Source organism: Bradysia coprophila, unplaced genomic scaffold (genome assembly GCF_014529535.1).
Source record: "Bradysia coprophila strain Holo2 unplaced genomic scaffold, BU_Bcop_v1 contig_70, whole genome shotgun sequence".
NCBI classification, from domain to species: domain Eukaryota; kingdom Metazoa; phylum Arthropoda; class Insecta; order Diptera; family Sciaridae; genus Bradysia; species Bradysia coprophila.
In genome coordinates, this window is record NW_023503941.1 from 4818300 (window position 1) to 4936588 (window position 118289).

The 118289-nt window shown below is 38.2% G+C and overlaps 9 protein-coding genes and 2 long non-coding RNA genes across 16 annotated transcripts; 7 read left to right on the top strand and 4 right to left on the bottom strand.

Moving 5' to 3' along the window:
• The first annotated feature begins 18622 nt into the window (after positions 1-18622).
• LOC119083841 lies at positions 18623-20833 on the top strand. The gene is made up of 6 exons (XM_037193646.1): positions 18623-18758; positions 18811-19008; positions 19813-19941; positions 20009-20158; positions 20473-20616; positions 20683-20833. Exons 1-6 carry the CDS (start codon positions 18711-18713, stop codon positions 20758-20760), a joined length of 747 nt encoding a protein of 248 aa, XP_037049541.1. The 5' UTR covers positions 18623-18710; the 3' UTR covers positions 20761-20833.
• A 3188-nt stretch (positions 20834-24021) lies between these two features.
• Positions 24022-37475, bottom strand: LOC119083824 (vascular endothelial growth factor receptor 1-like). Of its 3 annotated transcripts, XM_037193621.1 has the most exons (23): positions 37363-37475; positions 30492-30622; positions 30176-30425; positions 29954-30117; positions 29673-29814; positions 29419-29555; positions 29164-29350; positions 28741-29049; positions 28520-28683; positions 26987-27133; positions 26788-26926; positions 26453-26596; positions 26101-26388; positions 25934-26031; positions 25731-25875; positions 25553-25674; positions 25394-25496; positions 25118-25324; positions 24834-25060; positions 24681-24772; positions 24497-24614; positions 24334-24441; positions 24022-24263 (listed from the first exon to the last, which is right to left on the bottom strand). In XM_037193621.1, exons 1-23 carry the CDS (start codon positions 37448-37450, stop codon positions 24117-24119), a joined length of 3657 nt encoding a protein of 1218 aa, XP_037049516.1. In that variant the 5' UTR covers positions 37451-37475; the 3' UTR covers positions 24022-24116. The 3 variants fall into 3 exon arrangements, with proteins under 3 accessions (XP_037049516.1, XP_037049515.1, XP_037049514.1); XM_037193620.1 differs by having other exon boundaries at positions 24834-25057; positions 30176-30622; XM_037193619.1 differs by having other exon boundaries at positions 30176-30622.
• Positions 37476-48008: 10533 nt separating this feature from the next.
• On the top strand, positions 48009-48827 carry LOC119083852. The gene is made up of 3 exons (XR_005088956.1): positions 48009-48167; positions 48352-48504; positions 48574-48827. It is a non-coding gene; the product is annotated as an uncharacterized LOC119083852 (long non-coding RNA).
• A 5590-nt stretch (positions 48828-54417) lies between these two features.
• On the top strand, positions 54418-55254 carry LOC119083853. The gene is made up of 3 exons (XR_005088957.1): positions 54418-54575; positions 54759-54914; positions 54984-55254. It is a non-coding gene; the product is annotated as an uncharacterized LOC119083853 (long non-coding RNA).
• Positions 55255-56849: 1595 nt separating this feature from the next.
• LOC119083849 (shematrin-like protein 2) lies at positions 56850-57438 on the top strand. 2 transcript variants are annotated; one of them, XM_037193656.1, is made up of 3 exons: positions 56850-56996; positions 57064-57267; positions 57307-57438. In XM_037193656.1, exons 1-3 carry the CDS (start codon positions 56937-56939, stop codon positions 57343-57345), a joined length of 303 nt encoding a protein of 100 aa, XP_037049551.1. In that variant the 5' UTR covers positions 56850-56936; the 3' UTR covers positions 57346-57438. The 2 variants fall into 2 exon arrangements, with proteins under 2 accessions (XP_037049551.1, XP_037049550.1); XM_037193655.1 differs by having other exon boundaries at positions 57064-57438.
• A 3788-nt stretch (positions 57439-61226) lies between these two features.
• On the bottom strand, positions 61227-61973 carry LOC119083844. Its single transcript, XM_037193650.1, has 2 exons — positions 61362-61973; positions 61227-61302 (listed from the first exon to the last, which is right to left on the bottom strand). Exons 1-2 carry the CDS (start codon positions 61914-61916, stop codon positions 61276-61278), a joined length of 582 nt encoding a protein of 193 aa, XP_037049545.1. The 5' UTR covers positions 61917-61973; the 3' UTR covers positions 61227-61275.
• Positions 61974-66321: 4348 nt separating this feature from the next.
• On the top strand, positions 66322-67577 carry LOC119083838 (probable chitinase 10). 2 transcript variants are annotated; one of them, XM_037193641.1, is made up of 2 exons: positions 66336-66785; positions 66954-67577. In XM_037193641.1, the coding sequence occupies exons 1-2, from the start codon at positions 66405-66407 to the stop codon at positions 67464-67466; spliced, it is 894 nt and encodes a 297-aa protein (XP_037049536.1). In that variant the 5' UTR covers positions 66336-66404; the 3' UTR covers positions 67467-67577. The 2 variants fall into 2 exon arrangements, with proteins under 2 accessions (XP_037049535.1, XP_037049536.1); XM_037193640.1 differs by having other exon boundaries at positions 66322-67577.
• Positions 67578-94813: 27236 nt separating this feature from the next.
• Positions 94814-96629, bottom strand: LOC119083834 (ergothioneine biosynthesis protein 1-like). Its single transcript, XM_037193637.1, has 2 exons — positions 96230-96629; positions 94814-96085 (listed from the first exon to the last, which is right to left on the bottom strand). The coding sequence occupies exons 1-2, from the start codon at positions 96571-96573 to the stop codon at positions 95224-95226; spliced, it is 1206 nt and encodes a 401-aa protein (XP_037049532.1). The 5' UTR covers positions 96574-96629; the 3' UTR covers positions 94814-95223.
• A 5802-nt stretch (positions 96630-102431) lies between these two features.
• LOC119083836 (lipase-like) lies at positions 102432-104030 on the top strand. Its single transcript, XM_037193639.1, has 4 exons — positions 102432-102840; positions 102907-103103; positions 103321-103556; positions 103614-104030. The coding sequence occupies exons 1-4, from the start codon at positions 102522-102524 to the stop codon at positions 103927-103929; spliced, it is 1068 nt and encodes a 355-aa protein (XP_037049534.1). The 5' UTR covers positions 102432-102521; the 3' UTR covers positions 103930-104030.
• A 2357-nt stretch (positions 104031-106387) lies between these two features.
• LOC119083839 lies at positions 106388-108817 on the bottom strand. Of its 2 annotated transcripts, XM_037193644.1 has the most exons (8): positions 108753-108817; positions 108625-108678; positions 108386-108556; positions 107820-108068; positions 107115-107178; positions 106899-107062; positions 106599-106814; positions 106388-106526 (listed from the first exon to the last, which is right to left on the bottom strand). In XM_037193644.1, the coding sequence occupies exons 2-8, from the start codon at positions 108667-108669 to the stop codon at positions 106470-106472; spliced, it is 966 nt and encodes a 321-aa protein (XP_037049539.1). In that variant the 5' UTR covers positions 108670-108678; positions 108753-108817; the 3' UTR covers positions 106388-106469. The 2 variants fall into 2 exon arrangements, with proteins under 2 accessions (XP_037049539.1, XP_037049537.1); XM_037193642.1 differs by lacking the exon at positions 108753-108817 and having other exon boundaries at positions 108625-108746.
• A 6716-nt stretch (positions 108818-115533) lies between these two features.
• On the top strand, positions 115534-116589 carry LOC119083930 (serine/threonine-protein kinase Doa-like). The gene has a single exon (XM_037193745.1). It carries the CDS (start codon positions 115534-115536, stop codon positions 116587-116589), a length of 1056 nt encoding a protein of 351 aa, XP_037049640.1.
• The last annotated feature ends 1700 nt before the right edge of the window (positions 116590-118289 follow it).

Below are 118289 nucleotides of genomic sequence, written 5' to 3' on the forward strand. Positions count from 1 at the left end.
GAAACAGTTTTTGCTTGTAGGTCGGACAAATTTGAACATATTTCGTCTGTTTTCACTTTATTAGATAGGTATTGACCGTACCAATCAGGAATAAAAAGTTCATGTTCTCCGGAGCGTGAGCTAGGTCTCTTGAAGTGAGCTCTTATCTGGCTACTCGGAAGTACAGTGAACGTGGTGTATTTTGAGAATATCTCGAGTAAATTTTGACCGAATTTCATGAATTTTTTTTTGTTTGAAAGGTATTAACGAATGTAAAGCGTCGGTACTATTTCCAGTCTCCTAACAAAATGGCTGCCGGCGGCCATATTGGATTTTAGTAAAAACGATATAAAGTGGGAAAATTTGTACTTAGATAGTTTCTGTTAACATGGAAATAATTAGTTATGTGTGTGGGGTTTCAGGGATTCCATATATGGACATCTATATATATACCTATATACAGCTATATTGAGCTATATACAGGCATATAGAGCTATATAATAGCATATATTTATCTGTGAAATGTTTATTTATAGTGAAATATAGTTAAATATAGCGGTATATAGCTGTTTAAATAGGAATTTATGAAATTTGTCTTCGTACGGGGCTGTCTATATTGCCTCCGGCAATTTAGTTGTATATGATAACAAGGCAAAGAGTGGATAATGTAAGTGATTTAAAAGGAAGAATAGTTTTTCAGCAGAGAAGAAAATGAAGTAAGAGAAATGAAGAGTTTCACATTAAAGGCTCTTGATACGAATAGGTGTTTCGTACGGGTCGGCGTTAGCTATGTTTCTTATAAATTTGCAGCAAGATTTTCAATCAACCACAAATCGTAAATGAAATGCGACTCGTGTGAATTACGGCAAACTTCCCACTCGTATGAGTTATCTATTATTCTGTTTGATTGCCATTTTGTCATATTTAATCAGAGTAGATGCGAAGTTTTACAAATGTGGAACGATGAGAGGACTCTTTCACTTTGGTAAAAAATAAAAAAAAAACCGATGGATGTTCTTCTCTTACAGTTTTGTACAAAAAGGAAGTCCTCCGGTATTTTACAAAACCGTCACTCGTGAATAAAATGTGGATGGTAATAAACGACCGATAAATTAATTTTTTTTTTTTCGTTTCTTCACTTTTGTCGATTCAGAAAACGACAAAAGTAAAGGAATTGACAAAATGTCTTTAAGTTACATTTCGTAGAAGGATGAATTGCCCTAGGAACGAACAAAACGTCTTTAAGTTACATTTTGTAAAAGGATGAATTCGCTACGAACGACCGCCTTTGCTTCATATTTCCAAAATCGACAAAGTGTGAAGGAAAGACATTTTTTTTACTTTTTACTGATTTACTGAAGAGGTGCCAGCGACATGTACCACATTTCTATCGGTATTTTATTATTTTTTATCGGTAAAATTGAATTTTTCTATTGGTCGAATATAATATCCCATAAAATTATTACGACTCGTGAGAATTAAGGCCCTCGCTTCGCTCTGGCCGCAAACTTCACACTCGTATGGGAGTTCTAACATATTTTGTTTGATTGTTGGAATAATGAATTTAAAAAAAATATTCAGAAATTTGTTGAGAATGACTTATATTGCCTACAAAGAATGATGGTTACATTTAACGTTTTTCATAAAATTTCCTACACTTTTCAATCAGTGTGCTCATGACATTTTTCTGCCGTAAGACCTTGAGTAAAAAAAAACATATTTCTTGGGTAGTAGACGCATTAAATTTGTTAGTCAACTATCAAATTTGATAGTCAACTATCAGATTTGTTAGTCAACTATCAAATTGTTAGCAGTTCACTAACAAGAGATATTTACCGGTTAGAGGCTGGGCATGTAGTGCCGAAATTTTTCTTTCTACTTGTTTCATGCACATTATCGAAAACATACTTATACGATTTACACACACTACGCAACAAAATCAAATTTCATCAAAGTAATCTTTTTCGATTGAGGCTATAATCAACAGTGTAAAATCCTGTTTTTCTGGGATAGCTTCCAGATCCTTCGTCCCACATAGCCCATCTTCGAACTTAGCCTCGGTATTTTACTTCCACAAATTTAAAAAGAAGATTCATCCAAATTGGTTGAAAATTACTCAAGTTATCGTGCCCTCAACGATTTTTTGTTACCCACATTTAACGTTTTTCATACCATTTCATACATTTCAATCACAGTGAACTTTTTTGTTACCCACATATTTCGGTATTTTCTGGTGTAAGACCCTGACTTTCAGTCAAGGGAATTACTCATTCGTTGTAATATGTGATTTTGTTTTTCTGTTTTTTGGACTGTTTTCAAAGTATGTTCAGCTGGATGAACGAACTTAAATTTGAGGATTAATTTTGAAAATCATTTTCATTGCTTACAGAACTCTCAGGCGTTATTACGCAATTCATTCACGGCACCGGATTCATTTGTTTATAAATCACATGCTTAAAGTGAGAAACGATATTTTTCAGTATTTGCGATCTGATTTATCATGTTAGAATTTATCGAATTGTTTTAGGACCGTGAATGCATTTTGAATTTTGAAATTTCATGTTGAGGCGTGGAAATGAATGTGAAATTTACTAGAAGTAAGATGACAAAGGTTTTTGTGAATTTTGACTTTATTTCTTATGTTTTCTTTTGTTATGTTTGGTTTCTAGATTTTGAAGCTCTTTTTAATGAATAAACGCCAATTATCACGATTCGTTTGAATTTCACATTGCTCTCAAAACTAGTGAGTTTCCTCACCAACACAAGTTATCGGGTCTACAGACATCTAATGTTTATCATACACTTTCAGTCATCGTCGTCGGAAAGTACGATTGTAGCACAACAAAATGAGAACTTCGAATAGAATTTACGTACAGAACTTCCAGGCATGCTGGTGTAGAAAAAACAGTACAACAAAAGGAAATGAAATGAAAATCTACTTTAGTGATGTTATACTATACCGATATACGAGATGACCTTACAGATTTAACAGATCTTAAATTTCATCCTTTTCATTCCTCTGAACACACATATGACTGTGGCTATGAGTTGTCTTCAAAAAAGTAGGGAGGAAACTGAGTTTATATCCTTTTTACCGATAGCTCTAATTGATAAAGCAAGGGATAAAAGTTTCATAACACTCTAATTGAATTGAATTGAATAGGAAACAGATCAATGTAGTCAGGTAAAAAAGAGACAAATATTGTTTGCCATCTTTGCCATTGACATTTCAAAACCTTCGAGCCGCTCTATTGTAAAACAAATTTCATAAAATATATCCTGAAGACCCATTCGTAGTGCAACAAGGTAGCTTAAACGAAAATTTTACGAAAAAATCAAGAAAAATCTCAAAAAATATTCGTGCATTTGATTCAGTAACAAAATAGAGCGAAATAATAACAATAACGTCTACGCGCCGGTTAGTTAACACCTACCATATATTGAACAGACTCGTACAATATTATAAACGGAACGTTATTTCTCGATAGTGGCAATACCGTCAAGAAAATTAATAATTTTTGGTGGTAGGCCATGCCTTATTTAATTATTTGTCAAAAGCCACTTGTGACGCTATCGAACTCAATATTAGTAAATTTACGTTTTATTGGCCCGGCATAACGATATATTCGGAAACAGATCTATAAGGTAAGAAATCAGTTTTACGAAATAGCGTTTTAAGAAGTTTAGCTGCAAACTTAATTACTTTCTATGATCGAGTTCATGGGAGAAATGTTTAGTGATCAATTTTTGAATAATTTTAAATTCTCATTCCAGTGCATCATCATTATGGGACGCTGTAAGAAGCAACCAAAGAAAAGCTATTCGCAGCAACAATTATTTTCGGCGATACAGACAGTAAGAAACGGCGCAAGTCAGTTTGCATCCGCAAAGAAATTTGGAATACCAAGATCAACTTTGTTCAACAAAATCACTGGAAAGACGTTGCTGGGAAAGAAACCCGGACCAGCAACTGTGTTGTTGCCTGAGGAAGAGCAAACAATTGAGAATTGGGTTTTCGGACTTGCAGTTAGAGGATTTCCAGTGACCAAAAGACAATTGCTACGATCGATTCAGTTTTACCTCAACATCAACAAGCGAAAAACCATTTTTAAAAACAACATCCCAGGCCGGAAATGGTACGATTCGTTTCGTGCAAGGCATCCACTAATATCGGAAAAACTGTCTCAAAATCTCACTGTTCGAAGAGCAGCAGTGTCGGCAAATGCAATACGAGCGTGGCATGCAGAAATCGTAAAGTATTGCGAAGAGCACAGTTTGATGGATGCGTTGAAAGATCCCGAACGCGTTTTCAACATGGACGAAAAGGGTTTTATTTTGACTCCCAACAATGAGGTTGTGTTGGTAAAGAGAGGGGATAAGGCTGTCTACAATCGATCCAAAAACGATGAAAAAGAGTGCGTCACGGCATTACTGGGTGGTAGCGCTTCAGGAAAAATGACACCTCCAATGATCATCCATTCTTACAAACGGATGCCTTCCGCAGTTTTGGCAAATAATCCGGCAAAGTGGAGCGTTGGTATATCAGACAATGGTTGGCAGACTCAACAAACTTTCCACGATTACATCACAAACATTTTTTATAAATGGCTGCTGGAGGAAAAGGTACCACTCCCAGTTCTATTGTTCATCGATGGACACAAGTCGCATGTATCGTTGACTCTTAGTGACTTTTGTGCGTCCCATCACATAGAGCTGATAGCTCTACATCCGAACTCGACCCATCTTACTCAGCCTATGGACGTTGGGGTGTTTAAACCATTGAACACTTCGTGGACCAATCAAGCGAAAGATTGGAGAATTGCCAACCAGTACGCAAAAATCGAAAAGAAGGACGTGGCTCCTATTCTTGAGAAAGCCATCGAGGCTATCAATTACGGAGAACACTTGAAAAATGCCTTCAAGAAAAGTGGCATTTTTCCATTCAATGTTGACAACATTGATCTGTCCTAGCATTGAGGCTTCAGCAAGTGGGCAGGAGCAATTGTGGAACCCACAACAAGCAACTGATACGATACATGAAACAAGTGAAGAAGTAAACATTCAAAGCATGGCGCAACATCGTTTGGAACATTTTGAGAATATCTTGGGCAGCACAGTTTTGAATTCGTTTCGGTCGACTGATGTTTGGACAGGGGCGAAAGAGTATTCAATTCTCTTCACCATATGGAAACAGATGTACATCGAAGCGTTGGAGTCTATCGACACGGATACATCAGATGTGATTATTGTTGTGGATGGTGACGAAATATCCGAGAACGTCACTAAAGTCGATGGTGCAAAGTATTCATTGGTGGATGGAGCGAACAGAAGTTTGCTAATGGAAGGTAATTTAAGTCAACAAAGTTTCTGCAGCAATTTAACACTCGTTTATTCAAAAGTCGATTCACCAGTGTTCATATCAACCTTGTGCTCTGGCGACGAATCCAACGAAAATATTGACCGACAAATTCAATCCAGCCGCATTCAAGGAGGCGTTTTTCTGGCCCATTGAGGAACCAAAGAAAGTCAAAAAGGCAGTTCCGAAGATTCCGTCAGTAATGTCGAGCGAGGACTGGAGAGATCACGAACGGAAGAAAAGCGACGAGAAGCAACAGAAACAAGTTGAGCTAGACGCTCGTAAAGCTGCTCGTGCAGCTAAAAAATTGGAGGCGTCCAAAATAGCGGCCGAAAAACTTGTTTTGAAGCAAAAAAAACAGGCACAAAAGCTGGTGGACGAAAAACGATCACCGTTTGTGGGCAGCAAGCCAAACACCCGACAGCGTCGCACAAAGCCAATAAAAACTGGCAAATAAACACACGTACCGACTTTGTACACCTTTGACTGTAAAATGAACTTGAGAATAAAAGACTTATAATACAGCTGTGACCTTTGTTGCACTTGTTTATGCCTACTATTGTTATCACAAAATATATGCGGCTGGACCAACCAGTCTGAATTGATACTTCAATGCTGAAAGCATTATAGACCTTACAACAAGGTCTAAGAGATGTTTAATTCGGATTCTCTCTCTATCTCTCTCTAAGTAAATTGTAAGGGCATGTTACGTTTGGAACATCCAACAAAAATATCTTTTATAAAACGAAAGAGCAAAATATCGAAAATTGTTTAAAAACAGGTTTTATCGCTTTAGTATCAACCCGTGCGAAATTTAGGACACACGTTCTGAGTTTTTGGAACAAAGACGATCATTTTGTCTAATAATGTATCGGACGAATTATTTTTCTAATTACTGTCATAGGCTATATTTTCTCTGTAAAATTCCATTTACTTCGATTTCTAATAATATTGACGATTTCAAAATTATTACTCAAGGTAAAAAAATATGTCAGAAATGACAGTAAAACAAAACTAAATATGACAATGCATTACTCGTTCCATATTAGGCGCAGAGACGTTAATAAACAACAGCAACTAAAATGACTGAACCGCCAGCTCAATCAGTCGTAAGCACATATCAAAAACTCGACGAAGCAGCAAATTGATCGGTAAGTTCCACTTTTGTTTTATTCGAAATTTTAGACGAAAAAGAATTCGTTCCTCTAGCGACTCAATGGTTATGTCAAAAGAGAGTAGTTTTGAACAATATTACTATGTCTCAAATTCGAAAAGAAGGTGATGATGCCTGTTCGTTACACTAATCATAACACTCGTCAATATTATTTTTATCAAAGAAAACTATGAATTGTTCATTATTCAATATTATGCAAGTATCCTTTGAATTCGTAAATCCCTATAAATACGTCAGTTCTGAACCGAATTAAATCATTACAATAAAGCTTTTATTAGTAAGCGAACTCTTAGTACGACATAACTAAAGTTCATTTGGGTTATGAGTTGTCACAATTGAAATTGGTTAAGGCTCGGAACGGGTTCGGGTTGACCTGTTTAAGTTCAGGTTTGACCTGAACCTGTTCTTCACCTGAACCTAAAATATCGATTTCGGGTTCGACCCGAACCTGACCTGAACCTGAATTGGCTCGACCTGAATCTGACCTGAACCTGAATTTCTCATTTCGGGTTCGACCCGAACCTGACCTGAACCTGATTTGTTATTTCGGGTTGGATCCGAACCTGACCTGAACCTGTGAAATTTTTATTTCGGGTCAACCTGAACTAACCTGTTTCGACCTGAACTTAAAGCAACTTAATGAATCTGACCGAAAATACAATGATGTACTGGATCATTAAGGATGAAAGAATGAGAATGCTCGATATAGGTCATTTATTGAAGAACAAATTTGGGTTTTCGTACAGTCAGAAAAGAAAATTTAATTCAAAAGGGTTTTGAAGAGGTTGGAAAGAAAATAAAATTCAAAAAATAACTGAAATCAATTACGATTCCATGGAAAACCATGACTTCAAACACATGGATGCTCGAATCGTTGGTACCAACAATGCACATCTGGTTGGTGTGATCACTTTGCCTCCATTGGAGAAATCTCGCTCTACGCATGTTGATGCCGATTGTGCAGACAGAATGTCTCTCGCCATCAAGCTCAAACGGGGGAATTGTAGCGTCTGAGCTTTCCAATATTCCACCGGATCCACTTTGCGGTTAGCCAATGGCAGGCTTAGGTATTTCGTCAGTTCGGATGATGTTCTTTCGATGCGTGATCGCTTGAACATATGAGCATGAAGCTCATCTCCAGATGACGACAGATCTTCGTCGTTGCCCTCGGTAGTTTCGTAGTTTGAAATGAAATATTCCGACACAGCCTGTTTTATCTCTCGAATATCGAAGGCGGAATAACCGCCCGGGTAAAAAAAAAAGGTGTCGGTGAGACCTTTTTGAGGCTGAAATTTTTATATGGAGATGAGACTCGATGAGGCTACGTATTTCGAACCTTTGAGACCTAAAATTCATCCAAAAATTCATCGGAATTCATCCGAGAGTGATGAGTAGTCTCATTTCCAAAATTTATGGAGGATGTTCGAGACTGGATGAGTGGTCTCATTTTGGATTTGTTAGACGTTGTGAGACTGGATGAGTGGTCTCATTTTGGATTTGTAAGACGTTGTGAGACTGGATGAGTGGTCTCATTTTGGATTTGCTAGACGTTGTGAGACTGGATGAGTGGTCTCATTTTGGATTTGTTAGACGTTGTGAGACTGGATGAGTGGTCTCATTTTGGATTTGTTAGACGTTGTGAGACTGGATGAGTGGTCTCATTTTGGATTTGTTAGACGTTGTGAGACTGGATGAGTGGTCTCATTTTGGATTTGTAAGACGTTGTGAGACTGGATGAGTGGTCTCATTTTGGATTTGCTAGACGTTGTGAGACTGGATGAGTGGTCTCATTTTGGATTTGTTAGACGTTGTGAGACTGGATGAGTGGTCTCATTTTGGATTTGTTAGACGTTGTGAGACTGGATGAGTGGTCTCATTTTGGATTTGTTAGACGTTGTGAGACTGGATGAGTGGTCTCATTTTGGATTTGTAAGACGTTGTGAGACTGGATGAGTGGTCTCATTTTGGGTTTGTGAGACGTTGTGAGACTGGATGAGTGGTCTCATTTTAGATTTGTTAGACGTTGTGAGACTGGATGAGTGGTCTCATTTTGGGTTTGTGAGACGTTGTGAGACGTTGTGAGACTGGATGAGTGGTCTCATTTTGGATTTGTTAGACGTTGTGAGACTGGTTGAGTGGTCTCATTATGATGAGAAGAAACATACGCTCTTATTTAAACCATTTTTGAGGATAAAAAAGACCGTTTGAGACTTCTCTTTTTTGAGTTTTTTCTAGACTTTTGAGACTTCTCTTTTTTGAGTTTTTTCTGGACTGTTTGAGACTTCTCATTTTTGAGTTTTTTCTAGACCGTTTGAGACTACTTTTTTTGAGTTTTTTCTAGACTTTTTGAGACTTCTCTTTTTTGAGTTTTTTCTGGACTGTTTGAGACTTCTCATTTTTGAGTTTTTTCTAGACCGTTTGAGACTTCTCTTTTTTGAGTTTTTTCTAGACTGTTTGAGACTTCTCTTTTTTGAGTTTTTCCTAGACCATTTGAGACTTCTCATATTGCTTTTTGACCATTGAGACATTTCTTCGTTCGATATTATTTATTGGAAGATTTTTTTTTGTGAATATTTGTAATTCTCTGTTGAGTTCATAGATGGCCACTGCCCTTTACTTTTCTTATAATTCGCTAGACCAAATTGACTGAAATTATGTAGAATCATTAGTAATATTTTTTTTTACCTTTTTGTAATGTTTTTTCCGGTCACCCATCCAAGTACTAACCGCGACGAATGATGCTTAACTTTCAACTCGGACGGCCATCGATGTTACACGTGCTGCTAAATCAGATATATCTATTTGGAGTTCTAATTTTGAACCGTTGTTACAATTTCCGAGGCTAGATGAGTAGCCTCATTGCTGTCCTGTTCGTAGACCCGACCGCTTGAGCATGAACAAGTAGTCTCTTTGCTAAAACTTTTGAGGTTGGTTGAGTGGTCTCATTTAAAGAAAATATTTTCTTCGACTTTTGAGACCGGTTGAGTGGTCTCGTTTGAAGAAAATATTTTCTTTGACTTTTGAGACCGGTTGAGTGGTCTCGTTTGAAGAAAATATTTTGCTTCGACTTTTGAGACCGGTTGAGTGGTCTCGTTTGAAGAAAATAATTTCTTTGACTTTTGAGACCGGTTGAGTGGTCTCGTTTGAAGAAAATATTTTGCTTCGACTTTTGAGACCGGTTGAGTGGTCTCGTTTGAAGAAAATATTTTGCTTCGACTTTTGAGACCGGTTGAGTGGTCTCGTTTGAAGAAAATAATTTCTTTGACTTTTGAGACCGGTTGAGTGGTCTCGTTTGAAGAAAATATTTTGCTTCGACTTTTGAGACCGGTTGAGTGGTCTCGTTTGAAGAAAATATTTTGCTTCGACTTTTGAGACCGGTTGAGTGGTCTCGTTTGAAGAAAATATTTTGCTTCGACTTTTGAGACCGGTTGAGTGGTCTCGTTTGAAGAAAATAATTTCTTTGACTTTTGAGACCGGTTGAGTGGTCTCGTTTGAAGAAAATATTTTGCTTCGACTTTTGAGACCGGTTGAGTGGTCTCGTTTGAAGAAAATAATTTCTTTGACTTTTGAGACCGGTTGAGTGGTCTCGTTTGAAGAAAATATTTTGCTTCGACTTTTGAGACCGGTTGAGTGGTCTCGTTTGAAGAAAATATTTTGCTTCGACTTTTGAGACCGGTTGAGTGGTCTCATTCAAAGGAAATATTGTGTGTCCAAGACGAAGAAATGTACACCGATGACGTTGACGTCAACCACTTTTTACTTATGAAAATGCAATCGGCCGACGACAACACCGAAGACAACACCGAAGACAATGCCGAATCCGGATAGGTATTTACGTGAACGACTTTTCCTTCGTTAATTTAAATATGTGAAGAGTTTCAGCTCAAGTAGAGCGTTTATTTATAATTAATAATATTTCTTTGTAGCGCGTTTAGCGTTTTTAGTTTATATGAGAACTTCAGCTTAAATAGCGCCTTCCTTTAAAATATTTAATTTTAATTACTTAGTTTCTTTGTAGCTCACATGGGGCATTTACTTTATGTATTTAATTGTATGGGATAATAATACAAATCGTTCGTCTCAAAAGTCGATTTTTTTTTTGAATGAGACCACTCAACCGGTCTCAAAAGTCGAAGAAAATATTTTCTTCAAATGAGACCACTCAACCGGTCTCAAAAGTCGAAGAAAATATTTTCTTCAAACGAGACCACTCAACCGGTCTCAAAAGTCGAAGAAAATATTTTCTTCAAACGAGACCACTCAACCGGTCGCAAAAGTCAAAGAAAATATTTTCTTCAATTGAGACCACTCAACCAACCTCAAAAGTCAAAGAAAATATTTTCTTCAATTGAGACCACTCAACCAACCTCAAAAGTCGAAGAAAATATTTTCTTCAATTGAGACCACTCAACCGGTCTCAAAAGTTGAAGAAAATATTTTCTTCAAATGAGACCACTCAACCAACCTCAAAAGTCGAAGAAAATATTTTCTTCAAATGAGACCACTCAACCGGTCTCAAAAGTCGAAGAAAATATTTTCTTTAAACGAGACCACTCAACCGGTCTCAAAAGTTGAAGAAAATATTTTCTTCAAATGAGACCACTCAACCGGTCTCAAAAGTCGAAGAAAATATTTTCTTCAAACGAGACCACTCAACCGGTCTCAAAAGTCGAAGAAAATATTTTCTTCAAACGAGACCACTCAACCGGTCGCAAAAGTCAAAGAAAATATTTTCTTCAATTGAGACCACTCAACCAACCTCAAAAGTCAAAGAAAATATTTTCTTCAATTGAGACCACTCAACCAACCTCAAAAGTCGAAGAAAATATTTTCTTCAATTGAGACCACTCAACCGGTCTCAAAAGTTGAAGAAAATATTTTCTTCAAATGAGACCACTCAACCAACCTCAAAAGTCGAAGAAAATATTTTCTTCAAATGAGACCACTCAACCGGTCTCAAAAGTCGAAGAAAATATTTTCTTTAAACGAGACCACTCAACCGGTCTCAAAAGTTGAAGAAAATATTTTCTTCAAATGAGACCACTCAACCGGTCTCAAAAGTCGAAGAAAATATTTTCTTCAAACGAGACCACTCAACCGGTCTCAAAAGTCGAAGAAAATATTTTCTTCAAACGAGACCACTCAACCGGTCTCAAAAGTCAAAGAAAATATTTTCTTCAATTGAGACCACTCAACCAACCTCAAAAGTCAAAGAAAATATTTTCTTCAATTGAGACCACTCAACCAACCTCAAAAGTCGAAGAAAATATTTTCTTCAATTGAGACCACTCAACCGGTCTCAAAAGTCAAAGAAAATATTTTCTTCAATTGAGACCACTCAACCAACCTCAAAAGTCGAAGAAAATATTTTCTTCAAATGAGACCACTCAACCGGTCTCAAAAGTCGAAGAAAATATTTTCTTTAAACGAGACCACTCAACCGGTCTCAAAAGTCGAAGAAAATATTTTCTTTAAACGAGACCACTCAACCGGTCTCAAAAGTCGAAGAAAATATTTTCTTCAAAAGAGACCACTCAACCGGTCTCATAAGTCGAAGAAAATATTTTCTTCAAACGAGACCACTCAACCGGTCTCAAAAGTCAAAGAAAATATTTTCTTCAATTGAGACCACTCAACCAACCTCAAAAGTCAAAGAAAATATTTTCTTCAATTGAGACCACTCAACCAACCTCAAAAGTCGAAGAAAATATTTTCTTCAATTGAGACCACTCAACCGGTCTCAAAAGTCAAAGAAAATATTTTCTTCAATTGAGACCACTCAACCAACCTCAAAAGTCGAAGAAAATATTTTCTTTAAACGAGACCACTCAACCGGTCTCAAAAGTCGAAGAAAATATTTTCTTTAAACGAGACCACTCAACCGGTCTCAAAAGTCGAAGAAAATATTTTCTTTAAACGAGACCACTCAACCGGTCTCAAAAGTCGAAGAAAATATTTTCTTCAAAAGAGACCACTCAACCGGTCTCATAAGTCGAAGAAAATATTTTCTTCAAATGAGACCACTCAAACTGGTCTCAAAAGTCAAAGAAAAAAATTTCTTCAAAAGAGACCACTCAACCGGTCTCAAAAGTCAAAGAAAAAAATTTCTTCAAAAAAGACCACTCAACCAACCTCAAACGACAAAGAAAATATTTTCGTCAAATGAGACCACTCAACCAACCTCAAAAGTCGAAGAAAATATTTTCTGCAAATGAGACCACTCAACCGGTCTCAAAAGTCGAAGAAAGTATTTTCTTCAAATGAGACCACTCAACCGGTCTCATAAGTCGAAGAAAATTTTTTCTCTAAATGAGACCACTCAACCAACCTCAAACGTCGAAGAAAATCTTTTCTTCAAATGAGACCACTCAACCAACCTCGAACGTCGAAGACAATATTTTCGTCAAATGAGACCACTCAACCAACCTCAAAAGGCAAAGTAAATATTTTCTTCAAATGAGACCACTCAACCGGTCTCAAAAGTCGAAGAAAATATTTTCTTTAAATGAGACCACTCAACCAACCTCAAAAATCGAAGAAAAAAATTTCTTTAAAAGAGACCACTCACTCCATCTCATATGGTCTGAAAACTTATCCACAATGAGACTGCTCACTTAGTCTCGACAATTCTACCAAAGAATACTCGAAAAGAGACTACTCGTTCGGACTCACGCGGTCTAAAAACTTATCCACAGTGAGACTGCTCACTTAGTCTCGACAATTCCTCCAAAGAATACTCGAAAAGAGACTACTCGTTCAGACTCAGTAGATCTCAAAAATGACAATTTGTTCATCCAAAAGTTTCATCACAAAAAATAAATAAATTTGAGACTGGATTGAGACTACCAACCATTTTTAGACCGAAATGAGACCGTTGAGAACACTTTTTTCGTGGTCTCATGAGACCGAAATTTTTACCCGGGCGTGTTCTTTGAAGTATGCAAGCTTGAGAGCTGCGTGAAGTATCGTCGCGATGAAAGGAATAATGCATTCAGTAACCTTGAGTTTATATTTGTCCAGTTTTATCAGCGCCCCTTCAGCAGCAGTGTGCCAGAATTCTTTAGTTTGAATTCTTCTACTGAGTCTCTAAGCCAGTTGAAAACGCAGATATATGAGTGAATGGTTGCATGGCGCTCCATGTTCATTAGTTTCGTAGCTCGGTCAAATTTTCCCAACAATTTTTCCACAACACTCAAGTACGACCACTCTTCGTCAGTCATTTGTAATGATGCCAGTGATGAGGTATGCGAGCACATGGCATGTAATGCTGTTCTAAGTTCTTTCGCCCGGATTATCATGTGATAGGTGGAGTTCCATCTATTCTTGACGTCAATAATGGGAACCCGGTATTCGATTTTGAACAGGCCTCAACATTTCTTTAATTTTTGGCGGAGTTGTACCGATCTACGAATTTTCTTGATGAGCGTTCGTAGTGTAATTATCGTTGATGTGTGATCAACTGTCATTTCCTCCTCAACTTCAATATCTTCCCCTAGATCTATATCATCTAGAACCTTGAAAAAGATGAAAATTCGTGGAATATTTACTTGTTCTTTTAGTTTTTAGTGTTTCCTCTTTTACCTCATTTTCAAACTCGAGGTCCTGTATATCAAGGTTGTCATCTTCTGGAACGGGGACTTTTAACAGAGCCACCTTCTATTAGATACCCGCGCAAACTTTCAAGTTCACCTAATACTTTTAAGGACCAATTTACACATTGACCTATGGTTTGCAATTATTTTACCAGAAATTTATTGTGGGAATAACTTCCTCCATTGTAATTATAAGTTTATTTTTTGAACATTTAAAAATTTTGTAATTCATTTGTACTCTTTACTTAACACACCAGATGATATAAACTCATTTAGAGTATAGAACCGTTACAGTGAACGACATCTCAAATGTCTCACTGTCAAATTTTTCTGAGAATTTTATTGTGTCATTGCAAATTCACAATGACATTCTCTGAAAAAAATGACAGTGAGACATTTGAGATGTCGTTCACTGTACTGATGTCACATATTTTTATTGTCCGCACTAGATGTTTAGATTGTCACTGGAGGTCGCAGGCATACATCGTATGCCTTATAAAGCGTTAATCACCGAGTTGGAACGAAATTTCAATTTTTCGTCACTGAGTTGAGACAAGTAACTTATATAACAATTAATAATAAGAAAAACACTTTTCTTTAATCTTAGACATTTTGATGGATATTCTTTTCAATCGAAGCTCACTTCTAAAAAAATGTATTTAACTTAACAAAAAATTAGAAATCAGTTCAGGTCAAAACAGGTCAGGTTCAGGTCCAACCCGAAATAACAAATCAGGTTCAGGTCAGGTTCGGGTCGAACCCGAAATGAGAAATTCAGGTTCAGGTCAGATTCAGGTCGAACCAATTCAGGTTCAGGTCAGGTTCGGGTCGAACCCGAAATCGATATTTTAGGTTCAGGTCAGATTCGGGTCGAACCTGAAATAATAGTTCGGGTTCAGGTCAAAATCAGGTTCGGGTTCCGGTCAGACCGAACCCGACCTGTTCCGAGCCTTAATTGGAGTGAAGAACGGACGAAATCGTCATGACTCCAGTATCCTTGGGAAACGATTGGAACATATTCTGCAGTAGCTGTTTTGAGATCTGTTCAACGAAAATATATAAATAGGCAGCATGCCGAACATAGATCTGCTAAGACACATGAATTTGGTTGAACGTGACGTCATCTGGCAATGAGACTATGTTAACAACGATGCTTTTACCGACCTAACATTCATCGAGTCCACCAGGAACCAAATGCAATCGAAGCTGATAAAATTCTTTCGCAATATTTGGAATCAACATCGGTGACAATTGAGCCTCGCTGGTTCTCCAATCTAACAACAAATCTGCTGAAAAAAAAAATAATTCAAGAACGGAATCGGATTTTCTATTGTTTTTCTACAGTATTTATGATGGTACTCCTAGAAGTATTCCAGTCCTCTGCATTCTGGTGAGCATAATAATTCTGGTCAAAATTACATCTGTTATCCATAACGACGACAAAAATAATGACAAGGTCTGGATAATATTGACCGTTATATGGTAAAATGCATGTTAAAGAAATTGAAGTACAAGATTTGAAATCAACCGATTAAATTTATTTTGATCGATGGAAGTAATAGACCCGATAATTATACTGGTCATATGCTTGCCGACTGTAACAGGTTAATAAAGTCAAATATTAACATCAACTCAAACTGCTTGTTTCTATCGTCATTCTCCGATTGGAACAGGAACGATTCTTTTGTTATTTCCAGCGTTTGAAGATAGAGCAATAAAGTAACCAATAGAGATGCTCTTAGTAATCCTACTTGTCTTTAAAAAAAACTCTAAATTACTTAATCAATAATAAACGGTCTTTTCTCAAGTCAATATCAACTGGGTTCCAAACTACAACAGGGTATAGGCTAGTAGAGTCCAGTAGAGTTTATTAAATGTTGTTATGTGGTATAGCGAAACATAGTGGCATAGCAAGACATAGTAGCAAAGCAGCGCAGTCTGGCACAATTGGCAATCGTTTTGACAGTTGCAAAGATTGGACGTGTTGTTTGTTGCTCTCTACATTTTGTGCCGGTGTCTGTGGCGAAAATTTTCATATAAAATGCGCTGCTGTTAGTAAACAGATGCTGAATTCAACAGCTCCCCAAACATCCACTGGCTCTGTCATGATTGCAACGAAGGGAAAAGAAACATTTCTGCCATGACAAATTCCGTCAATGAGTCGATCGCTCGTCTGGCTGGTTCGTTGTCAAGTGACTTGTTGAAATTCCTTGATGGTTTGAAACTTTTAATGGACAACATAATTGGAAAATTGGTTGGTACAATGTGCAACATTTGAAGCGACGGTCACTTGGTCGTTTCGCCTAAGGACGATTCTCGATCGGGCGAAGCCGAAAATGCTGCCATTCCCATACGACGTGATAAACGTGTCGATTCAACCCAGCCTAGTCTTGTTAACACCGTACATGGTCAATATCCGACAAAAAGTATTGGATCATTGGATCACCTCACGAACTATTTACATTGTCAATCGGGGATCAAGAAAGAACATATAAATTTGGTGTTGCTGCTACCCGCAGGAGGAACTATGAACGATGTCCACTTTCTCCAGTACAAGGTGACGATACCAGACGACAACTACGAATCGATTATGTCTTCAGATTTTTGGCCTAGGAATGTTCATTTGCGAGACTTTGTACATAAGCACTCCATAGACACTGCAGTACCAAAGGAAAGTTTCTCGTTTGACGGTTAGCGAAAGTGTTCATTATTCGAGATTTTTGTTTTCTATCGACGGTTTTCATTGATCTACAGTGTTAAGTTGGAACGATTCCAATTTTTATTTGACTTGATTGTGTATACATTGTCTTTTTTGTCATCATCTTTGGCTGTGCTTTGGTTAATCCTGTTCAAACGTTAATTGACATGATATGTAAACATAGCTAACGCCGACCCGTACGAAACACCTATTCGTATCAAAAGCCTTTAATGTGAAACTCTTCATTTCTCTTACTTCATTTTCTCCTCTGCTGAAAAACTATTCTCCCTTTAAAATCACTTACATTATCCACTCTTTGTCTTGTTATCATATACAACTAAATTGCCAGAGGCAATATAGACAGCCCCGTACGAAGACAAATTTCATAAATTCCTATTTAAACAGCTATATACCGCTATATTTACCTATATTTCACTATAAATAAACATTTCACAGAGGAATATGCTATTATATAGCTCTATATGAGTGTATATAGCTCAATATAGCTGTATATAGGTATATATAGATGTCCGTATATGGAATCTCTGAAACCCCACACACATAACAAATTATTTCCATGTTAACAGAAACTCTCTAAGTACCATTTTTCCCAAGATATTTCTATTTTACTAAAATCCAATATGGCCGCCGGCAGCCATTTTGTTAGAAGACCGGAAATAGTTCTGACGATTTACATTCGTTAATACCTTTCAAACAAAAAAAAATTCATGAAATTCGGTCAAAATTTACTCGAGATATTGTCAAAATACACCACGTTCACTGTACGTACGGCCGAGTAGCCAGATAAGAGCTCACTCCAAGAGACCTAGCTCACGCTCCGGAGAACATAATTTCAAAAACTTTTTTTTCCCTGATTGGTACGGTCAATACCTATCTAATAAAGCTAAAACAGACGAAATACGTTCAAATGTGGCCGACCTACAAGCAAAAACTGCTTGCCGCCCTGTGCCTGTTTCACACCAAGGGGTCTAACTCACGAGTCGGTCATCCGATTTCCATAAACTTTTTTTTTGTCGATCGGTATTGTAAATACCTTTTATTTGACGTATCACTTACAAGTTTAACGTTTAAATGTCCGGAGATATCTTCGAAAAACCGTAAAGCACTTATTGGGCCACAGCTCGGGAGGGGTCGATCCAAAATCACTCATCTTCGAACTTAGCCTGTCTTTTGACATTACCAAACGGGAAAAAAAAGAATTTTCAAAATCGGATGCGTTTTACTCAAGTTATCGTGCAGACAGACAGACGGACAGACGGACAGACGGACATTTTTTTTTCGCGGATTTGGCATCTCTAGACAACCACAATAGGTTTCCCCTTACTCAGGGAGTCCAATTCGACGTGTTACAAACGTATGCGTAAACCCATAAGACCCCAGTACTTCGTACGGGTCTAAAAATATGTTCTGTTTTTGTAATGGGCCAGTAACGATAACAAGGAAGAGAGTGGATAATGTAAGTGATTTTAAAGGGCTTATAGCTTTTCAGCAGAGAACAGAATGAAATGAGATAGATGAAGAGTTCCACATTAAAGGGGTTTGAAACACGGATAGGTGTTTCGTACGGGTCGGCGTTAGCTTATGTTTTTGTTTGACACTTTCGCGACATCACTCTCAAAGTCATGTTTGATTACCATTAGTCAAGTGAAATTTCTTATTTATTTGATTAAGTGCTGCTGAATTCAAGTCAATTGTAAAATTACAAAGTAACATATCATACGATGCAACTAATCAATTGACTTAACTCACAGCTTTATATGAATAATAAAATGTGAATTATATCGCAAATGCAAACACTGTGATCCACTGTCGGGAATTATTGTGTTCATTCTCTGTCTTGAATTCTACTAACAAAGTTTGCAATTCTGAGATCACATTTCCATTGAAAAAATGTTACCGTTGAAGTTAGTGATCGCGTTGGTGATTGGTGTGTTTCAGGTATTGGTTGGCATTAAAACTAATTCAAATGTCATTTCAATCAATGTTTCAGGTCTGCATAGCCAATGGAACTACAAGAGAACAGGACGTAACGAAATTGTTTTCAGCAGACGAATTGCAGCGTGCAAAGGCAGCCCAAATTTCCGATGTTTCGTTAATTGATGGGAAAGGTTATGGGCTCACAATCGAGGAAATTATCCGATTGCATCCACTAAAGAGTGTAAAAAGTGAACGCACCTTTAAGTTTTTGGTATGTTAGAGGATTAGCTCTTTCTCAATTGTAAAGGAGACTTCACAGTCAATCTAGATTCAGAGTCAGATTTTAGGTCTTTGTTTCTGCGATCTTGAAGAAGAAACGGGCATTAGATTTTATTAAATAGCCTCGCTAAATTTGAAGTTTTTGGACAAAATGATGTATGGACGACTCGTTCATTATCAAAAATAAGGGGCTTGTTTGTATTGAGGCTATTTAGATTTTATATGTTCAACTAATTCGCATAAATGGCCGTGATTTCCGTGATGACTGGGAAGGGAACAACGGATTAACAGATTTGAGTTTCGTGATATTTACTGATCGTCTCAGCTCGTTAAATTGTAAATTTCCGTTGAATTGACAGACGCATTTAAACAATAGAGTGCGTTCCATACGAAGTGTTGCCTATAATGTACGCTATAGACCTTTTAAGTTGATAAAAAGACTAGATGGTCCGGAGGAATGAATTGACAGCTGACAGCTGCAATCGGTTCGCTTTTAATTGATTGTGTTCACTTTCGTTGAATAAAAGTGAACGATAGTGACCAAAAGCGAACCGATCACAGCTGTCAACTGTCAATTCATCCCTCCAGATCATCTAGTAAACGAAGACATAAAATTGGAGCATGAATCAATCATCACTCTATTTTGTCTCCGTTCACTTGACAGATGAGGTTAAACGATAGAAAAGATGAATTGTCTTCGTAATTGGAGGTGAAGTAAAATGAAAACGGAGACAGAACGGTCGACTGTGAATCCTACTCAACACTTTGCTCAGTTTCTGAACGATTTTGTTTTCAGGACAAAGTATGCAAAATTCTACTTCCTGGCCACCAAACAGTCACAAATTATTCACTTGAACATGAAATTCACTTGCACGTTTTGGCTGATTCGCAGAACTTGCCGCAACGCGAACTGTATACCTATGTTGTAATTAACTTACCGTTTTTGTACTCAAAACCATGAAGTATGACCAAACTAAGCATGTCATTTTCAGCGAAACACGATTTGCGCTTATCTAAGTGAACCAGATTTGTACGAAACAGAAGCGAACACATTCGGCTCAAAATTGATTCCTTACATGAAAATTCGTTACTTGAAATTGAAAGCTCGAAACGGTACAGTGCCGGAACGAATCGAATTGGCGGTGAGTATTTATTGATAATGCAAATGTTCATCTGTCGAGTGTCACTAAATAAATAGTATATTTCAACATACCCCAATACACAGAAGATGTGTGTGCCCGAGCGGGTGAAGCCCAAGCGAAAACACACATCGAGCGGGTATTGGGGTATTTTGAACGTTATTTTTCTGTAATAGTGAGAGTGTGTTGGTGCATTCCTTCCCAACCGTTTCTTTCCTTCTCACCCGTTTACTTTCCCTACCAACCGATTCATATCATAGCTCACCAATACACTCTCACGTATACAGAAAAATCATTTTTAATTTTTTGAAAATTAGAAACGAATGTGCTGCGTCTTGAACGGTGGAGATTTGGCCATTTTTTCGGTTGAATCAACTGTCAGTTGCTTATCTGAGCCAGAATCGAATAGATTCGTTCAGTATTGGGCACAATTTAAATCAGCCGACACTTTCAAGTCATTGGTATTGTCATTGTCTCAAGCAAAAATTATTTTCCTAAAATTTTAATTGAAAAAAATCTTTTTCCAGCAAAACCTTTGTGACTTCGTCCAAGCTCCTCCAGCCTACCAATGTCAAACAGATGATCGAAAACCTAATGGTATATAATCGGACGAGCTGTCAATTTCACACGTGTGCAGGCTAGACCCGTAGGTCTTTGTATAAATAAATTTTAGTAATCTGGCAATATAGTTTTCTGAGTTCGAGTTCATGTACTTCGGAAATAACGGTCTTCCCTTTTCAACAAAACAAGGCATCAGAACAGTCGGAGCGTTTGCTGCGACGTAGCCCCGTACGACCCGTAATCCTATTTCGTCCGCAACCATAATACGTCCGTAGCCCTAATAAGCCCGGAACCCTAATACGTCTACAACCCTCTAATGCGTCTGTTAACAAAATGCAAGTCAAGTTGGGCATTGTCAAATTTACTGAAAGTGTTCATTTTTAAAATTGCGCATAGCGCAATTACGAAAGCCCGTACGAAGTACCTCTCAAATAAAACCAACAATTTACGACATTATTTTAGAAGCCCAAAATTGTTTGCCAACTTTCCATTGGGTATTCAATTACCTCTCAAATGAAACAAAAACTAGCAAAATCGGTTGAGATTTACTGGATTTATGTGCAAAAAGCACTTAGGGCCGAGTAGTGGCCTTAGTCCAAGGGCCCAAATTTGAAACTTTTTTCGCCATCATTCTATTCGGCATTCAATTATCTCTCAAACGAAACAAAAACTAACAAAATCGGATGAGATTTACTCGATTTATGTGCAAAAAACACTTAGGGCCGAGTAGTGGCCTTAGTCCAAGGGCCCTAATTTGAAAATTTTTTCGCCACGTTCTATTCGGCATTCAATTATCTCTCAAACGAAACAAAAACTAACAAAATCGGATGAGATTTACTCGATTTATGTGCAAAAAACACTTAGGGCCGAGTAGCGGCCTTAGTCCAAGGACCCAAATTTAAAACTTTTTTCGCCATCATTCTAATCGGCATTCAATTATCTCTCAATTGAAACAAAAACTAGCAAAATCGGTTGAGATTTACTGGATTTATGTGCAAAAAGCACTTAGGGCCGAGTAGTGGCCTTAGTCCAAGGGCCCAAATTTGAAACTTTTTTCGCCATCATTCTATTCGGCATTCAATTATCTCTCAAACGAAACAAAAACTAACAAAATCGGATGAGATTTACTCGATTTATGTGCAAAAAACACTTAGGGCCGAGTAGTGGCCTTAGTCCAAGGGCCCTAATTTGAAAATTTTTTCGCCACGTTCTATTCGGCATTCAATTATCTCTCAAACGAAACAAAAACTAACAAAATCGGATGAGATTTACTCGATTTATGTGCAAAAAACACTTAGGGCCGAGTAGCGGCCTTAGTCCAAGGACCCAAATTTAAAACTTTTTTCGCCATCATTCTAATCGGCATTCAATTATCTCTCAATTGAAACAAAAACTAGCAAAATCGGATGAGATTTACTCGATTTATGTGCAAAAAACACTTAGGGCCGAGTAGCGGCCTTAGTCCAAGGGCCCAAATTTGAAAATTTTTTCGCCACGTTCTATTCGGCATTCAATTATCTCTCAAACGAAACAAAAACTAACAAAATCGGATGAGATTTACTCGATTTATGTGCAAAAAACACTTAGGGCCGAGTAGTGGCCTTAGTCCAAGGGCCCTAATTTGAAAATTTTTTCGCCACGTTCTATTCGGCATTCAATTATCTCTCAAACGAAACAAAAACTAACAAAATCGGATGAGATTTACTCGATTTATGTGCAAAAAACACTTAGGGCCGAGTAGCGGCCTTAGTCCAAGGACCCAAATTTAAAACTTTTTTCGCCATCATTCTAATCGGCATTCAATTATCTCTCAATTGAAACAAAAACTAGCAAAATCGGATGAGATTTACTCGATTTATGTGCAAAAAACACTTAGGGCCGAGTAGCGGCCTTAGTCCAAGGACCCAAATTTAAAACTTTTTTCGCCATCATTCTAATCGGCATTCAATTATCTCTCAATTGAAACAAAAACTAGCAAAATCGGATGAGATTTACTCGATTTATGTGCAAAAAACACTTAGGGCCGAGTAGCGGCCTTAGTCCAAGGGCCCAAATTTGAAAATTTTTTCGCCACGTTCTATTCGGCATTCAATTATCTCTCAAACGAAACAAAAACTAACAAAATCGGATGAGATTTACTCGATTTATGTGCAAAAAACACGTAGGGCCGAGTAGTGGCCTTAGTCCAAGGGCCCTAATTTGAAAATTTTTTCGCCACGTTCTATTCGGCATTCAATTATCTCTCAAACGAAACAAAAACTAACAAAATCGGATGAGATTTACTCGATTTATGTGCAAAAAACACTTAGGGCCGAGTAGCGGCCTTAGTCCAAGGACCCAAATTTAAAACTTTTTTCGCCATCATTCTAATCGGCATTCAATTATCTCTCAATTGAAACAAAAACTAGCAAAATCGGATGAGATTTACTCGATTTATGTGCAAAAAACACTTAGGGCCGAGTAGCGGCCTTAGTCCAAGGGCCCAAATTTGAAACTTTTTTCGCCACGTTCTTTTCGGTATTCAATTATCTCTCAAATGAAACAAAAACTAGCAAAATCGGATGAGATTTACTCGATTTATGTGCAAAAAACACTTAGGGCCGAGTAGCGGCCTTAGTCCAAGGACCCAAATTTAAAACTTTTTTCGCCATCATTCTATTCGGCATTCAATTATCTCTCAAATGAAACAAAAACTAGCAAAATCGGATGAGATTTACTCGATTTATGTGCAAAAAACACTTAGGGCCGAGTAACGACCTTTGAGCCCTCCCAACAAGCCCGCGTTGCATCTTACCCAAAAACAATGTTCAGCAACTTTGTTCTACTCTACCTTTCATTTGATCTATCACAAGCAGCTATTGCGTGCGTATTTCGGTAGATATCGTCGAAAGACTGAAAAACACCTATAGGGCCCTAGCTCTGGAAGGGCAGACCCTACCATGCCCATTTTCGAACTTGACCTTACTTTTGTCGATACCAATCGTGAAAAAAAAGAATTTGGAAAAAAGGTTGTGATTTACTCAAGCTAGAGGGGTCACGGACGGACGGAAGGACGGACGGACGGACATTTTTTTTATTGCGGATTCGTCATCTATGAACGTAACCAAATGCTTTGCCCTTACTGTCTGCTTCCAATTCGACGTGTTACAAACGGCATATTAATCTTATAAGCCCCCAGTACTTCGTACGGGGCTAAAAATGGTTTTGGTTCAAATAAATCGTCGAAAAACGAAAACCTTTGCGCCTACATGTTGACTAAAAATTTGCCGAGGGTGCGTCCTTCTTGAAAGATCCATTTACTCAATGTCTCTGTTCTACTTTATTGTTCATTCCGAAAGAAACAAATTTTTGTTTTATTTTGCTCGGACGACTTGCGGTTGCATTTAGTCGCTCGTTCGATTTACTGTTTGTCAAAAATTGGTTTCATCGCTGTGTAAAGAGGGGCCATTGTTTCCGGTGATTCCAGTAACGCTTTGTAATCGGTTTCGCTTTGCTGGAAATAATTGGGTTTCATTGCAACGTACTGTTGATTTAAGTCAATGTAGTGCTGCGAGACAAATCAACACCAAAACGTTACACCACAAAAAGAATCAATTTCCTGTCTGGTGAATATTCACCTCAGCCTGTCCATCTTTGAGTATTTTACCGAATTTCTCTTCCAAATCATTGAACGTTGGCCTCGTTTCCGCATTCACATTCCAACAGTTCAACATGATGTGGTAGACCTAAGACAATTGGAAAATGATTTCGAAGAACCGGTAAAACGTGAGGGACGTTTACCTCTTCCGTTGCATACTCTGGTTTATCCATACGATAACCGTCTGTTAGTTTAACAAATAAATCGTGATCTGCGCTCATGCCGGGATATGGTGTTTGACCTAAAGTAAACAGCTCCCACCTGGAAATGAAGCGTCCGCAAGAAAACGAAATGCGGCAGCACACAATCAATCAGTTCAACACTTACATGAGAACACCGAATGACCAGACATCGGTAGATGTGCTGAATATCTGGTCACGAATGGATTCAATAGCAAGCCACTTAAACGGGAGAGGTGTCTGTAAAAAGCGAACGCAGTTCAAAATCGAAAAATTTAAATCGTTTTTGTTGACCACTCACCTGTCCCTGCTTCACGTAATTACAATATTTGTACATTGACCTTGCCAAACCAAAATCGCATATCTTAACTACGTTACCATCACACAACAGAACATTACGAGCGGCCAAGTCACCGTGAAGCACTTTTCTCGATGACAAATATTCCATTCCCCTTGCAATTTGGAACAGCCAACAGACTAGATCTGTCGTCGTGATTGAATTCACCGATGCAGCGACATCTGTATCTACTGAGTTATCAACATAAATGGATGAGCACACACAATTTATGGAACTGCCAGATTTACCATTTGTTTCTTGTGTAATTTTGACATTTTCTTGATACGTTCCATCACTTTGGTTGTGACTGAAACACGGTCTTATGTATTTTAAGTTGCTCTGTTCGATGGAATCTTTCTGGATGTTCACTTGATCCACGAACAAATTTCGATTTTCGGACAAAAAATTTTGCAAATTTCCGAACAGACAAAATTCCACAATGAGCATCAGTTCGCCTGGTTGATGGCATTTTTAAGTGAAAGAATATTTTTAATGGGAAAGCTTATTCTGGTCAGTTTTCTTACGCTTCGCAATATTCTTGGTGACGGCGCCCAGTAAATTGACAACATTCAAATGTCGTCCCATGTGAACCATTATCTTCAGTTCAGTCACCAACGCAACGATTTCCTAAAATTGAACCTACTTCGCCAAAAGTTACAAATTGTTAGTAAATGTAGGCTCACCTCCTTTCCGGCTGTTTGTTTTAGCTTTTTCACAGCGACCACAGTTTCATCTTCCGTCGGTAATATGCCAATGGCCAGTCCTTGAAACACAACACCGTATGCGCCACATCCTAACATCTTTCCTGATGGTACAATAATGGCATTATTGGAATTCGAAGCATGAGCTAGAAGATCTTACCCAACTTTAGGTTTTGCTTTGGAAACTCGTACTGTTTGTCATACGGCAGAAAATCAACTTGATCGTGTAATGGCAAGTCTAGGTTTATGGCATCTGGGTTTCCATCAAGATTGGAATATTTACATGCGTCCAATTCTTGCCGTAACTGGAAAGTATTGGAAAAGTTAACGTATTGATTCAAGCAAAGGACCACCACGTCACACTTTTCGGTTTCGCAGAACCGCATAAACTAACACAATCATAAACGCAAGCGTCGTCAGTACAGTTGCTCCAATTATCCCAGCGACGTTTGATAACCCGTCTAAAAGACAAAAAAAAACAATTTTGGTCAATTACGTCAGGTGAGCAAGAAAGACACTCGGATTTATACTTTTGACTGTCAAGTTGACTATTTGCTGAACCGATCCGAAACGATTCGTCCCAATGCACTTGTAGTTGCCGCCATCACTGAGGTCTGTTTTGTAAATGTTCAACGTTTTCATATCGTCAGAGAGTCTGTACTTGGTGCCGATGCTCATCAATTCTTCATTTTTGTACCACCGAATGTTGGGACGCGGATGGCCGATAATGTTACAAGCCAATCGAGTCGGTTGGTTCAATTCCACTTCCATCACATCTTTTGCTGGTACTGTATTGTCCACTTCCGGTTTTTGTGGTTCTATGAGAATAATTTAATGTCGAATGAGAGAGGAAGGTACATGGATAATGTGCATTTGTGTCACCATAGACTTTTATGATCAACTTTTTAATTATCGAAGATTCTTGATTGATCATATGACATTCGTATGTACCCGAATGGCTGGTTTTGATGGCCTGCCAAGTAATACTTTTCTTCATCGACAAAGCAAAGCTCTGAACTTTCATATCTATGAGGAATTTGCATAAATGTGATTTAATCCGTCGAATTTAGGGAATGTATTTACCGTCGATTTTGAAAAACCGGGAAATGGTAAATAAGAAAATAAAAATTACCGGTAAACTCTATCAACCGGTTCATCGATTTTCCGCAGTTTTTATTTTAACGGTTACATTCCCTAGTCGAATTAATTCCACTAACCGTCACTCGATTGAACGGTTCGATCGTTAAGAAACCAAACTATTTCGGATAAGACGTAAACTTCACAAAAAATTGTCACATTATCACCGGCAACGATTTCCGTTTCGCTGTTCAATCTCCAAACGTCGAAAAAGCTGTTCTGCAAAAAAAATATGGAAAATTTACTTTAAGAGGCGTCGGTGAAGGCGAGACTTTTTACTTCAATATCTGTGACATGCAAATCCGTGTCAGCACTCGCTATTCCTTCAGAGTTAATTGCGATGCATTTAAGTTTTCCATAGTGTGTAGCGTTTAGCACTACGACAGATGTTTGAGTTGACTCTGACGTTGTATTAACATATTGTGCCTGCAAAGTGGAAAATGTTTTTCTTATGCTTTGACGAGCTTAAGAGTGATATCGCCAAAACTTCAGGTGATTTTTATAACATTGGGAACAAGCGAGCGGTCTCCGATTTTATTGAGGGATAGCTCGTTGGATTCGTCTTTCAATTCTAGCGAACACGCATCTTTCACTTTTTTGCAAGGGCCCTCTCAATAGAACAAACTGACAAATTAAAATGAAAAATCATATATTTAAATGTGTGTGTGACAGCTTTGTGTACAGACAGTAAGAGGGACTCAAAATGTCAAAAGAATACTAAGGTTGACGTTTTCGTTTTATTGGTGTGTGTGATATAATTTTTCAATGAATTTCGAGTCATAATTCCTCTAGATAGTCTACCTCTATGCTTTTTTGAAAAAAAAAAATATTTTTTCTGTGAAAAGCGTTCAACAGTAAAGACGTGTCAAAACAGTTTTTCGGCAATAACTCAAGAAACTTTAAATTGTTGTAAGAATGTCGGCCTTGGAAAGACCTACAGGTAGAGTATACGCAGTGCGAGTACGTCCACGAAAGTTATGACTAGAAATATAGTAAATGTTCGGAGAGTCCGCCTTCCCTGCAGCTTCGATGTTCCACGGAACTGAGTATGGGGAGTTGTAGCTGGCCTCACCCACTATCGTTCCACATATAAATGAACCCAGTACTTTTGTGCTGTAAGCCTAGAGAAGTCTTGGAAAAAAATGTTGCCAAAATGCAAAATTCCTTCTTTCTGCTGGAACAGCATCTGGAACGGTACTACGACAGTCATTTTTTATTGCCTACTATTCTTTTGCCCTATCAATAGAAAAACGCTTCGCTATGTCGCGAATATTATGTCGTTACAACAGATCCAATGTCAGTAATATCAAGAGAAAAATTATTAATCAGGAGTCCGGAACCGTGATTAGTTCTTCAATTGGACCAATATTTGCTACGCGACAGGAGTTTGGAAAAACGATATGATCCAGTGGGAGCAAACGGTTTCATCGAAATATCAAAACTGCAGGGAAGGCGGACTCTCCGAACATCTGCTATATTTTTGATCATAACTCTCGTGGATGTACTCGCACCAGGCAGTGCGTATACTCTAACTGTAGGTCTTTCCAAGGCCGACATTCGTTCAATATTACAACAATTTAGAATTAATTTTTATTGAGTTATTGCCGAAAAACTGTTTTCGGTAGCCTCAGACATGTCTTTACTTCTGAACGCTTTTCACAGAAAATATTTTTTTTTTGAAAAAGTGAACGATACGTGTTTCCTAGAATTGAAAGACGAATCCAACGAGCTATCACTCATTAAAATCGGAGACAGCCTGAAGTCTTTGCGAAATGTCCATTCCTCTTGCCGAAGCACAGCTGATCAAAATACCTCAATGTAACGATAGTTTGCGTCGCAATCAAACAATTCACTGACCCAGCATCGTGCAAACATCCACGTTATGGTCGACGGAGGATATCCTGTACAAACACAAGCAATTTTTCTTGATTCGTTGATCCGTAACGCAACACTTCGAACCTCAACAGTTGGAACGCCTGGAAAAATGTAAAAAAAATGACCAAAGTTGATATGAAACCCTACGTCGAACTGACCTTTTACGCGCAGTTCGAATTTTTTCTCCATTGAACTAACTCCATTAGAAGCTTTCAGTGTGTAGGAGCCAGAATCGTCTAGCTTAGCCATCCATATTTTCAAAACAGTAAAGTCTTCTGTGACCTTCACCTCATAATTTTCATCTTTATCATCTGGAAGTATTATATTCCCCATTGGATTATACCAATCAATCGTTGGCTTTGGACGCCCTTTATATTTCACTTTCCATATTGCCACTTGCCCACTTTTGATTTCGATTCCGTAAATTCCATCCATCGCTTGAATGTCGAGAGCGTCGTCATCTTTTTCTAAATGGAATTTAATTTTTTTTTTGGATAAATGTGCCACCGAAAGCATGTCGACCATGCTCCATCTCGTTGGCACTATCTAAAAAATAGCCCGTTTTTAGACGCGTATCTCACCCAAAATTTCAATAAAGATTCGGTCGACACTTTTGCTTCGAAGTTCGTCAATAGCTTCGCATTCATAAACTCCTTCGTCCATGACTTTGTCAACATTTCCGATTAAAATTGCACTCGTTGCTATTTGCAGAGACCGTCTTGTTGGATGATTTTGTATTGTTAGTTCCGATTGAACAACTCGCGTCTCCTAATTTTTGTATGTCAACGGAAAAGTAAGTCATAAACTCACGTACTGTACCATCATACAATCTTCACCTTTAACGAAGCATTCGGTAATTTCCACTCGATGACCACTTTTTCACCGGTTCGAACTACAATCGAACAATTCAATTTCAGCTGTTCCCCTCTGGTTCCAAACAGTCCAGTGGCTGATTCTATCTTGGGTGGGTGGTCTAAATTGTGAATTGATGATCTTTTCGTTATTTGTTCCGCAATAGTTCGGTAAGAAATGTGTCATTGATCTTGGTAATAACTGAATGAACAGGAGCCAGGTATAACGTCTAACTTACATCGGATGGGGAAAAGTATTTGCAAATCGTTGCGTGAGTCTGGCACACAAGCAAACGTTCTGCCGTAAATTTCTTCAGCCGAAGTAAACTCAATCCAGAATCCTATTTCCTTTCGGTAGTAAATTGGGCGCTCAATAGGCAACTGCAACATTTTAGAAATTGCAATCACATTCTTTGGCGAAAATTCCTTGTACCTCAGGTTACAAAGAACATGTGAATATCCATTACACCCAAGTGGAGACTAAAGTTACGAAGATTTTAAAACTTAAACAAAACTTCACCTTTTTGCCGTCTTCAAGTAGATTTACTTTGACGTTTTCTGACGTTGGTTTACATGGTATATGATGCAAGAAATCGTCATCAATGGAAATGGCTATCGATTGGTAACGTTGACGGAGAGCTTTTCCGTTGTGCAATCCAGAAGGTGCCAACAAATGTTGAGTGTCTAAGTTACAAAGAAAATGAAAATCGATCCTTTGATGACGCAGCTATACAAACGGAACCATTAACAAATATGTAGATTTGTGTTAGGCCACTAGCTCCTTCGTAACGGTCACGTTCAATGTCAAAACTCCACGAATAGTTGTAATTTCCTTGTGTACTGTTTGCCACGCAATAGAAATAACCCACAAAATGATGTGATACGTTAGTCAAATGGATCGTACTAATGTATCGACGATCGTAAGAAAAGGGACCTTTGTAATAGTAATCCTTTTCTTCAATGTGATCAACATCGTATCTTCCGTCAAAGCCCTGAAAATAGCAAACAAACATAATTACCGCAGACGAGATATTCGGGATCGGAATGCACTTTCTAACCTGAAATGGTTGCCAGGTTATTGGGTACTCCGCAACACAACGAATGGAGAAGTTCGAATGTGGTGCTAATGTTTCTTTATTCGATAGTGGGTCAATGGTAGGAGGAGCCAGAAAGACGTCGTTCTCTGCAACTAAACGCACAGAATTATTGACTCATGTCGCTGCCAAAATAATCAAATTGATATCGGTGATGGTGACGAGAAGTTCGTTATTATTGGTGATGGACATGAATCTTTCACTTGTTTACCAAGTGATATACGTGGTCCAGTGCACAAAGAAAATTATTGCTTTTGTTGAGAGCAACGTGTTGAGACAGAATGACGAATCAATGGAATCGACAACAAACCAGGGTCGTTGATGTCATGGAAAGAATAGCATCTCTGAAATGGAGCTGGGCGGGACATATTGAAGTATTTATAAAAGACGAGCTATAGGTAGACCACCAGAGAGATGGACAAACGGAATTAAGAATATTGCAGGTACAAACTGGCAGCAAATGGCAATGGATCGTACGAAATGGAAAGAAGTTGGAGAGGCCTACATCCAGCAGTGGATAGAAACAGGCTGAAAAAGAAGAAGAAGAAGAAGAAGAACGTGTTCCAGCTGAAATAGTACGAAATCGGCACAGCGTATTTTAGGCAGAAATAACAGCGAGTTATCAGTTGCTAGAATTTTGGTTCGAGTTGATCCGAAGGACGTTCAAGTCATATAGAAATTCCCATCCGATTTTGGCGCTAAAAGACAATGAGTTAACTGATGGTACGAAAAAGAAATTGATCGAGAGTAAAGAGTCGGAGTGGTAGATTCAGCATACGGTTGGCGTACACCCATAGCGAATCAACGTTTCTTTTACGAACAAATTTCCTAGATGGAAGTAGGAAGTTAAAGAGAACACCAAAATGATCATGGGTTACAGACGAATATCGAGGACATCAGAGGTCGATTTGGTTCATCAGTTGATAGCCGACACGGCGTCAAACAAAAGTCGAAAAATGAATTTTGGAAAACATGCGACCGAAGTACTAATAATTACCGACACACCGACACCGTTGCACGAGTTTTCCACGATTATTGTGAACGAATCGAAGATAAGGAAAGAATGAATCGAGAGCCAGTACCTGTAATTCCAATAACCGTAAGCATAAGCATGCATAATCACATTGTTGGCAATCATCAGCAGAGGCGTTTAGTTCACCTACGGAAATATGCAATCGTACTAGGCATAAAGGTGAAAGTGATTAGAATTTTTGCGCTGTTTGTTAGAGAGAATCGAGGATAGAACCCAACAATGTAAAGTAAATGACGTGGTACAGCAGTAGAATTAATTTTTATCGTTTAAGATTCTAATTGAGTGCTCGGCGGATACAATTGTTTTGTATAAGTTTTGCTAGCCTAAAACGAATTTGTTTTTTAGAATGTTTTTTATTAGTCGCTTTGCTGAAAGGGGAGTAACGTAGTGGCCCGCAAACGAGGCACACACATACAAGTAAAGTCACGTCTCATGTCAAACATATCAACGTAATTGTAATCAGCAGTTTTCGATTGGTCTACCAACAGCACTCGATCAGTTAACAGGCACAAATAAACAGATCAAACAATTACACCGACTCGTCTTTTATCATAATGCCAACGGCATTATAGGTTCATCATTTCAAAATTAAACATAGCTAACGCCGACCCGTACGAAACACCTATTCGTATCAAAAGCCTTTAATGTGAAACTCTTCATTTCTCTTACTTCATTTTCTTCTCTGCTGAAAAACTATTCTCCCTTTAAAATCACTTACATTATCCACTCTTTGCCTTGTTATCATATACAACTAAATTGCCGGAGGCAATATAGACAGCCCCGTACGAAGTCAAATTTCATAAATTCCTATTTAAACAGCTATATACCGCTATATTTAACTATATTTCACTATAAATAAACTTTTCACAGATAAATATATGCTATTATATAGCTCTATATGCCTGTATACAGCTCAATATAGCTGTATATAGGTATATATAGATGTCCGTATATGGAATCCCTGAAACCCCTCACACTTAACACATTATTTCCATGTTAACAGAAACTCTCTTAGTATCATTTTTCCCAAGATATTTCTATTTTACTAAAATCCAATATGGCCACCGGCAGCCATTTTGTTAGGAGACCGGAAATAGTATCGACGCTTTACATTCGTTAATACCTTTCAAACAAAAAAAAATTCATGAAATTCGGTCAAAATTTACTCGAGATATTGACAAAATACTCCACGTTCACTGTACGGCCGAGTAGCCAGATAAGAGCTCACTCCAAGAGACCTAGCTCACGCTCCGGAGAACATAATTTCATAAACTTGATAAACCTGATTGGTACGGTCAATACCTATCTAATAAAGCTAAAACGAACGAAATATGTTCAAATTTGACCGACCTACAAGCAAAAACTGCTTGCCGCCCTGTGCCTGTTTCACACCAAGGGGTCTATCTCACAAGTCGGTCATTTGATTTCCATAAACTTTTTTTTTGTCGATCGGTATTGTAAATACCTTTTATTTGACGTATCACTTACAAGTTTAACGTTTAAATGTCCGGAGATATCTTCGAAAAACCGTAAAGCACTTATTGGGCCCCAGCTCAGGAGGGGTCGATCCAAAATCACTCATCTTCGAACTTAGCCTGTCTTTTTACATTACCAAACGGGGAAAAAAAGAATTTTCAAAATCGGATGCGTTTTACTCAAGTTATCGTGCAGACAGACAGACGGACGGACGGACGGACGGACAGACGGACATTTTTTTCTTGCTGATTTGGCATCTCTGGACAACCACAATAGGTTTCCCCTTACTCAGGGAGTCCAATTCGACGTGTTACAAACGTATGCGTAAACCTATAAGACCCCAGTACTTCGTACGGGTCTAAAAATAAAAACAAGAATTTCACATTTGTACCAGCAACTCAACAGTTAATTATGCTGTGAAGTGCTGTGGTGATTTAACAAATCAACCATAAATGATGAATTGCCCAGAAAAATCGATAGAGAAACGCCAAAGTGAAAAAATACGTTTATGCCACTCGACATCATAATATGCAAAATTTGCAAACTTTAGATGCCTCTGTGGCATAAAACGTTGTATGTCTCGACCTAGAGCCTAATAAAGTACTTTGCACTGGATGTCATAAATAACTATTATGCAATTCAGTGAGCGAATTCGATACTTACGCAGCCTGTGTTCAGTGTCATACGAACCAGTTTTATTTCATCAAAAAATCAGTGCGAAAAAAATTTTATCGCACCCAAAATACATCGACACGATCATAATCATATATTCATCAAATGTAATAACAACACGTTTTTCAGTAGATGTCAATTTCAGCTTCAGTTTTTTTAGTGAAAATTTTGTTTTTGTAGTCTTGGGGAATTTGCATAAAACGTTGTATGAAACAAGAATCGAATGAAGGTCAGGCCCTTAGCTACTAATGGGCTTAGGCGGGCTGAGCCCGCCCTGGAATCTTGCGAGCCCGCCCTGGAACTTTTAGAGTTCATCTGGAAATTCTGTTAACTTAAAGACATATCGATTGAAGTTGATGTCTCTCATATGCCTTATGTATTTATCAACCTGATTCTGTTTGTTCATTTGATGTGTATATCTTCTAAGTTCATAAAAAAAGTCTCGCTGCGCGGCTATTTACTTAGTAGAGACTTACAACAATTTTGAGTTTTAATGTAGGAGGTTGTATGAAAAACATTCAAGATGCTCAAAGCGTTTTTTTTCAACCTTTGGCTATCCTAATCCCGAATTACCTTTGATGGACGTGTTGAGACAAAAACTTGTTTAGTTGCTTAAACACGAAATTTTCGAAATTTTTTCTTTTTGAGTCATCAAGTACTTTTGTTTATCTAAATCCTGATCACGGTTTGAGGGCTCGGAATCGGGTAAGTTCAGGTCAAAAATGAATGCTTCAGGTCTGATCTACGTTGAAAGCTGAAGGTCATAAAAATGTTCACTTGGCTCAACAGCTACATTTTTCGCATTTTGAATTTTAAATGGTCGTCAACAAGTAACTTCCAGTGTAGCTACATGACTTTGTTAATGACATTGAACAGCTTTTCTGTACGATTTGCTTTCTCATAAAAAAGCATTCGTTCTTGAACTCCCAAAACCTGATAGTAAGCTTCTGAAGATATCGGATCATGGCAGCGGTTTTCATAGACGAGTTGAGACGGCTACTGCACCGCTAGAAAATTTTTGGAAGGTTTTTCTCCAAAATTTCATGTTTTTGATTTAAAATATTTCCTCAGTTTCAACACCACTGACAAAAAGTAAAAATTTTAGATCAGCCTGTAGTTTCTTGTTTGGAACAAATCGGAGCTATTCAGAGAATTTTGTGTCTCCTCAGTTTCTTCAATCCTTGACAAAGTTCAAAGAAGAGTACAATTTTTGGCTGGAAGTAATTTTTTTTATGAAGCAGTGACTTCAAAAGTTATACTAAAAGACATCACTCTTCTTATTTATAATTTTGAATTACATTTAACATACAAGCATGGATTTTAAAAGGGCAGTACGTTTTCGAAATCTATTTAGACCCGTACGAAGTACTGGGGTCTTATAGGTTTACGCATACGTTTGTAACACGTCGAATTGGACTCCCTGAGTAAGGGGAAACCTATTGTGGTTGTCTAGAGATGCCAAATCAGTGAAAAAAAATGTCCGTCTGTCCGTCTGTCTGCACGATAACTTGAGTAAAACGCATCCGATTTTGAAAATTCTTTTTTTTCCCGTTTGGTAATGTCAAAAGACAGGCTAAGTTCGAAGATGAGTAATTTTGAATCGACCCCTCCCGAGCTGTGGCCCAATAAGTGCTTTACGGTTTTTCGAAGATATCTACGGACATTTAAACGTTAAACTTGTAAGTGATACGTCAAATAAAAGGTATTTACAATACCGATCGACAAAAAAAAAGTTTATGGAAATCGGATGACGGACTCGTGAGTTAGACCCCTTGGTGTGAAACAGGCACAGGGCGGCAAGCAGTTTTTGCTTGTAAGGTCGGCCACATTTGAACATATTTCGTCTGTTTTAGCTTTATTAGATAGGTATAGATCAGTGTCAAATAGCGGTTTCTTCTCTCAAAAAGTGTCAAATGAGTTGTCAATTTCACAAAGCTAACCTCAAAAGATGTTTCGTTCATAGAGCCGCCCCTTGAAATGTATGAAAATTTGTGTTGCGTCTCACCATCCAATACTTTTTTGTTCGATTTGAGGTTAGCTTTGTGAAATTGACAACTTATTTGACAGCTCAAACGACATTGACAATGATCTATTGACCGTACCAATCAGGGAAAAAAAATTATGTTGAAATTATGTTCTCCGAAGCGTGAGCTAGGTCTCTTGGAGTGAGCTCTTATCTGGCTACTCGGCCGTACAGTGAACGTGGAGTATTTTGTCAATATCTCGAGTAAATTTTGACCGAATTAAATGAATTTTTTTTTTGTTTGAAAGGTATTAACGAATGTAAAGCGTCTGTAAAATTTCCGGTCTCCAAACAAAATGGCTGCCGGTGGCCATATTGGATTTTAATAAAAGTGATTTATATTGGGAAAAATGATACTTAGAGAGTTTCTGTTAACATGGAAGTAATTGGTTATGTGAGTGGGGTGTTTCAGGTATTCCATATATGGACATCTATATATATCTATATTCACCTATATTGAGCTATATACAGGCATATAGAGCTATATAATAGCATATTCATTTGTGAAATGTTTATTTATAGGAAAATATAGGTAAATATAGCGGTATATAGCTGTTTAAATAGGAATTTATGAAAGTTGACTTCGTGCGGGGCTGTCTATATTGCCTCCGGCAATTTATTTGTATATGATAACAAGGCAAAGAGTGTAAGTGATTTTAAAGGGAGAATAGTTTTCCAGCAGAGAAGAAAATGAAGTAAGAGTAATGAAGAATTTCACATTAAGGGCTTTTGATACGAATAGGTGTTTCGTACGTTAGCTATGTTTTTTTTAGTCAATTCTTTGAGTCTTTCTTGAGGGGATGGCCATTTCTTTAAGTTTTCAAAAATTTAAGGGCGTTGTTGCAATAGTGAAGTCGGCATCAAATGACCATCCTGACTACCGATGTTATGTTCAAAAGAAATCAAATAAAAATTTAAATTGTCTCTATCATTATTACTGAAGACACGATGTCTTGTCAACCTCGGCTTCGCCTCGGGTTGACAATCGACATCTAGCGCGATAAAATACCTTCACTCGATTCTTGTCTCATAAATAACCATTTTTGATTGCTTGAAAAGGACTGAGGTACGCATTCTCTTTCAACACACTAAAACATTGGATAAAACATCCTCTATTTTGTCTGTGGATCCAATACATACGGCTTTGAGTTTCTTTTCGTAAAAGTATCGCTTCCTTCGGTTCGAACCAAACACCTTTTCGTCACATTTTGTAAAAGGATAGATTAACTAGCATCGAACATAACTCCGTTGAGTAGTTGAGTTACCTTTCCTAAAAGGATAAATTCCTTCGGATCGAACAAAATGAACATGATTTTTTATATAACCACAAACAAACGCCAGAGTATGAAGAAACGCCTAGAAAAATCGCCAAAGTGTGAAGAAATGTTACAAAGCCAAATTTACCATTAAATAATTACCACTCTCAGCGTTTCTTCACACTCTGTCGATTTTTGTCGACGTTTCTTCACGCTCTGAGGATTTTTTTAAATTTTTTTTGGCGATTCTTCACTGGAATACCTATTAGAAACTTGTACACATTTCACTTAAAACTTTTTTCTATGATCCTAATGCACATAACGACATGTTTCAAATTCACTCACTCCATAATAATTCTTAGTTCTATTACTCACCAACAATTTTGCCCAAGAATATCCAAATTACCCAACATAATACGATCGACGAGATCATTCTTTCGACATTTTTTTGTTCTCTGATCATGTGCAATCACGCAGTCTTAACGTCTAACGGGTTTTTGGAATACAATCGTCTTCGATTTTTAGTATGTTCCTTCGGTATAAAGAGTCACCGAAATTTATCGAAGCGGATACGTGAAGTGCGATGAACATTAACACTGAATCATTCGTAAGTTATGCTGATTCACAGAGCAATCGAAAACTATGCAGTGCACTGAGAATCCACGATTTTTGACAGGGGTTGTGTGTCAAACATGACTTATATTATAAGATAATGTAAGAACATAAAACCATATTAATCACTCAGCTACATTATGCATCAGCATCAGGAAGGCGTATCATAGCTGCGTATTTGATAGTGTAGCTGTATACTCGATATCATAGCTGTGTAACGCTGAATGATCGTGTTTTAATGCTTACCAATCGAGAGGCGTGGCTCATTGACTACTTGATTTTATTTAGCGCGTCTCTATACATCACATTGCAATGTGTATATAGTGCAGGTTGCTTGATCGTTCAAATGAATTCATGTTTGCATGTGAATGTTTGGTAGAAATTTTGGTAATATTTTGCATTGGAAAGGTGATTATGGCCCGAAATTGCGAAAAACGTTGTATCTACCACGGTAGGTATGCCGGTATTTTTTCGCACACGACATCTTGTCGACCTCGGCTTCGCCTCGGATCGACAATCGACATCTAGTGCGAAAACATAGCTAACGCCGACCCGTACGAAACACCTATTCGTATCAAAAGCCTTTAATGTGAAACTCTTCATTTCTCTTACTTCATTTTCTTCTCTGCTGAAAAACTATTCTTCCTTTTAAATCACTTACATTATCCACTCTTTGCCTTGTTATCATATACAACTAAATTGCCGGAGGCAATATAGACAGCCCCGTACGAAGTCAAATTTCATAAATTCCTATTTAAACAGCTATATACCGCTATATTTACCTATATTTCACTGTAAATAAACATTTCACAGAGGAATATGCTATTATATAGCTCTATATGCCTGTATATAGCTCAATATAGCTGTATATAGGTATATATAGATGTCCATATATGGAATCCCTGAAACCCTACACACATAACAAATTATTTCCATGTTAACAGAAACTCTCTAAGTATCATTTTTCCCAAGATATTTCTATTTTACTAAAATCCAATATGGCCGTCGGCAGCCATTTTGTTAGGAGACCGGAAATAGTACCAACGCTTTACATTCGTTAATACCTTTCAAACAAAAAAAAATTCATGAAATTCGGTCAAAATTTACTCGAGATATTGTCAAAATACACCACGTTCACTGTACTTCCGAGTAGCCAGATAAGAGCTCACTCCAAGAGACCTAGCTCACGCTCCGGAGAACATAATTTCATAAAAAATTTGTTCAAATGTGGCCGACCTACAAGCAAAAACTGCTTGCCGCCCTGTGCCTGTTTCACACCAAGGGGTCTAACTCACAAGTCGGTCATCCGATTTCCATAAACTTTTTTTTTGTCGATCGGTATTGTAAATATCTTTCATTCGATGTATCATTTACGAGTATAGCGTTTAAATGTCCGGAGATATCTTCGAAAAACCGTAAAGCACTTATTGGGCCACAGCTCGGGAGGGGTCGATCCAAAATCACTCATCTTCGAACTTAGCCTGTCTTTTGACATTACTAAACGGGAAAAAAAAGAATTTTCAAAATCGGATGCGTTTTACTCAAGTTATCGTGCAGACAGACAGACGGACAGACGGACAGACGGACATTTTTTTTTCGCGGATTTGGCATCTCTAGACAACCACAATAGGTTTCCCCTTACTCAGGGAGTCCAATTCGACGTGTTACAAACGTATGCGTAAACCTATAAGACCCCAGTACTTCGTACGGGTCTAAAAATACCTTCATACCTACCTTGGTAGATAAATAACTATTACTGAATCGTTTTCCGTAATAAATTCGAACTTTCCACGCATTATCGAAAAACCAAAATAAGTAAAACTTTCATAGAACATAGCCGCTATAATCTAACAGTCACAACAGTAGATCGTGTGAGTTGTATGATGCAGAAAGAAAATCTATTGATTACATTTGAAATAAATAAAAGTAGCGTGAATATCATCAGTACAGTGATAGTGAACTCATAAGTCCAGTCACGGTGGTTATATTACGCACAGAGTTTGCAACGAGCCGTATATTCAAACATAATCATACAAACGCAGACTTTAAAATCTCTATTCCAACGATACCAAAACTAAATGTCACTAATTCGTTTGTTGATTGGTCCAATCTTCAAAAATCATAAAATGGAATTCTGCTGGTACGTTAATTGTCTGCATTCTTCATCGAAAGAATGTACATTTCGATTTTCGAAAGATGCCAGCAAATGAACGCGCAAATTTTTTTTGGATAAAATATGCTCGGTGAGCGAGTAATTAATCAAGGACTTAAATCATTTGTTTTTGTAGGTGTTGAGGAATTCTACGCCGCTTCATTTACAATAACCCACAAAGTGACATTCTCCTTATACAAAATGTGTCATTTTGTCAATTATTGTGAATGTCGCGGCGCGAAATTCCTAGCAGCCATCGTACGGTCTTGGATGTTAGCCATGCATGAGATACTCTTTGTGCAGTTAATGAAGGATATTACTTCACGCTAGCAGAATAAGATTTGTTTACCAGTTTCATTTAAATAGTTTTTGAATTGTCGAATCATGCTGGACTGCACATAGTAGATGTTTACTGACAAACCACACAAAATGTTTCAACAGAAAAGTGTGTATAGTCCTTCTAAACATTTGAATATTTCGTCTTTGTTGGCTTCACTTGTTTCGGACTCAGAGTCTGAGTCTGAAAAGGATATTAACGAATTCATTATTCCCAATATCATTTGATCAATACAATCCAAATTGAATTAAATTAAATGTAAACAATGGATCACGTCAACAAATGAATTTGGAATTTATTTTTTTACATTGAAAGTCATGAAATTTTCCTGAACGTTAAATCGCCCCCGATCCGTTGCAAAATTTCAAATATTGAGCGGACTGACGGTGTGAATTGAATCCTAATGCTTAGTTTCCTCTTACCAAAAAAGTACTCCGTGTGAGACAAAATTGAATTTTTTCAATTTTTCCTTTGTTTATTTGACGGCTCGCTTTCTCACGGCTCTCTCACGGAGTACTTTTTGTTGAGTGGAATGGACACTTAAGAGTAATTATACCTAGAGAGGAAATTTCGAACAAAATTACGTAAAATATGTGGTCCCAACATGAAATACGAAATGTTTATTGGTATGTGTGTTTGCCCTCCTAATTAAGAGGGCAAATTGAACCATCAAAAGCGAAAAAGCGTCAACGCATACTTGTATCGGTGTAAAAGTATACGAAATGTGTATCTCATACAAACTGATGTTGGGACCACATTTCGTCGTACAAATTTCCTCTCTAGGTATTAATACTCTAAGATTGAATCCAAGCAAATGCTGCACATAAATGTCGTAAAATAAATCCTGCAAAACGGCAAAACTTGCTTTAAGAAGTGTAAGAAATGTTTTAACATAAAAATTTGCTTGGAAATAGGATTATTTAGTGGATTCGGCGTTTGTGAAATAATAATATCGACGAGTTTAATGAAGCATCGGTCTACTTGGTTTTGGCGTCTACTTGGATGTATAAATTTCGAAACATAACATTTGGTACATGAAGATCTGGAAAGCATTGATGTTCAATAAACAACTACAGCATGAAATTCATCGGCGAAAGAGAAAGGGCCATCTGGCGGGAGTTCGGAACGTTTCTGAAAATCAATGCTGGAAAACTCGAGCACAAAATTTGTGTGTGCAGAGCGCTAGGTCACACTATGAGGAAAATTATAATTGGATTTCGATCCTGTGATTTTAGACCCAACCCAACCCAAACTTGTTAGAAATGGGTGGATCGAAAACAGTAAAGAATAAAATTGCAGAAAGAGTTCAGACTGGATTGACGAGTACTGACTTTAAAGTTAACGTTGACTTATCACTTGCCGTCTACATCAGAGTCTATGGTTCTGTAGATAGAACGCAGGACCACAACTTATCGAATCGATAATGTCGATAGACGCAGCTTTTCTTGGTTTTAGGATCGCCGTAAATGAGTTGTATGAGGAAGATGAAGCGGATGCATACTTGCAATGTTTAAAAACTATCGTAAACAATAGCGTGCCGTGGAAACATTTTCTCGAGTTTATCACATTCTGGGCCGATATATTGCAGCTACTTAAAACTTTCCACAAATATTTCGAATCCGATACGAATACCACGAAAAAGCTAGAACTGTTTCTACGTCAACCACAGTTTGGAAAACGGATGGGAAGAACTATTTTTAAGTAAAATTGATGATGCTTGTGACGACGTGATGTTTTATGGGTGTAGAGTAACTACTGAAGGAAGAACGAGAAATTTTAACATCAATGCTTTTATCAACGAGAAACGCGAAGCTATGACACATTTAGACGAAAGACTTGAATTCGACGTGTTTTTACAGGAAAGCCTTAAACTCTCCGAGTGTGCCACAAATTTATTGCACTAGATTTTGACGAAAACATAAAGAAAATGAAGTTCAAGGACATGAATTTACACACTCTCAAGGCATTGCTACCACGTGTGTAACCCTTATGCATCTATGATCATAATGCTTCCGTAACCACATTGCGTACTTGACATTATTGCCCACCTTTGCCCACCCGAACATTATTTAATTCAACACATGCAATTTACTATTTCTCGAATATTATTTATTTACACACTCTCATCACACACGCTGTTATACCGACAACGCAATATTTTGTGTCATTTCTCTCAGAGACCATAAATGCACACATAATGCCGAAAGCCGACGAAAATCACAACTGTCATGTGATTTGTCAATTTTCTTTTAAGCTTTGTAGTGAGAGGTTACACAATTTAATGCTCGATGTTTTTCTGGAAAAAAAGTGTTTTTATTCCTTCTGAAACGAGAAACTTGATCTGAGTGTGTATACCAAGTGTGTTGTTGAGTAGTTTAGTGGTATACACACATTGACGACAGCCGCTGTAAATAGTTTGAAGGATATTAACACTCTCTCACCCAAGGCCTTTTGATTGCGGATAGCTCAGGCAAATTTTTGAAAATTTATTGGTTTTTTCAGACAGATATGGATTGCCCGTCGCCGACACCAACACCGCCACCGGACATCACTGATTATTCATCAATTAGCATGCGAACTCAACGCCGCATCCATACCATGCGTCGACTAGTTTATTTAATACATATCGCAGCGCGTCGACTCGAACGCCACCTGCGTCTCCGAATCGCCCTGGCAAAACGGGAGCTCATCACTTTGTGGCGGCGTATAACTGGATTGTTGCAGCGTTTTTTTAAATCTTTTTCTTTCTTTAAATTAGTTTAGGTTAGGCGATCTGCAAAGTTTTATTAATTTTTTTTTTCTTTGCAGGTCAACGGTAAATATTTAATATTTTTGTTCTTTTTTTAAACTTTGTCACAGTTTCTTTTCGTAAATTAATGTTTTCTATAAAATAGAAAGAAACATTGGAAACAAAAGATATTGTTGAAGAAAATGACGAAGGCGTTCAAGATGAAGAAAAAGAATTTTAATAATATGATGAAGACGACGCAGCACGTCAGAGATTTTGGAATGCTCATATGGAGAATTAGTATGATCGACACGGTGGCGTGGCGTGCGTTAGAATTGAATATAAAAAATGTATTCCTCACTGTAAATAATCATTGATTTATTGATTTTTCAATCCGAAAAAGTTATCTTTTACATTTTTCTGAATGTCTAACCGATGCGACTTAAGGTGGAACGAATAGTAGAGGTCTTTCTTCTTAGAATTGTTCCAACACCCTTCACACGAAGATTTTCAAAAACTACTAACGACTATTATTTCTTAGAAACTAGTTTCCTGTTGTCGGATATATAAATCAAAAACGATTTTGACCTCCACTTGATCGCTCATAGTTGGCATTTCAATTCAAAAATTTGGTAGTTGGTAGTTGACTACCACAGTGATAATTGACAACCGAATTAATTACCATCGAGAGCTTCGCACCGACTGATGTAATTATTCTGCCTGCTTGTCTATTTATAACTCGAGAATTTGGCTACCACGATGATAAATTACAATGCTACTATGAGCAAATCAACACCAGGCAAAAAATTATTTGTTATCTGACAACCAACCGCTCATAGTTGGCATTGCAATACGAAAATTTGGTAGTTGGTAGAGCTAGATTAGATTAGATTAGATTAGATGGGAGGGTGTAAGCCCAGCACCTAAGCCTCAGATGGGCCTGTTGTGCTATTGTACAAGTCTCTTGATCATATGGACTGTGATTTTACATCATATCTCTCCCGACTTAGATTGTTCACAAATCGACCGTGTGTTAACGTCCCATACGTTGTGAATTCTCCAAGCCGTGGGTGGTATGCGAATACCACAACCATCACTAATTGACCTGTACATTTTCCCAAAGGTGGCGCTATCAACATTGTCATGTTGTAGCTCTTTCTACTATTGACATTATGTCGATATGGTTTCTTTTATGGAGAAAGCGAATGTTGGGTTTTTTGATATTTCCGACTTTGTTACGGTTACGGCTATTAGTTTTAGGTAATAGCAAGTGTCTAATCACCATAGGCCATGAGTTGCCTCTTCGTATAAATCGCCATGCCACCATGTGACTGAACTCGTTCTGGCGTTGCAGGTTGTAGCGTTTGAATGATTCGTATTTCGTCATATCCCTTGACATCCATACAACGTATCAATCAATAGATCTGTTAAACCTCGCGGTCATTTTGGAGTACAAGATAGTTTCTGTATCTTGGGATTGTACCACAGCAAATTTGTAAAAATTTGCTATGTGGTTTTGGGGTGTCAAATGAGAACCCGAGGAGTTTGTACCTTACCTGCACTAAAATTGACTGCCAGATGCCATACGGCAATGTGTCATTTTCGTACATTAATCGAGCACGTAATTTAGCATTAGCTTCTGGTAGAGTCGATTGTTAATCCGTACACCGACGCCACGAAGCACATGTTAAATAACAAAGGAAATAACACAACTGTTGATATCGCACAATGAGGCGAGAACAACTTTATTGATCAAAGAGAAAATGACCTACGAGAACAACACTTTGACTTCGTTAATAAAACCTTTAAAATAATTTCACCATTTAACCATTACAGCAAAATAAAAACACCAAAGCCGTAAAAGTTGGCACAGAAATTAGACAAAATCGAAAATGAATTCACACACAGCCACACAAAAGAAACACTTTTAGAGAGCAACGCATAAACACGTCCGTTCTCTGTGACTGCCGTTGTCCAACCATATTCCTACTTAGTTGTAAGCTGTAAACGTAGGCAAATTGGCAATCAACATGATAAATTTTAGTGAAATTAACTACTTTCACCACAAACTAACGCACTTCAAAATGATACCACTTGTTGACTGTACAAGTGGTTATGCGTTTTATTTATTGAACGGTTTTTCTGGTAGAGCTAAGAGCTAACTACTAATATTATAATTGACGACCAAACGTAATTTTCGGCAGAGATGTTTACTATTCGAGAACTGCGCACTGACTGACGAAATTATTCTGCCTGCTTGCCTATTTAGAGCTTGAATTTTTGGTAGTTGACTACCAAACTGGTAGTTGATTACCATGCTGATAGAGAGGTGATAGAGATGTTAACTGTTTGAGAGCTGCACACCGACTGATGAAATTATTTAGGCTGCTTGCCTATTTATAATTCGATAATTTGGTAGTTGACTACCAAACTGGTAGTTTAATACCAAATTGGTCGTTGAATACTAAATTGGTAGTTGACTGCGAAACTGATAGAAAGTTGGTGGAGATGTTTACTGTTCAACAGCTAAATATCGACTGATGAAACTATTCTTCCTGCTTGCAGAAAACGATCAATGAGATAATTTGTTAATAAAATTGTCTCATACGTCAGAAAAATTAAAATAGACGCGAAGTTCTAGAGAATTGTAGTGTTAGTACACTTCAATCAAAATTGTGGATTCATGGAAAGGCTGTCGCGGAAGGTTCAAGGTGTCATGGATAGAAGAGCAACGACATAGAACAACATTAAATAGACCAAGCAACTTGTAAGAATTAAATTTTTACAGTTTGTTTGATGATTCGATTCTATTTCTATTAACATTGAGATAGTTTGGTTATCGCTTTGCTATCAGGAAATATAAAATTTATTTCGTACTGTTTGGTCATGTCGAGCTCATTTTCAAGGCACGAGTATTTATCATCAGCAATACAATCAGAAATTTTATTAAACAAAAACAACTGAACAACCAATGAACCTGTCAGAAATAGTTGCAAGGGCAATTGGAGGAGTGATTTCACTGTCGAATAAGTCACTCAATAAAATAATCAAAGTAATGTGTTTTTCTCAAAAATAGATGGTAGTGTAGTGTCTTGGCGCTTGCGAGCTGGGGATAATATCCTACCAAGACGAATGTAGTACTGACATCGGGAATTGGAAGGTAGAATTTCCCACAAGTGGCGCAGTTGGTAGGATATTATCCCCAGCTCGCAAACGCCAAGACACTGCAATACCATCTATTTTTGAGAAAAACACATTACTTTGGGCATGTTGCCCGTTGAACGATACTGTGTATTCTGAACTATTTTCGTACAATTCCATTGTATTTTAGGCCAGTTCTAAGGCAACTAGACCCATTTTAATTGAATGGAATACTTTGATTATTTTATTGAGCGACTTATTCGACAGTGAAATCACTCCTCCAATTGCCCTTGCAACTATTTCTGACAGAACCTATACAATTCCTATGAATTAATTGAAAATTTCTTAAATCTAAAAATTGTGGTTGCGGGACTTTTTTGGTTTCTTGTGCGTTGTTCTTCCTTTAACTATTGGAAGAGTGGAATGAGTCTTATTATTATTTTGCCTTCATTTTAACCTCTTAGAAACGACAACAGTCTCGTCATTCATAAATTCTGTTGACTCATCTGTTCAAAGCGTAACAAGTTCAATAAAATTTAGAATTTCATTTGCTACACAAACATAATTTTGTAGAACGCGGATTTAATAGAGGAAGTCAACACGCTACAGGAAACTACCTGAGAATCATAAAATTTTGATTTGACGAACCGGTCATAATAAAGCGGGGCTGCTCAAGATGGAGACCGGCATTATCAATTCGTTTGTAACATCGATATTATCAGAACAGCCAACTAAATGTTCGCAAAATATCCAGTTTTGTTGTTGGTGGTGCAACTTTTGCTACTAGGTTTTGCTCAATGCGAATTGAAAGAAAGTGAGTCTCTAACAGACATCCGATGCTCAATTGGTGTACGAGATGATTTTTACCCCCAATCATTCCTCTAGGCAGTCTAAGCCTCAGTCTGTAACCAATTATTGATATGAGGATCAGCTTAACTTAACCTCCTCACGTAGAAAAACCTTTGCTGATCAATGAAATATTTTTCCATTTAGACGGATTATGTGATTTCAATGGCAAGACATATGGACATTTGGAATGCAGAAAATCATGTCGTGGAGTAAGGGACTCGCGCACGGGCACATGTGATGATGAACTAAAATGCTGCAATACAGTCGGGACAATAATTAGCCAAACGGACCCTGAATGTAAGTGAATGAAAATGTCGATGTCACCTCTGAATAATACAAATTTTGTGTGGCCCTAATTTAGACGGATATTGTGTGTTTGGTGAAGCAGTCGATGAATTTTTTGAATGCAAAAAGTCATGTGGTGAACTTTCACATATTCCCGAAGGTAGATGTGGTGCAGCCCTCCAATGCTGCTATAGAGTCCACCCGTACTTTGGGAAAGAAGTGACGATCGCTCCAGATGTTTTAATAAAAAAAGTACCCACTACTAAGCCACCCATACCATATATATACCAATATATTAGAACGACGATAAACAATTGAAGTGTAAGCTTTACCGATTTCACAAATAAAATCAAGATACGACGATACTTTGGTGGTAATTATTGTCAAATTACTAAACCATTTATCGATATGCCAGTTCTGTCAAAATTTTATACTTCATACTCGAGTATAAAAAATTAAATTAAATAATTAAAATTAATAATTCCGTTTTTCAACTAAAAAAAACTGAAAGAGCTGAGTATACCTTCATGTGATCCAAATCGCCCAAATATCTGATGATACCAGGTGGTACCAAAGTAACTTTATAGGTGAGAGCATCTTTTGGTTTCCTCAGACTTTCCTGTGCGTTGTTCTTCCTGTAACTATTAGAAGAGTGGAATGAGTCTTATTACTATTTTGTCTTCATTTTAAACTCTTAGAAACGACAACAGTCTCGTCATTAATTGATTCTGTTGATTCGTCTGTTCAAAGCGTAACAAGTTCAATAAAATAAAGAATTTCATTTGCTTGTTACACAAAAATAAAATTTTGTGGAATGCGGCTTTAATAGCGGAAGTCAACACGCGACAGGAAACTATACCTGGGAATCATAAAATTTTGATTTGATGAACCGGTCATAATAAAGCGGAGCAGCTCAAGATGGAGACCGGCATTATCAATCCGTTTGTATCATCGATATAATCGTTGAATATACAACATCATCAGAACAGCCAACTAAATGTTAGCAAAATATCCAGTTTTGTTGTTGGTGGTGCAACTTTTGCTACTAGGTTTTACTCAATGCAGATTGAAAGAAAGTGAGTCAATATCGCTCTAACAGACATCCGATGTTCAATTGGTGTACTTGAGATGATTTTTACCCCCCATCATTCCTCTAGGCAGTCTAAGCCTATGTCTGTAACCAAGGATTGATATGAGGATCAGCTTAACCTCCTCACGTAGAAAAACCTTTGCTGATCAATGAAATATTTTCTTATTTAGACGGATTGTGCAATTTCAATGGCAAGACATATGGACATTTGCAATGCAGAAAATCATGTCGTGGAGTCAAGGATTCGCACACGGGCACTTGTGATGATGGACTAAGATGCTGCAATACAGTCGGGACAATACTTAGCCAAACGGACGCTGAATGTAAGTGAATTAAATGAAAATGTCGATGTCACCTCTGAATGACAAAAATTTTGTGTGGCCCTAATTTAGACGGATATTGTGTGTTTGATGAAGCAGTCGATGAACTTTTTGAATGCAAAAAGTCATGTGGTGAACTTTCTCATATTCCCGAAGGTAGATGTGGTGCAGCCCTCCAATGCTGCTATAGAGTCCACCCATACTTTGGGAAAGAAGTGACGATCGCTCCAGATTTTTTAATAAAAAAAGGAACCACTACTAAGACACCAATACCAATTGGTATACCATATTAGATATATTTGATAAATATCTAAATATATGAAAACGACGATAAACAATTGAAGTATAAGCTTTTGAATACGAACTGTCCTATCTCCCTTTCTAATTATTTTATTTCAACTTATTAACCCTTTTATTTGGATACACAGCGACTAATATAATATCTATGTTCACACAATTCAGACACTACATATTCACACACACACAACATAAAGGCGTTCGAACATGGGTGGTTATGAAACTATTCACGCTATTCTCATATGTTTTTTGTCGACGTGTCTAGGGGGTGCGCTCGAAGTAAATACCATTTTGTCTGAACCCGTGACTTGGGCGCTAGAGCTCTTGACTCATAATCTAGAGGTCCCGAGTTCAAATCCGCGGCTGGGTAAGATATTTTTTCTTCATTTGCTTTCACTCACTCATAAACAATTAGAATTTTCTATATTTTTAACGTTACGCTTTAGCAAAGGACTATTGCAGTACATAAGAGGAAAGTCATCTAATGTGGGAAATTACGAGTGTTATGATGTGAATTTGGAATGTAAAGCGATCGTGAAGGTGTAATTTGAGATGAAAAATTAGTGCCAGGGTGGGAGACGAACCCACAATCTTCACCTTTCCGGGGCATTCATATCGCATTGTTAATTATACATTTACAATTCAGGAATCATCATCGAAAATACTGTTATGATGTTGGTCCATATTTCAGGAGATCGGATGACTTATAAGGCTCTGGTGAATCTCTCGGGGAATCTTTTGAATGTCTACTCCGTGTACTCTGAACCTAAATGTTGTAGTTAGTCGGACTGTGCACACGCCAATTGATTGTCCTTTACCACTTACATGGTTGGCCTAACGTAATCTAAGATGCATAGTGATTGAAATATATCGCTCGCTGGGCATATTGAAGTCGGAGTCGGATTTCAACTTATCAACCCTTTTTATTTGCAACTATGTCTGAGAATTAAGCGTGGTTTCTGGGTTTCTAGTTCACACGATCGAAAGTTCTAATGAAGATTTAAATAACGTCCATACGTCACGCATGACAAGTTGTGGATTGATGGAAGGGCTGCCGCGGAAGTTTCATGGTGTCATGGATAGAAAAGGTAACTACCTACCCAACGACATAGAACAACAATAAAGAGACCAAGCAACTAATGCTCCCAATTGTTCGCTAGGAAACACATTCCTTTATCAAAATCCACATCCACATCCACGACCAACTCATTCTCACCTCGAATTAGTGAGATGGATTTAATTTTCGTTTACATCATCGTTTAAGTGTTACAACATCGAATTACCAATGTGAGTCAATTACTTTATTTCGATTGTGAATTTGTATGCCTCATTGATTTTTGTTGCATTCCATCTCTCTCTCTATCTACCTCTCTCTGAGCGATGAATTTAAAGGAATTTTATTTGTTTCAGTTCTTATTTTTAGATAAATGTGCGTTGAATTCGTTAGTAACAAGTCGGAGTACTAACTTTCAAGTGCAAAGCGTCGTTCTCTAGCTAGACTTTTATATTGCTCAGGATGGCTGATGGGAAGCTCATAGGGGTGGTAGTTCAATTACTGTACAGGTGTATAATACACAGAAGTACAACGATTCACAAAATTTTAAAAATTTGGAAACCAGACCAAGCGAGAGTTTCAATTGGGATTGAAAAGCTTAAGTTTTGGACTTTCCAATAAAGGTATTCCCGACCCGAGTTTAATTTTTTATACTCAAGTATAAAGTAAAAAAGTATAAAATTTTGACAGAACTAGCATATCACTAGCTCAGTAATTTGACAATATTTATCACCAAAGTATCGTTGGATCTTGATTTTATTGATGAAATCTGTAGAGCTGTATTTGTAAATAGTTATTGACAATCGAAACTGTGCTCTCATGTCATTGCACGGAAGCACGTGTTCGACGTTCAATGTAAGAGTCCCTTTTAACTGTATGTACACGGAGCTGTCACTCACACACACATTTAAATGTATGACTTTTCATTTTAATTTGTCAGTTTGTTCTATTGAGAGAGCGATTGGTTCTTCTTTTAACTATTGGAACAGTGGAATGAGTCTACCTTATTTTACCTTCATTTTGAACTCTTAGAAACGACAACAGTCTCGTCATTAATTGATTCTGTTGATTCGTCTGTTCAAAGCGTAACAAGTTCAATAAAATAAAGAATTTCATTTGCTTGTTACACAAAAATAAAATTCTGTAGAATGCGGCTTTAATAGCGGAAGTCAACACGCGACAGGAAACTATACCTGGGAATCATAAAATTTTGATTTGATGAACCGGTCATAATAAAGCGGAGCAGCTCAAGATGGAGACCGGCATTATCAATCCGTTTGTATCATCGATATTATCGTTGAATATACAACATCATCAGAACAGCCAACTAAATGTTAGCAAAATATCCAGTTTTGTTGTTGGTGTTGCAACTTTTGCTACTAGGTTTTACTCAATGCAGATTGAAAGAAAGTGAGTCAATATCGCTCTAACAGACATCCGATGTTCAATTGGTGTACTTGAGATGATTTTTACCCCCAATCATTCCTCTAGGCAGTCTAAGCCTCAGTCTGTAACCAAGGATTGATATGAGGATCAGCTTAACCTCCTCAATGGCAAGACATATGGACATTTGCAATGCAGAAAATCATGTCGTGGAGTCAGGGATTCGCGCGCAGGTACATGTGATGAAGGACTAAGATGCTGCAATACAGTCGGGAAAATACTTAGCCAAACGGACGCTGAATGTAAGTGAATTAAATGAAAATGTCCATGTCACCTCTGAATGACAAAAATTTTGTGTGGCCCTAATTTAGACGGATATTGTGTGTTTGATGAAGCAGTCGATGAACTTTTTGAATGCAAAAAGTCATGTGGTGAACTTGCACATATTCCCGAAGGTAGATGTGGTGGAGCCCTCAAATGCTGTTATAGAGTCCATCCGTACTTTGGGAAAGAAGTGACGATCGCTCCAGATGTTATAATAAGAAAAGCAACCACTAAGGCACCATTTTATATACCATATAGAATATATAGAATTTGAAGTAAATAAATTTATAATTGTCGTATTGCTTTGTTGCGATAACACGTTTCATTTTTTATTTTGAAACATGGTCCCACCTTTTGGGTGGGTCAGGTCCCTTGACTGACAATTTTTGCAATGTAATTTTGATCAGCTTATTTTTCATTCTTAAACTTCCTAAGCATCTTAAATCACTATCACCGATACAATAATTTAGTTTTTGATATGCTATAAACTAATTTCAATAAATTGAGATTGGCTCGTTCGGTTCGTGTTTTTTATGTAGGTGGAAGCACGGGGTTTCGGGGGGTTTTGAAATTAATTTTTGCTATGTTGCTCACATTGCAATGTCAAATATGTCTAAGGTCGTTTAATTTGTGCTAGGTGAAGTCCTTTTTCACTAAGCAATCAGCGTAACCTTCGTAAATAAAAAATCTTGAATTTGTCAACAATGTGTGGCAACATGTAAAAAACAAAAATCAAAACAACCTCAAAACCGGTGGCGATCCACTTGTCAACGGACAATACATGAACAAATTCCATCCCCTATCTGTGCTGAGCTGTCAAAGAGTAAACATCTTTGCCAAATCAAGGAAATTCAGTCGGTGATGAGCTGTCAAAGAGTAAACATCTCGGCCTAAACAATGGTACACTTCAGTCGGTGATTGGCTGTCAAAGAGTAAACATCTCTGCCAAAACAAGGACATACTTCAGTCGATGATTGGCTGTCAAAGAGTAAACATCTCTGCCAAAACAAGGACATACTTCAGTCGGTGATTGGCTGTCAAAGAGTAAACATATCGGTCTAAACAAGGACATACTTCAGTCGATGATCAGCGGTCAAAGAGTAGCCAATCAAAGTACTGCTGTTTTTGTTATCCGGAGAGGCACTCATGTATAATAAGGACACCGAAGAGAATTGTTGAACTGTGTGGTATGTTTGGTTGTGCTGATATCGTTTGCTATGCTAGTTGATATTTGTTGTGTGCATATTGCGCTCAAGGTTTTAATGTCGGTCGCTTGAATGACAGCAATATCTACTAATGCGGCTAAATAGCACGCTTCACATGCTATTTAACGGTCACAGGCCAGTGAAAACGCAGAGGGGTAGAATAGGGTATTAGTACGGTTTAGTTAGATATGAATAATTTAGCGATAGATAGGACATCACGTTAGGGAAATTGTCACCCATCGATGTGTAAGAGCTAATTTTTCAAAAAAAAATCGATTCTATTGTGAACTCTCCACTGGTAAGATAGGTGATCTTACTTGATCCATTTGCATAGCACAAACATCTCTTGTGGTGACGCATTCTGCATGTGAAAAAAAAAACTTAGTCGAATGAACTTAGAAAGGACAAATTTTTGGTTAAATTAAAAATCCATTAGACAACAATATGTATGAAACAGCGATGTAAATCTTTAAACTTAACCATTTCTTTTATTCTAAAATAACATTTTTAACTAACAATACCTGAAGTGAGAGTAGGTCCGGAAAGAAAGGCCAATTGAGGACACATTTTACGTATAATTGAAAATGATTTATTCTTTTTTTTTCTTGAAATTTTATTTTACCAAAATTTAGTTTACAAATAACTTTGAATCATTTTCTCAAATTCGTTAGTACCACTCGGAGTACTAACGTTCAAGTGCAAACCGTCGTTCTCTAGGTAGAACTTTGCTTGGGATGGCTGATGGGAAGCTCATGGGAGTGGTAGTTCATCAATTACTGAACAGGTGTATAATACACAAGAGTACAACGATTCACAAAATTTAACAAATTTGGAAACCAGACCAAGCGAGTGTTTCAATTGGGATTGAAAAGCTTAAGTTTTGGACTTTCCAATAATTCCGTTTTTCAACTAAAAAAAAAACTGATAGAGTATTAGGCATGGGCGATAATGATAATGATTATCGATAATTATCGATTATCGATAATCGAAAATTATCGACTTTTTTTATCGAAAATTATCAAAAAAAATATCGATAATCGATAATTATTGATATTTTGATAATTATCAAGATATCGATAATTCGATATATCGATATTTCGGTCCGAAAATCCGATATTTATCGATATATTCCGATATATCGGAATATTATCATGAATTGTACGATAAATATCAAAATATCGATATTTTGATAATTATCGAATTTCGATATTTTGATAATTATCGATAATTTTGAATGTCTCCCATCCCTACTGAGTATACCTTCATTTGATCCAAATTTCCCAAATATCTGATGATACAAGGTGGTACCAGAGTAACTTTATAGGTGAGGGAATCTGTTGGTTTCCTCAGACTTTCCTGTGCGTTGTTCTTATTTTAACTATTACAACAGTGGAATGAGTCTTCCTTATTTTGTCTTCATTTTAAACTCTTAGAAACGACAACAGTCTCGTCATTCATTAATTCTGTTGATTCGTCTGTTCAAAGCGTAACAAGTTCAATAAAATAAAGAATTTCATTTGCTTGTTACACAAAAATAAAATTCTGTAGAATGCGGCTTTAATAGCGGAAGTCAACACGCGACAGGAAACTATACCTGGGAATCATAAAATTTTGATTTGATGAACCGGTCATAATAAAGCGGAGCAGCTCAAGATGGAGACCGGCATTATCAATCCGTTTGTATCATCGATATAATCGTTGAATATACAACATCATCAGAACAGCCAACGACATGTTCGCAAAATATCCAGTTTTGTTGTTGGTGGTGCAAGTTTTGCTACTAGGTTTTGCTCAATGCGAATTGAAAGAAAGTGAGTCAATATCGCTCTAACAGACATCCGATGTCCAATTGGTGTACTTGAGATGATTTTTACCCCCATCATTCCTCTAGGCAGTCTAAGCCTCAGTCTGTAACTAAGGATTGATATGAGGATCAGCTTAACCTCCTCACGTAGAAAAACCTTTGCTGATCAATGAAATATTTTTCCATTTAGACGGATTATGTAATTTCAATGGCAAGACATATGGACATTTGCAATGCAGAAAATCATGTCGTGGAGTCAGGGATTCGCGCGCGGGTACATGTGATGAAGGACTAAGATGCTGCAATACAGTCGGGAAAATACTTAGCCAAACGGACGCGGACGAATGTAAGTGAATTAAATGAAAATGTCCATGTCACCTCTGAATGACAAAAATTTTGTGTGGCCCTAATTTAGACGGATATTGTGTGTTTGATGAAGCAGTCGATGAACTTTTTGAATGCAAAAAGTCATGTGGTGAACTTTCACATATTCCCGAAGGTAGATGTGGTGTAGCCCTCAAATGCTGCTATAGAGTCCACCCGTCTTTTGGGATAGAAGTGACGATCGCTCCAGATGTTTTAATGCAAAGAGCAACCACTAAGACACCAATTGTTATACCATATAGAATTTGAAGTGAATAGAGAAATTTAAATTAGTTCTGAATTAATTTATAATTGTTGTACAGTTGCCCAATTATATTATGACTATGGGATTGTAGGATGCATTACTTTTACATCCTACATACTTCCCACATTCAATTGAACCAACGAATTCAGTTTCATTTTTTATTTTGTTGATTAGCACCATTGATATACAAGTGTTCACAAAGTTAATGCAATCACCTGAAGTTTTTGCAAAATCACGAAAAGCTAAAAAATAGACTAATATGTCACTTGACAAATGAAAAATGAAAATGTTATAAAAAGAATCTTGCATGTGTCCTCGCATGTGTCATGTACCAAGAAGGCGGATATCAAAAACGGTAGAGGTACAGCCGATTGCCATTTTGCTTCACAATCTATTACGATTAGTATTTTGCTATTTCGTCCAATTTAAACTCAACAATCAACAAACTTTTTTACCGCTTTTGTTGGTTTTCTTCATCCAATGCGTTCCATTCATTCTACATGTATTTCTTTAGCGTTTTACATTTCTACCATTTCACACGATTTCCTTCTCACGCTTGAAAGATCAGAAAAGCATTAGTATTTTACAAGACTTGGGATAAATAGATAAAAAGTAGAATTTTCGTGTGAATTTTGTTGATCCGATGTACCGATGCCCCAAATTTGCATCAAAGGTACACTTTTCTCAAAGCACATGGAACTTTCATAGACAATTTTATTTTTTATTCAAAGCTGACATGTTTTTACTCGAAAATGTGGTCGTACATTTTTAAATAAGGGCTCTCGTAAAAAGATATCAGCGATCAAAAATTTCTAAACGCAGAAATGTAGGCTACAATTTCAGCGTACGCTCGGAACCTCTTAATCGCCACCTTACGGAAATGAAATCCGGAGTACGAAACGCCATTTTTCGACTTTTGACCACTTACAACCAGCCAAGTATGGAAGATCAAAAATATCTGAGACTGGTTTTGGGGCATCGGCACCAAGGCCTAACTAGGCGTATATAAAAAAAGTCCCGGAAAAAATAGTGCCGATTTCGGTTAGTCGAAATTCAAAAGAATCCGTCTTACTGTACCAACTACATAAATACCGAACGATTTAGTGTAGTTGGTATTAACACTAAAGTATACGTTTTTAAGCGATATAAATGATGGAATTTGTTTATGTACTGTCCGTTTGACAAGAGGATCGCCACGGTTCAGCAGGAAGTTTTGAACATTTGTTTTTTACACGTTGGCACACGTGCTCTTGTCAGATTCAAGATTCTTTTTACGAAGGTTACGCTGATTATACTTTGTGAAAAAGGCCAATACCTTGCAAATATGTCACATCTTGGACAGAATTTGACACTGCAATATCTGCAACATGAAAAAAACTAAATGTTCGAAATCCCCTGAAACCCCGTGCTTCCACCTACGTAATATACACAAACTAGGTGAGCCAATCTTAATTTATTGAAATAGACTCAAAATGTTGTCACGCGTTTTCGTAGCATGTGCAGATAATAAAATTAACGAAAAAAGAGTCTCTTCACACATTTACCTAACTACTTGTTATTGTCATCTTGTTTTTGCGAAAATTACGAATACGAATTTTGAAATAAAAAAATTAAAAATTATAATTTTGCATTGTTGACGCTCGACTGTAAATTATCAGCTTTAGCATCGAAAGTGTATAAAAGGCTGTGCTTGTGACAATTTTCTTCAGATATTAATTCCAATCAACACGGTGATCAAACATGATGTCGTTCTGCATTACATTCGTCTTATCCGTTGTAGTAGTAGCCGTTTGTATACAGGTATAAATATACGAATTAAAAAAATTATTTTCTTCTAATTTTTAAAAGTAATTTGCTTTTTCAATAGTCGATCGGTGCCTATCCAACGATTCCATTGCCACAGTTGGTGGCAGGCGCTCTTGGAGCTGTTAGAGGTAGTTATTACACACCTTACGCATCATATGGTGGAATCGGACCTTATGGTGGAATCGGACCTTATGGTGGAATCGGACCTTATGGTGGAATCGGACCTTATGGTGGAATCGGACCATATGGAGGTATCGGACCTTATGGCGGTATCGGACCTTACGGCGGTATCGGACCTTATGGCGGTATTGGACCATATGGTGGTGGCGTTTATGGCAAGTGAAAAGTTGTTACAAGAATCCAAAAACGCAGAAAGTTTGAAAAACTGTTTTTGCCAAAATAATTTAAAAAAATAAAAATTATTTAGACAAAATTTTCTGTGAAATAATATTTGTTTCATCAGCTCCAAATGTGTTTCGATGTCTTCAAGGAAAATATTCTTTGTTAAATTATTGAAATAATTCACACATTCTTTCCATTTAATTTTGAAATAAGTTGGTGAGCTTTTATACACAGAAGGTGTGGTTAGCCTTTCCCAATGCCGAAATATGCAAACCTAAATATCGTAATTTTTAGCCCTGAAGATGGATGGTCATAGCATCCGAATGCAAGGCAATCAATAAAAAATAACGTTCACGCAAGGCGACTTGTTTTTTAAATTGGTCAAAGCAAGCAAAACAACAATTTTCAATAAATATCGTTCTCAACGATCGTTTGTGTTAGTGCAATTTCTTTATGAAACAATAACCAAAAACTCACAATTAGGTTCTTGAAGTTTCCAGCAAATATGTTCACTTAGGTGATATATGAAACTGTCAAAATATTTACACTCAAAAAACGTAAAAGTGTCGCGAAAATGTATCCTTTTTTGAGTCTTTTGGGATGTGTCACCATCGGTACCTGCGCCGCTGTTGCCTACAAATTTCACGAAGTGGAACTCATGAGACACGAAATAGAATTGATCCAACTAAGACATAGACACGAAATAGAGATGGAAAAGCAGAAGACATCATCAAAGGTAATTCCCGTTCCTAACGGGTTTATATCCGATAATCGTACGTGCGTCAAGCACAAAGGCAAAGACAGTGATGTATATATTTGTCTCTTTCTACCTTCTACTTTGCCGAAGACACCAACACTCCATCTGCCACAGTTCCCAAGATAAGTCTAAAAACTGAAAGTGACCAAATTTTTCCAGTTTTTTACATATTCTACTCCCACAGCTCTAAGACTTTGTCGAAGAAACCAACATTCCATCTGCCACAGTTCCCGAGATAACCCTAAAATCATAATTGAAACATAGCTAACGCCGACCCGTACGAAACACCTATTCGTATCAAAAGCCTTTAATGTGAAACTCTTCATTTCTCTTACTTCATTTTCTTCTCTGCTGAAAAACTATTCTCCCTTTAAAATCACTTACATTATCCACTCTTTGCCTTGTTATCATATACAACTAAATTGCCGGAGACAATATAGACAGCCCCGTACGAAGACAAATTTCATAAATTCCTATTTAAACAGCTATATACCGCTATATTTAACTATATTTCACTATAAATAAACATTTCACAGATAAATATATGCTATTATATAGCTCTATATGCCTGTATATAGCTCAATATAGCTGTATATAGGTATATATAGATGTCCGTATATGGAATCCCTGAAACCCCACACACATAACAAATTATTTCCATGTTAACAGAAACTCTCTAAGTATCATTTTTCCCAAGATATTTCTATTTTACTAAAATCCAATATGGCCGCCGGCAGCCATTTTGTTAGGAGACCGGAAATAGTACCGACGCTTTACATTCGTTAATACCTTTCAAACAAAAAAAAATTCATGAAATTCGGTCAAAATTTACTCGAAATATTGACAAAATACTCCACGTTCACTGTACGGCCGAGTAGCCAGATAAGAGCTCACTCCAAGAGACCTAGCTCACGCTCCGGAGAACATAATTTCATAAATTTTTTTTTCCCTGATTGGTACGGTCAATACCTATCTAATAAAGCTAAAACAGACGAAATATGTTCAAATGTGGCCGACCTACAAGCAAAAACTGCTTGCCGCCCTGTGCCTGTTCCACACCAAGGGGTCTAACTCACGAGTCGGTCATCCGATTTCCATAAACTTTTTTTTTGTCGATCGGTATTGTAAATACCTTTTATTTGACGTATCACTTACAAGTTTAACGTTTAAATGTCCGGAGATATCTTCGAAAAACCGTAAAGCACTTATTGGGCCACAGCTCGGGAGGGGTCGATCCAAAATCACTCATCTTCGAACTTAGCCTGTCTTTTGACATTACCAAACGGGAAAAAAAAGAATTTTCAAAATCGGATGCGTTTTACTCAAGTTATCGTGCAGACAGACGGACAGACGGACATTTTTTTTCGCGGATTTGGCATCTCTAGACAACCACAATAGGTTTCCCCTTACTCAGGGAGTCCAATTCGACGTGTTACAAACGTATGCGTAAACCTATAAGACCCCAGTACTTCGTACGGGTCTAAAAATTGTGTAAACTGTGAGGAAATGTGCTATCGTTCATTGGCTCCAAGATGTCGCCGTCAAATACCATACCAAAAACATTCGACAATGCCGCCATCCTGAATACAATGAACGATAGTACAGTTCCCTGACGTAAACTAATACATCGAGAATTCTCTCATGACGTCATTGAATGATTGCAAACAATCCTTTGGGTCTTCCTTTGCCAAGCAAAGTCGGATAGACAGCATCTTCTCTTCTCTCTCCTAATCCAACGTCATCGAAATTTACTGGTATCACCGCAGACATGGAATCCGAGCCGACATACGCAATTGTCCAGGTGCCGAATTTTGTTCCTTTAACCTACCGCAGCAGAGATCGCCAAAATGAAAGCTGCCATCGAACGAGCATCACAATCATACACACCAGCACAACAACGCATGTCCAAAATCAACAAACCAAATTCCACCATCTCCCGTACCGCAATTGTACAGCCGATCCGTACCACAGAGCCTACCCGTACCGCATTTATCGAACCGATTCACTGCTCTACAGTGACTTTGCGTGCTACAAACGACTGTTTGTACCATTTTGTAACTTGCGATTTAAATTTTCCGAATCTTCAGTCCATTTTTCTCGTGGACCTTTTATTTCGCTCGTATTACCCTCATAACTTATCATACATTTCGATCATCCCCCGAGCATTTGGTTACGAACTCTGTATAAACTTCCGTGGCGTGTGTGTGTATTGAGGCTGTTTAGGTTCTGCAAATCACTCCGAAAACGACTGGTCAACACAAATCGAACATGAACTTGACGAAATGGAAATACCACCGGAACCACTGGAGGAACAACTGGCCGATCTAAGCGATTAACACCACTCAATCACTTAAGGGGAAGTCATGCGGGAACGCATAAGTTGGCCATTCAAATTGAATTAATTGTAGCATGCTGTGCATTCTGAAATCGTATAAATACGAATCTCTTTTCTCAAAATAATCAGAATTGTTTTAACCTCAAACGAGGAAACATCTCTATTTCAATATGTAGAGTAGAAATGCATCCACACTAGTAACACAATTTTAACATGTTCGGATGTGATGATGCTAAGAATAGTATTTTTTATTAGTGATGAAAAGTGGGCTGCGCCTCGTTAGGACAAGCTGACGACTAGTCCTAAAAAAGACCACTTTCATCACGATGTTTTGTGTGCCTGAGAAACATAATGAGACAATTTCAATTTTTCTTGGCAACCATCGTTGTACACTCGATCGCGTCCGAAAAAATGTATGAAAAGTGTATGAAATTCCATTGTCGTCCTTGTTTATCTAACTAGTTGCCGTGACGAAATTTAACTTTTGCGCATTCTTGCCCACAGCATCGGATTTGTGAAAGAAAAAAAAAATTTCATTTAATTTATTCTCCTTCGGTGATGACATCCTTTAAACGGTAAAATTTAATTATCCATGAAACAATCGTCAGTCTTAATTTTGTCCCAGAAAGTATTATTTATTTATTTATTTATTGAATCAATTCAACAGCCTGTTACAGCCAATAACAGAATTAACATTAAAAAAGAAATTACAAATAACAAGAACATAATCAAAAGGAAATCAGAATCAATGGTAACATACAAGTTCGACAACAAGAAAAAAACAACAACCGAGAATGGGTCACATGACATACTTATTCTTAACTTTAGCCTTGAACGAACTAAGCGACGTATGAAAAATGTCTAAGCTATTAAAAAGACCATTGTGATTAGATTGCATTCTTATAATCGGCGCATTACTCTCCACGTTCGATACATAGGTTGCCGGATAAAATGTTGGAGCTTCGTGTCTACTCGGACGACGTGAATTGTACAAGACCACATCATTATCCAAGGCAACTGTAAAACGACCATTGACCACTTTGTAGAGAAAAATTTCGTCAGAAATGAACCGCCTGGATTCTAGCATTGGAAGCTTGAGTCGCGCAAGTCGTTGTGGATAATCGACGTAATTCCAATTGAACTTTCGATAAAGCATTCGCGTAAACTTTCTCTGAACTCTCTCGATTTTCTCAATGGAATTCTGGTAAATCGGTGACCATACCACGGTGCAATACTCCACCTGACTACGAACATATGCCTTGTACAAAGTAATGATACTCTCAGGTTTACGGAACCGTTTGCAAGAACGGAAGATGAATCCCAACATCTGATACGCTTTCCTTGTAACTCTGTCAATGTGTTCGTTGAAATTCAATTTCTCGTCAAAGGTGACGCCCAAGTCTTTCTTCAATGAAACTCTTTCCAACACATCGCCAGAGACAACATAATCGTAGATCATTTTTACCGGTTTGAAAGTCATCGTAAGAACTGAGCATTTTTTCACGTTCAAATGAATTTTGTTGAAAAAGCACCAGCGGCACAACGCATTGATGTCTTCCTGAAGCACAATGGACTCGATTTTACGGGAAATCTTCAGATCGTCCGCTAACTGAAGGCTGCTACTTTTCAGTTGTTCCACTAAGTCATTGACGAAAATCAAAAACAGCAACGGGCCCAAAACTGATCCCTGCGGCACTCCTGATTTCGGACGCATTAGAAAAGATCTCGAGTCACCCAGTACCACATATTGAGAGCGATTTGACAAGTAGGACTTAAACCATTCCAATAATGTACCACCAATGCCAAACGAGCGCAATTTCATGATCAATAGCCTATGGTCCACCATATCGAATGCCTTAGAGAAGTCCGTGTATATCGTGTCTACCTGCCCACCATTCATAACATTATGACATAGAAACGTCATGTGATGTACCAAATTAGTCTGCACTGAACGCCCATAGAAGAACCCATGTTGACATGAACTGATTGATGATTTCACGAAGTCAAATACCATACGGAAGACCAATTTCTCAAAAATCTTAGCGCTAGCGCAAATGATGCTAACGGGACGGTAATTAGTGACGTCACATTTTTTTCCGGATTTGTAGATTGGTGAAATAAAGCTGAGTTTCCACAGACCTGGAAAGACACCCTCAGAAAGCGATTTATTAAAAATAATTGACAATGGTAATGACAGCGAATCTTTGAGTCGAACATAGAAAATTATCGGAATGTTATCAGGACTACTCATCTTATTACAATCGAAACTGCTCAAAATAGAATTCACATCCGATTCACTGATTGTGACATCATTCAAACGTAGGCGGTCAATCGACAAATCGTCAAAAATGTCGCTAGTATCTCCACTATCCTGGTAGACTGAATCGAAGAATCGTTATGGGAGCTAATCTCAACCATATAGGATATGGGACTACAGTCAACTGTCTACTATCACTAATCTATAAGAGAACGACGTAGAGATGTTGTCTCGGCCAAAGCCGGATAGTGAATGCTTTATGCTCAAAACAAACGAGGCATTGAAAACGTGTTTTGGTCCTAGTTTTCATTGACAGATGCAGCAGTCGCGATTTTGAATAGAAAAAGTTCTAACTTCATTTGACAGTTTCGAAAATTTCGTCATGAAAAATAGGACCAAAACACGTTTTCAATAGGTTTGTTCCAAGGCCATATGAATTGTCAAATTTCGTCCATAGAACCATAACCTCAATAATACCTCTGTGTAAATCGCGTAGGCGACGTTGCTCGATTTGTATGAAATATCACGTAAGCGACGTTGCTATGGATGAAATTGTCGTTGTTCGGGTTGTCAAAGTTCGTGTTTACAGTTACTTGGAACAAACCTATGCCTCGTTTGTTTTGAGCATTATTGCCACAATGTACTCGGTATATATATAGGATCAGGCAAGGCCGTAGCCTAATAAAACATCCGACTTTTCTCAACGTAAACGAATCAAATTTTATTTAAATCTTTCTTCATCTACGGTTCGCCTGAAACTGATTAACAATCATACTCTCTCATGTCAACAACTGTTCTAGTTAACAAAAGGATATCTGCATTCGAATAGTTAATTGACCTATGCCAACTACTCGGTTCCCACACAACCCCCTCTTAACAAAACATTTGTCCTCAAATGTGTTCAACCACACAGCCCTCTTTACAAATATAACGAATGGTAAATCCACAAATGTAACGAATGATAAATCCAAACACTTTTGCCATATTCATCGCCACTGCAACGTTTCATGTTCACATCAAAATCGTCCACATTCACATTCCTCGTATATTCGAAACTCAAAATTATCCAAGTCGTCGCATCGTATGATCCGAAAATTATACAACCAGCCTTGCCGCACGATTCCGATTTACCAACCAAATCGAAGTTCAACATATTAGCGACAATTGTACTGCAAATCACTGTTCGATCCGTTTTTTGTTGTTGTCTCGCCGACCTGCTTATTGTTTCGAATTGTATACACCACGTTGCTGTCGATTCGATGTTTCTGGAACTTTCAAAGTTCGTATGCCAACTTTAAAATTACTTTTTCGTCGCGTTGCGTGTTCGTTTTCTTTCCAGCTTCTTTTCGTCCCATCTCAGTATTTACTTCTTAGCAGTTGTTTGTTATCTTCATTTCGATTTGTTCGGCGTAAATCCACTCAGCATTCACCCGGACTCTTTGCGATTTGTTCGGCGTAAATCCACTCAGCATTCACCCGGACTCTTTGCGATTTGTTCGGCGTAAATCCACTCAGCATTCACCCGGACTCTTTGCGATTCTTTTCTCCACGTGCTTCTTTTCATTTACTTTCGGTTTTCTATTGTTCAAAATCGTCTTTACACAATTCACTTTGCAAACTTTAAATGGATTTTCTCAATTGTCTTTTAATTTTTCTCACAATTTACATCCCTTAAAGGTCCAAAAGCGGTTGAGCCTCCATATAGGATCAGGCAAGGCCGTAGCCTAATAAAACATCCGACTTTTCTCAACGTAAACGAATCAAATTTTATTTAAATCTTTCTTCATCTACGGTTCGCCTGAAACTGATTAACAATCATACTCTCTCATGTCAACAACTGTTCTAGTTAACAAAAGGATATCTGCAATCGACTAATTAATTGACCTGTGCCAACTACTCGGTTCCCACATATATACTACTACTTGATGCTTGACAATTCAATGGCAAACTGTGATCACCACAGTATAAATGAACTGTTTCACTTCTGCTACAGTCAATGGTAATTCTGTGTGGACAAATCTCAGCATTCTGTTAAAAATGTCCCGTACAGGTGAGAAATTAGCAATTAACATAGAAAGCAGTTAACGTGATGGCCTATGACCCACGAACGGACCTCTCGTCCGAATTGGTAATGTCATTTGACTCCTTGAAGTAAAATTGTAAACAAAATAAAATGAGATGCTGGACATCGTCACCCACACGAATGTCTTATATCCTTCTTCCAGTAATAATGGCAGCACAACGGTGCTGAGAACATTCAGGTATTTCTCGATGGTTATTTTTCCACAGAATGTTTGGATTTTGGTGGGTCCTCTTTGTGACACGGCCACACACCCACGCATTCACGAGCCGAATTTCGATATGTTAGGGCTTTTGGCTTTTATTAAGGCTTTTAATGCATCTGCGTTGTCCAAAATAAGCGACCAAATGACAGTTAAAAAATCTGCCTTGGTGCTTTGTTTGCACTGCAGGTGATTCAACGGAAAAAATGATTAGCTCACACCATGAGTTTTTATTGGTGTTTTGCCAAAATTTATAATCACAATTACTGTATCGTCCACATTTATGGCCATTTATTGTGTGTTATCAGCTATGTGAGAAGACAATATCCGCACCGATAATGAATCTTGAAAGACAGTTCATCGAAACGATGAGTAGCTTGGCTATGAGGTGGAGTCCCGTCATAGTAGTTTATCGAGATCGATAAATTCAACTCGCCCATAAATCAGTTCGGTTGTAAGGTTGTTTGATGAACATTTTTGATGAATTTTTGTTGAAAAGTAGACGTCGACGGAGAGTTCAAGTTCTGGGCTTTGCAGATGACTTGGATCTCGCCAGTCGTACACACTTTCACAAATCTGAAAATTCAAGCGGAAAGAATGAGCCCAATACGGTTGCCAATCAACAAGGGGACGTGATAAGCATTGTAGTTGAATTAGTTGATGGATCCATCTATCTTGGAGTGTGGATTCGTTCCGATGGCGATAATACACCTGAAATACAAAGACGAATTACGGCGGCAAGCAGATGCTATTACGGTCTAATCAAACATCTATGCTCCAAGTTGATATCGAAGAAAACGAAGTGCCAAGTTTACAAAACGCTCATTCGTCCAGTTCTGATCTATGGATGCGAATCTAAGACGGCGAAGAGAAGTGATGAACAGTTGCTCCTAGCGCTCGAGCGTAAAGTCCTTCGGAGCGATGCGTGGAGGCGAAAGGGAAAGGTGGCGGCGACGATGGAACTTACAATTGAAACGTGATTTTGACGAGCCGGATATAGTGGCAGTGGTGAAAGTCCAACACGGTTGAGATGGGAAGGGCATGTATCAACCATGGATAGAAACAGAGCTTCCTCAATGTTATTCCGAAGTGATCCAGAAGCTGGGAATAAGAGGTTGAAAAAGTGCAGCGAACGGTTGGACACGCTGGAACCAGATTCTCGACCTGACCAAGGCTCACAAATGCATGTACGTAAACATTGACGGGAATTCAGCTAAATTTTTTTCAATTCATTCATAAAAAAGATCACCGGAATGACACCGCTCAAAGGTATTCGTCATCGAATGTGTCTTAGCAATTAAAGTCGCGCATATCTTTCGACGACCATAAAATATTTCGAATATAAAAAGACGATTTTTGTTGTTCCTAAGCATTCAGTTTTACTGTCTATCGATTTAAACGAGACAAACACGGAGATCTAGTGAAAAAAATGGGCGAAAAGTTGTTTATAGTTGTGTTGGTACTGCTCCACTATTGCCTATTCACTACAGCAGATTGTGTCCACGATAGTCGACATCCTCATAGCGGAAATTGTGAACATTACTATCGATGCATCTACGGCACATTGTACGAATTAAGTTGCCCGGATGGTTTACATTTCAATGTCAACACTGCGGACTGTGATTCACCCGACAACGCCAATTGTAAAAACGAAGACGAATGTGTCAACGACGATCTACTTCCACATGCCGAGAGCTGTGAATTGTTCTACAAGTGTTCGGAAGGCACTTTACAAGTTCTTAGCTGTCCCGATGGTCTACATTTTAATCCGATTGCAAAACAATGTGACTGGCCTGCAGAAGCGAAGTGTGCCATCGGTGAACACACTTGCGTCGATGGAGATCTATTTCCTCATGCAGAAAGTTGTCAGCTGTTTTACCAATGCTCTGGAGCTAGTCTACAGGTTCAAAGTTGTCCTGATGGACTACATTTCGATTCGATTGGAAAACAGTGCGACTGGCCTGCCGTGGCTAAGTGCGCCGTTACTGAGGACAAATGCGTTGACGGCGATCTATTTCCTCATGAAGGAAGCTGTCAGATGTTTTACCAATGCTCTGGGGCGAGTCTAGAGCTTCAGAGTTGTCCCGAAGGACTGCACTTTAGTCCGACTGGAAAATTCTGTGATTGGCCGGAAGAAGCTAAATGTGAAAATACGGCGGAAAAATGTACCGACGGAGATCTGTATGCGCATAAAGAAAGCTGTGAACTGTTTTACCAATGCTCTGGAGGAAGTTTGCACGTACAAAGCTGCCCGGCAGGACTTCATTTCAACTCAGTTGGCAATACTTGTGATTTCCCTGAAGAGGCACAATGTGATGTGGAAAAAGAAAAGTGTACTGATGGAGATCTATTACCTTATTCGGAGGCGTGCGACCAATTTTTCCTGTGCGTTCAAGGTGGATTGTATCTGCTCAGTTGTCCGGATAGACACCATTTCGATGCTAATGAAAAGCTTTGTGTTCTGACTTCGAATTTTCCTGGAACTTGCTGATAACTTGCATATCTGATGAATCTGACGGAACTTGAAGTAATTTATCCTTTTATTAGTGGAAACGCTTTGTTTGTTACGTTCAATTATTGAATAAATAGAATGAAAGATTTTATCTTTATTCGCTTGCTTGGTTCGTTGGTTGACATCGTGACTGCTGCAGATGTAACTTTGTGAATATCTTTAAAAACCTCCATTGAATGCTCTCAGGCTACAGACTATGTGTTGAATGGACTGTTACTGGATGGCCGCAATCACAAGCCGGATCGTCATTAAAAAATTGACCAGATCTACCGTGTCCAGTCCGGAGACGGTTTAATTTGACCCACAGTCTTAGAGGGAGTTCGAAACCCGGAGGTCTGTCTGATACTTAGCCAATTAAGTTATTACGATCGGGATTGTTTTGCTCCCGTCCATAGCTCCAACTATCGGTAACATCTACTTCACAATGTGCAAATTATCTGCGGATTTCCATGCTGGCTTTCGCGTCAAATTCAAACACTAACATTTCCTCTTAAACTTAGAATCGATAGACAAATCGGTGTACACTCCTGAGTTAATCGACTGAGCGCTGTTGTTGAATCAATTAAACATTTTATCGAAGAGAAAATGAAATGGGAAGTTTTAAAAGGATTGAGGAAGAACTGTTTCGAATTGTTGGAACTGAGTCTGCTTTTGTGGGGTGGACAACTGTCGCATGTCACGAAAAAAGAACTGCTCCATCCTTCACAGTTTTCAAATATCCAAAGAAAACAAAAAGTTACATTTCATCCACCTGGAGCAGACAGTCACGCACGGGGACGTATAACACGCTGTATTTGCTGACGATGATTCCGAAGAAGAAAGCAAAGCATCGGAAGAAATATTCAAGTTATGTGAACGACGAGTGGACGAGTGGTGGATGTTATTAAAACTTGCAAAAGTAAGAACGGCAGTGACTTTGTCACTCATAACACCTTATAGTTTTTCAAAAGGGTCGCAATCGGCACGGAATTTTTATCGACCAACCCACACTCTTGGCTAAACAATGAATAATGAAAATGTGGACGAGAATTCGTAAAAGATTTTGATTTGAAAACATTTATTCGTCAAACGATTACAAAAATTGTTAAAAAGCAACATTGAATCTAACTGACAAAAACACAATAACTTGCGACATCACTGTGATGCAAGCTTTATCCTGCGACGAAAGATCTCACGAGAAGCACTCTCGTTGTACACGTCGGCAAACCTCTCGAACTCCCTACACGTCGGCAAACCTCTCGAACTCCCTACACGTCGCTGCGACTGGTTCATTATACCCGTAGCTGGTTCTATGCGAAGGAGGACGAAAGACGTTCGTTCGGCGAAAGCTGTATGAGTGGATCGGCCTATTGCGATACGAATCAAAGAGTTCAACCAGCGACGGTGCACGAACCCTACCAGTAAGCACGTCGTACATGACCATCACTCGGGCATTCCTACGTCTTTCGGAAAGTCGTTCCAAACCCAGGATTTTCCGTCGTTCGTCGTAAGCTCATATCTACGATTCCTTCGAACCGTGCGTCTAAGCGCATAGATCACAAAGCGCTTCTGGACCGACTCGATGTAGGTACACGTGTCGCTGCTGGATGGAGACCAAATCACTGAGGAATATTCAAGATGTGATCTGACATGAGCATTATAAATGCTTGCCAGACACTTGACGTTCCGGAATTCGGCACAAATCCTCTTCAAAAAGCCCAACATGGAGAACGCTTTGGCGACTTTCAAACTAATATGAGGCCTGAACGTAGGTTGGGGGTCCAAAAGTACACCGAGGTCAGTCACAAGATTCACTCGCACTAAGTCAGCACCATTGATGTTGTAAACGAAGACGACTGGTTCCTTGATCCTGTAGAATGACATAGCTTTACACTTCCCAACGTTGATCGTCATTCGATTCTCACGGCACCACGTTGCAAACGAATTGACGTCAGCTTGCATATCAAGGGCATCCATCAAACAAGTGATCACATGGACTTGAGATCATCAGCAAACAAACTGCAGTTAGCCACGTCGTTGAAAAATAAAATGAATAAAAGTGGCCCAAGGTGGCTGCCTTGTGGCAAGCCAGATGTAACAAGGAACGGTTCAGAGTCATGTCCCATAACTCTGACAAATTGGACTCTGTCCGTGAGGTAAGTCTGAATCCAGTCTAACAAGCAAGGTTGGAAGCCTAATTCACGTAACTTTCGCACCAGATAGCTATGCCGAACCTGATCAAAAGCCTTTTGAATATCAGTGTACGCTGCATCGACTTGTGACCTCGATTCGATGGCGGTGATCAATAGCACAGCGGAGAGAGGAGTCAAATTAATGTCAGACTATTTAAATTGGTTCTCTAAAGATGATGAGGAAACAGGAGACATTTATCAAGTTGTTTCGTTGAGCCGGAAAGAATTTCCTTCAAACATTTGGTTCCGTTTTGAAATGACAGAAAATGTCACAAAATTTTTCGCTATTTTGAGCTAATTATTCTGACAAATCGTCAGATGAGTAGCGAGATTAATATTGCTAACTGCATTTAAACCTTCTTTTTCATAAAAAATTTAAAAAGAAAGAAAAGTAGAACAAGCAAAAAGGAAGAAATTTTGGAAATTACCGTGAAATATCGACTCACGTTCAATGAACACAACGCAATAATATTTTCAAAAAAAACATTTATTTAGACAACTCCATGTCCATTTGGATAACGATGGTCTCAGTACATGGAACATTTTGATTGTAGGACGAAGAGGAACGAGAATTGATAATGTTCACTGCATTTGTTACATAAATAAAATAATTCAGGAATGTAAAGAGTTCAGATGTCAGATTCTTTCGATCGATATTATCGATAATTTTGAACATGGTAGACGTAGTTGCAAAAAAAACTGAGTCTGACAACACTGCAGTCAATGCTAGATTGTAGGCTAGATACGTCTTTTTGCAACTACTTCAGGATTTTGGCTAGAAAGCTGAAGTAGTGCCAAAAGTAGTGGTTATAAGATTGTTTTGCCACTACTTTTGCAACTACTTTTGCCACTACTTTTGCTGAAGTAGTGGAAAAACAATTCTCAAAGTTTTGCAACTACTTTTGCGGAAGCATTGGCAAAGGTAGTATCCAAAGTTTTGCAACTACTTTTGCCACTACTTTTGCATATACTTTTGCATCTACTTTTACAACTCATTTTGCTGAAGTAGTGGCAAAATAGTTTCAAAGTATTGCATCTACTTTTCCAACTACTTTTGCATGTACTTTCACCACTACTTTTGATGACTTAGTTGCAAAAACGGTTCTCAAAGTTCTGCAACTACTTAGTAGCTAAAGAATATGACAATGTTATGGGTTCGTCTGCCACGCGAATAACCTGGAATCCATATATTACCTTTGTAAATCTTCAAATGAAGTGTCTTCGGCCGGGCACGATGTCCGAAATTCTTCTCATATTTCAACATTTCCGTGTAAAAGTTATCCAGTGGAAACAGAGCATTCAATTGGATTAATTCAATTTTTGGACAATTTATGATGAATTTGATCAGCGCCGGTAAATCATGACTGGTGTAATTGCGGAAAACGAGGAACGACATGTCTTATTTCGTTAATTTTTGCAAATTAGGCTCGTGGTATCGAAGCCGCTTCACAATTTGCGGAAAGTCGTCCGTCTGCAGAAGCAGATTTTTTAGGAAACGAGTGAGATCATGAGGTCCGAGAGGTAGAACAATGAGTTGCAATGATGTGACGTGGGGCAATTGAAGAATGTCCGGAATAAAATCTTCGAAGAGTGTACATCGTACGATGAGTTCTTTTAGTGATTGTGTCCTTCGCAATGTTTGTAGCATTTTGTTATTGGCACACTAAGAGAATCCTAGTGTGGTATGCTGTAGGGCAATTTATTTAGAACCACTAGCTTAGCAATCAAGCCTGCGTCAATTGACCTCGTCTGTCGCAGTATGAGTTTGTTCAATTGTGCACATAGCGATAAAGCCTCGAGATACTCTGCAAATAATGGCGCGCCAATTATTTCGAAAATTTCCACTTGCATATTGTGCCGGAGAAACGCATCGAATGGTACAAACGAATATTCGTCGGGATCGTCGATGTAATCTTCGGCTTTGAACCGGAAAACTTTCAATTTCGGAAATGTAATGGAAAATAACTCAGTCAGCTCATCCAACGTATAAATGGAACAGACCTCATCGTACTCGATGGAAAGGCTACGAAGGTTTGCACACCTGCGCATTGATTGAATAAAGATCGGCCAGTCGATTATGCCGATCAATTCCATCAGCGATATGTTTAGATGCACCAATTTATGGCCCCATTTGCTGAACCATTCGCTGCTCAGAATTGTGGAATTCAACGAGCGCAAATTTAAATCGGAAATTTTCGTACACTTTGCCATCATTGACAACAAATTCATTTGCTCGGTGACGGTGAATTGTCGTTTCGTGTCCACCGTTACGTCCCTTGTCTCTGCACCAAAATAATCCAAATATTTTAAATCGTTTGAATTCCGTATTGTGACCGGTACGCGTAATCTCGACACAATGGCGGCCAGTTGCTTGCATGAATGTCCAGCCGAATAGGCATCCTCCATTGGAAGAAAACGCACAATGTGTAGCAAACAATCCGGATGTAGGTCGAGCAGAGCAATGGAATTGACTGGCATCTGAAAGTTTAAAAAAAAAATTGGAAGCTTAACGTCCATCAATAAGATAAGGCAAACACACAATACAAAGTGTAGATTGAGCAATCAACTGCAGAAAAGAAGCGACAGGAAATGTACTAGATTTCTTGCGGTTCATTCGTGGAATCCCTTATCTGCCGTCATAAGGAAAAAAACCATATGGTCTTTTTACGTAGCAATGGCCTGTCGCATTTTAAACAACTTCATAAGGAAAAAAACCTGTTTTCCAAAAGATAGAAAAATTACGTATGGAGCAAAAAACAAAGGTACTTTAAAGGAGTTCGTATCATAAGTAAAAATACCTTAAAAATTGTAGGACTGTTATGCCTCTGCAACATTCAACAGATTATGTCTACTTTAACTTTTTTGTTTTTTAAATTTGGCGCTTTAATTTGATTTTTTAAGTTGTGCACCTGTTTGTTTTCAAAATGCTTTCAGAAAAGGGACAGACCTGTCAGAATAACACAATTCCATTCTTTAATCAAATTTTAGATTTTTTGGGTTCAGCTACGTGTTTAGGTGGTAAGTATAGTATAACTACGTGCTGTTAACATAAATTTCAAGCGACACGACACTTCTCAAATATGCTATAACTGCTTGTCTTAACCTCGAGTTTAGCTGCAATAAAAAGTAGTCGTCGAAGCGTTTCAGGCTACCTCCCAATTATCAATCAAAAGACCCACCGTGTTCTCACAAAAAATATTTATTCATCCGCGAAATTTCCAAAAAACATCAAATTTAATGAGTTTGACCTTTTGTCGGTATTTCGAACCAAAATGTTCGGCGGTTCAGAGGCATCAACTGTGTTAGCTTCCGAGTAATTCCACATTTTACTTCTTCTGTAATTCCAGAAGTAGAGGTTCTCATAGCAGGTGGCACCAAACCCTGATGTTTGGCCATGATAAAATCGAGTTCGATCCACTCATCCTCGAAGCTGTTGGCATACAGCATTGTCTTCTTTCCTCGAACGAATTTTATTTTAGACATCTTTGCTATGTACGGTCGAGGTGTAGCCTTGTTTAACTTTGATACAGACGTCCAATCTGGCCAATCAGCAAAATCCGAAAACTGTAGCTCTTTGCACACAACCCGCTGACCATTAGAACTTTGGACGCACTTCACGAAGTCGTTAAAATCGTAAACATTTCCTTTATCGGAATGTTTCATCGCAAGCTCCACCTGGTGATGGAAGCTGTCGGCGGACATGAACGTGTGTCCTTTCTCCAAAAATTTCATTGTGATGCTTTCAGCAGCAATTTCATCCGAGTTCACAATGTACACCATGAAACAGAATAGTGCCCAACATTTATTCTGAGCCGTACAATTGTCGCTCCAAAATGTTATGGTTGAAGCGTTTCGGTGGTATACAAGAAATGATCGAAAGCAACTGATCAACTCTTCTTTTTTCCTGCCAGCAATACCCTCATGCCAAACTGATGCGAACACAGGTAATGTCAAACTTCCGCCGACCGGTGCAAATGTTTCGTTAAACGCACAGATTCGTTTCGTGAACAATACTTCTTTGAATTGTTCCATGCGTGGCAGCATCACCACTTTTTCCATATCAACCGATACAATAATGTTTTGTGGATCGTCTGGAATGATCTTGTCAGCGTCATATTGAATTCTGGCCTGAATGTAAAATTGTTTGTGCTGCTCATGTTCGATGCATTGCTGACAAACGGGCGAAGTATGACTGTGCTGTTCGTGCAGTTCACATTGCTCACATTTTTCGTGGCCCAATTTTGTAAAGGAAATGTTCAGTTTATCAATCACTTTTCGGTAGTAGTCGTATGAGCACGACATGTTGGATTGTTGCTCCATGAACAGCTGATGCATTTTTGTTATGGTGACATCGGACGGCAAATATTTTCGGAATGGGGCATGTTCTCGCCGATAATGCGACGTTTCCGGATTAAACGACAAAATATGATCAACCACAATCGACTCGTCGAATTTCCATTTGTTCAAATTTTTTCCACGTCCATCGGGTCGCGGAAATTCATGCTTCAAAGCATCACGAACGACCGTGTTGTTGTTGGGTTTGAATCCAAGTGTAGCCAGAAAGAAAATTTGGCAAACTTCAACGGTTTGATCACTGGCTGTGGTGAAAAAATATTTCACGGGATTTCTTGCAGTTGGTTTTAGAGATGGCTTTGTGGTTTTTGAGCGGATATAAAGTTTCTGACCGATGTAGTCTAGCTCCCAAAATTGTTTGTTAATCTCGCTTTGACGCTCGAAAGATATCTTCTGCAAGCAGTTTTTCTTGCATTTACAAGGTTCCTTCACCGCATATTTGTTGTGTTTCTTATCCAGAGCCAATTTAATTTTTTCATCTTTCTTTTGCTTAGGTTTTCTTTTCTTCGCGGTGACGATGGAATTGCTTCGTGATGTTGTGGCCGGACAGTTTCTAGAAAAACGTAGCCTGTTTTATGCTTGTCGCTATACACAAATTTAAGCAAAACTTACGACACCACCAAAACACTGTCAGAGCCAACTTCCGAGTCGAAAGCCGATACTGCTGAGGTGGATGATGCTTCATCGTTTCGGAAAGCTCCATCGTTTTCTGAGGCTCTATCGGGGAGAGCAGATGACACTACGACAGCTGGCGGTCCGTAGAATAAATCGTTTCGGGAAGTTTCACTTTCGACAACAGATGCATGATACGCTGGTGTTCCGTTGACCAAACTTGTGGGCGAATATCTGTTCATGATATCATCGACGCAAGATTCATGGTTGAATTCATATGACACTAGCGGTCGACGGACGGGACTTTCTCGTGTGGGCCGGTTGTCGAGAGCAGATGACAGTGCGACAGCTGGCGGTCCGTAGAATAAACTGGAAGTGTCACTTTCGACAACAGATGCAGGGTACGCTGCTGTACCGTTGACCAAACTGCTGGGCGAATATCTGTTCATGATATCATCGACGCAAGATTCATGGTTGAATTCATATGACACTAGCGGTCGACGGACGGGACTTTCTCGTGTGGGCCGGTTGTCGAGAGCAGATGACACTGCGACAGCTGGCGGTCCGTAGAATAAACTGGAAGTGTCACTTTCGACAACAGATGCAGGGTACGCTGCTGTACCGTTGACCAAACTGCTGGGCGAATATCTGTTCATGATATCATCGACGCAAGATTCATGGTTGAATTCATATGACACTAGCGGTCGACGGACGGGACTTTCTCGTGTGGGTCGGTTGTCGAGAGCAGATGACACTGTGACAGCTGGCGGTCCGTAGAATAAACTGGAAGTGCCACTTTCGACAACAGATGCAGGGTACGCTGCTGTACCGTTGACCAAACTGCTGGGCGAATATCTGTTCATGATATCATCGACGCAAGATTCATGGTTGAATTCATATGACACTAGCGGTCGACGGACGGGACTTTCTCGTGTGGGTCGGTTGTCGAGAGCAGATGATACTGCGACAGCTGGCGGTCCGTAGAATAAACTGGAAGTTCCACTTTCGACAACAGATGCTGATGAATTAACTGGTAATCCGTAGATAGAATCTGTTTGTAGCGCCACTGCATGTTGAACCGTGTATTGCGTGGCAAAGTTGTCGTTGTCGAATATTGGTCGGCCGTTCAGTGCAACTGCAGTATTCTTCGAATCAGCAATGAATTGACTTGAGATTCCCAAGGATAAAATATCGGTATTGTCCAGATCATACACGCGAACAGCTGCATTTGGTGGTTCCAGTGAACAAAAGTAACCATCGGTTTCCCATTCGCTTATGAGTCTGTTGACATTTTGTATGCCGGGTGACCGATGAAACAACGACGGATCTTTGTCTCTGCTTGGCATGAATTTGAAATTTAATGTCATGTGAATCAAACGAAATAATAAAGTATTTGTAACTCACGATGCAATATTCATTATTTCGGGCAGTCGTGCCAATTCGAAGATCGAGTCCGTCTCGGCACTGTGACGAAAACAAAAAATAAGACTCCACGATAGCGGTATTCCGGCATATTTTTATTACAAGTACATCTTCCCCGAGGATGTGAAAATCACAAAACAAAAATTAAACGGAAATCTGTTGTTGCATCAAAACGTTACTAAACAAATCTATTTTACCGAAATTGGCTCTTCTGAAATAGTATGTTCATGTCATGCATTCCGGTAAGGAATGGATATTTTGTTAGTCCTTTCAGTCGGGGAATGCACTTATAATATTCCGGGTCACATTGCAATAAAAATACTTACGGAAGAAAATCAGTTAGCGGGTGCAGATCCATTATTATCCAAAAAAATTACAAAACGCGTGATTAAAACGCTCAAAATGTGCTCGATATTTTGATTTTTTAAATTCAAGGCTGCTTTGATCAATCATATCAAATTTTTTGATGATTAACGATTTTAAGGGAAACATTCTGCTAGATGGTTACGTTGCTCTTACCACATATAGCATATACCCTAACATAAGGTTGAAGCCAAGACACATCTGTAAATTGATGAGGTCGTTGGTAATGTATATATTGAAAAAAGTCTTTCTAAGCTAGGTCTTTATTATGATATGATTCCATATTTCTGCTGTAGTAGAAAACTTGACGAAAAAACCTTATTTTCTGTTAGATATTTTTTTTTCATAAGAAGAAAAACCTTAAGGTTTTTATAAATTAATAATTTTCAATACGTAATCAGTGGTGGCCAATTGAAAGACCTTGAGGTTTTTTTCCTTATGACGGCAGTTATGTAATAGCGTCGTAGTAGACTGCATATTTAATGTTAGATCCAAGGTCGTATGTGAGGTGGTTACGCCGATTGCTTTTTTTGCACTTGGGCCGTATCGCAAAAACATGCCGGGTGTAAGTAACTCTAACTGCATTTCAGTACGAAATTTCAACTGAACTGAAACTGCGATATAATTTTGTATGAAAATTACAGCGAAGTTCATTGGATCGTCGTAAGCTCCTCATACACAACCTTTGTTAAATCAACACAGAATCATCGATACATGTCTTCTGCACAGTCGTGTTTTACTGGTCTCACGAACCGCTAAAAGCCGGTTTGACTGTAAAATTTAAAATTCGGATCCCTTCGTCAAATCGGGATATCTCAACGGTTTCTGAAACGTTGATTTCAATACCGTAAAACTCACTAAACAATTTATGTTGTCAGGAAACCAGAGCAGTATAATATGGACGATAACCGGTAAAGTGTCCCGAAAAAACCGCTTACTTTATGACTCATTTCCCTGGCCACGTCTTGTTCAATTTTTATGTGCCAACCAACGGTAGTTGGCTGAGTATTGACAAATCAAATAATCAGGAACGTCGGCTCTCGCTCGTGCGAATTAATGAGTGCTTCGAGCGATTTCCACCATTTTCACTCAAGAAATTACAGGACTATAAATGCCCTTGAGTGATCTGACACTATATGGTACACTGGGCCTGCGTCTTCCCACATGCTATGCATGTCGAAGTAAGAAGTCTAGGGAAAACAAGCATTTCCAGCAGTTTCTTTGTAATCTCCTCTGGTTTTGAGAAAAGATTGAGGTGTCTGGAGGTCAGTTCCCAGAAAGGTTCGTCTTCTTCGCAATGCTACAGGTCTACGATAACCAAGTACTGCCATCATCTTTTTAATCTTTTTTCTTAATTTGTCGAGGTGTCGAGGCCCAGATAAATAATCTAGCTGATACAATAAAATAATCGGAGAAATGGTAGGATGGAAACTGTGATGACTATTTTCCACAATTTCCTGCCATTGTTGGAAGTGAGCGTGCGGATCATAGCCCTATTTCTTTAAAGAAAAATGTTCAAAATTTTTGCTCACCTTCGTTTCCATCCACCGTTTTATTATCCACAATAAATTCATGTTGCGAATGTGTTTCGTCTGATGTTCGCAATAATCACAATTCTTGCAATGAAAAATGCACGTTACACAGTACTGCACTTTGATTTAAACTATAATTTAATGTTTTCGATCCGTTTCTGACGTTTATATCTGTCTGGCAATTCATTCACAATTCAATTTGTACCGCAAAATATTTCTGATGCATGTTCAGCAGCACAGTTACACCATACTCAATGTCAAAGAAATTATCATAAACACATTCATTCACAATCAGTTGACAGTGATATTCGATGCTTGATTGGGTCTATTGACAACCTCTCTCTATGTGATTGTGTTACCTGTTCGAAATATATTGACGGTTTGTATACTTCACGTGTTCCTCAACATTGCCACACATACAAAGAAACTGGAAAATAAGCAGATGTCACCATCATAAATGCGTACCCATTAAAAATGCACATTCTCTTTGCAGATTTATGCAAATAACTCTGTCCATTGATATAGAGTGCTTTACTTCGTTATGGCAATACCACAAGTGTATTGTCTTTAAGGATACAGAGCTGTCCAAAACCAAAATAATACATCCCTGTGGATAAACGAATACAACTCTACAACTCATATGTGCAGAGTCATCTTCTCTTCATGCTGAATATATATGGAGACTGTGCTTTGTACAAAATGAAAGAAACTTCCGGGAGCCTTGCATACCCCCATTTCTAAAATCTTATTTTGATCTAGGGCCCGAGATTGACCTATAAACGAAATTTCAGGGAAATCGTAAGACACGTCCTTTTTTATAGAAACTAACTAACTGACTGACGTAGCCAATTTGAGTTATCTGACACGAAATTTTACATAGAAGAAGCAGGATTTTGTAATGCAATATCTCGGCCAAATCTTAACCTACAGTAACGTGTGATAGCTCGTTGAACTCGTATGGAATCCTAGAACAAATATACAAGTGTGGGGATCGTTGGAGTTAAGAGGGGGAAAAGTTGCTGTAAATATGGTCCTTAGTAACGAGCGGGCATGTTTCGGACTACGAAACCACATTTTTCGACATTTGGCTGCTTACCAGCCAGGTATGGAAGATCAAAAATATCTGAGACTGGTTTTAAGGCATAGGCACCAAGGCCTAACTAGGCATGTATAAAAAAGTCTAGGAAAAAATAGCACCGATTTCGGTCAATCGAAATTCAAAAGAATCCCTCAAGTCAACTCTTTTAACAATGAAATTTGAAGCACCAAGTTATCGCGTATGAACAGTCGGCCCAATCAATTCTGGAAAGTCGCAAGAACTTTGAAGAATTTTATTAACAAGATTCATCCACTGAAAACTTCAGCGGCTTTATTGCTTACTGATTCCCAAAAAGCTGATGAAACAAGAAGCGCTTTTTGTTCAGCCCATAGCACTACTTTAGCACCCATAGCACCCACCATCAAAGAATCATGCTTATCTACTCCTCGTGAAATTTCTCAGCTCATACGAGAATTGAAAAGCAAAAAGAGCCCAGGAGATGATCTCCTATAATATAAAAGGAAAAGGCTCGCCGCACACTGTGCTAATAGTGGCTTTAAGACTATCTGCACCAAACTATTATTGAAGAGACTATTCGCACACTGAGTAACCCAACAGAAACTTATTTATGCTTAAAAACATAGCTAACGCCGACCCGTACGAAACACCTATTCGTATCAAAAGCCTTTACTCTTCATTTCTTTTACTTCATTCTCTACTGAAAAGCTATTTTTGGTAATTTTCACTTACATTATCCATTCTTTTTCTTGTAACTTGTGATGCAACTTTCTTTTTGTAAAATTTTCTTTCACAAATTTTTTGAGTCAATTTTTTGTTGATAAACTTTCGCGTACGACGCACAATGCGTCACCCTCAGCGATTTCGGTTATTTTGTAAGTAAGATAAAGGACTTGCGTCACATTTACCTTTTAAGAGTTTTTTAACTGATAAACGGATATTTCCAAGAGCGTCCTCTATCCGGTGGCTCTTTGTGGGGACTTTGGAAGAGTCGAGTGTACAGACCTCGAACGATCGGCAACCTACAAACAGAAATCCTAGTTGTGAATACGTCGCCAGACGTGTGACTTTTATACTTCAAAAAACGTTTGGCGTTTTAGACGACCATCGTACGGCATTATGAGAAAACTGCTATAATGCTTTTGAGATACAAAAGTATCGTAATCTTCAGCAGATTTAATCGGTTTTTGTAACCGCCGCGCTAAATAAAATTCCACCGACAACAACGAATTCAGTATTAGTTCGAAAATTTTATTAATTGACCCATTCAAAGATGAAATTTTGGATAAATTCAATCGCAATAGCTATTATAAGGCAGCAAAAGAAGATAAAAACCCAATAAATTTCACGAGCGGATCGGTTGAAAGCATACACGGCTATGCTCGTAATGGATGTGCTCACTTCATCACCATTTCTATCTAGTATGACAATGTTATGGGTTCGTCTGCCACGCGAATAACCTGGAATCCATATAGGCCAGTCGTGAATCTTCAAATGAAGTGTCTTCGGCCGGGCACGATGTCCGAAATTCTTCTCATATTTCAACATTTCCGTGTAAAAGTTATCCAGTGGAAACAGAGCACTCAATTCGATTAATTCAATTTTTGGACAATTTATGATGAATTTGATCAGCGCCGTTAAATCATGACTGGTGATGGTGTGATTGCGGGGAACCGACATGTCTAATTTCGTTAATTTTTGCAAATTAGGCTCGTGGTGTCGCAGCCGCTTCACAATTTGCGGGTAGCCGTACCTCGCCAGAAACATATTTATTAGGGAACGAGTGAAGTTATGAGGTCCGGGCAGCAGAATAATCAGTTGCAATGATGTGACGTGCGGCAATTGAATAATGTCTGGAATGAAATCTTCGAAGAGTGTACATCTCACGATGAGTCCTTTTAGTGATTGTGTCCTTCGCAATGTTTGTAGCATTTTGTTATTGGCACACTCAGAGAACCCTAGTGTGGTGTGCTGTAGGGCGGGAAATTTATTTAGAACCACTAGCTTAGCAATCAAGCCTTCGTCAATTGACCTCGTCTGTCTCAGTATGAGTTTGTTCAATTGTGCACATAGCGATAAAGCCTCGAGATACTCTGCAAATAATGGCGCGCCAATTATTTCGAAAATTTCCACTTGCATATTGTGCCGGAGAAACGCATCGAATGGCACAAACGAATATTCGTCGGGATCGGCGATGTAATCTTCCGCTTTGAACCGGAAAACTTTCAATTTCGGAAATGTAATGGAAAATAACTCAGTCAGCTCATCCAACGTATAAATGCAACTGACCTCGTCGTACGCGATGGAAAGGCTACGAAGGTTTGCACACCGACGCATTGATTGAATAAAGATCGGCCAGTCGATTATGCCGGTCAATTCCATCAGCGATATGTTTAGATGCACCAATTTATGGCCCCATTTGCTGAACCATTCGCTGCTCAGAATTGTGGAATTCAACGAGCGCAAATTTAAATCGGAAATTTTCGTACACTTTGCCATCATTGACAACAAATTCATTTGCTCGGTGACGGTGAATTGTCGTTTCGTGTCCACCGTTACGTCCCTTGTCTCTGCACCAAAATAATCCAAATATTTTAAATCGTTCGAATTCCGTATCGTGACCGGTACGCGTAATCTCGACACAATGTCGGCCAGTTGCTTGCATGAATGTCCAGCCGAATAGGCATCCTCCATTGGAAGAAAACGGACAATGTGTCGCAAACAATCCGGATGTAGGTCGAGCAGAGCAATGGAATTGACTGGCATCTGCAAGTTTTAAAAAAAATGAAAATTTGGAAGCCTGACGTCCATCAATAAGGTAAGACAAGCACACGATTCCATGTAAAGTGTACATTCAGTAATCAACTGAAGAAAATGAGCGGCAGGAAATGTACTAGATTTCTCGCGATTCATTCGTGGAATCTCTTATGCAATAGCGTCGTAATAGAAGTAGACTGCATATTGAATGTTAAATCACGGTCCCAGTGATCTTCGTAAGCTCCTCATATACAACCTTGGTTAAATCAACACAGAATCAGATCATCGATACATTTCTTTTGCAAAGTCGTGTTTTACTGTAAATAGTCCGGGCTGCTATGTCAACACGCTCGCTGCGAGTTTTAATGTATTTTGGTTGCAGTACATGATTAGGGGGTCAAAGTTTCCGAACTCAATTTTATCTGTGGTCACAAACCGCTAAAAGCCGGTTTTACTGTAACATTTAAAAGTCGGATCCCTCCGACAAATCGGGATATCTCAACGGTTTCTGAAACGTTGATTCAATACCCTAAAACTCATTAAACAATTTATGTTGTCAGGGAACCAGAGCAGTATCCTATGGACGATAACCGGTGGTAAAGTGTCCCGAAAAAACCACTTACTTTGTGACTCATTTCCCTGGCCACGTCTTGTTAAATTTTTATGTGTGAGGGCACTTTGGAAAAGTAATCACCCTACCAACGGTGGCTGGCCGAGCACTCACAAATCAAATAATCAGGAACTTCGGCTCTCGCTCATGTGCGAATTAATGAGTGTTTCGAACGATTTCCACCATTTTCACTCAAGAAATTACAGGACTATGAATCACTATATGGTACACTGGTCCTGGTCCTGGAAAGCAATTTGTCGAGGTGTCGAGGCCCAGATTAATAATCTAGCTGATACAATAAAATTATCGAAGAAATGGTAGGAGGAGCACTGTGATGACTATTTTCCACAATTTCCTGCCATTGTTTGAAGTGTGCGTGACCAGGGCCCTATTTTTTTTTTTTTAAGAAAATGCTCAATGTTTGCTTACCTTCGTTTCCATCCACCGTTTTATTATCCACAATAAATTCATGTTGCGAATGTGTTTCGTCTGATGTTCGCAATAATCACAATTCTTGCAATGAAAAATGCACGTTACACAGTACTGCACTTTGATTTAAACTATAATTTAATGTTTTCGATCCGTTTCTGACGTTTATATCTGTCTGGCAATTCATTCACAATTCAATTTGTCTCGCAAAATATTTCTGATGCATGTTCAGCAGCACAGTTACACCACACTCAATACTCAATGTCAAAGAAATTATCATAAACACGTTCCTTCACTCTCAAGTTCCCGCTTATCAGTCATCTTTTACGTCACGTGACAGTGATATTCGATGTTTGATTGGGTCTATTGACAGCCTTTCTCTACGTGATTGTGTTACCTGTTTGTGTATATATTGACGGTCTGTGTGCTTCACGTGTTCCTCAACATTGCCACACATGCAAAGAAACTGGAAAATATGCAGATGTCACCATCATATATGCACATTCTCTTTGCAGATTTATGCAAATAACTCTGTCCATTGATATAGAGTGTTTTACTGCGTTATGGCACTACCACAAGTGTATTGTCGTTGTGGATACACAGCTGTCAAAACCAAAACAAAACAAATTTTGCTTCAAATAGGTTTTATACAATATACATGAAGAAGAAGCATTGGTTGGATTGACTTTATACAGGGCTCAAAATCTCACAAATGTTGTTAGCTTCCAGGAAAAAAAAGTTGATCGAAATCCGACCAATGGTTCCAATGATATGGTCTTTTAAAAAATGGTAGGACGACCTTTAGTCATGTTGCCCATATTGTCATGTTTGTAGCGATGTGAGGGCCGCCCGAAACACAATCGACTGGCCGGGTTCGGACTCGGGCCTCTAACATTCATCGGGTCAGGGTTTCAAAGTCAGTGATTCGGGCCGGGCCCGGTCAGGTCGGGTTTCAAACAAAACCTTTACTCGGCCCGAGAAAAACAATTACGACGCGAAGAAAATACATTTTTGATGATAACTTTGTATTTGCGTTCTTTTTGAGAAAAGTAGCTTCATCTTTTGGTGCCAAAATATACAATCGATAGTCACTGGACTTGTTCGTATTGATTTAGTGTATGTACTCGGTGTACCCCGAGAAAAGTCAAAACTCATGAAATTTGTTACCACATTTTTTTGAACTTTTGATTTTTTTCCGAGTGGGCTACATCAATCCGCTTAAGCGGATGGTAAAAGTTAATTTAACTACTGACTCTGCGATATTAATGTATCAGACAAAAAAACTCTTAAAGGGTAAATGTGACGCAAGTCCTTTATCTTACTTACAAAATAACTGATATCGCTGCGGGTGACGCATTCTGCGCCTGTACGCAAAAGTTTTATCAACACAAAATGAGCCCAAAAAATTTTAGAAAGAAAATTTTACAAAAGAAATTGAGTCACAAGTGGCAAATTGACCCAAATTCGTTTTTGCCAAAAGTCTTAGAATCATCCACCGAAACTACTACCAAATTTTCAGAAAAATCGTAGGCGCCGTTCTCGAGATAGATTCCACAAGCAAACAAACAAGGAAACAAGCAAAGGTTGGTAAAATTCATCATTTCAGAATGGGTCAAATCTGACCTTTCCCATACAAAAATCTAGATTTTGAAATGCAATATCTCGGCCAATTTTGAACCTTTTGAGACGTGCGATAGCTCGTTGAACTCGTATTGACGCGTATTGAAGAGTCGTGGGAACCAAGGGGGAAAAGTCAAAAAGTTGCTGTATATATGTTCCTTAGTCCCTAGAAAAAATTTTTTTTACATTTTTTGTAGTGTGGACTTGCGTCACGCCTGCTTACTAACGTGCAGGCATGATATTTCAGGTTTTACATTCAGTACAAAAATTACGGGTCGGGCCGGTTTCGCCGAAAAATTGTCGGATTGGGTTCGGGCTCGGGCTTTGAAAAGTTATCGGGTTTGGGTTTCAAAACCAGAGATTCGGGCCGGGTCGGGTATTGAAAAAAAGGGGGTTAGCTAATAAGAAACTTTTGCTTACGGATCACTAGGGGCTACGGGTACAACTAGTTTCAGTAATAAAAATCTACTCCGGCGCTTTCTACATGAGTATTTAAACACAATTTTCAACTGATTCATTTTCCCTGAGTAATGTGCTTGTTCTTTGAATATAGGGAATTTAAGCAAAAAAAATTGTCTGTGGCGCAATAATTTTGATTTTTCATTCATAAACAAGATTATATGCAACTATGTCCGATGGTTTGTTTTAACGAGTGGAATATTGTTATCCTAAGCCGAGGGAAGCTGCAACGTTAGCCTTATGCCTATTGGCATTTTCCGATTTTTGACCCCTTCCCCCTTGTCCGCTATTACCAAACCGCCAAAAACCACTAACAGTGGATTTGACGCAAGTCCTTTTATCCACTTATAAAATAACTGATATCGGTGGGGGTGACGCTTACAAGCTACACGCAAAAACGAAGAAATTTGACACAAACAATTTTAGACAGAAATAAACAAAAACATATTTTATTGTCTTGGAATAAAATTCCGCGTCTTAAAGTTTTCTGTTTTTAATTTTTTTTATCAGTTTGTCATGTTTAGCTTGTTCTTTTTTCTCTCTTATTTTTTCACTAATAAAATATCCATGGAGCGCGACGGCCACAAATATAAACGCCCCAATAGCAATGCCATGAATGTCTTCATATCCCGACATGATGAAAGAATGATGAGGTGTTCACGATAAGCACTTGTATTTATATGAAAACAACGTTGATTTAGTATTTGACCGACTAGATTCGAAAAACAAATTGTTTTAACATTTGACGAACTAGATTCCGTTCTGATACTTTGGTGGTCATTCTTTGGTTAGTGTGTGTGGTGATGTGGAAAACACCGTCGATCAGCATAATCAGAGTGGGCAATTAAAATGAAAGGAACAAAGCATACCGAATCATTGTACAGTGAACGACATCTCAAATGTCTCACTGTCAAATTTTTCTGAGAATTTTATTGTGTCATTGCAAATTCACAATGACATTCTCTGAAAAAAATGACAGTGAGACATTTGAGATGTCGTTCACTGTAACATAAAAAAAAACTTGTAAAATAAAATCATTCTTCGTTCAGCATTAATAGAAACGAGATGTTTTATTCAAATCTACAGCAACATTAATGGTCCTTCGAGCCGGATGTTATTCTGTAGTATGGTAAAAGTAACATTCGATAGGATTGGAAAGTTACTAAGAAGAATAACGTAACAATAAATTTCGACATCGCTGAATCATTTGAAATGAGAAAGTCAATGAAGGCTATTATTAAGAGTCTATATCGGCTTAACGATGCATTGGATTGGTTTAGACAGCCATTAATTCGTCACGTTACAAGAAAGCCCAAAGTCAAAATGAAGGGAAACATTGTAATGAACAGTGTGCATTGTCCCCTCACTAGAAGACAGGATTATTCTAACAAGAAAAAATCACTTGACATGTCCGTAATCATTTATAATTTCAGTACGATTTCGAGAAAAAGTTCTACGTCGGTAAAAGCAACATATTACTCCTTCACTATGATATATTTCGTAAAGCGCACTGGACCATCCAGGTTTCAAGGGGTAAAACGACATGTCAACTACATTTACTGTTAGTGAAGGACTAAAACAGTTCGATGCGTTGTCCTGTTTACTCTTCAATTTGCAGACGACTTTTACCTCGCTAACTGAAGACACGCGGAGGTGATTGCCACTTTCATAAATCCGAAAACTCAAGCCGACGCAGGTTCGTAGCCAGACCAAAAGTACAAGGGGCGGGGGTTTGGGCTCAGCCCTCGACAAATTTTGTAATACTTTTTCGTGTTCGTGTTAGGTAAAAAACGCGTACGGAGGGACGGAATTTTTGCAATGGTTTGAAGCTCTCCTAATTTCTTATAACTACTCCACTTTGGTATTGGGAAAAGATTATCCAAATAAAATGTATTAACCTGATCTTTAGACCCGTACGAAGTGGGGTACTGGGCACGGTTGGTTTGAAACGAGATTAAATAGGGACCGCCGACCACCAATAATTTTGTTTCATATTTATAATGAGTGATGGACAAGAACTTCACACAGGAAAAAATTAGCCAAAACCCCTGGGCCGTTTCTGAGAACCAGTGGATGCGACTACCGCAAGCAGTCAGGTACAGCCTGAGCACAAATTTTAAATGGGATCGGTGTGTAAAAATTATTGCTTTCGGTCATCTGCTCTCGGAGCAATAACAGTCAAAAGTCGAAATTTCTTCATTTTCATAGAGTAATATATCCCTGACAAAGTGACCGAGCCAGCCAGTTAAGATTGATTTTTGACGCGGCTCATAAGCTCTTTCGAATAGCGAAAAAAAACATAGCTAACGCCGACCCGTACGAAACACCTATGTGTATCAAAAGCCTTTACTGTGAAACTCTTCATTTCTTTTACTTCATTATCTACTGAAAAGCTATTCGCCCTTTAAAATCACTTACATTATCCACTCTTTGTGTTGGATCTCGAACAGAAGTGTTCCACTCGCAATAAGGACGAATCGAAGTGGGTATGCAAGTCAAATGATAAATCGAATTGGCACTGATTTGTGTAACAAAAAGTTGAAAGATCAGAATAAACATAGAAGTGAAAAGGGCAACACGCCCGAATTAAAGTGTTTAATTCTCCGCCCCAAAGTCCACAATTCTAAAGATCTGACTGGTAGCCAGATCGTCTGTTGAAGATTCAACACTTTGCCTTGTTAGCATATACAAATAAATTGCCGGAGGCAATATAGACAGCCCCGTACGAAGTCAACTTTCATAAATTCCTATTTAAACAGCTATATACCGCTATATTTACCTATATTTTCCTATAAATAAACATTTCACAGATGAATATGCCATTATATAGCTCTATATGCCTATATAGCTCAATATAGGTGAATATAGATATATATAGATGTCCATATATGGAATGCCTGAAACACCACACACACATAACAAATTATTTCCATGTTAACAGAAACTCTCTAAGCATCATTTTTCCCAAGATATATCACTTTTATTAAAATCCAATATGGCCACCGGCAGCCATTTTGTTAGAAGACCGGAAATAGTTCTGACGCTTTACATTCGTTAATACCTTTCAAACAAAAAAAAATTCATGAAATTCGGTCAAAATTTACTCGAGATATTGACAAAATACTCCACGTTCACTGTACGGCCGAGTAGCCAGATAAGAGCTCACTCCAAGAGACCTAGCTCACGCTCCGGAGAACATAATTTCAAAAACTTTTTTTTCCCTGATTGGTACGGTCAATACCTATCTAATAAAGCTAAAACAGAAGAAATATGTTCAAATGTGGCCGACCTACAAGCAAAAACTGCTTGCCGCCCTGTGCCTGTTCCACACCAAGGGGTCTAACTCACGAGTCCGTCATCCGATTTCCATAAACTTTTTTTTTGTCGATCGGTATTGTAAATACCTTTTATTTGACGTATCAGTTACAAGTGTAACGTTTGAATGTTCGGAGATATCTTCGAAAAACCGTAAAGCACTTATTGGGCCACAGCTCGGGAGGGGTCGATCCAAAATCATTCATCTTCGAACTTAGCCTGTCTTTTGACATTACCAAACGGGAAAAAAAAGAATTTTTAAAATCGGATGCGTTTTACTCAAGTTATCGTGCAGACAGACAGACGGACAATTTTTTTTCACTGATTTGACATCTCTAGACAACCACAATAGGTTTCCCCTTACTCAGGGAGTCCAATTCGACGTGTTACAAACGTATGCGTAAACCTATAAGACCCCAGTACTTCGTACGGGTCTAAAAAATTAAAAGTGGTCTTTTATGGTACATTTTCAGAGAAAGTACTTTTTCCGCTTCCCTCGGTGAAATTTGGACACTTCGGTACCTTTCTGGCAGCTTTATTTCAAACTAATTTGTCGCTTATATTGTAGCCAAGACACTTGCAATTCCGGCAGCTCTTCATCATCAGTGTCATTTATAGAGAAAAATCGTATCCGCTGGCATATATTTTAATGGAAAAGAGAAACTTTCAGGCGTATGACGACGTGTTTACCAATTTGAACGGATTCATCCCCTCGCTAAGAGTATCCGAAATAATAACCGATTACGAAGCTGCAACAAGGAAAGCAGCAGTGAAGCACTATCCACAAGCAAGGCTAGTCGGATGTTGGTTTCATTATGTGCAAGCGATCAATCGAATGGCAAAACGTTTTGGGATGTGGAAGGACGACAAATTTTCAGATGCAATAAAATACATATCGGCACTAGCACTGCTACCTCACAATTATGTATTGAATGGGTTCGATTACATTGGTAAAACTATTTTCTAAACCTTCTCCTAGTAATATGACAAATTTTCAATAGATCATCTTCAAGATACGGTACATTCAGACATAACCTCACTTAAGTTTCGTTAAATGTTTCATACATTCATTCGATTTTTTTAAACGTGGATGGAATTCCTTGACTTGCGATGACCGCTGATGGAGCGCCTGTCAATTCGAATGATGAGCAACCGCCAGTCAAGTCGGTTCATGATAATTCAGCAACGATTTCGCTGCCCTTATGCAAGTACTGTGGCATGAAAATATTGCAATGTATGTCCGAGGAAAGTCTTCATGTTTGCTGTTAGCGACATTTACATCATTTGTCACAAATGATTTACTTAATTGGTAAAACCATTATCACTTGAAGGAAAGTATTAGCCTATTGTAAAATTGTAATTTAAGGAAGCTGTGAAATTCGGTCTCCATGTAAGGCAAGGCATTTTATGCTTCGGATCTTTCTTTTCACAAATTACTGTCGATGAGCACTCACGTAAATCTAACAATGTTTTTCGTAATTTCGGGCCATAATCACCTTTCCAATGCAAAACATGTCCTACATTTTGTAACAAAATCCATGTGTAATACACATTGTGTATACAGAAATTCATTTGAACGATCAAGAAGGTTATAATACACATTGCAATGTGATGTACAAGAGACGCGTTGAATGAAATCAAGTAGTCAATGCTTAGTATATATGCTTCAACAATACATTCGACATAATTGTGTGGCTCTATAGCCGAATAACTATGGTCGTTGCTTTGTGTTCAAAAAAGTTTTGGTGTCGGTGGTTCTAATTGTGGTCAATGCAAGATTTTTATTTATAAAAATTCAGTCTTCGTTGAAGGTAATAGGTTCTGTAGCGTGCGAAAAGTTCGTATTTCAATGTGTCCGGGAATATGTTTTTTAACTTTGAATTTTTGTGAAAATGAATTTGAATTGACGCAATAAAATATTGAAAAGATAAATGAGAAATTGCGTTGGTAATTGGGTGCTCTTCTTTGGTGTGATGTCATTCAAGTAAACAGCAAGTCACCGTCTTCTTTCGTGTGTTGTGCATAAGGGATGTGTCTATTCATTTGATAATCCCATTTTCGATACGGCACCAACACTTTCCCAAAAACTCGAAAGAAACGTATGCTACCCATCGCGGTTGCTAACTGCGATGGTTGATCGTAGGTTTCTTCAATTTCGGAAACCACTCTGCCAATCCCCGTAAAAACCACTGTGCTTTACGTCGGATTGGCTTCTTCATCTCAGCTCCGCCAGCCTGATATAGTATCACCAACTCTTCAATGTTTTTGTCCGCGATGTTCTTCTCAATGAATTGGATTACGTCTTGCACCTCACAGCGCCGAAACTCGAGAATATTTTTTTAATCGTTGGGCGAAGTGTTTTTCAAAAGCGGATGTTCTCATTTAATGTTTGTTTGGTGACTTTCAAAGATATGTTCCAAACTTCAGTCAGTAAACGCTTTGTCCGGTGAATTTCACTTTATTGTTCCTAATGGAACTGACGAGATCTTCTTGACTTAAAAGTTGGAAAACGTCGTCTAAGAAATCACTGTTTAACTTTTCTTTTATAATTTTTTCAAAATCCATTTTGATTGAATTTCTTTTATAACAATCCACGCATTTAGTGCGGAAATGACGAAGTTCACCGCGCTCTTGCAACAGCTTCATATAGAAATTTATTACGTTGTCGTTTAACCAAATTAAATCTGGTGCCCAATCCAGTTTTCGGATATCCCGCCCATATATGGAAATTCCAAATTTTGCTATAATAAGCTGGAAAATGTGTATTGGTTAATGTTGTCGGTTGCTCAGATTGTTCAGTTGTAACTTACAGTTTCTCGAGGTAGTTCGATAGCCCATTGAATTTCTTGCTTGTTCTCATCGGTGAGTAGAGGAAAGTCTTCGCCTGCATCTTCCTCGTCTGAGCTTGTGTCTTCGTCTTCGTCTTCAAATTCGTCATTTTGTACATCGGCCGAAGGCCAGCTGGATATCGACTGAATGGACAAAGGCTGGCTCGCCAAGTTGAGGTCCGACACATCTTGCATCTCTACGTCTTCAAATTCGTCACTTCCGTCATCGGCCAACCCCTGGCCCCTGCGGGGGTCAACGTGGTAATGTATAGTTGTTTCCGTATTTTGTATTCCGAATGGATATTCCGTGACTTGAACTCGATTGGGTGGTGACGTAACTGACCGCGGATTTTGTCGATCCATTTAAAAATAAAATAAAATTTACTATTTTTTTTTTTTTGGTTGCTCTCTTTTACCTAAAGAGTTAAAGACTGAGTTAAATATTCTAATAATTCTTTTGAAACAGGCTACTGAAATTTTCCGGCGTATTTTCATTTATTCTGGTGGATCGATTTTGAACATTTTTAGACCCGTACGAAGTACTGGGGTCTTATAGGTTTACGCATACGTTTGTAACACGTCGAATTGGACTCCCTGAGTAAGGGGAAACCTATTGTGGTTGTATAGAGATGCCAAATCCGCGAAAAAAAAAATGTCCATCCGTCTGTCCGTCTGTCCGTCTGTCCGTCCGTCTGTCTGTGGGTTCTCTAACTTGAGTAAAACGCATCGGATTTTAAAAATTCTTTTTTTCCTCGTTTGGTAATGTCAAAAGACAGGCTAAGTTCGAAGATGGGTGATTTCGGATCGACCTCTCCGGAGCTGGGGCCCAATAAGTGCCTAAGTGTTTTTCGACGATATCTCCAGACATTTAAGCACTACACTTGTCAGTGATACGTCAAATAAAAGGTATTTACAATACCGATCGACAAAAAAAAAGTTTATGGAAATCGGATGACCGACTCATGAGTTAGACCCCTTGGTGTGAAACAGGCACAGGGCGGCAAGCAGTTTTTGCTTGTAGGTCGGCCACATTTGAACATATTTCGTCTGTTTTAGCTTTATTAGATAGGTATTGACCGTACCAATCAGGGAAAAAAAAGTTTATGAAATTATGTTCTCCGGAGCGTGAGCTAGGTCTCTTGGAGTGAGCTCTTATCTGGCTACTCGGCCGTACAGTGAACGTGGAGTATTTTGTCAATATCTCGAGTAAATTTTGACCGAATTTCATAAATTTTTTTTTGTTTGAAAGGTATTAACGAATGTAAATCGTCAGAACTATTTCCGGTCTTCTAACAAAATGGCTGCCGGCGGCCATATTGGATTTTAGTAAAAGTGATATAAAGTGGGAAAAACTGTACTTAGATAGTTTCTGTTAACAGAGAAGTAATTGGTTATGTGTGTGGGGTTTCAGGGATTCCATATATGGACATCTATATATACCTATATACAGCTATATTGAGCTATATACACTCATATAGAGCTATATAATAGCATATTCCTCTGTGAAATGTTTATTTATAGTGAAATATAGGTAAATATAGCGGTATATAGCTGTTTAAATAGGAATTTATGAAATTTGTCTTCGTACGGGGCTGTCTATATTGCCTCCGGCAATTTAGTTGTATATGATAACAAGGCAAAGAGTGGATAATGTAAGTGATTTTAAAGGGAGAATAGTTTTTCAGCAGAGAAGAAAATGAAGTAAGAGAAATGAAGAGTTTCACATTAAAGGCTTTTGATACGAATAGGTGTTTCGTACGGGTCGGCGTTAGCTATGTTTTTCCTCTATTTCAATGGATCTTTTATTTAATATTGAATAATAGAAGGGTTCTGTTAGCCGGGCTCACTGAATATCTTTGAATTTTGACCTAATCTCTTTTTAAGTATATACAAAAATTCTTATCAAGTCACTTTGGAGGAATTATTTCAGCAACCCCTTCTTAATAAGATTTAAAAATTCCATTAGTCGAAAAGATAAATCTGATAAATTTCAATTCAATTCAATTCAACTTTATTCAACAGGACAAAAAGGAAAAACCTTGCACAAATATCCTTTCGATTTAACAAACACTATTCAACTCTCTCTATCGATAATTAAACATAACAAAGATAAACATTGAGATAAAAAAATATATAAAAAAAATAGCAAGTGACAAATTTATTGCACTCTTAGCACTGGTTTTTGTATTGAACTTCTTGAAATAAGTACGTTACTTCAGTTAATTCATTCTTTATTTGGTTTTTCGTTGCTTTTTTTAGAAAAATACCTTGCAGTGCTGCCTGATAATTTATTAATCCAGTGGGGAATAATATCCCTCACCTATGGCATTATGTAATATATCTCATATTTCTATCTCCGAAATGCTGCGTAAATGTCGAACATGAACAAATTTGGACAATTGAAAAATATCAGAAAATGTGAGTGTAGAAAATGGCTTGACTACTACACCTCGTAGGCTTATCTCAAATCTTAATTCGTTAAATTCGTAATCTTTTTTCGTTAAATATATTCTTTGGTTTTTCTGTCAGAAGGATGTGCTATGTGACAATAAACTAAAGTTGGTTGATTTCTTGGACTATAGCGGCGGTTTGTAAATAAAAGACGTTAGTTTACGCAATATTTCGAGCTTCGGCTTTGCTCTTCATCAGGCTCTTTTGACTACTAATTACATTACTGAAAATCAACAAAAGTATGAAGCTAAGACTACTAACTCCTCTCCACATGCATATTACAAATGTTTTTTAGCTTTGACTTTAATTTAGCCAACGGCGAAGAAACAAAATCCAACATGTGTCAATAAACATCAGACGCATCATCATTGTATTTTCGTTAGAAATTTGAAGGACACCACGAGTGTAATCGACAATCATTGAAATAGGAATAGCCTGAAACCTGATATGATCTGGATCAGATCTGATAGATTTTGACTTGACCTGATTTGAGTTGAACCTGAAAATACAGACACTGACCTGAAGTGAATTCTATCAGACCTATTTCGCAAATTATTTCAACAATATCTTGAGAAATTTGTTACTTCTATTATGCAAATATCCTCCGTGAAACTACGAAACGAAGTCCGGAAACAAATCACTCAAACACAAAGCAAAATTCACGATTTAACGGCCAAATTAGGACTTATTATATATACGAACACATCTGAAACCTATAAAATTTAGATGACTTTGAAACAATTTTAACACAAAACTAGAAGCTGTTTCAGTCCTTGTTACACCAAAGCGAAAGAAAATGTTAAAATTGAAAAGCACTCGACAAAACCAACAAATCAACAAAAAATCAATCAGATGTCAATTGCGTAGCAGTCGCTGTTTCTCTAAGCACTCGAGTTCCACGTATTCCACATGACATTTGGTATCTGTGTTAAATAAATTAACTACGATCATGACCATATTTGCATGTTACAAATAGTATCTCTTTTTCTGAAAATATTATCTCAACTTTTTAATTTGTTTTATCTCCATTCAATACATTTGTTATTTTTATTTCTAGTTATAACATTTCCAGAACTAATTTTTTATGGCAAACCAAACACCTTCCTAATACAATTTATTGAATGGTGAATTTAGTTACCGTTTGGTTCTGTAAATTTAAATTTTATATAATTTATAATTTTATATACAGTGAACGACATCTCAAATGTCTCACTGTCATTTTTTTCAGAGAATGTCATTGTGAATTTGCAATGACACAATAAAATTCTCAGAAAAATTTGACAGTGAGACATTTGAGATGTCGTTCACTGTACGATGCGAGAGAGAAAAAAACTCCAAAGTTACCGACACCGTTCCGGCGAATGATTTTTGTATGAACGAGCTAAACTCCTTTACGTTAATTACATTTTGTAAAAGGACGAACTAAACTCAAGAAAATCTTGAGATCCTGCACTACTTTTGCCACTACTTCAGCTTTCTAGCGAAAATCCTGAAGTAGTTGTAAAAGTAGTTGCAAAACTTTGAGAACAACTTTTGTCGCTACTTTTGCCACTACTTCAGCTTTTTAGGTCAAATTCTGAAGTAGTGGCAAAAGTAGTTGCAAAAAGACGTATCTAGCCTACAATCTAGCATTGACTGCAGTGTTGTCAGACTCAGTTTTTTTTTGCAACTACTTCAAGAGACTAAACGCCTCGTCAAACGCAAACGCAGTAAATTTTATTTAGCTGATCCAATCTAATTCCGGGCCCTATTGTCTATCAAATAGTTTTAGTGTTGCACATTGAGCATTCTAGAAATTCGTTTTGGTCACATATTCTGTCGGAGCCATTATCGTAAGGGAAAAACTTATCAATAACATCATCATCGTTTCGGGACTGAACAGGATGGTGTCTAGACAGAACCAATCGATAAAGAAAGTTTGAATCTGACCACGTTTGCACCAAATCTAATTCGGCTGCTTCCAGTAACTGTGCAATTTCGGAATTGCTGTATTTGTGAGAGAACTCTAAGTGTATCAATTCTCCCTGTTCCACAGGAATTGTTACATCATCACTTAATCGCTCTTTACGGTACACCAGATTTACAGCTCGCTTTGCGCGGAAATGGGAAACGTGACGTCCATAATTCTCTTGATATGTGGAATGGTATTCAAAGTCGTCTAGATTGAAGAATGGTTCGCCGAGGATGCTATTGACATGGCTTAAACAATTCATAATAAATTTGCCTGTAATGCCATGTTCGTCATTATAGGCCTTTAGCACAGTGGATGGGTCATTACGACGATCAAAACCAATTACAACGAAGTCTCCCGGCTGCAAACAGCTACAAACAAATTGACGCAAAAATATTGCAGATTCTCGTCTTGTATGATTGCCGACAGAGCTTCCCAGCCATAGTACCAGTTTTTGAGTAGTTTTGTTAGGATATTGTTGCTTGAGCCACGGAATAGCTTGGTCATATGTGCCCACTAATCCCACCAATTGAATGTACTTAAATGGACCGTCCAGCGACGATAGCGACCGTTCCAATTCGTTTCTATTCAAATCCAAAGCGTAATAGGTGACACATTTCTTGTTACGCTCCATCGCTCTGAGAATTAGTTGAGTTTTAGTGAGTGATCTGAAAATCAAAATTGAAACAGTTTTGTGAATCGATGTTAGGAGGTACATCGATAAATTCACTTATTTTGAAAAGCTCAATCGATTTATGAATTGAACACATCTGCTCCCAAAGACCATTCATTGATTTACGTTTAAAACTTACCCAGAACCCAATTCCACTATAATTGTTCCATTATTAACTCTACCAGCCAGTTCATCGGCATGATCTTGTAAAATTGTTCGTTCGGCGTTGGTCAGATAGTACTCCTCCAAACGCGTTATTTCATCAAAAAGTTGTAAGCCCAACTCATCATATAACAGAAATGTAGCAATTGATTTTTGCCTCTTCGGTTGATTAAGAGACTTTAAAATCATTTCCTTCAGGTCACTGCTACTGACAGCATCTTCTTTTCGTGAACCATTTGCTGTACACGGTTTAATCTCCGTAAACCCATCACTACTTCCAATATCAAAAATTCTGAAACTATTCACTGTTCCGTTTGGCATGTTCTTTGTAAAAAAAAGCAATTGTCGACCGGATTCTATGAAATCAACTTTATTACTAAACTTATCTGTTGTGTGGCTGTTACTGATGAAGTAATGAAGGATTGTTCCAAAAATAATTAAAATCAGAGTTGAGGTCAAGGTTCAAGGTTGACTGAACACAACATATGATAGAGATTAGTCTGCTGAAAATCATCTTTCGATTCATAGGTCAAGGTGTTGTGTTATTTCATATCTGAATATGTGACGAAATCGAGTCACGTTTCAGTCGCTGCTTATTTTTTAACCAATTCCATCTAACTAAATGTTTAATTAAAATTATCAGTGTAATATGGATTCGCAAAGATTCCGCACATAAAGTGCAATTTATGAGCGAGACGAATGAATATGTGCGACAAAAGTATGATACGCAAACTGTTTTAGGCGAATGGCCATCCACCACTGACAGACACCTCTTCGAATTTCGAAATTAATTCGAATTTTCGATTGTGAGTGAAGAACAAAATAAAAACGGCCTTTTAATGATTGAGTTATAATTTCATTATTTATTAAAAAATATTTACAAACTTTTCATTGACAACAAGAATAAAATTTTTAGCCCCGTACGAAGTACTGGGGGCTTATAAGATTAATATGCCGTTTGTAACACGTCGAATTGGAAGCAGACAGTAAGGGCAAAGCATTTGGTTATGTTAATAGATGACGAATCCGCAATAAAAAAAATGTCCGTCCGTCCGTCCGTCTGTGACCCCTCTAGCTTGAGCAAATCACAACCTTTTTTCAAAATTCTTTTTTTCCCCGATTGGTATCGACAAAAGTAAGGTCAAGTTCGAAAATGGGCATGGTAGGGTCGGCCCCTCCAGAGCGAGGGCCCTATAGGTGTTTTTCAGTCTCTCGACGATATCTACCGAAATACGCACGCAATAGCTGCTTGTGATATATCAAATGAAAGGTATTGACGAGTAGAACAAAGTTGCTGAACATTGTTTTTGGGTAAGATGCAACGCGGGCTTGTTGGGAGGGCTCAAAGGTCGTTACTCGGCTCTAAGTGTTTTTTGCACATAAATCGAGTAAATCTGATCCGATTTTGCTAGATTTAGTTTTTTGTGGAAGGTAATTGAATACCGAAAATAACGTGGCAAAAAAGTTTCAAATTTGGGCCCTTGGACTAAGGCCGCTACTCGGCCCTAAGTGCTTTTTGCACATAAATCGAGTAAATCTCATCCGATTTTGCTAGTTTTTGTTTCATTTGAGAGATAATTGAATGCCGAATAGAATGATGGCGAAAAATTTTGTGTTTCTAAAATAATATCGTAAATTGTTGGTTTTATTTGTGAGGTACTTCGTACGGGCTTTCGTAATTGCGCTATGCGCAATTTTAAAAATGAACACTTTCAGTAAATTTGACCATGTCCAACTTGACTTGCATTTTGGTAATAGACGCATTAGAGGGTTGTAGACGTACGGACGTATTATGGTTACGGACGAAATAGGATTACGGGTCGTACGGGGCTAAGTCGCAGCAAACGCTCCGACTGTTCTGATGCCTTGTTTAATAAAAACGAAATAACAAATTTGAAGCTTTAGTTAGTGCGAAAAACTACAGTAAACATTAATGAAGAGTCTAAGCAAACAGATGCAAGTGGTTATGCAATCGGTGCAGTTTTGGTTCAAGGAACGACTGATAACGAACACCCGGTAGAATATGTAAGCAAACTATTACTATCAGCTGAACGAAATTACTCGACAACTGAACGAGGGGCATTGGCAGTAGTTTGTGCTATGGAAAATTTCGAGGATATATCCAAACAAAGAAATAAATTTGATTACTGATAACCAACCACTGAAATGGCTAATGTCCATAAAATCGCCGTGTGGACGGTTAGCTAGTTGGGCATTAAGAATTGAAGCATTTAACGTAAACATTCAATATACACCACCTTGCCAGGAAGTACAAATGGAAGAAGATTCTATTGAAGAACTACCAATAAATACAATTCACGACATTCGGCCGACAAATTACGAATAGCGCGATTATCAGACGAAGAACTTAAAACGTTTATGGAAGATTTTGAACTACCAGAAGAAAACGAAAGATTTGTTAAAGGGACTAATCGGAGCTATTTTCTAAATAAAATAATATAAATATTAAATACTCAACAGAAATATCTGAAAATGCCCCAGAAGAAGCACAATTGGTGGTTCCGAAACAAAATGTCATGGAAATATTACAGACTTATCACGACAATCCAACGGCTGGTCGTTATGGGGTTACCGTACCATCAACATAATTGCAACACGCTATTTTTGGTCAAAGATGAGTAAGGAGATATCGGATTATGTTGGAAAGCGTTTGACTTGCCAACAATTTAAAGCCAACCATTTGAAACCAGTGAGAATATCACAGACGACTGCAAGCAATCAACGATTCGAAATCGTTGCAATTGATTTAATTGGTCCGTTACCACCATTACGATGGGGCCATATTTTCGTCATTGAAGATGTGGCAACCGGTTGGATCGAATTGTTTGCAATGAAAAACGCCCAAGCAGAATCATGCGCACACAAACTCATATTCGAGATATTTTTCCGCTATGGTACAGCACTTGTCACATCATAAGCAACAATGGTCCACGATTCATTTTGCTGTTTTTCAAAAATTTGCATATTGTTTAAACAATTCTTTACTCCGATGTATCATCCTCAATCAAACCCATGCGAACGAAAGAATCGAGATATTCGAGCGCAACTATCAATATTAGTACCTACGAATTCACACATATACTGTGATTGAGTGGTTTCAATCCTGTGATGCACACAATTTTACACTCGTCACACCATGAAATACACAAACAACAAAACCAAATATAATACACACCGTTCAAGGTTGAACTTGAATGTATAGAATAAGAATGAGAATAAAAACGAAACCGAAAATACGCGATATAAAGCCGAACGAGTTGATCGTTCGATGTGCATCACACTACTCGTTGATACGGATAGTAACCTCCGCATTCGTATCAAATTTCTCTCCTTGACGAATAACATAAACAAACTCCACCTTTAAGAAAAACATCGCCTGAATCCCTAGACCTGTTTGCAAGATCTGCTGAGAGAGAACTAAACAAGGCATCAGAACAGTCGGAGCGTTTGCTGCGACTTAGCCCCGTACAACCCGTAATCCTATTTCGTCCGCAACCATAATACGTCCGTAGCCCTAATAAGCCCGGAACCCTAATACGTCTACAACCCTCTAATGCGTCTGTTACCAAAATGCAAGTCAAGTTGGGCATTGTCAAATTTACTGAAACTGTTCATTTTTAAAATTGCGCATAGCGCAATTACGAAAGCCCGTACGAAGTACCTCTCAAATAAAACCAACAATTTACGACATTATTTTAGAAACCCAAAATTTTTTGCCAACTTTCCATTGGGTATTCAATTACCTCTCAAATGAAACAAAAACTAGCAAAATCGGATGAGATTTACTCGATTTATGTGCCAAAAGCACTTAGGGCCGAGTAGCGGCCTTAGTGCAAGGGCCCAAATTTGAAACTTTTTTTTGCCATCATTCTATTCGGCATTCAATTATCTCTCAAATGAAACAAAAACTAGCAAAATCGGATGAGATTTACTCGATTTATGTGCAAAAAGCACTTAGGGCCGAGTAGCGGCCTTAGTCCTAGGGCCCAAATTTGAAACTTTTTTCGCCACGTTCTTTTCGGTATTCAATTACCTTCCATAAAAAACTAAATCTAGCAAAATCGGATGAGATTTACTCGATTTATGTGCAAAAAACACTTAGGGCCGAGTAGCGGCCTTAGTCCAAGGGCTCAAATTTGAAACTTTTTTCGTCACGTTCTTTTCGGTATTCAATTACCTTCCATAAAAAACTAAAACTAGCAAAATCGGATGAGATTTACTCGATTTATGTGCAAAAAGCACTTAGGGCCGAGTAACGGCCTTAGTCCAAGGACCCAAATTTGAAACTTTTTTCGTCACGTTCTTTTCGGTATTCAATTACCTTCCATAAAAAACTAAATCTTGCAAAATCGGATGAGATTTACTCGATTTATGTGCAAAAAACACTTAGGGCCGAGTAGCGGCCTTAGTCCAAGGGCTCAAATTTGAAACTTTTTTCGCCACGTTCTTTTCGGTATTCAATTACCTTCCATAAAAAACTAAATCTTGCAAAATCGGATGAGATTTACTCGATTTATGTGCAAAAAGCAGTTAGGGCCGTGTAGCGGCCTTAGTGCAAGGGCCCAAATTTGAAACTTTTTTTTGCCATCATTCTATTCGGCATTCAATTATCTCTCAAATGAAACAAAAACTAGCAAAATCGGATGAGATTTACTCGATTTATGTGCAAAAAGCACTTAGGGCCGAGTAGCGGCCTTAGTCCAAGGGCCCAAATTTGAAACTTTTTTCGCCACGTTCTTTTCGGTATTCAATTACCTTCCATAAAAAACTAAATCTTGCAAAATCGGTTGAGATTTACTCGATTTATGTGCAAAAAGCACTTAGGGCCGAGTAGCGGCCTTAGTGCAAGGGCCCAAATTTGAAACTTTTTTTTGCCATCATTCTATTCGGCATTCAATTATCTCTCAAATGAAACAAAAACTAGCAAAATCGGATGAGATTTACTCGATTTATGTGCAAAAAGCACTTAGGGCCGAGTAGCGGCCTTAGTCCAAGGGCCCAAATTTGAAACTTTTTTCGCCACGTTCTTTTCGGTATTCAATTACCTTCCATAAAAAACTAAATCTAGCAAAATCGGATGAGATTTACTCGATTTATGTGCAAAAAACACTTAGGGCCGAGTAACGGCCTTAGTCCAAGGACCCAAATTTGAAACTTTTTTCGTCACGTTCTTTTCGGTATTCAATTACCTTCCATAAAAAACTAAATCTTGCAAAATCGGATGAGATTTACTCGATTTATGTGCAAAAAACACTTAGGGCCGAGTAACGACCTTTGAGCCCTCCCAACAAGCCCACGTTACATCTTACCCAAAAACAATGTTCAGCAACTTTGTTCTACTCGTCAATACCTTTCATTTGATATATCACAAGCAGCTATTGCGTGCGTATTTCGGTAGATATCGTCGAAAGACTGAAAAACACCTATAAGGCCCTAGCTCTGAAAGGGCCGACCCTGTCATGCCCATTTTCGAACTTGACCTTACTTTTGTCGATACCAATCGGGGAAAAAAAGAATTTTGAAAAAAGGTTGTGATTTGCTCCAGCTAGAGGGGTCACGGACGGACGGACGGACGGACGGACGGACGGACGGACATTTTTTTATTGCGGATTCGTCATCTATGAACATAACCAAATGCTTTGCCCTTACTGTCTGCTTCCAATTCGACGTGTTACAAACGGCATATTAATCTTATAAGCCCCCAGTACTTCGTACGGGGCTAAAAAGTGTGGTTTCCGATAACTTTTAACGCTTGATATTCAGTGTTGTCATGGTTTGGCGAGTGTAAACAAATATCCGATACACTCAAATATGTAAAAGAAGCTAAAACAATCGTCCACAACCGAAATGCAAAATATATTGACGAAAAACCGGACATATTAGGGTTATGGACGTATTAGGACTACGGCGCACTAGGATCACGTATGCAATAAGATTACGGGTCGTACGGGACTCAGTCGCAGCAAACGCTCCGACTGTTCTGACGGCTTGTTTTTGTTGTGTTCTACACAATACAATACAACTTTCAGCACCCTAGTTAGAATACCGCTCACCAAATTTAACTATCTATGCGGAAATCACGACCTTCGATATAATGACAAAACGATAATCACGTTTGCGTGGCCCTGTCAATTTTTTCTTATAAAGTTTCAGTGAATTTTACGACCAGAGTCAATCCGAAAATAAAACTTACAATAGACGCCGATCGTAGTGAACCGATCGAAAAACATTCCGCATAAAGACGAGAAATGATATTCTCAACAGGGTTGCTAGTTGCCTACATGGCCGTCAGTATTTCGGGTCAACTATCAACCGATATTAGTTTTTTGGAATCAGTCGCAGATGTACTAATCTCTGTTGTTGGTACGGTGAACTCGTTTAATGGGCCCGCATCCATCTCTCACGCTCCAACATCACCCGCAAGTAATAAACGAGCAACGCAGGCAAATGTGAGGTACTACAACAACTATGCGCAAGCATCATACTGTTCAAATCAATTGAAAACGTTAGGTTGCCTGCCTTGTATGGGCTTTAAAAAGGACATTAACACTAACAATGGAGTTGCGGGTAAGACAAGTTAAAAAACGTTTCGCTTTAAAGGATTTTTTAATATACAAACGAACCGATCCATAGTCTTCAAAAATATCCTATTCAATACGTTGGCATTTGTAACGGTGTCAGACTCGCGAAAAGAAATCGCTGTCACATTTCGTGGCACTATTGTGGATCTTAGGAACTACCTACTGGATGCAGCTTTCTTTAATGTTGGCTTTGGCAACATAAAATTTCATTTCGGCTTTTATGTAGCGACAATGTCCCTGTATAACAATGTAAGTCGAGTTGCGGGAAACGGCAGTCGTAGTCATAATTGCTCTGATAATAACATGGTGTAGATTTCAAGCTGACTAAAAATATTACCGCAAGTTAACGTCGATAGTATTCTCCGTATGAATTTACACCGACTAATAATACATAGCCATTTTGACTACAACCGGCATTTCCCGCAACTCGATGTGAAATTGTCTCAACCTTCAATGCCGTTTTAAGGTAATCCAAGCTATCGGATATCAACTTCAACAACACCCAACTTACAAGTTGGTGATCATTGGTCACAGCCTTGGCGGAGCTATGGCGAGATTAACCGCGTTCTTCATCAAAATAAATTACCAGTTTCCAGGTGCTACGATCGAATTGTACACCTACGGTGAACCAAGGGTTGGAAACAAAGCGTTCGCCGACTACTGCAACAGCTGGAATATTTTATCAGCCAGATGCGTTAACAAGTACGACCGTCACTAGAATCGATTCAATGGCATAACATATTCCATTTACTACCGCAGGAATGACGTCGTTCCACATGTTCCACCGACAAGTCTTCTGGGAACTGACCTCCTCTATAATTTCTATGTTCATCCACAACTGGAGGTCTGGATCCAGAGTGACAGGATTACCAATTGCAATGACAAATTCTATGAAGACCCAGCGTGTTCGGACATCTCTGACCCATCATATACAATCGATGATCATATAAATTACTTCAATGTGACGAGCACTGTTTGTGGCGAAGTTGTGATGCCAGCATTTCTACCAATGATTCCTCCTGCACTGCCAACGAAAATTGTGAACTTTGCAGGTGGTGCCATCCGCTTTCAATAAGGTTGATTTTTTTAATCACCCGTTCAAAAATCGGATGCCTTCACTGCATGCCATTCATAGTTTTCCTTTGAGTTTGTTAAGCCACAAACTTACATTAAAATACATCACATTGATACGGTGATGTAATTTTCGGATTCTTTTGTTTTCTTTTAGAGTTAGAGAAACGCACTGGTAGGAGTCATTCATATTTGTGCACAATTTTGATTCAGCTGTTCGACCAGCTGGTCCATGTAAACAAACAAACTTTGCCAGTTTTAAAATTGAGAGTAGATAAAAATGGCAACGGTGCAGTGGTTTGTTTAATATCATTGATAAAGAAATGAAAAGAGTCGCGTGCATTTCGAATGTATTAGTAACAATGGGCGAGCATTTGTTTCGACACGAATTCGATCAACGCACTTAAAGCAAAAGTGGTACTCTAAATAGGGTACTGAAACTTGACAGTGCTCCATACAAAATTTTACACTGTAAAAAGAGTGTGGATAAAATTTCATACAAAAAGTACTCTATTTGGTAGCTTATTAAGCACCGAGTGCCAATAGTCTCTTTATAATACTGTGGCTAATGGCACCGGGTGCCAATAGTCTCTTTATTATCCTGCGGCTAATGGCATCAGGTGCCAATAGTCTCTTTATTATACTAATGCTAATCGCACCCGGTGCCATTAGCCACAGTATTATAAAGAGACTATTGACACCCGGTGACATTAGCCACAGTATTACAAAAAGACTATTGGCACCCGGAAAAATTAAAATTTGAATAAAAAATCCGGATATTTTGAAAATAAAACTTTATGAAATGTAACGTAAAGGCGGATTGTTCGATCCTGAGGAATTCATCCTTTTACGAAATGTAACGCAAAGCGCTAGGAATAATGGGACCGTGGAGTAGTGACGCCATCAAATTTTTTATGATCTTAAGCCAAATTATTTATTTATTTATTTCGTCAATGGCATCCGCCCCCTGACTACTTGCATTTTTAATTTTACAATAAAAGACCAGAAAAAGATTATACATGTCAAGTTGAATGAAAAAAATAGAATAACAACATTCACCAACGTCACATAGGAGTGAGTCACGTCTCGTTTGACCAATAACCAGAAAGTCGTCAATATGTCGTTTTCTGAGCCACCTGGAAATGAACGGTTAGTGGTTAGCGGGAGCCAGTCGACTAGACTGGCTCGATTTGGCACAAGTCGATAAGACTCGGAGTTAAGTCGTGAGACCACTTTTTAAAGTGGTGAGACCTAAATAACCTAATCGATACCGCAGGGCCTATTTTACGGAAACATGTTTCTCAAGTTTTTGAAAGTTTCCAAAATGTTTCTGAAAAGTTTCTTAAAGTTTCTAGAAAAGTTTCCTTAAGAAACTTTAAGAAACATTTTGGAAACTTTCAAAAACTTGAGAAACATGTTTCCGTAAAATAGGCCCTGCGGTATCGATTAGAAAAAGAACCATAGGTCCAGCATATTTGCAAGTGAAATCAGTCATGTCATTTTGATCTTACCATTCAATTTGATTGGAATCTTCAACATTCTAACAGTCGTTTTGAATGAGTTCCGCGGCATACCCTGAAACCAAAGCTGTGAGAAACGGTTAAATTCCAAGCTCATGTTATTTATTGGTTCATGGTAACCATACTTAGTCCTGTGTTTACTCGTGCATACTCGTGAGGACATTTGTGTTCATCGACAATGAGTAGATCGTCAGCTCGAGCGGGACGAGGTTTTAGAGTAATTCTTCTCGTTATTTCAAATGAATCAAGACCACCACTTAAAAGGTCAAAAGTAAACAATGCACAAGCATTTATCCTGCGTCTAGCAAGCGGTTCAATGTCGATGGAGCAACATCTGTCAATGTAAGGTGGAAGTTTATAGTTCTCGTCACGTTTCACTGATCGTCTGAGTGCAAACATCAAAAACTTCTTCTGAATCGATTCAATCCTAACAATGAAAGTTTCTTGATACGGGTGCCAAACGACCGAAGCATATTCCAGATACGAACGCACATGTGCAAAATATAAACTCTTCAAGGTTTTGACATTCTTAAACTCCTTACAAGTCCTGATGACAAAACCGAGCATCGAATAAGACCTAGCAATTACGTATTCGACGTGTTTACCAAAGGTCAGTTTTTCATCCATGAGAACTCCTAAGTCTTTCACCAGTTTCAAGCGAGTCACCACAGTATCGTCGATAGAGTAATTGAATTCAATCTTTGACCTTTTGCGAGTGAAAGACATCACATTGCATTTTCTTACGTTTAAATAAAGCTGGTTGACTTCGCACCACCGTAAGAACCTGTTCAAATCTCTCTGAAGAGCAGTAGCATCAAGTACAGCATTATAGCGACGAAGACAAACGAGCTACATTCAAGATCATACCTACAACAAAAGTTGAGCATCACTGTACAGAGGAGAAATGCGGCAGCTGTTATGGGCAAAATAAACGAGATTTTCTATCTGTGAGTTTAAGTTTTAAATTTTATTGTTATCTTTGTCCAAATGCTGACGAATAAATCCCCATATTTTCCCTCAATATTCAGTATTCATCAGTTGTTTTGCACTTCACTTTCGGCACAACGTCGTAGTAATATTCCTGTAATATGTGTGGAAAAAACACCAAATATTTTAAAGCTCGTTGAATCGAAAAAGTCTTTATAAAGTTTACCAGTGTCTTTTCAATGTCTTCGACCGGCCCAGCAGCTTTGTCGCATGCTTTCACAAAATCAATTATGCCACGAAAAGTTCCAACTGGCAATTTTGTTGATAAAATATATTCGGCCAACCCGAATTTCTGATAGTCATATCCGATGAAGCCACCCTTCTCAATGATCATGCACCCATTGATTTTGGCCATATCGGCTCCGTATTCTATAGGCAAAGACTTGAAGAACCGAAAATTATTCATTTCAAAAACTAAGCATCTGGCAACGTTTTGCTAAACTAAAAAAAAGCTAAATTGGCTTACTGCAAGACTGATGAGATGATGAGCGATGTCATTGCATGGGAATTTCTCGTGGATGGCGGTCACATCCTGCGCTACTTTTGGTTTGACGTCAACAATCTTTTGCAATTTATTCATTACCTTTGTGTACTTTTGATGCGCATCGGGACATTCGGTTGTAGTTGCATCTAAAGAACAAATATTTGACACTGGTTTAGAGTCCATTACAGCACTACTTACTTAGTTGAATTGAATCAATGAAAACCGTTTTCAAGTCAATGGGCTCCGTTCCGTACAAATAGTTCTAAAATGTGCAGTCGAGATGTTATGGTTAACTTTCACTTGCGTGTGGCACGAGGGGGAAACTAAGCGAGCAAATGCTGGGACAGATGCTATAATATAAATAAATGACACGAGAAATGACAAATGACGCGAGAAAATACTGGGACGGGAAGTAGCGCTGCATAAAAAAGCGTAGCGGTCGAATCCGATATATTCAATTTTTGTATGGAAATTGACATTCAAACGTTAATATCTCCGTTGTTTTTAGAGACCTTTTAGAGAGACATTTTGTTAGGTTTGCACCACTTATTGGTATCTATTGGCATTGTGTATAATGTTGAGTAAAACTTTCATTCTTAGTATTTCACACAAATGAGTAAGTATGCCAATAGACCTTTTAGGTTCGATTTGGATCACTTTCGTTCACTTTTTATTCAACGAAAGTGATCAAAAGCGAACCAACTTCAGTTGTCAGCTGACAACTGTCAATTCATACCTCCAGATCTTCTAGTCTTTTTCGAATTTAAGGGTCTATAGACACAAAAAGACGCCAATGGTTCCCAATAGACGCCAATAGAAACCAATGGGACAATGGGAAGGAGGGATATGACTTGCTAGCGTAGTTTCACCCTCAGTTGGCATATACTTTTTTGGACATTTTACCAAGGCGCTTTCGATTTGTTCCCTCGTTGCATCGCGATATACCCAAACATAATATAAATTCAGAATACCATTTATTCGTTCGGGTGGCACTCCGTTCGACACATATGCCTTGAATATTTTTATATTCTCCAATGCACTTATTCGTCGCTCGGCGTTCAGTTCCGGCATAGATGCATGACGGTTTTGCACGGTGTTTACATCGATTTTCGAAATTTTTTGCTCAAAAACGAATCGACACATTTTTTGCACCTGATTCATTGGAATTGAAGAGAAATGTGGTTACTAATTAATAGTGCAGTTGATGAGGACCATTTATACGAGAACGTTTACACTCGTATAAAAGGTGGGCCACCCTTCTAAAAAATAATTTTTCGCATTGCGAAGTAGGTAAAATTATCATTAATGAGAAAAATTAACTTTTAGAAGGGTAGCCCACCTTTTATACGAGTGCAAACGTTCTCGTATAAATGGTCCTCATCAACTACACTATAATGTGAAACCGAAAAATTGTCTAACTTATATGATAAAGTAAACAAAATACCAAATTTTGCTTGCATTTCACTTACTAAACCTTCTAATACCATTTCCTTAACATAATAATCGTGGAAATATTTTTCAGCTATGGACACATAATCCTCCAGAAATTGCTCACTGACTCCATGAAGATCTTCACGGAGCTCTTGCTTTATTAATGGTCTTATTTGATTGAAGTCGATTTCTGTCCGTCCAGAGCATATCTATTTCAACACATATTTTTATAACTTTAGTAAAATGTAATATGACTCGCTTAATTCTCTCTTCTCACTTGCATAACACAAACAAAGAGCGCATGCAACACCGCTAACTTCATTTGATTCGCCTGCATTTATTAACAAAAAACACAATAAATAACCGAGACTTGTGACAGACTATCGTCCCACCGTACAGCCTTACTTGTTTTTATAGTCGTAAAAAATGCGAAATGTCTGAACTCGGCTATCACATTCAGATAGAGTTATCAAATCAGTGTGTTATTATTACATTTCCAGAGTTCGACTGAATAGTGTTTTTGAATGTTTCTGATTTGAACCTTTTTTTTTAGAACGATGGTACATTACATTAGGTGTTGCGAAAATAGTTTATTACATGAAGGATCAATATTGTAGTACAGTGTGTTCATCTTTAGAAAGAACAATTTCAGATTTATCGGAGTTTTAAAAGTCATCGAGGTTCCCAGTCAATTAAGTTCTTCCCGGTCTATGATATTTTGGCGCGGAATTTGAATTCGCTATGGGATTTTCAAATTTTGTGCCAAAATATCGTAACCTGGAAACGCTTTATTGACTGGGAACATCGATGACTTTTAGAACTCTCAAAAATTTCAAATATGTTCCGAACTAAAATGAACCTGTACGAGCCGACCTCATTAAGTGTGGGTGTGGTTGGGAAACTGTCATTTTGACAAGTGTAAAGTTTGCGTATCCGAGCCGAGAAATGCAACAGCACGTGTCTAAGGTACAGTTCTCAAAATTTTCAGAGTTCGTTTGCGTCAAGTTGCTGCTAGTAACTGCATATATGAACAGATTGTTCTTTGTTCAGTGTATGGCACGTGGCTTATTTTATTAGATGCAACCGTTGCGTACATAAATATTTAACTAGGTCCCACCTTTTGGGCGGGTCAGGTCCCTTGGCTGAAACTTTTCTAAATGTATTTTTGACGTATTCATAAAAACTTGTCACATTTAATACATATTTACTATATTACGCAAATGACAGTAAAATTTGACAAAAAAAAATTCTTCAAAACCATCGAGCGTAAGGTGGAATGATTTTTGACCACTTTTTGAGCTCTCAATTTTCTTATAAATTTTCAATTTTCAATCAACTTCAAATCATAAATAAAATATGACTCGTGCAGATTACGTAAACTTCCCACTCGTATCAGCTGTCTATTATTCGGTTTGATTGCCTTTTCGTTACATCAGAGTAGATGCGAAGTATGTTTTGTGAATGTGGAACGAGAACTTTTTCACAAAATAAAAAAGTGCTATAGATGTTCGTCTCTTACACATTTGCGTAAAAGAAGGAAGTCCCCCGGTACTTAATATACCTTCACATGGCGACATGGTAATAAATGAACTTTATTAGTTTTTGGTTCATCGTTAAAAATACCTCAGTTTACTAATATTTTCGGTAAATTGGTACCAATTTCGACTCTATAATGGTAAAGTGATTAAAAATATTTGTAAAAGGAGAAATTTATTAGTAGACGGAGAAAAAATAATCCCTCGATTTCCCATTCACAAAACCTTCAATCGTGAATAAAATGTCACGACTCGTGTGTGACTCATAAAATTTTTCCAATATTCTCTTTGATTCAATTAAATCCATTTATTTAAAAAAAAAACCTTCAGAAATTAGTTGAGATAATTCATCTTACATCAAAGTAATCCTTTTCGATTGAGGCTATAATCAACAGTGTAAAATCCCGTTTTTCTCGGATAGCTTCCACATCCTTCGTCCAACGTAGCCCATCTTCACATATAAAAAAAAGAATCATTAAAATTGGTTAAAAATTACTCAAGTTATCGGGCCCTCAACGATTTTTTGTTACCCACATTTAACGTTTTTCATAGCATTTCATACATTTTAAATCACAGTAAACTCCTTGTTACCCCAATTTTTCCGTATTTTCTGGTGTAAGACCCTGACTTTTAGTCAAGGGAATTAAATTTAATCATGTCCGGAGCGTTAGCGGAGGACTTGACGCAGTCTAACTTCCAAAAAAGGAACGAAGAAATTTTTTTGAGACGCGGCAACTATATATAGGCGAGAATTTAAGTTTCTTTCCTTTGGCCTGTATCACCACAAATCCTAATCTATCTTACTCGCGCTTCAAATACGAGAAAAACGAGCTATCACTCGACTATGTAGCTTTACAATTACCGGAGATACATCGTTTTGAAATTGGCACTTTTTATAGAAAATGCACCAAATTGACTTTTCCCAAACAATCAAAATCTTTCAACTTACTCTGTATGTTTCTATCTGTCTATCTATCTATCTATCTATCGACGGACGATCTCGGGAACTAGTCAGCCAATCTCCATGACATTTTGCAGGAACCTCAGGGTGGGCATAGAAATGAAAATGTGATACGCCATTACCCCAGGAAAAACCAGAATTTTGTTTTATTGGCCTCGAAGTGGTTTCTGAGTGTGGTTTCGAGGGTCGGGAACGCGTTTTCAGCTGTAGCTTAGATGTATTGAAACCTACAGAGGCGTGCGACCCATCAAATGAAAGGTATTCGTAACACGATTCGAACAAAAAAAAATTAAAAAAATCGGGTCAGATTCGTTTGAGCTAGAGTGATTAGAGTGACCAAATTTTGAGCTACTCGAGCGTAGGATGAAAGGACTAATATTTTTTTGGGTTATGAAGGATAGAGAATTACTTTCTTCGGCAAAGTATTAGAGTTTTACGAGTAGAAAAGCAGGGCATTTGCGAAAAATGTCGAAAGTTGGAAATGGGTGGGTCAATTGGGGTTTTGGAGATATTTCTTGAATGGTGGCAGATAGAGAATTACTTTCGTCAAATTTTCGAATTTCGTTAAATTTTCGATTTTCGTTAAATTTTCGAATTTCGTCAAATTTTCGAATTTCGTCAAATTTTCGAATTTCGTCAAATTTTCGATTTTCGCCAAATTTTCAAATTTCTGTTATAAACTGTTATAAAAAGCAGTGTTCTAAAACTTCTAAAACGACTGATATCCCAACAAAAATCTCTTCGAGAAAAGTGTGACGCAGTCTTTGAAGTACAATTTCTAAAATGAATGATATCGCTAGAGTTGACGCTTTCAGCTTCGTTACGCAAAAATTAAATTTTACACCCAATTTTAGTTCAAACAAGCTGGCTTAGTTTTTCTCATCATCTGCCAAATAATGTTTACCAAAAAAAAATTGACTGGAAACAACCAAAATTTTACCAAAAAAATCTGCGTCGCATGTGGCAGATAAATTTTCTTGCTGGTCTGTTCCTGAACATTTGTTACTTTGCGACGCAGATTTTTTTGGTAAAATTTTGGTTGTTTCCAGTCAATTTTTTTTTGGTAAACATTATTTGGCAGATGATGAGAAAAACTAATCCAGCTTGTTTGAACTAAAATTGGGTGTAAAATTTAATTCGTTGCCTACCTGTTGAGAGAGTAAAAGTAACTTAATGAGCCTATCGGCAAAACATTGGTGTGAGAACCTCTCGGCGATTGTGTGTTGATTTCATTAATTACCTTATGTATTGTTATTGGCGGAAGAAGTATGGGCGCCATTCGAAAAGATGTTTGCACAAATCACGGTGTTATTTTGCCTTTGTCCGAGCTGGATTGGAATGCCCAAAACATTGATGAAAAGGTATCAGATGGCTTATCACACAACATAGAAAACATTCGGAGGCTGATGAAATCAAAGTAGGCACTGCGTTTCTTTATAGAGATAGATGACACTTGTCAATTCAGTGTTTATACTAATATCAGTGTTGTGATGAAACGCATCCGGGTTTGAATATTCTTTTATTCCCACTTGAAAAATAGAGAAAATTAAGAAAAAATAGGAAAATAGGGACAACAGCCCGAGAAAACAGGAAAAATACATAAACGGTCGCAATGAGTGGTCGTATGATCTTAAAGCAGTACAAGAAAGCAAAGTCCCCAATTGGCAATGTCACCACAAACAATGAATACATCCGTCAACACAATGACAAAATTCAGTAACTCGCGAAGCTGGCCAGCAAGGACTTGCAAACCTGTAAATCCATACGATCATGAAATTCACCAATCGCAAAAGCATATCTATAAGTGGCACGATCCGACAACTGAAGAAGAGTGGAAGCAGAAATTCGACCGGCTCAAATTTCTAATTCAAATGGTAAAGTCAAGACAGGACCCCAGGCTGAAAATTCAGGAAAAAAGGAAGGACCTGCAAGTGACGATAATTGGATGCTTGAGTGTTCATTTAATTTAACACCAAATATTGATGAGCAGCCAACACCAAGTAATTCTGAGGAAAGCTATCACGATCTTAGTATCTGTGGTGCGATTCGAATGAACTTGAGTTGAGTATCGGGAAGTATAAAGTCCTGTGTCTCTGTTCAGGAAACGGATATTGTATAAGCCAACGTAATTTTTGGGAGGAATGAATGTGAAGGTGTAAACACACACAAAATATTGTTTCGTTAAAAGACTTGGAAAAAAGCAGTTTTTCGGCCTGCTTGGAGACTTGAAGCCTCACTCATAGGCCAACGGCTACGTTCAGATGTGACAATTATTTTTTTCAGCTAGCCTGGACCAAGACCTTTCAAACGAACCCAATTTTAGTTAATTCGAGAGAAAATTGTATTTTTGGTAGCGATTTATGTGAGGCCAGTACGCGCTACTCGCAAGCACAGAGCAAGACGAAGGAAAATTAAATTTCAACTTAGATCAATGGACGAAAATCTCACAGGAAATAATATCTGCTTTAATATAAATCCCAGCATTGGTGCAGCTCATTTCACCTTGAGTCACCTCGTTGCACCACGCGTCACCGTAGCACCACGCGTCACCGTTGCACCACTCGTCGCCGATGTACCACGCGTCATCTCGATACACCATGGCCTCCAATGAATTAGCGGATCAGGCCGCTGAAATATGTTCAACAAAGTTTTTCGACTTTCATGCAAATTAAACTTGTACAGTAGCCTCTGACTGTACAAGTTTCATTTCATTTATTTCATAGATATGCTACAATTTGCTTCAGTGGGTTTTCAGCTGGTCAACTCATACAAAAACGTTGCCTCTTACGTGTCACCACGGATTTTTTCATCAAATTTGCTTCAGCTGATCCACTGCTACACCCTGAACCAAGACCTGAATTAGTAGTCGGGGAGTAGTACAAACATTCAAACAAATAAAATTAGTAACCGTAGCATAGATTTCCAATGGAATTTTAGTACAGTTTTTGATTTACATCAACGTACACCGTTTACATTTCTTCAATTATTTTATTTTTCAAATTTTACCGAAGATTTTAATTATCCGTGCCCTGCCTATTATACTTTCCAAATTATGTCGTCGAGTTCTAGCAGTAGCGCAACTCACAGTTTAAGATCGAACAAAGTTTATCTAATTGGAAACACCACTTCTGAAATTTTGGGATCGAAATTGCCGTCGAAGAAACAAATTTTGCAATATTTTTTGGAAGCAATGAAAACCGAAAAGCAATTGTTACCAACATCAAAGGCGACTGTAAAAGCAGTCAAACCGTTCTATATCCGGGCTGGTTTGGGGACACTTTCGGATGAGTATGCAGCTCAGAAAATAAGAAAGTTCTAAGAAGCGTATAAAACTATGGAAAGAAGCAGTAGAAACAAAAACGAAATGAATACAGATTTGTTCAAGGGAAGAGAGAAAGCATTCGTGAATGAATTAGATGATCTGTTCGATATTTCCAGCATAGATCAATCAGCAGCAAGCGCACAATCGAAAGCGTTCCTTCAGCAACAACGAATGAAAGGTCGCCCAGGCACTATTGTCTTTGTATTGGTGTCCAGGTAGCTCAATCGGTAGAGCATAGGACTCATACCCAAGAGGTCCCGGGTTCGACTCCCGGTGCAAAAATGCTTGCCTGGTTTTATTCTAATCACTTGGTGATTAAGCACTCGCTATTAGTTATCTAATGGCTGTACGACCGTAACAAAGTCGCAAATTTCAAAGAAATCCAATATTCGATTTCTTCGCAACAATCACAGACTGTAGGATAAGCGCCATCTATGATCGACTAGTCGCTCATTGGGAAAATGCATGAGTCATTAGTGATGGTTGTGGTCTTCGCATACCACTCGTGGCTTAGAGAATTCACAACGTATGGGACGTTTACACGGTCGATTTGTGAACTATCTGAGTCCGGAGAGATATGATGAGAAATCACAATTCATATGATCAAGTGACTTGTGCAATAGCACAACAGGCCCACTAGAGGCTTAGGTGCTGGGCTAACCCCCTTCCCATCCAATCCAATCCAATCCAATTGTCTCTGCGCGAATTTGGTCGCTATATTTGGACTAACTCACCCAGAAAATCGGTTCCTTTCGGTTGCACACCATAGACAAATTTAACTTAACCTAAGTGAAAATAACATATTTTGTCCCAATAATTTCTCCACAGTTCAAATTCCATCTGTTCATTCTTCGCACACACAACCATATTATCTGACTTGATGAGATGCATACAAAGACCAATCACTACATTAAGTTAGGTGTGTAAATTGTCAGCGAAAGGATTCATATTCGCGAACATAAATGACAAAATGTTGGTAATTTCATTACAATTTGCAAGTGAGTCATGTGCACCAACAAAGTTTTATTGCTATAAGCTGTGCTAATTGATTTTTCAGTTTTTTCCGCATTTTTCTTTGCTGCTCGTCTAACGCTTTACGAACTATACAATTATGTTCATCTACATACAAGAACTAATGATGGGTGTATTCAACAGCCATCCAATGAGTCTCTTTGACTGTCATAGCTTGTAGTTTTTGTTTCATCTTTGTTTTATGGAAAAAGAAGAACCGAGTTGAAAAGGTCCCAAAAGGTACATAACTTGTCAGTAACAAACCGACCTCAGACAATTAACGTAGCAACCCAGTGGTGAAGTTCTAGAGAAAATTTTAATTTGCAAAAAATTAACAAAAATCAGCAACACAACACAATGTCAAACCAAACGTGTACCGAAACTGAACCGATTCCAAGCGTAGACCGACATGGCCATCTCATCTGTGAACCGGGTGCAACCATAACCGATAGATATCGAATTGTGAGAAAACTGGGCAAAGGCTCCTTCAGCCGGGTGGTGGAAGTCACGGACACCAAAACGGAGTCAACAGTTGCATTGAAAGTGAGCAGAAATAAGTCAAGTTGCAGGAAGGCGGCAAAGAGAGAAATCATGTTTTTGGGGTATATTGCACGACGCGATCCGGACGACACCAGCCTATGTGCCAAAATGCGAGATGCATTTTTATGGCACGGACACTACTGCATTACATTCGACATACTTGGATCCGATGTGTACCATTTCCTCGAACTCAACGAATTCGTACCGTTCCCGATGGATCAGGTCCGGCACATGGCCTACCAGCTGTGCCATGCAGTGAACTTTTTACATCAACAAGGGATCATACACACCGACCTGAAGACGGACAATATTCTGTTTGTGGATTCGAGCTACACGAAGGAGTATCATCGGGAGAAGAAGATGAATATTCGGTCGGTTAACCGAACGGACATTCGTTTGATCGATTTGGGCTGTGCTGAAGATGACGAATTACCTCAGTCATACACCATCAGTAATCGGTGTTATCGTGCACCTGAAGTCGTGCTGAAAAATAATTGGAGCCATCCAGTCGATGTGTGGTCAATCGGTTGCATTCTTTACGAATTACACACCGGAAACCTGCTATTCAATACAGACGATGACGATTTGGAACATTTGGCGATAATGGAAAGAATTCTGGGTGAATTTCCTGTAACCGGCGAGCATAAATACTTTCCGAATGGTAAGTTAAACTTCGATTGGACTCAGCGACCGTTAGAGGTACATTGTCATCAACCGTTGCGGACTTCAATAAAGGCGGAAATCGATGACGACTTAATCGACTTGATGGAGAAAATGTTGGCCTACGAACCGGCGAAGAGAATTACGTTGAAGGAGGCATTGACGCATCCATTCTTTGACAAATTGCCAGCGTCTCAACGAAAAACGGTTTGATCTTTGTGTAAAACAATATTTCTGTTTTAAATGTATAAACGAACGCAGTTTTAATGCTACTTAATTTATTGTAAATAAAATTTTTGAATTGTAAACTGATTGTGTTCTTCATTGTTACGCTTTATGCAATTTTATGTTCTCAACATTTGATACCATAAAATCTTGTGGTGTGCTGAGAAATAGAAATATTGAAAACTCACACATTTCTGACACATTTATAAAACATTCATGCTACCACATACAGTCGTTACTGTCTGACTAAACATTCAACTACTTACGCGAAAATATTCGCCACAACAACACTAAATGCCGAATTTATCTGTTATATAGTCTCTTAATTTCAAGAACCGTAACTTTCAGTATTGAAATTCTAGATTTGCATTGAGATGTCGTCGTAAAACTTTTAAAAAAACCAACTAGCAGCAGGTCATACTTTGTTACTTAACGTAAGAGGTAACAGATTTTGTGCAAACTGTTGCTGTTTATAGTAGACTAGGTGTTTCAACATTACAAGAGTTGCCGATCCCTCGAGTGTTATATCTTCTCAACAATTACTACCACTCGAAAGTTGCATCCCCAAGGATTGCCACTTTATAAGGGAATCAGAAACATTGGGCAAAACGTAGGTCAGTGCATCCACAAGAGTAGCTGATGTTTGAGGACTAGGATCCCCTAAGCCCTTAACAATCTCTTGAGTTTGCATGGTAAACCTTCTTCGCGCGCTACGATTTTCTAACAGATATAACATTGTAGCTTTGTAGCATGAATGTTGCCACCAAGTGGTCAATGATCTCACCCAAAAAATTTGGAGCAAAAATCAACAGGAACACAATGCATTAAATTAAATGTCGCTTGAGTACACAAATGAAGACGTGAAGGAAAATAAAACATTTTGCAGCTGTATACGATGAGACATAAGTCATCGTAAGTTAGATTGAAATTTCATTGGATTTTATTCAAGTCAAAAGATTCAACATCATGTCTCCGATATCTCAGGAACTATTGAACCGATTTTGAATAACTTTTTTCCCTGAAAGGTAGCTCGACACTACTTTTCAGTGAAGTTTAGCAAAATCGGTTCAGTAGTTCCTGAGGTATGGGAGATTTGGCGTTTAGTGATGTTGCCCCCGATTTATCGGCTTTGCCCTTAGGCGAAGTAAATTTGCTTTCGTTTGCTCAGCGGGATATATCGTCCCCTCTTCCACATTAGTGAGATGAATGGTTGAATTATCTTTTTGACGTGTTCAATATGGTGATTGAAGGACAACTTCTCATCAAGCACTAAGTCACGGTATTTGTAAGTTCTTACTCGTTACACAGTCTCATTGCTAAGTTTGATGTTGCTTTTCCAAAAGTCATGTAGCACGTCTTGCAAATTGAGAATTAAGACAGAGTCATTTGTGGAGGGCTAAAATTCCAATTCTTCGGCTGTATCGAATGCACAGAAGAATGCTGTATCGTCAGCGTATAGAATAATTTTTTCCAGCCGTCTAAGAGTTACCATGTCAGTGACGTAAATAATAAAATGAATTCGTCGCTTCATTATCATTTGATGGCCCTGGTCTGCTTGTTGCAGCAATTATCTGAACTGGATGCACTCGATGAACTGGTTCTTTCAAAGTGAACTGGAATCCAAAATTGAACAATCTGGTACTTCCATCATTTTACTATTGTTCATTGTTCATTTTGAAATTTAAAAA

What these genes read in the sequence shown, in the direction of transcription:
- LOC119083841 (XM_037193646.1), top strand. Translation starts at nt 18,711, where the DNA reads ATGTTACCGTTGAAGTTAGTGATCGCGTTGGTGATTGGTGTGTTTCAG. An exon ending in TGGTGATTGGTGTGTTTCAG is followed by an intron (nt 18,759 to 18,810) that starts GTATTGGTTGGC and finishes TCAATGTTTCAG; the next exon opens with GTCTGCATAGCCAATGGAAC. An exon ending in CCGACACTTTCAAGTCATTG is followed by an intron (nt 20,617 to 20,682) that starts GTATTGTCATTG and finishes ATCTTTTTCCAG; the next exon opens with CAAAACCTTTGTGACTTCGT.
- LOC119083824 (XM_037193619.1), bottom strand. Translation starts at nt 37,450, where the DNA reads ATGATCAGAGAACAAAAAAATGTCGAAAGAATGATCTCGTCGATCGTA. An exon ending in AATCTTTATTGAAATTTTGG is followed by an intron (nt 29,050 to 29,163) that starts GTGAGATACGCG and finishes AATTCCATTTAG; the next exon opens with AAAAAGATGACGACGCTCTC. An exon ending in AACAAACAGCCGGAAAGGAG is followed by an intron (nt 25,497 to 25,552) that starts GTGAGCCTACAT and finishes GTTCAATTTTAG; the next exon opens with GAAATCGTTGCGTTGGTGAC.
- LOC119083849 (XM_037193655.1), top strand. Translation starts at nt 56,937, where the DNA reads ATGATGTCGTTCTGCATTACATTCGTCTTATCCGTTGTAGTAGTAGCC. An exon ending in TAGTAGCCGTTTGTATACAG is followed by an intron (nt 56,997 to 57,063) that starts GTATAAATATAC and finishes CTTTTTCAATAG; the next exon opens with TCGATCGGTGCCTATCCAAC.
- LOC119083844 (XM_037193650.1), bottom strand. Translation starts at nt 61,916, where the DNA reads ATGACTTTCAAACCGGTAAAAATGATCTACGATTATGTTGTCTCTGGC. An exon ending in CGGCAACCTATGTATCGAAC is followed by an intron (nt 61,303 to 61,361) that starts GTGGAGAGTAAT and finishes TCTTTTTAATAG; the next exon opens with CTTAGACATTTTTCATACGT.
- LOC119083838 (XM_037193640.1), top strand. Translation starts at nt 66,405, where the DNA reads ATGGGCGAAAAGTTGTTTATAGTTGTGTTGGTACTGCTCCACTATTGC.
- LOC119083834 (XM_037193637.1), bottom strand. Translation starts at nt 96,573, where the DNA reads ATGCCAAACGGAACAGTGAATAGTTTCAGAATTTTTGATATTGGAAGT. An exon ending in ATAGTGGAATTGGGTTCTGG is followed by an intron (nt 96,086 to 96,229) that starts GTAAGTTTTAAA and finishes TTTGATTTTCAG; the next exon opens with ATCACTCACTAAAACTCAAC.
- LOC119083836 (XM_037193639.1), top strand. Translation starts at nt 102,522, where the DNA reads ATGATATTCTCAACAGGGTTGCTAGTTGCCTACATGGCCGTCAGTATT. An exon ending in CACTAACAATGGAGTTGCGG is followed by an intron (nt 102,841 to 102,906) that starts GTAAGACAAGTT and finishes ACCGATCCATAG; the next exon opens with TCTTCAAAAATATCCTATTC. An exon ending in CAATGTCCCTGTATAACAAT is followed by an intron (nt 103,104 to 103,320) that starts GTAAGTCGAGTT and finishes TGCCGTTTTAAG; the next exon opens with GTAATCCAAGCTATCGGATA.
- LOC119083839 (XM_037193642.1), bottom strand. Translation starts at nt 108,684, where the DNA reads ATGCAGGCGAATCAAATGAAGTTAGCGGTGTTGCATGCGCTCTTTGTT. An exon ending in ATCATCTCATCAGTCTTGCA is followed by an intron (nt 106,815 to 106,898) that starts GTAAGCCAATTT and finishes CGGTTCTTCAAG; the next exon opens with TCTTTGCCTATAGAATACGG. An exon ending in AAGACATTGAAAAGACACTG is followed by an intron (nt 106,527 to 106,598) that starts GTAAACTTTATA and finishes CACATATTACAG; the next exon opens with GAATATTACTACGACGTTGT.
- LOC119083930 (XM_037193745.1), top strand. Translation starts at nt 115,534, where the DNA reads ATGTCAAACCAAACGTGTACCGAAACTGAACCGATTCCAAGCGTAGAC.